Source organism: Xyrauchen texanus, chromosome 11 (genome assembly GCF_025860055.1).
Source record: "Xyrauchen texanus isolate HMW12.3.18 chromosome 11, RBS_HiC_50CHRs, whole genome shotgun sequence".
In the NCBI taxonomy this organism is placed as follows: Eukaryota; Metazoa; Chordata; class Actinopteri; order Cypriniformes; family Catostomidae; genus Xyrauchen; species Xyrauchen texanus.
Window position 1 is genome coordinate 7605936 of NC_068286.1, and position 112185 is coordinate 7718120.

The 112185-nt window shown below is 39.4% G+C and overlaps 4 protein-coding genes across 6 annotated transcripts; 2 read left to right on the plus strand and 2 right to left on the minus strand.

Annotated features, from left to right (window-relative positions):
• Positions 1–2398: 2398 nt before the first annotated feature.
• LOC127651400 (probable E3 ubiquitin-protein ligase HERC3) lies at positions 2399–12620 on the minus strand. The gene is made up of 24 exons (XM_052137195.1): positions 12397–12620; positions 10265–10379; positions 10022–10098; positions 9650–9871; positions 9367–9458; positions 8352–8482; positions 8059–8186; positions 7893–7963; positions 7668–7792; positions 6876–6935; positions 6683–6788; positions 6426–6612; positions 6191–6348; positions 6012–6089; positions 5824–5910; positions 5393–5461; positions 5135–5290; positions 4879–5019; positions 4633–4796; positions 4474–4537; positions 4340–4398; positions 3888–4071; positions 3424–3523; positions 2399–3280 (listed from the first exon to the last, which is right to left on the minus strand). The coding sequence occupies exons 1-24, from the start codon at positions 12605–12607 to the stop codon at positions 3066–3068; spliced, it is 3000 nt and encodes a 999-aa protein (XP_051993155.1). The 5' UTR covers positions 12608–12620; the 3' UTR covers positions 2399–3065.
• A 9045-nt stretch (positions 12621–21665) lies between these two features.
• Positions 21666–33273, plus strand: ppm1kb (protein phosphatase, Mg2+/Mn2+ dependent 1Kb). The gene is made up of 7 exons (XM_052138380.1): positions 21666–21798; positions 24043–24628; positions 24922–25022; positions 30249–30414; positions 30498–30642; positions 30732–30866; positions 31649–33273. The coding sequence occupies exons 2-7, from the start codon at positions 24189–24191 to the stop codon at positions 31778–31780; spliced, it is 1119 nt and encodes a 372-aa protein (XP_051994340.1). The 5' UTR covers positions 21666–21798; positions 24043–24188; the 3' UTR covers positions 31781–33273.
• Positions 33274–37185: 3912 nt separating this feature from the next.
• LOC127652190 (polycystin-2-like) lies at positions 37186–52561 on the minus strand. Of its 3 annotated transcripts, XR_007971677.1 has the most exons (16): positions 51511–52561; positions 51126–51239; positions 48963–49096; positions 48633–48883; positions 48316–48540; positions 45641–45869; positions 45331–45501; positions 45066–45247; positions 44643–44763; positions 42698–42796; positions 42486–42607; positions 42282–42399; positions 39945–40108; positions 39593–39740; positions 37423–38745; positions 37186–37357 (listed from the first exon to the last, which is right to left on the minus strand). XR_007971677.1 is itself a non-coding variant. In XM_052138263.1 (15 exons), the coding sequence occupies exons 1-15, from the start codon at positions 51875–51877 to the stop codon at positions 38518–38520; spliced, it is 2670 nt and encodes an 889-aa protein (XP_051994223.1). In that variant the 5' UTR covers positions 51878–52561; the 3' UTR covers positions 37186–38517. The 3 variants fall into 3 exon arrangements, 2 of the variants coding, with proteins under 2 accessions (XP_051994223.1, XP_051994222.1); XM_052138263.1 differs by having other exon boundaries at positions 37186–38745; positions 39945–40105; XM_052138262.1 differs by having other exon boundaries at positions 37186–38745.
• Positions 52562–56735: 4174 nt separating this feature from the next.
• LOC127651706 (bifunctional 3'-phosphoadenosine 5'-phosphosulfate synthase 1) lies at positions 56736–84432 on the plus strand. The gene is made up of 12 exons (XM_052137666.1): positions 56736–56918; positions 57213–57327; positions 58337–58572; positions 58677–58815; positions 60311–60429; positions 60698–60811; positions 63991–64102; positions 65624–65829; positions 73938–74073; positions 75097–75365; positions 76692–76921; positions 82884–84432. The coding sequence occupies exons 1-12, from the start codon at positions 56859–56861 to the stop codon at positions 83020–83022; spliced, it is 1875 nt and encodes a 624-aa protein (XP_051993626.1). The 5' UTR covers positions 56736–56858; the 3' UTR covers positions 83023–84432.
• Positions 84433–112185: the final 27753 nt, after the last annotated feature.

Consider the following 112185-nt stretch of genomic DNA (forward strand, 5'->3'; position numbering starts at 1 on the left):
CTGTCTTTTCAAACACAAAGAAAATTATTTATTTAAAAATAATAGCCTAATAATAATAATTTAAGAAGAGACACCATTTAAAGTAAAGAAATATATATATATTACTATTTTAAAACAAATATAGAAAATAAAGTGTGCAGTATATGATGTAGTGTTTACCCATATAATTCAAATAATTTTATTATATGAGAAAATATTTTAATAATTTTATTAAGCATCAGACTACATATGTAACCCGTTTATCTATTTACGTTGGTACGTACTTGTTGACGTCTGTTACGTCAGTCAACGTAAGCATGTGCGTTCAACTGACAAGAAGTGTTTTGTGTCCGTTTATCGCCCTGCAGGTATGGCGATCATTTGTTTAATCTAGATGAAGTATACATTAGTGATGTGTGACTGTTTGTTAAATATGTGAAGTAAAATATGTGAATGTGTAGTTTTGTAGAGTTAAATCTCCGTTACAAAGTTAACAAAGACTGAAAACTTTACGTTTGAAATATCAAATTTTTTTTAAGACATATATTTGAAAGAAGCCTTGTATATTGTTCAGATTGACAATTTTTATTGATTCTCATAAATGAACACAAAAAAACAAAACTTATATAGAATCAATCATAACCCCCAATATTGCCCCTCCCCCTCTTATCGCAGCTGCTAATGGTTCCAGGGCAAGACAGAACAGGAGGTTAAGAGGTTAAGGTTCTGTGTTCATTTAAAATCTTTATATTTTTGGAAAATATTAGATCGGCCTGTACCTTTGATATTACCCTTTCATTCTTTGATAACGTTGCAAAACCCTGTTCAAAATCCAAACCACATCGCTCCACAGACGTTTGGTAATGTTCATCACAACTGCAAAAAAAAAATCAAAAAAGATCAGGGCTGGTTACAATGGTGCCGTGACCCGGATGGGAGTGAGGTTTAGGGGGGTGAGTGTAACGGGAGCTAGCTGGTAGATAGCTGTGCAGTGTGTAAACCTCATTCTCCTGACCTCAAGAGGTGCACTAGCGACTTACGCTAGAGGCTGTAGCCTTTAGCCTCCTTGTTAGTGCACCCGCCTCTCACGCCGGAGACGCCAGTTCGAGTCCCGTTCGGAGCGGGGCGATCAGGGCCGGTTACACTAACACATTTTGTGTTCCCGGTCAAAAATGACCAGCCCACTAAGATTGTTTATAAATCTCTCATATTGCATATATTATCGCAAGATATTATGTTAGATCTTTCTATCAACGTATTTTTTTGGTAATTATAACCAAACGTATTTAAAAATATATATATATATATATTTATTGATAGAAGGATTCATTGAACTGAGCTCATTCAACTGAGCCTTAGTGGGGGAGGCACTCCCTGTGGAAAAAAAACAACAAAAATAAATATATAATAATTACATAATAATTGTATAACAATAATTCAATTTTGTTCTTCTTTTTTTTAAAAGCTTAGAATCTGGACTTTAAAATGCATATAACTGATCCTACCAATTCTTAAAAAATACTTTTTAATTTAAACTACAAATAGGACCCGTTTCATCCTCATCATTTGCAAATTCACAACACAACAATTATTTTCAGCTGGTAAAACCATAAAAAAGATGAGATAGCATGTGTTATATATCACTGGAAGGAAGTAGGCCTAACTGTAATTAAATTACAAAAATATTAAGAGTAATCCCTTACCTTACTTTTTAATGAAAAAGTAATGTTATTACAGCAAATAATTACTTAGTAATGCATTACACCCAACACTGTTCACAAAGACTGTTAGGGTCCAATAATGCCATGCAGTCTTCAGAGTAGTTACTACAAGAGTTCTGCCCTTCGGAGTGAGTATGCACATTTGATGATCACTTTTGTTTGAAATTCGGTGAAATGTGAAAAACGAATGGATGTGGATCAGAATGAAGCTGTTTTGACTTCATATTGTTACAAATGGGTTATCTGTTTACAAGTGTTCATATATCAATGAAATGTAAAGTATTTATCAGTATGGAAATACGGACTGGGATAAAGTAATTAAAAGTAATATCACTACGATCATGGTGTCCTTATCTGCCACTGACGTTCCTTTCTCACTGACATATTAATATGCTGACAATGTTATGACATACATTTAAAAGTTTTGTATTTATGCAGAAAGCATTTAAAAAATCAAATGGATTTCATAATTTGTAATCTCCATATCTCCATAAATCAAGCTTTGAAAGACAACAACCATTTTTTCTCCCATTTCATTAGCACCTTTGTAATGTCAACAACATAACTGACAGAAAAAGGGTTAACTTAATAAATCAGGTAAGGTAAAGAATATGTGAAACATTCACAAGAAAAAGTATTTTATTTGTCTACTCAATAAATATGCTTACAATATGTCAAATAATATGTAAAGTGGTTATAAAGTGACAAACACATGCGTTTTAATTATATAACAATAAACAATTCCAAAAATAAAGTGCTTATATGTACTTTTACAACTGTAAGAACAGTGAAAAGGTGATTTAATACTAAAAAAAAGTACAATAAAATACAGTCCTATGAAAAACTAAGTACCCAATCTTGAACACCTGATTATAAGTTTATGGATTTGAAGGTGTGATAAATCTAGGGGGTGTACTTACTTTATTTATATTATGAAAATTCATACAAAATGTCAATTTTATGTACCATTTCTTTGAGTATTTGAGCTTTATTAATAGGCACTGTTTCAAAGAGGATCAAATGTTTGTGTCCAAATATGTCAAAAAAGCCAACAATTTCCATGGGGTGTACTTATTTTTTCACATGACTGTATAATATAGCACAAACAGTGCTTGTTAATTTCAAACATTTGAGGTCTGTACTCTCTGTAATACCTACATAAATCTACAAAAGTAATTTGACGACATTAAGCTAAATATTTCCCCCTACAAGGTCAATAGATCATGTATAATTGACCATATTAAATATGTAACTGAAGGAGCTCAGTTTAACTTGGATCACTCGGTTTTGTATGTATTTCTTAAAAAGGTTCAAAGTGCAGTCAGAAACATATATTATGGGGTCTGCTAATTCCTCGAGGAAATTTCACATCCGTCCAAAATCCTTACAGAAGTTGATAGCATGCATTAGCTTGTTGCGAAGTGTGTCGATGTTGCTGTATTTGGGGAGATGTAATTTGCCAAAACAGGTCTGGGCTTCTGGGAAACAGTCGTCTGGCTCGGGAAGGTTCAACTGCACAATCATCAGTGCCAGCTTTGAGAGACCTCCGGCAGGAACACGGTCCGTCCCATACACGAAAACTAAACAAGAATGTATATGAAGATTTAAGCCAACTGTTTACAATTCTATAAAGGTGAAGATTAGATAGATGCATAAGAAAACATAATTCCTTTTTAAGTGTTCAATGTTGTTACATATCTTCAGCCACCAAGAGAAAACGTACGTAGAAATTTCATCTTGTTCTCTTCAGACAGCTCAAAGAAAACAGTCCAGAAGTTCTTAATAAGCTCATCAGAGGGAGAACAGTGTTCGTAGGTAGCTCCCTAACATTAGTAAAAGAAAGTTAGCTTTACCAAAAATACTTAACATTTTTAAAGGGGTCATGACATGAGAAATCAAAATGTCCTTGATCTTTTCACATTAAAGAGTTAATTGTACTATAAAAATATACTGTAAGTTTCAGAACTCAAAACTTCCTTACTGCAAAAAGAGCGTTTGTTGAAACCAAGCTTTTCAAGGTTCAGAAATAGGGTGGAAAATGATAATGTTTTACAAATATTTGACAGTTTTTTTTTGAGCAAACAACTTTACTAACATTATAAGTGAACCTCAAGGTACATATTAAAATAATAAAAAAGGCACGTCATGACCCCTTTAAGTGCTTTCTACGCACTTGCAAACTTTTACCTGGCAAAGGTCTTTCCACTCATATTCACGTGAACCATGGAAAAGATCCCGGAGTTCTTCAGGGTGGAATATTTTCCAGGCATTGACTGGACAACCCTTAAAAAAACCTCTTGAAAACGGCTCAAACTGATTCTTCACTGACTTGTTAAAAACAAAGTCGACGTACAACTCCACATACTTCTCTCTGCAAACAAATGGAAATTTGCAATGACTTACAAAGTAGCACTGCAATATTAAAAAGTGCATATTAAATCTGTGGCATCTGTAGCCCCTGGATGTAATCTTGTTTTGTATTTTCCTGTTGTTCTGGCTTAAAGTCGGTTTAATAATAGAACATAGTGTCGAATTTAAAAGACGATGAAAAGGACCTTCGTGATGACATTATCAATACAATGCTCTCATGCAAGCACTAATTTCACCAACAATGCAAAACTTTAAAATACCGCTCCCACCTATTAATTTTGGTCACTGGAGTCTGACTTCCATTTGGAATGAGCTCTTGACCTTTGACCTGAAAGAGATACCAATGTAAGCATCCAAACAGCTATTTACACTGTTATAAAATAAATCATAAAATCTGTATTACCGTGAAATCCAAAAAGAGCACATCCACTACTTCCTCGTCCTCCTCGAGAAGATTTTTTAAACTTCTAATAAAAAACGATATTGATATGACTTGACAGATAAAGTAAACCTGCTTTGAATTACATTTTGAAGCCTACAGTTCAGATCATTAACCATTTACCTGGCCTCCACGGGAGACAGTTCCTCTAGATCATTTAGCGTGGGACTCAATTGGAGGAGTTTCTTAAACAACGCCAGCGGAAAGTTAATGTTCATGTAATGATGGTTGTACAGTGCCATTCCACAGATAATGCCGATGTAATACAAATCTTTTTTGTGTGTGCACTGAAAAGACACAAAAATCATAGTATGTAAAGAGACTGTGCATAAGGAATGAGGCAGGTTTTTGTGCGACAACACGACTTACATCAGGATTGAACCAAGCCAGAGAATTCTCACAGACTTTCAGCAGCCTTTGGTCCCAAGTGAGAATTGACCGTGAAAGGAGGGAGAAAAACTCGGCAGATAAGCCCCTGTAATCGACCCCGTTCTCCCCAACAAACGTCACCTGTATAGGAGACCACACACAGTCATATGGCAAGATGTCTTAGGTAAAATAATAAAATCAAATACGCTCCAGACCAATTCTCTGTTTAAGTGCTGTTTAAGTAAGACGATATTACCTGCAATAGATGGGGAAATGTGAGGAGGCCTTGTTTGAGACACCGAAGTGTGTCCTTCAACAACGATTGTCGGTTTATGTGCAACATGTTGCTCTGGAGACAGGGCATGAACCAGTCTAGATCCGAGTTGTTCTGCAAGAAAGTTTGCTGCAAGTACTAGAAAGGTAAAAGTAAAAATTGTAAGCTTTAGGGTTTTATAAAATTATAAAAAAAACTAGTATAACATACTTATTAAAACATAGACTGTCTCTGACTTACAGTAAAAATGTTCAGTTTTGAGATAGTGTCAGCCACAAAAGGGAAATTGACCAGCATTTTAAGAGTTTCCTGAACAAAAGAAATGCATGTTAGGAATATAAGATTGTTTATAGACGTCTTGAACAAAGAATATAACAAATATAATATGCATCTCTTTGAAATTTGTAATAATAATAATTGGTCTATTGTCACACATTATACATACATATAGTGAAATGTATTAGTTTACACATATCCCAGCTAAGCTGAGGTCAGGGTCAGCCATGATAGGTGCCCCTGAAGCATGGGCATGGTCATGGGCCTTGCTCAAGTGCCCAACAGTGGTGTCTTTGCGGTGTTGGGGCTTGAACCTCCAACCTTCTGGTCAGTAACCCAAAGCCTCAACCGCTGAGCCACCACTGCCCTTGTGGTCAGAAGTCTATGATACCCACAATATAGTAATTTCTCTGTTTCTCAATTTCATTGAAATCTTCACCACCCAAAAATGTTTTTATACGTTCTTCATCAGCGGCTTTCAGCTATTGATGGGGGAAAAGAAAAAATTATTCTGTGGTATTTAGGTTTTCCCTCAAAAAGATTATCTTTGTGAAATGGAATTCAGAGTTGTTTTGGTTCTCACCGTGTCAAGGAGATCAATGATTTCATGAATGATGAAATCCCTATTTGTGATCATGTCATTGTAGGTACTGCAGTACACCTTTACAACACAGACACAAAAGTAAATGGCTATAGTTGGGTTTCAGTGAGTTGTCTATGATTGCAAATTATATCTTGTGATCTAATGTGTAATGAAAGCACCTTATAAAGCATCTGAAGGACCTGCAAACATTTCTGCAGTCCTTTCATTATGTTTGTTTCACCAAGACAAATCTTGTCAATCAACTTTGCAGATTCTTTACGAAATAATTCCACCAACCATTTGAGATAGTCATCAGGGAGTCTGGACCAGTAATTCTCTAAAAATATAACATAGCATGAACAGTCTTAGACAAATAAAAAAAACATAATGGTTGAAAAGGTACTACAGCTTTACCTAACACCTCCAGAGCAGAAAGATTCAGGCAAAGGATTTTGGAAGCCAGTTCTTCAGTAAGTTCAGTTTTGTGTTTCTGGAGAATGCTGATGAGTTCAGGGAGGAGAAGGTAAAGCCTCAAAGCTTCTACACCAGCTGGGTTGTTGTCCAGAGAAGGCAGCAATGTATGCCGAATGACGCACACAACCTGAGGTACAAAAATGTTAAACTACATCTGTTCATATAGGATTTGATATTTTTGGTCAATTTTGGATTACCTCTGACATCACCATTTTATTCTCTGATAACTTTGCAAAAGACTGTTTAGTCAGGTCAAAATCTAAAGCACAGCGCTCCACAGACAGTTGGTAATGTTCGTCACAGCTGCAAAGAAAGAAATTGGCTTAAAAATCTGTGATAGGGGACAGCTTACTTAAAGAATATGAGAAATTACAAGACAAGTCTACCTACTTTGTTTTGAGAAAACTTCCATTCAGAGAGGCAGAGGATGAGAACACTTTGTTGATTTCACTGTAAATAATAAAACAATATCTATCCTTTCTGGTGTGTCTGCTAATAAGTAATAATAATAGTAATAATAAGATAAGGAAGAATGTCAGTCCTGTTAGCCAAGCCGACAGTTAGACATACAGTTCACATGATCTCAAGAGTGACATGGACATAATACAGTAAATATACCCTACAACAATAGCATAAACAGCAAGTCAATGGTGCCATGTTTATGGAGTCATGATCAGACGGTAAGTCGGAATGTTGTATCCAAGAGTTCCAGTACCAAAGGATCAGCCACATTATGCCAAATCACTGACAAGCGGCATCTCAACTTCAACAGAGATTTTTGCATCAGCTCGCTTGTGTTTACCTTCTGCTGTGGTGTGACTGGAAGCATGTTGCTTAATCAGTGATGAGCACGATTCAGAGGTTGCAATTTTTCCCTCTAATCTCACATTTTGACTCCATTGATGGATGTTTAGGTTTATGTTTGGGGTTTGGATTGGGTGGTGCAGTTTATAAAGTATGCATTCCTCTTCACTGTATTACAGCCTGTACAGCTGAAAACAACCTGCTTTAATACTCGCTTTTGCCACTCCTCTGTGGACATACATCACACAAGGACAATGGAGCTTGCATGTTCCCATATGCCCAATATCGCTTACCGCTTTGGCCACTGGGGGCAGTGTTTCGAATTTCAGTAAGCACAGACTGTGTGATCAGTCTGATGGAATTAAGCCAAACACTCACTTTTTTATTGTTGGCCATGATTTTGGGTCACTTTCGGACACCCATCGTTCAATCATTCTGTCATCTAATATCAAAATCTCTCTGCTTGGACTGGGTTTAGGCGTTGCGGTATCATTTCCAAGTTCCTACAAAATACAGAAAATTCGAATATCTATCATTTGTATTAACCAATATTTAAAATAGTAGTTAAACTATTTATTTGTGAAAGAAATCTCTTTATCCTACCTTGAAACACAAGGCGAAGGAATGGTTCTCCCCAGCAATGACTTTCTCAACTGCATAGGCATGATGCGATTCTGTATAAAATATTTAGTCATTCGATGAGCAACACCATGAATATAAAGATGTCTGCAACAAACCAACCCATTGCTAAAAGTTGATTTGTAATTACCAGTAGGCAGCTCCACAGGTAATGGCACAGACTGATTACTCATTTGTCCATTTCCCAGCTGCCCTTGTGTCCCACATCCAAATGAATAGATCAGCTTTGACGATTCCACTAACACAAGAGTGTGATTTCTTGGACGCAAGAATGAATCAAATGCCTTATTGAGTTTGGCTCAAGCCACTTATCAATAAGTGGTTAATATTTGTATTAAAGAAGAGAATTCTCATTAATGTGTAATGGTTGAATAAAATTATGCACTGAAAAACCAATTATAAAGCTTGTAAACAGTATTCTACCTCCCACATGTAATCCGGGACACTTTAGATCCCCACAGTTCAGCGACCACCCGCGGATGATGTTCATCTGTAATTGAGTTGTGCCCAAGTTGGCCAAAACGTCCAGATCCAAATGTAAACACAGTGCCTCCCTGATAATACAATTATCATTACTTTATCATCAACTTGACATCTACTATAAAATGGTTCTATCATAAATTCATATTGGCTTTTTTAGTACAACTTGATCTTTTTGGTCCTCGAATTTGATAGACCAAGCTTGGCTTACTATTTGTATCACTCCGCTTGTCTGTGTTCAATGCTTTCCAAATAGTGGTGGGCAGGGCTGGACTGGGAAGAGAAATCGGCCCGGGATTTTACATGGCAACTGGCCCAAACGTTTTTTGGGCCAGTTCATTTTTGCTTAACACGGCCCAATCGGCATATTTCGCGACCGGCCCGCTCGGTTCTCCCGCTGGCCAGTCCGCCCCTGATCAGCCCCAAAGTGTGTCGGCCCACCGGGAAAATGTCTGATATGCTAGATTGCCAGTCACGTCATGGTGGTGGGGATTTTGATTTGTTAATTTTGATTCCTTTCGCTGTTTCCTTCAGTGACCATATCTGCAGATTACATCTTTACTCCAGTAGGTGGTGACAAAGAGTGTCTTTTATGTTATGAGTGAGTCACTGACTCAACTGATTCAATAAAAAGCACTGATTCGTGCACCACCGAAACAATCAAAGTGAATTATAAGGATTATTTACTTTGATTCGTTTTGAAACACTGATTTGTTCACAATTGAAACACTGTTAGCTCGAAAATAGAGCATGAGAGCAGTGCAAAGAGCAAATGGTGCTTGATGCTTTGCTGTATAAGACATGTATGAAACATACGTTATTCAGTGTTATTTACTTGCTTGTCGAACTGTTGAATAAAAGCAATATCACACTCGTAATTGTGCTGAACAACAGGACTCTTGCTCGTATAATGTGGCTTGAATGGTAAATGTAGTATGTACTATAACTGTCATAATACCTTTGATAAAGTGGCAGTGTGTTCCCCACCACATGAGATGAACACAGTTTTCTTCCAGGTCAGGCTGCTTACATCTGTTGGGACGTACCTGTCTGTGATGGCAATACAGTAAGTTCATTACTTCCAAATACATCACATTTATGCGTTGACATTGTATTTAACTAATCACAAAAGTGTGGTGACAGATTGGTTAATGTTTATGATGCTATGATATAATCAGGATACAAATATCAAGTATTCCAAGTCACGTGTATAATCTTAACACATTATCAAAGAAAAAGACCTGTGGTGTCTCCTAGGCCCAGCTGTCCAGCATTGTTCTTCCCCCAGCCAAACACAACTCCAGAGATAGACAAGGCAAAACTGTGGTCTCCTCCAGCGCTGATCTGGACCAGAGGAATCCCACTCAGACTCTGAACATGTTGAGCAGTCAAAGAGCCAGATCGTCCTTCCTTCAAACCCAGCTGACCGTGAGAGTTCTCACCCCATACAAACAACTGAGCATCTGAGAAGAGAAGAGGAACAACTCTGCATATCTACTCTGGCAAATGCACCATTTTTATCAATTCAAGTCAATCTAACGCAGCCGAAAGGTAAAAAAATAGATGGCAGCCATTTTCTATTCATCTGCTGCTGGTTGAATGATGGTGAGTACCATCGGTTAGTGCCATTGAATGCTGGTCTCCACATGCGATCTGAATCACCTGCCTGTTGTCCAGGCCTTTGAGAGGACTACAGGGACAAAACAAAGCATCACATTTTCAGTTGTCAAATAATTTCATAGTTTATAGACAACACCACAGGCATTTGTAATTGTATGGATATTGCGGATGTAGGCCAACTGCTAGTTATTCTCAGTAATGACACTGGAATTGGTGTTATGCATCCAGTCACATACGTGCACATAGAAGAGTTGTCCATAATGAGAACTTTTCCTCCATAATCAAGAAGGAGCGCCCCAGCTCCCCCACAGACAATTGATCTGATTTTATCATTCTTTATCTGTAATTGTTCTGGAGTAAATAAAATACTTAGATCAGGTAGGCTTCTTTGATTTCAGCTGCATAAACAGTTACGGTAATACTTTATAAAATGTTAACATTAGTTAAAGGAACATTCCGGGTTCAATAATGACAGCATTTCTGGCATAATGCAGTTACCACAAAAATGTATATTAGATTTGTCCCTCCTTTTCTTAAAATTTTTTTTTAAATCTGGTTTACAGTGAGGCAATTACAATGAAAGTGAATGGGGCCAATAGTTAAACATTAAAATACTCAGTTTCAAAAGTATAGCCATAAGACTTAAACAATATGCGTGTTAACATGATTTTAGTGTGATAATATGCAGCAGCTAGAGTGCTAACAAGAATCAAGAAATCTGATCATATTAGCCCCATTTTATCATCGCTACATTGCTACCTGTTAAATTCCGTATTAATTAAAAAATTATATTACCTACGTACAAAGCTTTGAATGGTTAACTCCACTGTACTTAAGTGACATTCTACCACAATATAGTCCATCACGTTCATTACGATCGCTAAATTCTGGCCTGTTTATAGTTCCTAGAATGTCAAAATCCTCAAAAGGTGGTATATACTTTTCTTGTTTATCTCCTGAGCTATGGAATAGTCTTCCTAACACTGTTCGGGACTCATACACACTCACTAGACTAAGTCTAGACTAAAGACTCATCTATTTAGCAGGCATACACCTAATTTATCCATCAACTCATAGTTATGCGCATTAGTTAAGTCTGCCGGAACTGGAAACTCTGCAATAAATTGAATGGCATCTACGCTAATATTAATCTGTTTGTTACCCTGTCTCCACCTCTGGATTCATATTACCAGAGCCGGCCAGATTCAGCTCTGTTCCTGCTTGGCGTTGATGACTCAATGCAGCTGGTGCCAGCCAGACATCACTTCAGTCTATTACGATGGACTTCCCAGAGGATGAATTGATGCCAACTCCAGTCGTGAGACATGGGATACTTCATGTGCCATTGCCTGAACCTTGGATTTAAAGATGGACCTCACGAACCTCAACGAAATGACCTGCCGGTTGAACTGCGATGCACCTCATTGATCTCTGCCTGTATCACCTCGGTCTAATGATGGACTACACTCTTAATATGATTTACTACACTCTTAACTAAAAGCAATATTGGCATTATGGAGTGGTGTTGGTGTAGTGGTCTCAAGCACATAACTGTTAATCTGGTAATCAGAAGGACGCTGGTTTGAGCCCCACAGGAGGATCACCATTGTGTCCTTGAGCAAGGCACTTAACTCCAGGTTGCTCCGGGGGGATTGTCCCTGTAATAAGGGCTCTGTAAGTTGCTTTGGATAAAAGCGTCTGCCAAATGTAAATGCATTATATTCTTGATGTTAGCCAGAGGGGAACTGGCCCCCACAGTGAGTCTGGTTTCTCCTAATGTTATTTTTCTCCATTAATCAACATCTCATTGAGTTTTGTGTTCCTTGCCACAGTCACCTTCAGCTGCTCACTGGGGTTATAAAAACAATTATTATTTAATTACTTATTAATTTTCATTCACAATTTACAATCAAATTCAATCACACTACACAATGATTTATAGATTAAGACTTGCTGCTTTGAAACATTGTGTGTTGTGAAACGCACTATACAAATAAAAGGACTTTTTATAAAATTGCTTTCTAACCTTTTATGTGTGAAGTTGTCCAATTTTACAACTTCGTTGCCATGACAACATCACACTATAAACTCTAAAGCAATCTTAAAAACGTGGCTAAACATCTTTACAGCTCAAACACTACACAACAGAATAGAGGTATTCATGTTAGGACTATTATAAAATAATAAGCTTTCACATTTCTGCCTTAAAACGCTCCAAAATGTGGCCCCATTCACTTCCATTGTAACCACGATTTTTGCTCTTTTGAAAGAAAAGAAGGGACAAGTCAAATGATTAGGCTATAATATAACATAAGGATGCTTTTAATGCTAATAATGACATAAAGCGTAACAATTTTGTTTATCATACGTAGTATGTCATCATGATCATTGTCTTCATTGCGCAATTTCAGCACCGAGACTATCCCATCCCGGATGAATCCAATAAAGCTCTTTCCCGCTGACATGTCCTGTATTTCAGATTTTGGACACATGACGCGTATTCCACCACAATCCGCATGTTTGACATCGTCAGTTAAACCGAGACCCTCTCTGACCGGCGCCCCCCAATAACACAACATCACAGCGGGCGATGCAACCTGCAAACTCCGGCAGTAATTACTGTCTGAATCACAGGCGCTCAAGTCAAACAGAAAGCGAGTGACACTGCCCTGCCTTTCCGCCTAAACGAAACTTCAGCGCTTTCCTACAAAATGAAAGTAGGCTATTTCATAAAACATAAAACAAAACGGATAGATAGACAGACAGCTAGATATATAGATAGACAGACCGCTAGATATATATAGACAGACAGCTAGATATACAGGTCCTTCTCAATAAATTAGCATATTGTGATAAAGTTCATTATTTTCCATAATGTAATGATAAAAATTAAACTTTCATATATTTTAGATTCATTGCACACCAACTGAAATATTTCAGGTCTTTTATTGTTTTAATACTGATGGTTTTGGCATACAGCTCATGAAAACCCAAAATTCCTATCTCAAAAAATTAGCATATCATGAAAAGGGTCTCTAAACCAGCTATTAACCTAATCATCTGAATCAACTAATTAACTCTAAACACCTGCAAAAGATTCCTGAGGCTTTTAAAAACTCCCAGCCTGTTTCATTACTCAAAACCGCAATCATGGGTAAGACTGCCGTCCTGACTGCTGTCCAGAAGGACATCATTGACACCCTCAAGCAAGAGGGTAAGACACAGAAAGAAATTTCTGAACAAATAGGCTGTTCCCAGAGTGCTGTATCAAGGCACCTCAGTGGGAAGTCTGTGGGAAGGAAAAAGTGTGGCAAAAAACACTGCACAACGAGAAGAGGTGACCGGACCCTGAGGAAGATTGTGGAGAAGGACCGATTCCAGACCTTGGGGGACCTGCGGAAGCAGTGGACTGAGTCTGGAGTAGAAACATCCAGAGCCACTGTGCACAGGCACCAGAAACAGCGGCGAAGCGCCTGACCTGGGCTACAGAGAAGCAGCACTGGACTGTTGCTCAGTGGTCCAAAGTACTTTTTTCGGATGAAAGCAAATTTTGCATGTCATTCGAAATCAAGGTGCCAGAGTCTGGAGGAAGACTGGGTAGAAGGAAATGCCAAAATGCCTGAAGTCCAGTGTCAAGTACCCACAGTCAGTGATGGTCTGGGGTGCCATGTCAGCTGCTGGTGTTGGTCCACTGTGTTTTATCAAGGGCAGGGTCAATGCAGCTAGCTATCAGGAGATTTTGGAGCACTTCATGCTTCCATCTGCTGAAAAGCTTTATGGAGATGAAGATTTCATTTTTCAGCACGACCTGGCACCTGCTCACAGTGCCAAAACCACTGGTAAATGGTTTACTGACAATGGTATTACTGTGCTCAGTTGGCCTGCCAACTCTCCTGACCTGAACCCCATAGAGAATCTGTGGGATATTGTGAAGAGAAAGTTGAGAGACGCAAGACCCAACACTCTGGATGAGCTTAAGGCCGCTATCCATCCTGGGCCTCCATAACACCTCAGCAGTGCCACAGGCTGATTGCCTCCATGCCACGCCGCATTGAAGCAGTCATTTCTGCAAAAGGATTCCCAACCAAGTATTGAGTGCATAACTGAACATAATTATTTGAAGGTTGACTTTTTTTTGTATAAAAACACTTCTTTTATTGGTCGGATGAAATATGCTAATTTTTTGAGATAGGAATTTTGGGTTTTCATGAGCTGTATGCCAAAATCATCAGTATTAAAACAATAAAAGACCTGAAATATTTCAGTTGGTGTGCAATGAATCTAAAATATATGAAAGTTTAATTTTTATCATTACATTATGGAAAATAATGAACTTTATCACAATATGCTAATTTATTGAGAAGGACCTGTATAGATAGACAGACCGCTAGATATATATAGACAGACAGCTAGATATATAGATAGATAGATAGACAGACAGATAGATAGATAGCTAGATAGATAGACAGACAGATAGATATATAGATAGATAGACAGACAGACAGATAGATATATAGATAGATAGACGGACAGACAGACAGATAGATATATAGATAGATAGACAGACAGACAGTTAGATAGATAGATAGACAGACAGCTAGATATATAGATAGACAGACTGCTAGATATATATAGACAGACAGCTAGATATATAGATAGATAGATAGACAGACAGATAGATAGATAGATAGATAGATAGATAGATAGATAGATAGATAGATAGATAGATAGATAGATAGATAGATAGATATATAGATGTGAAATAGTTCAAGGACGGGACGGAAACAAACGTCAACTTAAGGGGTAAGTTTTTAATTCTTAAGTTTTTATCACACATCAGACAGTCTTCCTTGGTTCTCCCTCTCCATGCTCCGTCGCTCCTCCCTTTTATGCAGCTCTCCTCACGTTACTGAAATTAGACACAGGTGTTAGTTATCATTTAGCTCAGGTGTGGCGCCCTTACCGCTTTCTCTCCCGGACGGGCGCTTGACCACGCCCCGCTGCCACATACCCCCACCGCCCGACTCAGGCGGGGCATCATCCGGCCTGCCTACCACTCCCCATTCCTGGAGAGGAAGTCAGCGGCAGCCATCTGCACCCCGGTCTGTGGACCACCTTGAACTTAAAAGGCTGGAGGGCCAGATACCAGCGGGTGATCCGAGGCGTTAGTGTCTTTCATGCGGTGGAGCCACTGCAGTGGGGCATGATCCGAGCAGAGGGTGAAGGCCGCCCCAGCAGATAGTATCGGAGGGTGAGAACCGCCCACTTGATGGCCAGACACTCCTTCTCCACGGTGCTGTACTTAGTCTCCCTCAAGGAGAGCTTCCGGCTAATGTACAGCACCGAGCTCCTCTCCCTCCACCACCTCGCGAGTCCGACCCCCAGCCCTCTGTCTGAAGCGTCCGTCTGCAAAACAAAAGGAGAGAGAAGTCAGGTGCATGTAAGCGGCCCCCACAAAGTGCAGCTTTAATGTCTGTAAGCGCCTGTTGGCACTGCTCCGACCACTGGACGGATCCGGAGCTCCCTTTTTAGTAAGGTCAGTCAGCGGGCTGGTGACATCCGAATAATTAGGAACAAACCGTCTATAATAGCCAGCCAGCCCCAGGAACTGCCTCACCCCCTTTTTGGTCTTGGGTCTAGGGCAAGTCACAGTCGCCTGCGGTCTTGTCAATTTGGGGTCGCACCTGGCCATGACCCAAGTGGAACCCCAGATACCAGTACCTCCACCGCCCAACCGCGCACTTTTCGGGTTTGCCGTGAGCCCGCCCGTCTCAGCGATCTCAGGGCGGCCCTCAGATGTTGCAAGTGCGCTGCCAATCATTGCTATAAATGATGATATCATCTAGATATGCAGCGGCGTAAGCAGTATCGCGGTCTGAGGATCCTATCCATGAGGCTGAAGCGTGGCTGGTGCCCTGAACAAACCGAAAGGAAGCGTCCGCAGTTGGTGTAATCCGAGCGGCGTGGTGAAGGCCGTTTTTCGCGGGATATTGGTGTCAAGGGGATCTGCCAATAACCCGCCGTTAGATCCAAGGTCGAATAAAACCGAGCAGAACCTAACCGATCGAGCAGTTCATCAACACGGGGCATTGGAGTGCGCGTCAAATTTAGACACCGCATTGACTTTTCTATAATCCACACAGAAGCGGACAGACCCGTCAGCTCTTGGGAACAAGGGCGACGGACTGGACCAATCGCTGTGAGATTCTTCTATTACTCCCATGTCCAGCATCGGCGTCCAATTCTTCGAACTATTTTTTTTATGTTCGAGGCAAGCGATAAGAGCGACAGCGTACCACTACGCCCGGTTAGGTCTCGATGTGGTGTTGTATGAGGTCTGTACGGCCCGGTAGAGGAGAGAACACGTCCGCAAACTCCTTTTGCAGTTCGGAAACCTCTGCGAGTTGGCGTGGTGAGAGGTGGTCTCCACACAGAACCGGGGTGTTAGGATCGCAGGCTTTGTTTACCTCGGTCGAGCTCCGCCTTCTCGGAACTACCGTTGCCAGCGTCACAGAGGCCGCCTCTTCCCTCCACAATTTCAGGAGGTTGAGGTGATATATTTGGCAGCGCCCCTCTATCGATGCGTTTGACTTCATAATCGAGGTCCCCTACTCGTCGTGTGACCTCAAGCGGTCCTTGCCACTTGGCGAGTAATTTTGAGCTTGATGTTGGGAGTAATACAAGCACTTTATCTCCGGTGCAAATTCCGTAGCTGAGCACCCCTGTCATACAGCCGGCGTTGGCGTTCTTGAGCCTGGAGCAAATTCTCCTGTGTTAATTGCCCCAGCGTGTGGAGTTTTGCTTCGAAGATCAAGAGCGTATTGAATTTCATTTTTGGCACTAGAAGGTCCCTCCTCCCAAGTTTCACGGATGGCGTCGAGGACCCAGCGTGGGCGTCGTCCGTACAGTAGCTCAAATGGGGAAAACCCTGTGGAGGCTTGCGGAACCTCTCGTACTCACGAACAACAGGGGGTCCAGCCACTTATCCCAATTCCTAAGCGTCTTAGGTGCCGCAATTTCACGAATCATATTTTTGAGTGTTTTATTAAATCGTTCCACCAGTCCATCCGTCTGAGGGTGGTACACGCTAGTCTTGAATCGATTTAATGCCCAATAATTCGTAAAGTTCGCGAAGTGTTACGTGACATAAAAGTAGTGCCTTGGTGGGTGAGGATTTCGCTCGGAACCCCCACCGGGAGATTATCTTGAAGAGTGCCCCTGCAACACTGCGTGCTGAGATGTTGCTCAGAGGCACTGCTTCCGGATACAGCGTTGCGTAATCCACCAGGACTAACACAAAGCGATGTCGGCGTGGCGTCCGTTCTAATGGCCCGGCGAGGTCCATTCCAATTCTCTCGAAGGAACCTCGATCAATGGAAGAGCGCAAAGCGCTTTTGGGAGTGGCGGTGGGTTTACCAGCTGACATTAGCGGCACGCCGCACACCACCTGCGGGCGTCGCCGCCAATGCCCGGCCAATAGAAGCGGGCTATTAGGCGGAAAAGTGTTTTCCGTTCCCCAGGTGACCGGCCATAGGATTATAGTGAGCGCCTGGAAAACCATTTCGGCGGCTCCGTGGGATCAACAATTGTGTCACCTCCTCCTTTGTTTGGCGTCCTCGTCACTCTATACAACCGATCTTTAATAACTGAGAAATACGGATATGAAGCGGCGACACCGGCGGAGTTGTTGACCATCGATTACTCTCACTTGGTCAAAGCGTGCTTAAGGGTTTCATCCGCGACTGCTCAAGGGAAAATCCCCTCAAGGAACTCCCTGAGAGGAGGGGTGTCCCCTCGCCCCTTCCCTCAGTCACCTGGAGCAGCCGAGGGCGGCCCGGCTCCGCCTCCCCGCCAAAGCATCGCACATCACACATCTCTTTACTTTCATGCAGGACCCATCCGCACAGACTCCCTCTAATACATTTCTAAAATTTGGCCAATCAGTACCCAAGATTAGCGGATGGGTGAGGCGAGGAACTAACCGCTGCCTCCACACTATGCTTTTCTCCCGAATTTAATTGCCAGAGTCACCATGGGATACTTGTGAATATCCCCATGCACACACCTCACCCTCACCCGTTTAGCTGTGCCCAAAGCCCGGGTTGAACCAAGCGTTGGTGGATGGTGGTCTGATTACAGCCGGTATCCATCAAAGCTTGGTATGTACCCCTGGATCCTTACGGGATCCGATGCGCTCCAACCCGACCGGGGGCAGCCTGCGGGACATCGGAGACCCGCACCACCGTCCCCACCTCCATCAGCGGACACTGATCCGGAAGTGGTCGGGTCCCGCACCTCCAGCAGACCGGCCCAGGCGCCGCGGCCGCACCCGTGCTGGCGAGCGCCACCACCTGAGGAGGAGGCGACTGAAAGGCGGGGAAGGGTTGGGCGGGTTCTCCCACGACCGGGAAGCTGGTGGACTGTATCCTCCACGCCTGCGAGGGGCAGGAGCAGGTCCTGGGGAGAGAGCAGGCGAGAGGGAACAGGGGGAAACAGGGGAAGACACAGGGGAAGGGGAGAGAGAGAGAGGGGAGGGCTCATCTGCCCTCGGGATGCGCCGCCAGGTGGTCCTCCATGAGCTGCACAGCTGCCTCCAGCGGCGCCGGGCGGTGGCACTGGACCCATTCCGCCCGTTCTCCTGGGCAGTCTTTGCGTAAATTGCTCCAGTACCACCTGATCGATAACTCCCTCGGCGTCGCGGTCCCCAGCGAGCAGCCACCGCCGACAAGCGTCCGGAGCCGTTGAACAAGCGCCAAGCGGGCGGTCGGATTTTCCAGCTTCATACTCGGAAGAGCTGGCGATTCTCTTCGGGCTCCGACCAACCCGCTGCAGAATGGCCCTCTTCAGGTCAGAATAAGCCAGGAGGCTGCGTCGCTGGCAGTTGTTGTGCCGCGAGCTGTGCTTCCCGGACAGAAGAGGAATTAGCCGGGCTGCCCATTGTTCAGGCGGCCAGCCCCAGATTTCAGCCGTCTTCTCAAAGAGGTCGAGGAAGGCCTCAGGATCATCTGCCACCCCCATCTTCTGTAACATGGGCGGGGGCAGCGTAGCGTGGTGTCGGGGTCGCGGCTGGGGCTGGCGCAGCCTCCTGGCTGAGGAGGCTCGGATAGCGAGTCGGTCCTCTGCCTGAGCCCGCATGACCTCGAAGAACCGCCCGATCTTGATCCTGCGGAGCTCAAGCAGGGTTTGTTGGTGGCCCTGATGGAGATTAGCTGAGGGACTGGAGGATTTCCGCCAGCTGGGAGGACTCTATGGGGCGACTTGGTTCCATTACGTAACCAAAAAAAAAAAAAAATAGTCCGGGTTTCTGCACCACTGTGAAATAGTTCAAGGGCGGGCCGGAAACAAACGTCAACTTAAGGGGTAAGTTTTTAATTCTTAAGTTTTTATCACACATCAGACAGTCTTCCTTGGTTCTCCCTCTCCATGCTCCGTCGCTCCTCCCTTTTATGCCGCTCTCCTCACGTTACTGAAATTAGACACAGGTGTTAGTTATCATTTAGCTCAGGTGTGAGCGCCCTTACCGCTTTTCTCTCCCGGACGGGCGCTTGACCACGCCCCCGCTGCCACAATAGATAGATATATAGATAGATAGACAGACAGATAGATAGATAGATAGACAGACAGACAGATAGATAGATAGATAGACAGACAGACAGATAGATATATAGATAGATAGACAGACAGGCAGATAGATATATAGATAGATAGACAGACAGACAGACAGATAGATAGATAGATAGATAGACAGACAGCTAGATATATAGATAGACAGACTGCTAGATATATATAGACAGACAGCTAGATATATAGATAGATAGATAGACAGACAGATAGATAGATAGATAGATATATAGATAGATAGACAGACAGACAGATAGATATATAGATAGACAGACAGATAGATAGATAGATAGACAGACAGACAGATAGATATATAGATAGATAGACAGACAGACAGATAGATATATAGATAGATAGATAGACAGACCGACAGTTAGATAGATAGATAGATAGATAGACAGACAGCTAGATAGATATATAGATAGATAGACAGACAGTTAGATAGATAGATAGATAGACAGACAGCTAGACAGAAATATAGATAGACAAACAGATAGATAGACAGACAGCTAGATAGATAGATAGACAGACAGCTAGATAATTAGATAGACAGATAGATAGACAGACAGCTAGATAGATAGACAGACAGCTAGATAGACAGACAGACAGCTAGATATATAGATAGATAGACACACATACAGCTAGATAGATAGATAGATAGATAGACAGCAACTAATGTAGTATGAATACCTAACAAATGACTCTTATGAGTCGGTTCTTTTGAATCAACAGCATGAAACACACAGCACAACCAATGTAGTACGATTCCCAAACAAATGACTCTTATGAGTGGTTCTTTTGAATCAATAGTGTGAAACCATATACTGTAAAAAAAAGATGGACGACGCCCCTTCGCTCTTTTCCATTGGTGAGAACTGAAGCCGCCAGTGTCCCGATATGGCGCTGACATCTTGGGACTTGAGTCTGCGCAGTTGCGATTTCGGGACCAGACCTGCGCAGTAGTGAGCAGGAAGTAAAGCCGTGAAATCAAGGCCCCGCCCTCACTCTCGCTGAATCAATCGCAAGCACACGCCCCTGCACTTTTGACTTATGACGGTGTGAAATAATTAATTATAGAAATTTAGATATTAAATTTAAAGCTCCAATCTCCTCAGTCCTCAGGACATGAAGTCGGCATAAAACTAATCCATAAGACTCTGGTGGTTATATCTGTCTTCAGAATAATAGGTGAGAGTCAGAAACAGATCAATATTTAAGTAATTGTTCTGTAAATATATATATATATATCTGGCAGCAAATGTTTGTAATAATGTAAAGATTTTCCTGTTATGGAAAGAATTTGGTACTTAATTCACCAAAGTGGCATTCAACTGATCACAATGTATAGTCAGGACATTACTGATGTTACAAACACTCATCACCATCACTATTTGAAAAAAGTCATTTTTTTTATAAAATCTAGACAGGCCCCATTTCCAGCAACCATCACTATAACACCTTATTTTCTAATCTTATCTCAATTTTTCCTGACTATACATTGTGATCAGTTGAATGCCACTTTGGTGAATAAAATTACCAATTTCTTTCCATAAGAACAAAATCTGTACCTTTTTCTAAACATTTGGCCACCAGTGTATATTATATATAGTGTATAAATATGTATCTGTTTCTCACCCTCACCTATCATATTGCTTCTGAATACACAGATTTAACCACTGGAGCCATATGGAATACTTTTATGATGCCTTTATGTCCTTTTTGGCCCTTCTGGGTTCTGGTCACAATTCACTTGCATTGTGAGGACCTACAGAGTTGAAATAATCTTCTAAAAATCTTTGTTTATGTTCAGCAGATGAAAGAAATGAGGGTGAGTAAATGATTAGAGAAGTTTCATTTTTGGGGTGAACCCTTTAAGCAGCTTATGGTCAAAGACACTGCAGTGCTGGGTCTTTCGCACCACCCATTGGTTTAAATCAATGTCAATCACACGAATGTAGCCAATCAACTGACTGAACCCCCACCGGCGAAACGGAGCGATCTGATTGGTTGACTGGTATTTTCCTTCAGAGGCGGTCGGTGAGTTCATTCATGTGCTGCTCAACCGAACCGACACTGAGAAGAAACCACCGACTGTTTACTGTTACATTGTAAACATTAATCACATTAATTGCTATAGGATACATTAAAGGTAGGTACAAATAAAAAATGTGACTACTTTCATAACATTCGTTCTTTTCTGTAGCGGCTGTGTCCATGTTTACAAGAAACCACTCGAGTATTTATCTTTATATTTTAGAAGTAAATCATATATTCAATCTGTAAATCCTTCCTCATACAGTTTAAATTTGTTCTATCCGTGTTTCATTAGCAGGGTTGTCCAAACGTTTTCATAACCAGCTGTTTTAAGGTATAGCTAGCATGCTGTTATATAAGCTCCGTGTTGCGTCATGTTTATTTCTCCCGTTGGTTCATACGTAATTAATTTACGATGAATTTAAGTGTCTTTAATTTGTGTTATTCCTCTTTCAAATCATTGCAATGGTTTTGTTTACACGGGCTATGTTTATAAAACACGTTAAATGTAGGATGAATTAAAAAGGGGGTGGGGCATGTGTGCAATGGGGCTGAAGGACTTCATTGGGACATGACTTGTTAGTGTCTTAATGTATTGAGCAGCCTACCTAGATAGCATTTTAAGGCATAATATGCTGATTCATTAGTATACAGTTGAAGTCAGAAGTTTACACACGCTTTTTTAATTTCATTTTTTTAACCACTCCACAGATTTAATACTAGCAAACTATAACTTTGGCAAGTCGTTCAGGACATCTACTTTGTGCATGACACAAGTAATTTTTCCAACAATTGTTTACAAACAGATTGTTTCACTTTTAATTGACTATATCACAATTTCAGTGGGTCAGAAGTTCACATACACTAAGTTAACTGTGCCTTTAAGCAGCTTGGATAATTCAGAAAATGATGTCAAGCCTTTAGACAATTAGCTTCTGATAAGATGTGTACTGAATTGGAGGTGTACCTGTGGATGTATTTTAAGGCCTACTTTCAAACGCAGTGCAAATCAATCCAAGAACAACTTCAAAAGACCTTGTGAAAATGCTGAAGGAAACAGACAAGTATCTATATCCACAGTAAAACGAGTCCTATATCGACATAACCTGAAATGCTGCTCCGCAAGAAAGAAGCCACAGCTCCAAAACTACCATAAAAAAGCCAGGCTACAGTTTGCAAGTGCACATGGGGACAAAGATCTTAACTTTTGGAGAAATGTCCTCTGGTCTGATGAAACAAAAATGTAACTGTTTGGCCATAATGACCATTGTTATGTTTGGAGGAAAAAGGATGAGGCTTGCAAGCCGAAGAACACCATCCCAACCGTGAGGCATGGGGGTGGCAGTATCATGTTATGGGGGTGCTTTGCTGCAGGAGGGACTGGTGCACTTCATATAGATGGCATCATGAGGAAGGAAAATTATGTGGATCATTAGCCATGAAGTTAAAGCTCGGTCGCAAATGGGTCTTCCAAATTGACAATGACCCCAAGCATACCTCCAAAGTTGTGGCAAAATGGCTTAAGGACAACAAAGTCAAGGTATTAGAGTGGCCATCACAAAGCCCTGACCTCAATCTGACAGAACATTTGTGAGCAGAACTGAAAAAGCTTGTGCAAGCAAGGAGGCCTACAAACCTGACTCAGTTACACCAGTTCTGTCTGGAGGAATGGGACAAAATTCCAGCAACTTATTGTGAGAAGCTTGTGGAGGGCTACCCAAAATTGACCCAAGTTAATGCTACCAAATACTAACAAAGTGAGTGGTGGTGGTGGTGTAGTGGGCTAAAGCACATATCTGTTAATCAGAAGGTCGCTGGTTTGAGCCCCACAGCCACCACCATTGTGTCCTTGAGCAAGGCACTTAACTCCAGGTTGCTCCGGGGGGATTTAAATAAATAATTCTCTCTACTATTATTCTGTCATTTCACATTCTTAAAATAAAGTAGTGATCCTAACTGACCTAAGACAGGGAATGTCAGTAATTGTGAAAAACTGAGTTTAAATGGATTTGGCTAATGTGTGCGTAAACTTCTGACTTCAACTGTATACTAAATGACTACAGTTGGAGGGCCAGTGAACATGATGTTTGATGTGGAAACAACAACTGTCTCAAAACCTTGTGAGCTACCTGCCTAGATAACATTTTTGGCCATTATTTTATTCATAAGTATGTTAACAGTAAATGAGTGGGAGGGTCAGTGAACACAGTGATGCAATGCTGTCAAGGTTGGCAGCTCACAAGGTTGAGACACAGCCAAAGGTACGTGCTTCATGTCACTGTTTGTGTACTTTTGGAACAGTCTATATGTTTAGGCAGTAACAACCCTCCATTCAAGTCATTCGTTTGCTGTTTTTCAGACAACTCCTGGTTAAGACTGCATACCTGCTGAGACCTGCTCGCCTGCTTTCTACACAGAATTGTGACTTTTTGAAAGTGCATTTCGGGTGCATTCGTTTCAGACCGTTTCAGCCCATCTCATTAGAGGAGTGTCCGGCCGCTGAGTATGTCAGTGGCTCTTCTCGTGCGATATGCCACAATCGGCGGTTCCCGTGTCTGCTGCAGGGCTGCTCTTGGACTAACCGGCACTCATCAGGAAGACACGAGACAGGCTCTACACGCTCCATCGTCTCCCCGATACAGCAACTCTCGCTTTGATCCGGACAGCAGTGGGCGTCCGACTACCTGGGACTCTTTTGGGATCTGGGACAGCCGCATCGATGAGCCTATTTTGCTTCCGTCAAGTATCCGCTATGGAAAGCCCATCCCCAAAGTTAGCCTGTCTAAGGTGGGATGCGCTTCTCAGATTGGCCAGCGGAAAGAGAACGAAGACCGTTACCGGCTATCGCAGATGACCGAGAACATCATGTATTTTGCTGTGTTTGACGGGCATGGGGGGGCAGAGGCTGCTGAATTCTGTCACAAGAACATGGAAAAGCATATTAAGTAAGGATCAGCCCTTCAAAACAAGTGTTTTTTTTTTTGCACAAACAATGTGCAGTAAGCAAGTGGTGTGGCAGCTTGTTCATGACATTGCTCACGTAGTAGAACGCTGTGGTGAGTGACGCAAGCTATCTGTTTAATAACATGAGGCTAATTCTTGGAATGCTTTCCAGTAGATAACCACTGGGTTTCTTAATCTATTTAAATGATTATGGCCCTCTGTGTAAGCACACATGGTGTTTATGTGCATGGAATGAGTAACTAACTGTTTGTATCAAATTTGGTGAATGTTTCAGAGACATTGCGGAGGAAGAGGATAACTTGGAGTTAGTTTTAACCAAAGCATTTCTTGAGGTGGACAAAGCATTAGCGAGGCTTCTACACTTTAGTCCAGATGGTAGGTTCCATTTCATTGCTTTATTTTTTAAAGCATGCATGTTATAGGAATGTAGGGGTGGGTTCAAATATTGTTTTTCCGATTTATCACAATCTTCATTTGAATGATCTCGATATCAATTCTTAAATCCCAAGATCGATCTTTCACTCAATGCACAACCCTCTACTACAGTGTTTCCCCAAACTGGGGTACGTGAGGTGACAATGGGGTACACAGAATAACATTCTGAGATTTAACATTCTTTCAATTTCATTACAGTCTAAAAATAACATTGGAACCCAGTTCATGTATTTCTCACTGGCAAAAAGTATTTTGTGTGCCCTCTAGTGTAGAAAGTAGAAACACCAAAACAGTTGTGTCATAATGGTCAGAAAAATATGCAATAACCCCATCTGTTGCGGTTAAAAATAAAATGCATCTACTCATGTGTCGTGGGTCACACAAGTATCTTTTTTCCAGCCAGTCCAGTGCTAGGTGGTGTAGCTTAGTGATAGCAAGTGAAATACTTCACTGTTTTACACATGTCCACGATTTTAGTTTTTTTTTTTGTCCTGCAGTTTAAAACGTAATTTGTATTTTTATGCTTGCATGCTAGAGACCTGTTTTTACATTGCTGCATGATGTTTTTCAGCAAATGAGCTAAACCTTGCTAAGTGTGTCAGTGAGCTAACAGTGTCAAATGTGACATAAAAAAGCATCTTGAGCTGACCAAGCAATTGCACAGAAACTTACCCACAATGCTCGAATTCGGCCAGCAATGTCGTACCTGCAATGATGCACAATTCCAGGCACAGAACCGAACGCTGTTCTTGCGTACCGCGATGAGGGGAGAGTTAAACAGACATATTTTCAAATTACCTTGTGTGAATTTTATCTATACGTTAGAGAGGGGGTACGTGAAAGGATGTTGAATGTTTGAAGGGGTACGCCGCTAAACAGTCTGGGAACCACTGATCTACTACAATGAGAGGAAATCACTCGCATTTGCAACCAAAATTTCACGCTATGTGACTAAAGTGAATATATTTGGCAACTGGCTGTTTAATGTTTACATTTCATTCAACAGTAATTGTGTAGTTTAGCTGTGAAGTGTTCAGCAGCGAGATCCTTTCACAGCGTGTTTAGAGTAAAAGTTGTTCCGTGTAATGTGTGTCCAAGACAAGCTCCACGCAACTAATTTGTAATTGAATAATGTCTCTTTTGATACCCTTTCTGTACTTTACAGGCAGTTGTTGATCAAAAACTACAAAAAAGCGTTTCATTATAATCATGCATCGCACAGATGAGGTAAAGCCATTCGAGTCCTCTCTCATTAACATGCGCTAATTTAAAGGCGCTGTTTACAGAAATGCCATTTTTTGTTTAAGAGACCGTACTGGTTTTAGCACGTGTTCAACAAATCAATTTAAGTACTTGTAAATAGTACAAATTACGCAATTTAACAATACATATGTAACAAAAATAATATATGAAATATAATATCTTATTTATTGATTTAATATATTTATTTGTCCATTTAAAAAAAAACAAAACATATGTGACCAAAATGATGAAAAAAATCTGGATTCGAATCAAATTAAGAGCTTGTATGTAATCTGGAAGTCTGTAACAATACCCACCCCTATATGAATGAAGTTTCAGTACCGAAGTATCTAGCTTCACAAGTATTGCTTTGATGCTTCAGGTATACATGTGAAAGAGCCAAGGGAATATTTGTGAGCATTTTATAAATAAAATAAAACGTGTATTATTTTTTTGTGATGGTTCACAGAATTCTCTTTGGCTCTGTAAAATTGCGTCCATCCCAACATACAGGTAGCACTAACTTGCATGTGTATAGCATTAACATAAAGATTGCTTTTGTTAGATTCACTATGTTAAAAGATTCATTCAAAAATGAACATTCCTTCATTGTTTATTCACCTTCGTGGCGCTCCAAATCCACAACTTACTTTCTTTTGTGGCATGTCAAAGGGGAATTTTTTTAAAGTCTTCACAGCGTTTAATTGTCAAGTGTGAAAAGGATTACAAAAAAAATATAAAACTCTAGTTAAAGTAATTGATACGATTTGATGAACAGAACTAAATGTAAGCCTTTATTCACTATTATATCAAAACATTAACAAACTCAATTTGGTGACTGCATCAATAACATCAAACTTGACTTCATGTCACAAAACCCAATGAGGTGTGATGTTGTTAAAGGAATGGTTCGTCCCAAAATGAAAATGTACTCCCTCATGCCATCCAAGATGTGTATGAATTTCTTCTGCAGAACACAAAAGATGTTTAGAAGAATATTTCAGTTCTGTTGGTCCATACAGTGCAAGTCAACAGGGTCCAAAACTTTGAAGCTCCAAAAAGCACACAAAGGGATCACAAAAGTAATCCATACGACTGTTGTGGTTAAATCCATGTCTTCAGAAGTAATATGATAGGTGTAGGTGAGAAACAGATCCATATTTAAGCCCTTTTTTACTATAAATATCCACTTTCAAACAGCCCTCCTAAGCACATTGTTTGTGCATATCGCCATCTACTGGGCAGGGAGGATTTATAGTAAAAAAGGTCCTAAATGTTGAGCTTTTTCAAACCCACACCTATCATTACACTTCTGAAGACATGGATTAACCACTGGATTTGAATGGATTACTTTTATGCTGCATTTATGTGTTTTTTGAGCTTTACATTTTTGGGCCCTGTTGACTTGCATTGTGTGGACAATCTTTGTTGGTGTTCTGCTGAAGAAAGAAAGTCATACACATCTGGGATGGCATAAGAGTAAATTATTAGAGAATTGTAATTTTTGGGTGAACTATCCCTTTAATGGTTCAGTATGATTTGAGAGTGATTAACAACTTAAATTTAATTCTGTTCATTGTACAGTGATCGTATCACCTCAGAAGATTTGTTATATAGTGCATGAGTTGTATTAATTCCTTATACTGGGCTTTTTGGTGTTTTTTGTTCTTTTTCGAGTCACCATTTGCTGTCATTATATGGCAAACAAACCCTGTTAAGACTTCTCAAAAATGTACCTTTTGTATTCCACGGAAGAAAGTTATCTGGGTTTGGAGTGACATAAATAATGACAATGTTTGTTTTTTTGGCTATTATTATAGTACATGTAAGATTAAGTCAGGTTCATCTTACTCATTAATTTGCGGCCCACTAGTGTGGCCTTCTGCGTGACATGTCCAATCTTGCCCTGTGTGTGTGCGTGTTATATCTACAACAGCCGAGGACCCAGCTAACCCCCCCATAAGAGCTGCAGCTCTGCGGTACCTTTATGGAGGCCAAGGCTAGATTGCTCCAGCGGGTCCTTGCGTGGACTTCTGGAAGGTTCTTTACCTTTCTCTCCCTTTCTCTATCTTATTCCTCCTTTACTGTGCTCTGCCTTCTGTGTTTGGATGCTGAAAAATATGATTAATAAGTTGTGTTCAGAGCTTGTTTTCAGTGCATGAATAGCATAGGCTATTTTTTTTTTCATTTTTGTTGTCCCAAAGGAAATAGCTTATCCCAGGGGTGCTCACACTTTTATGGCTTATGATCTACTTTTTCATAATCCTATTACAGTAAGATCTACCACGCAGGTCTATCAGGCTACAGTGCACTGCAAGTCCTAATGCACAGATCCAATATTTTGAGACAAATCCTCATTTTTTCCCCTGGTGTTTATGCTTACTTTAGACATATTTGACATATCTATTGTTTCTATCAATACCTCGCCAAGGTATTGCCATCACCATCATACAGGCGCGTGTCTGCATTACATGAGCACTATCACAGCACACACACAAAAAGAAGCCGTCTGTCAGAGTTCAGAGTTTTTGAAATGTAGGATGGCAGGGGAAGAGTAATTTACATTCACGAGTAAAGTAATACCTGATTGGACGATTCGGTATTATTTATCAGGAAAGCGCTTACTGATTGGTCAGAGAACCCTTACCCTACCCCTAATCGTATCTGTAACCAGCTAGACCTTTTCTCATAAACATACAGTACTGTGCAAAAGTTTTAGGCACTTGGGAAAAATGTTGCATAGTGAGGATGTCTTCAAAAATAATGCCATAAATAGTTTTCATTTATCAGTTAACATCACACAAAGTCCAGTAAACAGAAAAAAGCTAACTCAATATTCAATGTGACCACCTTTACATTTAAAACAGCCCCAATTCTCCTAAGTACAACTGGAAACAGTTTTTCTTGGTTGTTGGCAGATATGATGTTCCAAGCTTCTTGGAGAATTCACCACAGTTTTTCTATCTATTTCGGCTGTCTCAATTACTTCTGTCTCTTCTTGTAATCTCAGACTGACCTGATGTTTAGTGGGGGGGCTCTGTGGGGGCCATGACATCTGTTGCAGAGCTCCCTGTTCTTCTATTCTAATCTTTTCTATTTGCAAAAGAAATGTTTGGGAGTCTAAAATGAATTTTTCCTATTGACACTCTACAGCTGAGGATATAAATAAACATTGTATGAAAAATGCTTTTGTTAAGCATCTTATGTGCCTAAGACTTTTGCACGGTACTGTATATATGAGGCTTCTCCTGCCATCCTACATTTTGGAAATTCACCCGTGTGGGAGCCGAAATGGGGAAATAAAAGTGATCTTTAAGAATTGTGTTATTGAGTAGTTTCTATCTCTACTCCCTACAGCGTTTGACCTGAACGAGATCAACCGGCGGTTGTCTTGTAATCGACCAGTCGACATAATGAGCACCCCTGGCTTATCCTTTGCAATACTAAGTAATTCTGATGAGAAATGTCATTTACTAAAAAAGAGATGAGTCCAAGCATTAAGATTTGCCTTAAAATTGTGTTTACTTTTCTGATGTGTAACGTTACAAAATTGGTGCAGTCCACTACATTAGCTTATAAAAAAAACATCTTGAAAAATGCAGTGCTACCTGCTTGCATTGATTTATGGAAACTTCTAATCTGTTTTGTGTCATATTACATAGACTTTTCCATTCAGAGTATTATCTGATGCTTGATCACCAAAGCAGTTCAATACTGTATATATTTACCCAGTATTTTGTTGTGTAGGTTCTAGATGTTCATGAAAGTCTCAGAATAGGACTAAAGAGTTGGTTAACTATAAGATATAATTGTGCTAGAACGGTTTCAAAACTCTGTATTGTGTTGTATCCAATCTGTTCTTTCATAGAGCCTCAAAGCATCATGAGCTCTAACCATTCTTTCTCACTCTATGGTGTGTTACAGCCTCTCTGTTGAGTGCAGGCACCACGGCAACAGTGGCCCTGCTTAGGGACGGGATCGAGCTGGTGGTGGGCAGCGTGGGCGACAGCCGGGCCATGATGTGCCGGAAAGGCAAAGCCCTCAAACTCACCATGGACCACACACCTGAGAGAAAGGATGAAAAAGAGAGGTGGGATTTTCCTGGCATGATGGTAATTTTTTTTACAGCTATTGTGAGTAGGGTTCATTTGATTGGCTGCTTTATTTATGTAGGATACGTAAGACTGGAGGTTTCATAACATGGAATAGTCTGGGTCAACCTCACGTCAACAGCAGACTAGCAATGACACGCAGTATTGGTGATTTTGACCTCAAAACTTCAGGGGTCATTGCTGAACCAGAGACCAAGAGGATTTCGGTGAGAGACAGAAACATGTACAAACCTTTTATGGCAGGCTTGTATATAAAAGCCTATAAGTTGTGTTGATATAAGTGTATTTGTTTCAGTTGCACCATGTCCACGACTCCTTCCTGGCACTCACTACTGATGGCATCAACTTCATTATGAACAGTCAGGAAATCTGTGATGTCATAAACCAGTGTAACGACCCTAAAGAGGCAGCACAGCGCATATCTGAGCAGGCGAGTCAAATAATCCAATTCCAACCTTATTCCTGGTATTTTTTCTTTTTCTGTCACAGAGCGTGTCACTTTGATGCGTCGTGCTTTTAGGTCGCTGTGTCAAGTTAAACGTAGTTTGAAACTTAGAAAAACCCATCTCGAGATCCCTGTATTCATAATTGTCCTCCGTTCGGCTGTGTGTGAATGCAAGAATGCACTCTCATCCTGTGTGCAGCTGTGCGTTGTCTAAACAGCTGGAGTTTCACTTACTGCCCCCTGCTGAAAACAGGTGGTACTTCAAGCTTAAATTGCTCTGATGGTAGGCAATGTTCCCTTTAATTTTTGTTCTTGCAAATCCTATTTCCATTGGGCAGAACCTTCATCCATACGAGCAGGATTAAATACATACAGCATTTATATATTTTTACTTGATTTGTTGCACCTGTTTGCAATCACGTAAGACATAAGCGGCTGTTTATACTAATCAGTCGAGGGACAGGCATTGACCTTGAAGAACATCTGACCATTTGAGCCGCATTTCCGCATTCACTATGCATTGTTTAACGACTCATTAATGTGCATTTCTACCTTGTTTCACTCAAAACTTCAGCTCCATACTGGAAAAAAATATACTTGCTTTTGAACTCCAGTTCAAACCCTGAGCATGAGCATCTAGCTCTAAAAAGAAATCTCTAGTTATTCCCATACACCTTTGATTTTTTTATATCATTAGTACATATTAGTTTTGTAATTATGAATGGATGTATTTGAATATGATGTTAATACTCGTATGTCTCTCTCAGGCTCTTCAATACGGAGCTGAGGACAACAGCACGATCATTGTGGTGCCATTTGGTGCCTGGGGCAAACACAAAAGCTCTGATGCGAGCTTCTCCTTCAGTCGCAGTTTCGTCTCCAGCGGTCGCTGGGCCTGAAGAAAAATAAGACAGATTGACGTTTTAAGTCATAGAAGTGACGTGAGTTTGAACTGACTAATGTCCAATATTCTCTAATAATGATAACTCGAAGGAAAAACTGAAAGCGTGCTAACTTGGACTCATCAGAATGATACTGAGCGGTCCGTTTTGCCTGGAAAGGCAAAGCAAAACAAACATTGAAATAATGTCTAAGACATTGGGGTTCAAGTTCTCCTGAGGTTGAAGTATTTGCTTTCTGTCAATATTATTTCCTCCCACTTTTTGCTCTAAATTTGTCTCGGTGTATAGCTTTTTCCGGTTACCTCATTTCTGGTTTTGGTTTCATGTTTACCAACACAAAACGACTGCGGACTCTGATGTGAATGTAACATTGGTACTGTTGTATAATTAACTTTATCCGTCATAGTGAAATCAATGGTGTTATTTTGATTTCTCCTTGTGTTCTTTTCATAACAGGAATTTTAAGCACTTTCAGATATCAGGAGGTTCCATTCCTAATTATTGTCACTGCCTGTGTATTTTCGGCAGCTGGCTAGAGGCTATGCATTTCCTATGCACATTCATTTGCTCATATCCACTCAGTAGAGGACCGTATATACTAAAGTATGTACTCTTGCTTAAGCACATGTTTATATATCTCTGTCTCCTGTTGTAGTATGAATATACAGTGTGCTTTAATTGCAGTTAATGGAAATATCTGTACTAAACAGGTATGACTGAATACCTTTCTGTGCCTTTTCCATAACAGTGTGTTCTTATATGATATGCACATAGTTCTGCTGACTGTAGGATCTTAACTTTTAAACTGTGACTTGTGCTTTAAATCACAATACATAGAGCAAAGTACTGATGCTTGATGATATACAATTGTGTAGTTGTTTTTAAATATTTATTTTCTTGTTTCAGAGCTAAAGAAGTGTTTTGTTTGAATTGCGACACGATCTTTTTAATTGCAGACATTCTGCTTCAACCTAGAAAAGGCTTCGGTCATAATCTCTGACGTCCAGCGATTTATTATTTTATTTCTAGAGCCATACACGCGTGACCTCAGAAAAACAGCATCTCTGTTCATTCTACGTCAGCCTAAATTGAAGTGGAATTCATCAACTTTCATTCTCTTTCAGCATTTCTGCTCATTTTAGACTTAACGGAGTAGTTTGCTTTCCTTTAAAACACGCAGTCTTCCATGCCGTGGATGTACCAGTGGTTTCTTGGTTTCTTCAGTGTGCTTTTGTGTCCAAATGTGTTTTATTCATTGTTACAGTAACTGTTACAGTATCGATCTGTTTAACAATCATTTCTTGGTCTGTACATGGAACTAACTTTTCTGTATTGAAATGCAGTTTGTAAAAATGTAAAATTTTGTAAAAATTAAATTAAAAAAAATGTATTTTTGGGGGAATTTTGATATTTCAACCTCAGTTCCTATAATACATCTATAATACACTGTGTACACAAAATAGTTACACTCAGGACATTAGGGACAAAAATGTCCCCATTGAAACCCATTATTTTGATCCCAGTGCCATTAAAGCATTCTGGAACCCTGGCTTCAAAATCATTTTTTAATTTTATAACGCCTTTTCTCCCAATTTGGAATGCCCAATTCCCACTACTTAGTAGGTCCTTGTGGTGGCGCGGTTACTCACCTCAATCCGGGTGGCGGAGGACAAGTCCAAGTTGCCTCAGTCGCTTCCGAGACCGTCAATCTGTGCATCTTATCACGTGGCTCGTTGTGCATGACACCGTGGAGACTCGCAGCATGTGGAGGCTCATGCTACTCTCTGTGATCCACACACAACTTGCCGCGTGCCCCATTGAGAGCAAGAACCACTAATCATGACCACGAGGATGTTATCCCATGTGACTCTGCCCTCCCTAGCAACCGGGCCAATTTGGTTGCTTAGGGGACCTGGCTGGAGTCACTCAGCATGCCCTGGATTCAAACTCGTGACTCCAGGAGTGGTAGTCAGCATCAACACTTGCGAAGATATCCAGGCCCCCCAAAATTTAAATTTTTAATATTTTCCACCCGATGGTGCCATTTTCCCCATGTTTAGCCAATGGAGCAAATACATGCTAATTTCCTGTTTTCTGTTTGATGTTTTATAGAGCACTGCAGGCCAACTGAAACAATTATGCAGCAAAAATTGTTTGGTTGTGTTAGTATGGATGTCAGAGAGAGAGAGAGAGTGTGTGTATGAAAATAACAGTGGCATTATGTATATGGTTTTGCGTCGTCGCACTGGAAAATGCAGGGACATCCCTGGAAAATATGGCATTTGGATGATAGTAAACGTTGCTCCAATTTTTTTACATATCTTTCTACATTAATGGTGCCCTCACAGATGTACAAGTTATTCATGTCACGGGCACTAACACCCTCCCATACCATGACAGACACTGGCTGATGCTGATAACAGCTTGGACAGTCTTTGGTCCGGCCCAGACAATGGATGTTTTTTCCAATAACTATTTGAAATGTGGACCCACAAAACATGATTCCACTATTCTGCTTTCCATCTCAGATGAGACCAAGCCTAAAGAATTCGGCAGCACTTCTGGACAGTGTTGATGTATGGCTTCTGCTTTGCACAGTAAAGCCTCATCTGTGGATACAGCGGCGAACGGTGTTGACTGACAAATGTTAACCAAATAATTTCCGAGCCCATGTCATGATATTCAGTACAGCCACATGACAGGTTTTGAGACAGTGACGTTTAAGGGATTAGAGATCATGCACATTCATAAGTGGTTCTACAGGAGGACAACCCTGCCGGTATAAGAAATAAAAATGTATACATAAAAATGTACACTCACCGAGCACTTTATTAGGAACACATGTACACCTATTTATTCATGTGATTATCTAATTAGCCAATCGTGTGGCAGCATTGCATAAAATCATGCAGATACAGGTCAGGACCATCAGTTATTATTCACATCAACCATCAGAATGGGGAAAAGAAATGTGTTCTCAGTGATTTCGACCATAGGATGATTGTTGGTGCCAGACGGGCTGGTTTGAGTATTTCTGTAACTGCTGATCTCCTGGGATTTTTACACACAACAGTCTCTTGAGTTTACTCAGAATGGTGCCCAAAACAAAAAACATCCAGTGAGCATCATTACTGCGGACAGAAACGCCTCGTTGATGAGAGAGGTCAACGGAGAATGGCCAGACTGGTTCGAGCTAAGAGAAAGACTATGGTAACTTAGATAACCACTCTGTACAATTGTAGTAATCTGTTTTAATGTGGTCATGCCAACATCAACGAGAAGATTACAGAGCCCCAGTCCAGTGCTGCGAGCACATATTTGTGTTTGCGGATATCCGTCGACTCTATGGGTGATAACGACACAATATCCCTTTATTGTACAGATTTTACACTGCCGTGAGTTCTTAATGCTTTGTTAGGGTGCACTATGATTGGGATCAAGATAAACATGCTTTGTTACCAAATAATGAGGACATTATGAGTTTGAGTGGATTTTATTTCAAATGACTGTGGTATTGAAGTGTAAATAGTGTATATTTAATTCTGCCTGCTACAAAGTACTAAAAAGCATAGTACATAGTAGGCAAGAGTTACAGATCTATTTGCACAAATTGAAAAAAAAAAAAAAGCAAAAAATCTAGAAAAGATTTTCAAGAATTTTCATTTTGCTTAAAGGTGAAGAATGTGATTACTGGTCCGACTGGGCTGGACATAACAGCATTGGCTCAACCAGTGGAGCGAGTTTGGCATGGAGCTACCCAAACAATGGAAGAAATTACACGTCACCTTTAAGTAACAGTGAAAAGCTTTGTAAATCCTTTGCCTTGAGACAAATGCACATGGGTTTCCCATGAAATCAGATGCACTCCAAAACAAAGTTTCAAATTGCAACAAGTATGAAAATTATTTAAGACTCATAATTATTAAAGATTACGAATTATTCATATAATAGACAAACATAATAATAGAAAATGCCACACTTAAAAGGATCAAATTGAAAAGTGAATTACAAAACACTTTTTTTTTTACATTACGAACCATATTATTTTCTGTGAAAATTGCACTAAAGCACGTTTCTGGAAAATGCATAGTAAAAAATTAAAGTGTAATCCAAGTTTATGCTGTGGAGAAAAAACAATGTGTGACAACCATTTTTGAAAAACATACTTTATAAGGTATATTTCGTGTTTATGAATAGCTATGTATTATTTTTGCATATGCATTCCTTCTGTTTGACCATGTATTGAAATGTTTTGGTTCTTACAGAACATGATCGTATGACTTTTTTGCAATCTCCATTCCATTCATAATTCTAATCGTCAAATGGCTTTCTTCATAATTGATGACAATAACTGGATAAATACGGTAGGTTAATTAGTGCTTATCATATATCACACTGTGGCCATGTTCACACAGCAGCAGAATACAGTTGTCAGTCCAGGTTTGAGTGCTTAATATGGTTACATTCACACGCAGTTCGGTTATTTACGAAAGTGACACCTGCATTCTAAAACCGAAATTTTCAGGTCTCACATCCGCATTCTCGATAAACCTGTGCTGTGTGAACGGAACCGTACTAGACAACTAGTTGCTGGTTATGTAATGTACAGCGAGACTGCACACGCGTGTCTCGTGCGTTTCATGTGGGATTTTGTTAACTCGCGGAGATGGAGCAATGAGCTGTGTGTCATCCGAAGATTCAGCCGCTGATGGATGAACTCACGCCTCGATTGGACTCGTTTATTTAATAACGCGGCAGCAATTGTGATAAGACATGCCGTGTTATGGACGTCATCTTCTTTTAGTCACTGTCACTATGGTTAAAGCTGTAAGAATACTGTTGTGACTTCGGTAGATTGTTCAAAGACCGCATTGGAACTGCTACTGTAAGCTGATGTATGAACGGGATATTTCAAGACCTTTAATTAAATATGGTTGTCAATCCAAACACTGACTGTGTGAACGTAGCCTGTACTTTCTAAGTAGAGCACTCCTTCAAAAGCAGGATACAGTACAAAATTGTGATAGAATATGAAGGAATTGTTTTTACCACAATGGCCTTTTCAAAGATGAAGTACAATACAAGCATAAAATAGTAAAAGAAGAAGCTGATAATCTCATATCATGGATATGTTGCTTAAGGGGTCGCTAATCCTAACCCTAACGCATTCTAGCATAAAAAAAAAAAATAGATGCAGCTCAACCAAAAGTGAGTGAAATGGTGATGTAATCAGACGAGGTTAAGACAAATGATAGATGGATTTTTTAATGAGTAAAACGTAATTCCTTAATCAAAATCTGTAACATAAACCTAACCGAAAGTTTCCTAAAAGCAAATGAGAGGTAAACAAAACAGACATACCCTTAACCAACACATAAACCTAACCATAGTGTCCTAAAAGCAAATGAGAGGTGAACAGACATACCCTTAACCAACACATAAACCTAACCGATAGTGTCCTAAAAGCAAATGAGAGGTGAACAGACATACCCTTAACCAACACATAAACCTAACCGATAGTGTCCTAAAAGCAAATGAGAGGAGAACAGACATACCCTTAACCAACACATAAACCTAACCGATAGTGACATAAAAGGAAATGAGAGGTGAACAGACATACCCTTAACCAACACATAAACCTAACCGATAGTGTCCTAAAAGCAAATGAGAGGAGAACAGACATACCCTTAACCAACACATAAACCTAACCGATAGTGTAGTAAACCAAAATGAGAAATGTAAAACAATTTTTTTAAGCAACCATGTACTATCATGTCACTTCTATGACACTTTGGCATCACTTTTCAGCTTGGCTGGGCTCGATCCTCAGTCTGCCAAGTCCAAAACTCTATGAGGTGAGGTACCACCCAAATTAAGTGTGTAAATGTAGTTGGGTCTGTTCAAATGTGTCATTTTTTCAAATGATGCATTATGGTAAAAGTTTTTCGATATCATGACGTATCAGTGTGTGGGTAATAGTGTGACATTTTTTTACAAAGTCGTAATCAACCGTTTTACTTGGGATTTATGTGAAAGTATATCAAACGTACAGTTGTTGTATCACCTTTATTATTCATTTCACCAGAAAACTGTGACGAAACGTAGATCACGCCACATAAAAGTCAAACTGACTTTAATATAGTTATAGTAACGTTCATTCTTTGAGACTAGGTTGAGTATTTTTGTCTTAAAACAAGATATACTATATTTACTTGAAAAGCAAATGTTTTTTTGTATAACATTTATGCTTGCGACATAAGAAAAACTATTTGTCACCTGATTCAAAGGGAAAATACGTTTATTTAAACCCCACAAAATGTTTACTCAGGATTTCTCAAGTTTTTTTTAAGGATGTTTAGATATTTTTACCAGAAAATAAGACAAAAATACTTAAAGAAATGCAATAGAAATCTGAGGTATTAGAACTTCCTGTCAGCTTATGGACAAACACTTCAATTGATCTTCATACTTGCATTATAAAGCATAGGTTGGCTACAGACAAAAAGCCCCGATTTACTTTAATATAAAGAAACACAAATAAATAGCTTTTGTGTAGGACTATTTAATTCTACAGCTGTGGCCCTGTGGAACAATGGTCAACCGTGAAATATTGCTTCTAACCTTCAGAAATTTTACCATGTACATTTTGCCCACTGCATCAGACGTCACTGGAGAACAAACTGTGGAACACTGAAATACATGATTTATAGGAATGTTTATAAAACTGAAACCCCTCAAACGTGGGCGGCTCCATTGGCTGCACCATTCGGGCCCTCATTGGACAGCGATGAGGGTGGGCGGGAACTGCGTGGGCGGAGCTGCACAGCTACAGCAATGGGCGTGGCCTGGTGGTGGCTGACCTGAGATATTGTGTCATCAGACTCCCAGTGCTCCAGCTCTTCTCTCACGAGCCTGTCCAGTTGCTCTCGATGCAGCTCAGGATCTCTGCCCATCCTCTCATCCTGGAAAAGGAGAGGATGGAATGTTAGCAATGATAAAAATCATTGGTACACTTTAACAAGGTTTGAATGCCAAAAAGAATTGTCTCTATAAATTTATAAGCTTGAACTTAATGTTTCAAAAGCATTTATGTTCAAATCAGGGTTTCCACACCTACAGTATCGGCCGATGAATTTCCAGGACTTTTGCGTGACTTTTCCAGTAGCTTGGATTACGGGATCAAGATTTTTTTTTTCTTCATTATTTTGAAATGAGCAATTTCTTGCCAAAGTAATGTTTTACACCATAGCATAGCTTGAAAAATGTATATACACTATGTATTGTTCCATTACTTTTTAATATTTAACTAATTTCCATTAACTTTCCAGGCCAAGAAATCCCTATTTTAAAATTCCCTGATATTTCCAGGTTTTTCATGACCATGGGAACACTGGTGATAACTGGATAAGGATTTTCAGAAATTATTTTATTGACATTTTACTTATAACATCTCATTTCAAGCCGATTCAATATTTCAAAGCCATATATAACTAGAAAAAATATATATTCACTATGGAAATATCCATGACGTTAGGGCATTATTAAAGGGACAGTTAATCCAAAATGAAAATTATGTCATTATTAACTCAGCTCATGTTGTTTAAAACTTATATGACTTTCCTTCCTATGTGGAATACAAAAAAAGATGTTAGACAGCATGTAAGACTCATTCACCATTCACTTTCATTGCATCTTTTTTCCTTACAATGAAAATTAATGGTGACTGAGGCTAACATTTGTGCATATGGGTGTGGAACAACAGTGAGTAAATGACTATAATGATTATAATTTAAGAGTTTCTTTCATCACCTCCATGGCTCCATCCAGGATTCGTCCAAGCACATCTCTCCTCTTCATCTTGGCTCTCTCCATGGCCTCTAACTTCACAATAACAGCATCTATCTTTGAAACAATGCTGCCAATAGAATGCTCCATGCGATCCACTCTACGCACAAGCCTGATAAACCACAGGAAGCATACAATACTTAGATTTTCTTTTTTACTTCTAAATGTATCTATTTTGAACACTTCCATTTTTTGTTTCTTACTAGTGTCATTATAACCACTTTGTTACAAATTGAACAAATCAGCAGTTCTTAATGAAAGCTAAACATTTTAAGTTCCAAGTAATTTGGTAAAAGTAGTGATAAGCAAAATTTACACTTGGAACTCCTCATATGACACGCCTCCAGAGCTGCTGCCACGGCGACGAGAGCTGTGTCCACTGTCCTCATCATCGTCCTCCTCGGAGTCGTCCTGACTGCCGGAGAAGCTCCGCCCACTCACTGGTCTGGGTAGTGAACTGTGCTCCAGATCCAAGTCCTCCTGACGTGTGTTGAAGACATACTAAGAATCTGCTACAGTTTGTGTTTTTGTCCATTTACCGATTGAGTTCATTTTTGTGCCAAAACAAAGGTGAGATAATATATATATATATATACGTATATATATACGTATATATATATATATATATATATATATATATATATATATATATATATATATATATATATTTTTTATTTTTTTTTTCAGTTTTAGCACTCTCAGCTTCATTTTAATTAATCTCTATTGTCTCTGCAACTCTACTTGTTTTTCAATTTCTATAAGAAAAAAAATACAATAAATTGCACTACAGAGGCAGGTCGGAAATAGTTTTGCGTGCTCTCGCAATAGGTTTTGCATACACTTGCAATATTTTACGTTCCTTCCCAATAAGTTTTACGTGCCCTTGACAAAAATATACCATGGTTTTACTATAGTAATATTTTAGCAACCATGTGTTTTTTCAGGCATACCTTATTGTGAGGGCACACAAAACTATTGCAAGGGAACACAAACTACTGCGAGGGCACACAGAACTATTGTGATGGAGTGCAAAACTATCGTGAAGGAATGCATACTATTATGAGGGAATGCAAACTATTGCGAGGGCACACAAAACTATTGCGAGGGCACACAAAACTATTGTGTGGGAATGCAAACTATTATGAGGGAATGCAAACTATTGCGAGGGCACACAAAACTATTGCGAGGGCAAACAAATCTATTGCGAGGGAACGCAAAACTTATTGCGAGGCAATGCAAACTATTGCGAGGGCACACAAAACTATTGCGTGGGCACACAAAACTATTGTGTGGGAATGCAAACTATTGTGAGGGAATGCAAACTATTGTGAGGGAATGCAAACTATTGTGAGGGAATGCAAACTATTGCGAGGGCACACAAAACTATTGCGTGGGCACACAAAACTATTGTGTGGGAATGCAAACTATTGCGAGGGCACACAAAACTATTGCGTGGGCACACAAAACTATTGTGTGGGAATGCAAACTATTGCGAGGGCACACAAAACTATTGCGTGGGCACACAAAACTATTGTGTGGGAATGCAAACTATTGTGTGGGAATGCAAACTATTGCGAGGGCACACAAAACTATTGCGTGGGCACACAAAACTATTGTGTGGGAATGCAAACTATTGTGAGGGAATGCAAACTATTGCGAGGGCACACAAAACTATTGCGTGGGCACACAAAACTATTGTGTGGGAATGCAAACTATTGTGTGGGAATGCAAACTATTGTGAGGGAATGCAAACTATTGCGAGGGCACACAAAACTATTGCGTGGGCACACAAAACTATTGTGTGGGAATGCAAACTATTGCGAGGGCACACAAAACTATTAGTGGGCACACAAAACTATTGTGGGAATGCAAACTATTGTGGGAATGCAAACTATTGCGAGGGCACACAAAACTATTGCGTGGGCACACAAAACTATTGTGTGGGAATGCAAACTATTGTGAGGGAATGCAAACTATTGCGAGGGCACACAAAACTATTGCGTGGGCACACAAAACTATTGTGTGGGAATGCAAACTATTGTGTGGGAATGCAAACTATTGTGAGGAATGCAAACTATTGCGAGGGCACACAAAACTATTAGTGGCACACAAAACTATTGTGTGGGAATGCAAACTATTGTGAGGGAATGCAAACTATTGCGAGGGCACACAAAACTATTGCGAGGGCACACAAAACTATTGCGAGGGAACACAAATCTATTGCGAGGGCACACAAAACTATTGCGTGGGCACACAAAACTATTGTGTGGGAATGCAAACTATTATGAGGGAATGCAAACTATTGCGAGGGCACACAAAACTATTGCGAGGGCACACAAAACTATTGCGTGGGCACACAAAACTATTGTGTGGGAATGCAAACTATTATGAGGGAATGCAAACTATTGCGAGGGCACACAAAACTATTGCGAGGGCAAACAAATCTATTGCGAGGGAACACAAAACTATTGCGAGGGCACACAAAACTATTGCGAGGGCACACAAAACTATTGCGAGGGCAAACAAATCTATTGCGAGGGAACACAAAACTATTGCGTGGGCACACAAAACTATTGCGAGGGAACACAAAACTATTTCAGAAAACAATTCCTGCCCTGTCCTTTAAGGGGCTCCATTGTATTAGATTTCTCACTCTCTCTTTCTCCAGGTCATCTCTCATCTGTTGATGTTCATTCTCAGTCAGTTCCTGATCTCCATCAAGGTCATACTTGGCAAAGATAGCTTCAATTTCAGCGTCTGAATGGCCCTTTCTGAGTACACACAAAATATTAGTTACAATGTTAAAAAAAATGTTGTTGGTGTTTTGTATCAGTTATCAAAATTAAACATTTCTCACCCTCTGAGGTCTTGCCGGAGTTCATCAAAGTTGAGTTTGCCCCCAGCCATGTGTAAGCTGTCTGGGATATTATTGACGGAGGTCTTCTTCAGCTTGAGTTTTACCATTGCCCTGTTATAGCCCTGAATCAGAGGGGGAAAATGTAAATTATAGATATACTGCAAATTATTTAAGTCTATTTGTTTGTTGAATTCCATATTGTTTGCTCATACCTTCTTGATCAGGTCTGTTATCTCCATCTCTGACCTCTGCTGGGCCATATCAGCTTTCACCTCAGAGTAAGTGTCATTAATGATGGCCAGGAACATATTCTAAACAAATCAAAATATAACACAGGTGGTGAAAAAAGACCAGACACATTCAACAACTCATCATGCAATGGGGGCGTGGTTTAGCCTGTGGGAAAGCGAAGCTGTTCCCATAGTTACTCATTCATTCCTATGAGAAAAAATATCTTATGAATTTGGCTATTTTAACAACGAAAAACTTGACGAAATTGTTGTTTAGTTTTTAATACTTCATACAAAGCCAAAAATCCTGGATTTTTTTTTTTACTTGAAATAAAATTCTAACCTATTCTAAAAATGACTATCCCTAACCCTTTTATGACAAAAATTGCAGCCAAAAGAAGACCACTGTGTTCCTGCTGTCGACCATATGCTGGATGTGTGGTTTACAGTAGTTGGGAAACATCAGACCATTTCAAGACTAAATCAATCATCTTATAATCAAAACAGTATTTCCCGCAGAAACATAATGATGAGTTAACACTGGAGCATAAGACGAGATACATAAGAAAACATGATAGGAGTGATGCGTTGATTACATTGGTTTGCATGCTTTAATGAAGCAAAGCAATGGATTGGGTTGGCGAAGTGTTTAATAAATAGGGTTTCTGGTAAAGTTTGTGTAAAATGTTTAGGTACACAATACAAATGCATGCTCATCGTCTTTACTGCCAAACAAACTACTTTTACATTGATTAGGAAAACTACTTATGATTGTATGTCCAGTTGTTGCTATATTGCCTAATGCTACATATTCTTTTTGAGTTTTATAAAATATACTGTATTTACTCATTACTGAATCCTAATAAGTTGTCTTTTGTTCACAGTTTTACTGTAAATTGTAAATAAAAAAAAAAATCAAAAGTCTATCATTTAATTCGTATCAGCCATGTCACAATTTTCACTTCTTAAATGTGAGCTATTTCATGTGTACACTTAATTAATCTTCAATCATATTAAAGATATCATTTAAAGTGTTGATGATTATAAAAACAAAGCAGTTGATTAAAACCCTGTTTTAGATACGAGTCGAATGACAAAATGTGAATATGACAATAATTAACGTAAACTTCTGTCACCAGGTGGCCTGGGGCTTCTACGAAACTGCGGTATGGCTCAACAGACTGCAGCCACAGCGCTCTTCTTTTAGCTTGGAGAGTGAAAACATTTCTGGAGATTTTGGCTTTGTTTGACGTGTAAATAACTACACAAAGTTGTCACATTTTTCGTTGTTAAAGGGTTAGTTCACCCCAAAATGAAAATGATCCAATAATTTACTCACCCTCAAGCCATCCTAGGTGTATATGACTTCTTTCAGTCAAACACAATCTGAGTTATATTAAAAAATATCCTGGCTCTTCCAAGCTTTATAATTGTAATGAATGGTACCTTAGATATTGAAGCCCAAAAAAGCACATCCATCCACCAAATAAAGTAATCCATATGGCGCCAGGGGGTTAATAATTGCCTTCTGAAGCAAAGCAATGCATTTTTGTAATATGGATTACTGTTTTGATGGATGGATGCACTTTTTTGGGCTTCAAAATCTAAGGTACCATTCATTACAATTATAAAGCTTGGAAGAGCCAGGATATTTTTTATATAACTTCGATTGTGTTTGGCTGAAAGAAGAAAGTCATATACACTTAGGATGGCTTGAGGGTGAGTAAATTCTGGGATAATTTAAATTTTTGGGTGAACTAACCCTATAAAATTAACAAATCTATTGCATATTTTTCCCAGTTTTCTCGTAGTAATGAATGAGTAACTTTGGAAACTTTGCGGGCCATCCTTGCCGACTGTATCTATACACCTAGCTATAACTGAGTTCCCCGTTAGTTATATTTTACATTCTTCTTGAGGCATTTACCAGTAGAATCATGAAGATGAAGAACACAAAGGTGGTGAAGTAAATGGGTCCCAACACTCTGTCGGCCTCCTCAATCTCTGAGAAGTCAAAATCACCCAAAATGATCCGAAACTGGGTGAAACTGTCAACAGAGATCATAAACATGATAAACAAATATAATAACCATCATTCATCCCATTCTTTTTTTACAAGAAAAAAATACAATACAATTATTGTATTGTATTTTTTAATTTTCTATACAAGTTTTATGTATACCCTTTAACTTAAACCCCTTTCCAAGTTGAGAACAGTGTTGGGTAAATTACTCAAAATAGTAAACCACTACAAATGACCAATTCCTTCTAAACTAGCTTTGCAGGCTTTTTGTACATGTCATTTTTCATTCGTTAACTGTGTGTAATGAATGAGGCCTCCAAAACTCACATGCAGGCCTGAAAGGTGCTGAAGTCATTGACTTGAGTTCCAAACACTAAATATGCCAGCTGAGCATAGGCAAGGAACACAATGAAGAACATTATGGCGAAGCCCATCAGGTCCTTAGCACAGTGCGACATGGTGGTGGACAGCTGATTCATGGTCTTATTGAAGTTAATAAACTTAAAAAGCTGTGGGAGAAGCCAGACAGTAGAAGTTACGCATCTTGATGATGCAAATAAGGAGTTTTACATGCCAAAAGTTGAGTTCTCACCTTGAACCATGAGAGGAAGACAATGACAGCAGCTATATTGTTAAAGTGAACTTGGAGGCGAGCCAGGGGCTCAAAGTTTGGGTATGTGCTGTGGTTCTCCAGCAGGAAGTGAAGTCTGTGACTGACCGCTGATGTTCTGCAGATGTTTATGATGATGGCTGGAACACTGAGCTGCAATGTAGAGATGGTAAATACGATTAAAAAGGACAAATGTGGCAACTACATCAACATGCCAAACACCCAAAGTGTCGTACTCAAGAGCAGAAAATACAGAGAGTATTTTAAGTCTTCATAATGCATAATCATCTACCGTAACAATGAGTACATCCAAGCAGTTCCACAGGCTCTTGAAGTAGTGCAAGCGATTCAGACGGATCTCTAGAACTTCTTCTACCAAGTAATACAGCACAAAGAGGCAGAAGACCACTTCACAGAAGCCCACAAAATAGTCCCAGCTGGATATGTAGCGGATTAGCCGCACAGTCTGGAACTGCCATGATGTCACAACGCCCCCTGTGGCTGGAAACTCCACTAGCAATCTACAGAGAAGCAGGAAGGTGTAGACCTTTAGGACTGATATTAAAGCAAGGCATAAAAGTAATCCATACCAGTCCAGTGGTTGAATCCAGGTCTTCAGAATTGATCCAATCGGTTTTTGGTGAGAACAGACCAAAATGTAACTATTTTTCACTGTACTGCACCTTGACAATGCAGTCTCTAGGCACAATCATGATTTCAAGCTTGATTAGAATTCCTAGTGCTTGATGCATGCGCAGAGCGCTATAGGGTGCCTGGAAGTGTAATCGAGCTTGAAATCAGGATCGCTTATGGAGCCCTGGGTAGCTCAGCGAGCTGACTACCACCTGTGCTGAGTGACTCCAGCCAGGTCTCCTAAGCAACCAGATTGGCCCGGTTGCTAGGGAGGGAAGAGTCACATGAGGTAACCTCCTCGTGGTCACAATTAGTGGTTCTCGCTCACAATGGGGCGTGTGGTAAATTATGCGTGGATCTTGGAGTGTAGCATGAGTCTCTGCGGTGTCATGCACAACATGCCACATGATAAGATTCGTGGATTGACTGTCTCAGAAGCAGAGGCAACTGAGACTTGACATCCACCACCCGGATTGAGGTGAGTAACCACGCCACCACAAGGACCTAGTAAGTAGTGGGAACTTGGGGAGAAAAGGGGATAAAATTAGAAAGAAAAAAACTGCTTATGTCGAGATTTTTTGTGAAAAAGGATCTACATTTTGGTCTGTTCTCATCCAAACAAAACAGATCGTTTCTGAAGAAATGGATTAAACCACTAGAGTCTTGAGTATTACATTTATGCGCTTATGTGATTTTGGAACTTCAAAGTTTTGGTCACCATTCATTTGCAGTGCATGACCTACAGAGCTTAAATATTCAAATCTTAATTTGTGTTCTGCAGAAGAAAGAAAGTCATACAGATCTGGGATGGCATGTTGAGGGTGAGTAAATGATGATGATGCATTTTAAATTTTGGGGGAACTGTTCCTTTAGGTAGCCTTGAAGATTTCACTCCCAAAAACAGACTTTATTTTAGATGCACAATTAGTTTTTACATTAAAGATGATAGATTATGAAGACATTTTTTGAATAATTTACAATAAGACCAAGAATGTGTTTTAAGACCCTAAATATGGTTCATTTTGATTTCATGCTGACTTGTTGACAATGTTTGTCAATCTACTCCATGTACATACAATGCATTCCAGATAATGCACTCTTTTATAAATGAAATATACAACAAAGACAACTACTTCATCAAAAATATATTTTTTAAAGAAATCACTAGAAATATATAAAATATTTGTTCTATATGTTGGTGTTTATTCAACTTCTGGACATTTTTGCAGTGTGGACGCCTGAAAGTCTCATTAAAAACATTTTCATACTCACTGGTTGCTAGTTAATTTGTCTGCTAACAATGTTTATGTACTGTACATGCATCACAGATCACTTCAGATTAATTGCTAAATTTAATTTTACTTAAATTAAACTTACTTTAATTGCTAAACATTTTTGTATACTAAATACAAACAATTAAATAATATTTTCACACTTTTTGCATAATTTGGAAAAATTCAAGTTTGATTGGAAATGATGGCCAATAAAAATTCTGCTCAAAAGTCATATTTATTTAAAAGATTTTCTTAAGGTTTAAAAAAAATGTAAAAGTAGATTGTTTGGCAGTAAAGACGATGAGCATGCATTTGTATTGTGTACCTAAACATTTTACACGCATATTTGCTCTTCATGAATACTTTTGTCAATTTGAATAACAAGTACAATAACTTTTGGGGTAAAAACGACTTGGGGCAAAATTGTTTGAAGAGGTGGAAATGACGCACGCCACAATGGTGGGGCAGTCCTTTTTTTTTCATTAATAAAAATAATTTTCAAACAATAAATATTTAAATGCTTTTTGTTTATTTTGACTCATAGTTAATGGAGTGGTGGTGGTGTAGTGGTCTAAAGCACATAACTGGTAAACTGGTAATCAGAAAGTCGCTGGTTCGCTCCCCACAGCCACCACCATTGTGTCCTTGAGCAAGGCACTTAACTCCAGGTTGCTCCGGGGGGATTGTCCCTGTAATAAGTGCACTGTAAGTCACTTTGAATAAAAGCGTCTGCCAAATGCGTAAATGTTAGTAATTTGTACATTTTGTACTTTTATAATGGATTTATATTAGTTAAATTTTGAAAGTCTGGGACAAGCCTAAAACAATAAAATCTATACATAAAAGGCATTTACAAAGTCCTGGTTAAAAGTTTCCCTATCAGTTTTAACCAGATCTAGCATATAATAAAAATTAAAAATAAAATAAAAGTAGAAATACATAAACTTTTACCCAAAGCTGAAGATACACCCAAGTATGCTGTTTAAATAAATAAAATGTACTGTAACAATCTAAAGGATAATGACATTTTATGCATTATAACTCTGCTTCAATCCATTACCTGATGATACAAAACAGATTAATGTTGCCATTGTAGATGGAGAAGTCCAGGAACACGGCTCTTGTGCCACGGTCCAGCCAGTGGTTGTTTTTTAACTCCCGCAGCTGATTGGCTGACTTCTCTTGAGTACGGGACAGATCCTGGTAGTAACCTCCACCCCCATAAGTCGACACTTGCCCCGAGTAACTGCTCTCACCCAGGCTGCTCTCCCCTGAGTACACCCACCTAAAATACAAACAGCATCCACAAACAAAGATCAACACTGAACATATAATTCCTTGTTATTCTTAATAAGCCATAGGTACGTTGTTACATACGCTGTCCCATTTTTAAGTCCGTAGGGTGCCTTGTCCTCATTGGCAGGAGAATAGATGTTAAAGCAGTCGTAAACTTCATCGTGTAGGTCTTCGTGGACAGCGCAGGACTCATTGTGCACTCTGAGCTGCCGGAGACGTGGGACGCCCAACAGAAGGTTTTCATAGTAGATCAGACTCTGGTTTTCTGGGAGGCTCTTATTGTTGTACCAGAACTCCCAGTACATGCCATTAAGAAAAGGCCCTTCTGTAAACTACAAACAATGCTTTGATTGAGCTCTGTATTCAAGCTTTCGTACTTAATAGTAAGAGTATCAAAGGTAGAGGAATTACTTTCCAGAAGTCCTCCATTGTTAAAAGTGTCTTGAAGGTTGTTGGTTGTCCATTTGTTAATGGCACATCCACGAAGAGTTGGGACATGACTTTGGTGTAGTAGTACATGTTGGTGCTCACCATTCCATAGGTTACTAAAGCAAATTCATAGACGTGACAAAAGCATTTTTAAATTACATATAAAGATGTTCTACATTTACATTTATGCATTTGGCAGACGCTTTTATCCAAAGTGACTTACAGTGCACTTATTACAGGTACAATCCCCCCAGAGCAACCTGGAGTTCAGTGCCTCGCTCAAGGACACAATGGTGGTGGCTGTGGGGATCGAACCAGCAACCTTCTGATTACCAGTTTACCAGTTATGTGCTTTAGACCACTACACCACCACCACTCCCAGCACCATTAAAGAGGGATAAAGGCCAATGGCAGACGGTGGTGCGACGAGCGAGACATAGTTTACTGACATGTCCGTCATGTATGTGTTTGTGTCTTTTTAAGTTTATCATTAACTCTTTCCCGCCAGCGTTTTTAAAAAAAAGTTGCCAGCCACCGCCAGGGTTTTTGACGATTTTCGCTAAATTTTAATGGCCCGCAGAATATTTTCTTCCATGAATATATGAAGATGCTATATATCAAAATAAAGATCTGGGCCTCTGCTTTTAGGCAAAAAAAAAAACGATTTTATTTTATCTTAATTTGTTCTTTTTTTATTGCGACTTGAACAGAGGTAGGTTTTGTCAAAAAACAACATTTCAGACAAAAAGCTGATAAAAAGGCATGTTTATGTCTGATATTTTGAGCTTCTCATACTCCATTTCTTCATGTTTGAGACGATCACAGTCCGTTTCTTTGATCAAAGAGTTGCGTACTCTTTCAAAACATGCGCAGGGGTCTTCCTTACCGTATAACACCTAAAACACGGAAACACGGAAAATTCTGTGTTTGGCGGGGAAGCGTTTTTTTCATAAAACACGGAAAATTCCGTGTTTGGCGGGGAAAGAGTTAAAGCTATTATTTATATTGCCAAGCTGGTTCTCGCCTCCTCCTTTCCATCAAACTGCTTTACACTGGTGCCAAAGCCTGGGAAAGAGGAGGGATGCCCGTCGCGGAGCCCACCGACCGCCTGATAAGGGACCAGGTGTACATAATCACAACCCGGCCCCACCCTCTGCCCTGCCACAAAGATGTATTGTAACAACTGATGAAAAAGTGACATCTATTATATATTGTTATTGTACTCCTGGTATATTGGCAGCAACATATTAGAAAATTATTTTACAAAAAGTAAACGGTTAGCATAAAGTTTTCCAATTTATTACTCTTCATTTGTCAAACATCTCCAATGGATATTACATTAAGTATATGAATGTCATAGTAATGAAATGTTTAGTGCAATAATCAGTCAATGTATTAAAACTAGGGCTGTAATTAATGAGTAATGTCCCCAGACAGTAATAACAAAGGAATATTCTTACTACCATTGGAGCAATTCAAACTTGATACATCATCTGTTTTCAGCAGAGGGCAGTAAGCAAAACACCAGCTGTATAGGCAACACGCAGCAAACCACTCTCAGGACCAGCTCAGGAAAGGCAGGTCCTTGTGTTCAAACACAGCTTCACGGAGCGCAATTCTGAATGCAGGGATCTCTAAATGTTTTTTCGAAGTTTCAAACTACTGTACGTTTAAAATGATACAGTGAAAAATGCTAAACCAATGACGCAACCAATGTAAGCTGCTCCCAAAGCGTCTGTCTGACACAGGTGTACATTGACATGTCATCAGAAAAGCCCTTATAATATATCTATATCAGATAGATTGACAAATTCAATTGCAAAATGGATTGCTGAGAAATGTAGGCCAATGAGAGGCCTACAATAATCAATAAAATACTAGTTCAATAATATGGACATAATGTAATGCATTTTAATCTGAACTATTTTTCATAAATATTTTATTTATAATGATTGAAATCTAACTATATATATATGTGTGTGTGTGTGTGTGTGTGATTATTGTGTATATGTGTGTGATATATGGGTGTATATTAATCAGTAAATCACGTAATTAATTTGATTAAAAATTGAAATCGACAGCCCTAATTAAAACATAAAATGTTGGCTGATTATCGCTTTAATAACTGTCCAATATTCAACTTACATATGCAGAGTGTGATGAGAAAGAGGAAGTAGGTGATCATCTCTCTGAGGACAGTTTTCAGGAACATCTCCCTGTTACTGTTGCTGTGGCCCAAAAGACGAGTATCCCACAGTACTTAAACAGAAAAAAGATGAGATTTTTCCTTAGACACAAACCAGTTAGATGTTACCACACAAAGCACATTTTTAGTTTACCTAAATCATTATATATAGACTCAGACTGCATAGATTAATAATAATAATAATAAACATAAATTAAATAAAATTGTAATCTTTGGCATGCTTTGATGTAGGCTAAATTAAGACATTATGTAATCTCTTCATAAATTATTTTCCACTTTTAGGACCACCGCAAAAGTTCACGTCATGTAACTTCGAAGTTCTACCCCTCATTTTTTGCAGTGTCCTCTTCCCGCAGCTGCGGTGTTCATCCTGCGGTCCTCTGTTGATTCGTGCACTGATGCCAGTGAAGCTGCCGCTGCCGCTGGAGGCCGTAGACACAGATCTCCGGTCCGGGCTCGCCGGCGGCCAGTCCGCCTCCATCATCCCCTCCTCCGGCTCGAAGCCCGGGTTATCTCGGCTCCATGCCTGCCTGGAGCTGGAGGTAGGTGGAGAGGGGGTTTCATCGGGCACTCCCAGGACCACTTCGTCATGTTGCATTTTTTCCATCTCAATCCCTTCATGAGGCGGTGGTGATGCTGCAGATGCCGCCTGGGTCTGCGGTGCTTGAGGCCGGACGCGACTGGAGCTCATTGTGCGATTCAATATAACTGTATATCAATTATGTATTTCATGTTATTACGTTCTTATGCGATGTGTGCCAATTTACAAGAGGTGCAAACTAAAAAGATTTGGGGAAAAAAAAACACTGCTACAACATCCGAACACGAAATCTTCGTCTGAATGTATTGATGTCTTGACAGGAACATGTTTCCCTCTGAAATTTGTTGGGAACTTCAGTCAAGCGTTTCTGGGTGTGAATAAAAGCAGTTTTCCAGTCCGGGTTCAGCCATCTTTTTCCCAGTTGTTCTTCAAAATTTCCAGACTAGAGGAATCCAGTTACACTGACATCAACTTCTGGAAACTTCAACACTTTTCTTTTTTTTTTTTTTTTTTTAGCGCAGCTCCTCCCTTTCTTTCCACCGCAATTTCTGTGAGACTTACTTACAACACAACCGCTTTTAATATTAAAACAGCAAGTCCTCCTTGAGATGATCGTAGGCCTGTGATTTACATGTGGCTCGAGTTTGACAAAAAAAGGAAAGTTTTCACAATCTGTCGTTGTTTGGGCCTGTTGCTGCCAGGCAACAAGATGCCGCCTCTCTCCAGGATTGGATGAGAGAAAATGAGTGACAGTTACATGAACCAATCAATGAAGTCCACAGAAAGCTTTTTCGAATTGTTTATTTGAATGGGATTTTTTTTTAATTGGCTTAAAGGGGGCTAGTTGCATTTGCTTTAAAATGTGAAAATGTATATAGTTATTCCGTAGACATTAGTTCTCAATAGTGGTTTTTACAAAAAGTGCCATATTATGTAACATATGTAACATTACTTAATATCATAAAAGTAATCTCCCTCTCACTCACACACACACACACACACACACACACACACACACACACACACACACACACACAGCCTTTTTGTCACATACTGTATATCTATAGGCTCTAAGCTATTTTCAGTTATGTATTTCAAAGGCAATGTCCAATGTATTAAATAGTGAATGCAAGTGAATTGCGTCCAGAATATTTAAGCTCCAAAAAACACATAAAGGCAGACTAAAATACTGCCTCAAGTGGACTCCAGTGGTTTAATCAATGTCTTCTAAAGAGATATGATAGGTGTGAGCAAGACACTTATCAACATTTATGTCTTTTTGCCTATTTTTCTTTACTATAATTTCTTCTCACTGCCCAATAGATGGCAATATGCACGAAGAATGCAAACCTCCAAAAACAAAAGAACAATATGAAAGTGAAAGTTGAGATTTATGGTGAACAATGACTTACACATTGATCTGTTTCTCAATCATATCTATCATATCACTTTGGAAGACGTGGATGAGTCATATGGAAAAGAAAGTCACACACATCTGGGATGGCATGATTCAATTATTTTTTTTAAATAATTTAATTTTTTTTGGTAAACTATCCCTTTAAGCGTTTGGCTTTAGTAAGGAAAATGCACTGATAAAATCTGCTTAATACACTGAAAGAAATGATTAGAAAGATGTTTTTTTGTTGTTGGTTTTTGACATACCATGGCAAGTTTACAATGTTCTGCTATAAGGGTTATTCATTGAGTCATATGCAGAATCAGACAAGCCCAAATAATGATCACAAATGGTTTAAAGTGAGTGTTTTTTATGAGAACTCATCCAGCACCTGTGGCATTCATACATGCCACACCTTTGTGAATTCTATTCAGTCCACTGTTTCTAATTTAACAGTTGTCAATGGCCCAGACATCATTTGCATTCAATTAAACAGTACTAGTATATGGCTGACCCCAGGCATTCCCACGTGGACTAAAAACCTCTGGCTTCCTAAACCCCCTTCTCTCCAAATTCCTGCTTCTCTGGATCATTCAACTTCGGACACCTGTTAGAACAGTGAACGCTCCAGCCACATTCAAATGAAGCCTCAAAAGATATTCAGATATAATTACAAGGTTTCTCTGACTAATCATGTCATTTAGGAGATTTCACAATTTGTGGGGTTTCCACAGGGGTTGGATAAAAACAAACAAAAGGCATGTTGACTTGCATAATCTGTCTGTAAGGATATTTAGGAAAAGGATCTTCACTTAATATACAGTCATGGATGCAAACATTGCTCACTGACTGCTTGTGGCACTGGTTATCACCTCACAGCCGTGCAATACAGAAAGTATGTTTCTAAATAACTAGGGAGAGTGAGGATGTAGCGGTCTTATATATTTTTACTCTAGTGTTTATTTTTTACATTTAAGTTCAATAGAGGCATATACCTTAAAGGAATAGTTCACCCAAAACATTAAGTCTCTCATCATTTACTCACCTCCATGCCATCCCAGATGTGTATGACTTTCTTTTTTCTGCAGAACACAAATTAAGACTTTTACATTGTACATCTGGCCATTGCTGTCTCTGGGCACCATCATGACCTTAAGCTCAATTACACTTCCTAGTGCTTGACGTATGCACAGAGTGCTAGATGGCGCTATCATGATCGTGCCTAGCTACTGCTGATGTCAAGACTTATAGGAGTTATATTTTGGTCTGTTCTCACCCAAAACCAATTGGATCGTTTCAGAAGACATGGAGTTTACCACTGGAGCCATTTGGATTACTTTTATGCTGCATTCGTGTGCTTTTTGGAGCTTCAAAGTTTCGGTCTCCATTCACTTGTGTGGACCAACAGAGCTGAACTATTCTTTAAAAATCTTAATTTGTGTTATGCAGAGGAAAGAAAGTCTGGGATAGCATGAGGGCGAGTAAATTATGAGAGACATTTCATTTTTGAGTGAATTATCCCTTTAGTCTTGGCTACAAAAAAGGTGTGAACAATTTCACCATTATTGCAGAGGTAAAAAGATACAGTTCATTGAACACATACACATTGAACACATTTGTGACAGCTTGCCCCAACAATCCAACAACTATTGCAAAAAATTTGATAGTTTTAAACTAGCACACAATCTTACTACTAAACCTTTTGTATATTGGACTTTTAAACCTCAGAGCTACGGAGATAACCATTGTGACAACTAGCCCCGCTCTTATAGGTTTACACTACTTTTGATGTAATGTCGTACTTCACAAATGTCCTCCTGTTGTCTTAATAATAAAATTAAAACCTAAATTCAAAATTGTGTATGAATCTCTAGTTAGATAAATCCGTGTTCAATAAATCCATGTTTTTTATAGTTAAAAATACCCTATTATTTGCAGAAATTATATGCACTTTTAAATACATTAGTCCCATTTTTTAATTCATTCTGAATTCAGTTCTTATAATAAGTGCAAATAGTTCATAATACTGTAAATCAGGTATCTTCACTGGTTTGTTTTGACTGAACTTCTGAACCTCTAATTTAGTCTTCCATATGTCTGCTTTTAATCAGAGCTGCAGAAGCATATAGGTCAAGATGTATTTTTAGAAGTGAATGAAGTTGCACCGAAGGATGAAGACTGCGGCAGATACTGTACGGAATATGAGACAACTAGTCTATACCCGTGCAAGCCTGTCCAAATACCCATAAGAACCCATCCTACAACTTGTTTCCACAGCATTGGGTGTGCATGCAAGGCCTGTGATGATGCATCTACCCACGAAGTGCTTAATTTCTAACCCTCAATGGAATGAAGTGGTCACTAGACCATCTATAGAGTGAGTGAACAATTCTGTTAACAATTCTAGGCATCACATACATTCTGCATGCCTAGCGTCAATGTGGTGGTAGAGAATGTGCACAAACTTTCGATAATGTTGCAACCTGAAACATGTCTCAGGTGGGGCAGTGATGGCTCAGTGGTTGAGGCTCAGGGTTACTGACCAGAAGGTCAGGGTTCAAGACCCAGCACCACCAAGATGCCACTGTTGGGCCCTTGAGCAAGGCCCTTAACTCCAGGTTGCTCCGGGGGGATTGTCCCTGTAATAAGCTTTGGATAAAAGCATCTGCCAAATGTATAAATGTAAATGTTATAGAAAAGTTATTATCACTGTACATGGGCGGTTGAATTATACTAAAATGATATTAAAACAATAAATATGTTTGTAATAACATTTAAAATCTCCAAAGGCCCCCTCCCCCCAGTCATCAACTTTTAGAGGGGGGGCTTTGGAGATAATTGGCCTTTGTAAGTCATAATCCCACATGGCAGGAATTTGAACTGTGAACTGCAAAAAAGATTAAAGGGACAGTTTTGTTCTGCTCTCACCCAGACCTGATTAGATTTCTTCAGAAGACATGGATTAAACCACTGGATCTTATGGATTACTTTTATGCTGCCTTTGTGCCTTTTGGAGCTTCAAAGTTTTAGTCACCATTCACTTGCATTACATCAACCTGCAGAGCGGAGATATTCTTCTAAAAATCCTCATTTGTTTTCTGCAGAATGAACCAAGTCACACACACCTGGGATGGCATGAGGGTGAGTAAATGATGAGAGATTTTTAATTTTTGGGTGAACTATTCCTTTAAAATCAATGTTTGGGTCTCTGAGGATACATTGCATTTAAAAAACAAGAATCATTTTATTACAACATTTTTAATTATCATCATATAGGGCACCAGACAGATTTAGTAATACAAGGAAATCTCACAATGAAGAGTATAAAGACTAGACGAACACATGTTCTTTACCTCAAAGCGACAGTCCAATGCACTTGTTGATATTGTGGACCGCGTTCTTGTTTCCCCACCCCTATTCCGATAAGTCCCGCCCCTTTATATGCTCATCAGGTTGAACGACTTTTCAACTGTCCAATTACAATCTGCTTTTAAATTATACTCACTAATCCGATTGGCCAGAGGGCGGGGTCCGGAAGCTAAGGAGGCGTGGCTTGTCCTAATACGGGTACGCCACCATCATCACTTCCCGTGCCTTGCCGTAACCCTCTACGCTTCCTGCTGAAGCTCAAAACACACATAGCGCACCCGGTGTCATAAAAATAACGTATGCACATATCTGACACATAATTTGTTTGTTTGTCAATTTGGGGTTCAGCAGCTAATAATAAACTAAATGGAGACCCCTGGCAACTCGAACAAGAAACAAAAACTGAATGTTGCGCCTCAAAATTGGGTGAGTAGCACTGATGTTGTCATTCATTCTGTATATTGAGGGATGTCACTGTGCTATTGTTGTAATATGCTTGCTTACTGTAACATACGTTGTGTCGTGGATTTGTTATTTGCGTTTATGCTGAATATGACCCACTTCGTTTTAATTAACAATTTGTGTGGTAAGTGATTATAGTGATCATCCTTTATTTTTTTGCAATGATTTGATTTACAAAATTGCTTAAAATTTAAGTGCTCCTATTTTCATTAATCAATCAAGATGTTCTCACATAAGTGCTTAATATCATTTTCACAGGGAATGCAACGAGCCACCAATGTGACCTATCAAGCCCATCATGTGAGCAGAAACAAACGTGGACAGGTTGTCGGGACCAGAGGAGGATTCAGAGGGTGCACAGTGTGGCTTTCAGGTATCCTGCCAAGCCCGTCTTCCAGTTTCCCCAAATCATTATTAAAGGAATAGTTCACCCAAAATTGAAAATCATTTACTCATCATTTACTCAACCAGATGTTTATGACTTTCATCTGCAGAACACAAAAATAAGATTTTTAGAAGATAATTTTTTGATCTTTTGATCAAACTTTGAAGCCCCAAAAAGCACACAAAGGCAGTATAAAAATAATCCATATGACTCCAGTGGTTTAATCCATGTCTTCTGAAGCAATCCAAATGGTTTTGGGTGCGAACAAACCAAAATATAACTCCTTTTTCACAATAGAGCTTGTCATTGCAGTCTTTAGGCACAATCATGATTTCAAGCTCGATTACACTTCCTAGTGCTTGAAGCATTTGCAGAGTGCTAGATGGCGCTAGGAAGTGTAATGTCGAAATCATCGGCAAGAAAATTCTGATGTCAAGATTTATAGTGAAAAAGTTCTAATATAAGTTCTAAAAATATTCTTTGGTCTTTTCTTACCCAAAACTGATTGGATTGCTTCAGAAGACCACTGGAGTCTTATGGATGACCTTTCTGATGCATTAATGTGCTTTCTGGAGCTTCAAAGTTCTGGTCAACATTCACTTGTGAGGACCTACAGAGCTGAGATATTCTTCTAAAAATCTGAAGAAAGTCATACACACCTGGGATGGCTTGAGGGTGAGTAAATGATGAGGGAATCTTCATTTTTAAGTGAACTATTGCTTTAAAACTAAACTTAAGCTCCTAGATCCAAATTCCACTATAGCAAGTTTAAAACCCTCACAAAAGGTACTGTGACTTATGGTTTGCCATATTCATGTACCATAGTATTTAAAATATATGTGGTTTTGAAAGGAATAGTAATAATCATAATAGTGTCCAAAAATATATATTTTTGTTTGCTAGGGAAATATTGTTTTGCTGCACTTAACTATTATTAGAAGTGTCTTTTCATTATTTAGACGTATTATTATTATTCTTTCCTCTCTTGCATTCACAGGTTTGTCTGGTGCAGGTAAAACGACGGTCAGCATGGCAATGGAGGAGTACCTGGTGTGTCATGGCATCCCCTGCTACACTCTGGATGGAGATAACATCAGACAGGGCTTAAATAAGAACCTAGGCTTCAGCCCTGAAGATCGCGAGGAGAATATTCGGCGTATTGCAGAGGTGGCAAAACTGTTTGCCGATGCCGGGCTTGTGTGTATCGCCAGCTTCATTTCTCCATACAGCAGGGTGAGACCATATGGAGCTGAGTGTATGTGTGATGGAGAGAAAATAAGACTTGTTAAATATGTGATCAATTGGTATTTGTGTGCTGTAAATGTTCTTTTCCCCAGGACCGTCTGAATGCAAGGAATATCCACGAAGCTGCTGGTCTTCCGTTCTTTGAAGTGTTTGTAGATGCTCCTCTGGATGTGTGTGAGCAGAGGGATGTGAAGGGGCTCTATAAGAGAGCTAGAGCTGGAGAAATCAGAGGTAACACAGTATAAAGTGATTTTTGAGAAGGCCAAATTGAGTGTAGTTTCTAGAGTTACACAGTCATGTGGCATCAAGGGATGAAACTGAGACACTTATAACCAAGCCAGGCAGAATTATGTGGAATGGATTTAAACATTGTAATATGTTTTAAACAAAACTGAGTGGTCTGAACTAATACTGCAGAGGTTTCAAACTTTTTGATCACAAGGACCCCCTAAATACAAAGATCCTCTTGCGAGGGACCCCCTTCTTAAAACATTTAAAGGCAGCTTTATACACCGATCAGCCACAACATTAAAACCACCTGCCTAATATTGTGTAGGTCCCCATCGTGCCGCCAAATCAGCGTCAACCCAGATTCTGTGTTTCGAGGAAGGTTAAAGTGTTTGTGTTGTGATCATGCTAATAAATAGGTGAACTCTAATCTAGAGGTAGACCGATTAATCGGTAAAACCGATATATCGGTGCCGATAATTGCATTAGCCGATGTTATTCTCACTTCAGTGCATATTTTCTTATTTGTATTAGATAATAAAGTGTTCTACTTTAAAGTGAGGGCATGCCAAGTCATCGTCATTTCAAAATAAATGTGTGTTTCGTGCTTGTTTGTAGTTAAAACGCCTGCAGTATGCACCAAATCTTAATTATTAATTATTAAGTTATTATTAAGAATTTGGTTGAATGTTAAACGGCATCGGGAATTATTTTCTTGTGCGTCTATGTCTGTGCCCGTCATAGTAAGGAAAGCCTAAGAATTTCTTTAACATTCTATTTTTAACCTTTTAAAAACTATTGGCCAATTAATTGGTTATCGGCCCTTTCCATCACCTTAGTTAAAGATATCAGCAAAATCCACTATCAGTCGACCTGTATGCTGATCTAGGCCCAAACACAAAGAAATACTCCTAACTTATTTGATATGAGCTCTGTGGAGGTTTTAGTACCACCTTCATGCACAAAAATGAGAAAAGGTTGAGATAGCGACTCTATTGTAAAATGGGGTAAATAAGTTAAGCACATGTTTTTGTATATGAATCAAACCAGTGGCAATGGTCTTCAAAACTGTTCCTGTTATACCTTAGTCAGAACAGACTGAATGGGACCGAATGAAAATGAGGCAGTGTAACATAAGTCAGCCTTACAACGAAAGTGACTAGTTGATAACATCTTGTGATATCAGGAAGTGTCATATTTTTATGCGCATACTATACATCCACAGCACCTTTGATCTGCTTTGTGATGCAGTAGAAAACTAAAGGCCCATTTCAAAATGATTTGAGCTAAGGATTATGCTTTGTCCTTAATTCAACAACACCTTATTTGTTGTCACTGAATGTAAATAATGCATCTCCTCCCTTGTTAATACATTGTTAATACTTGCAATGTTCTTAAGAGTCTACCTGTAACACTCATTTCATGAAGTGCCTACTAAGCATGTCAGATTGTTTGATTGGGCTTTTGATTGAATGGATTTTTTTTTTTATCTCATTAGGGTTCACAGGAATAGACTCTGAGTATGAGAAGCCCGAAGCTCCAGAACTGGTGCTAAAGACTGATTCGTGTAGCGTGAACGAGTGCATCCAGCAACTCCTGGACCTTCTTCAGGAAAGGGTACGGTGAATTCTGGCCAAGCCTTAGCTTTTTCAAATCTGCACAACGTCTTTGGAGATCAGAATCTAAACGTCTGACTTGGTTTGCATGCTTGAGCAGAATGAGCACATTACAAGTGACGAGGTTGCAAGCAATATTTCTGGAAAGGAAATGTGCAGTGTCCCATGTGTTTGCACCTTGTAAGATGATGTATTAGGTCATTATGCAGGATGTCAACTGACAGCAAACGTTGACACTTTTTGCTTCAATGGTAATGTCTTTCTTGTAGGACATAGTGCCTGTGGACGCATCCTATGAGGTTAAAGAGCTGTATGTGCCTGAGAACAAGCTGGACTTAGCTAAAGCGGATGCAGAGACTCTTCCAGCTGTGGAGATCAGCAAGGTAACCTCAATCACGACATAGGTCACTTAACTTCAGATTGGGACACTTGCAGATAGTCTGCACATCCATTGACATGATGAAGTATGACTGCTCGTTAGGATGTAGATGCTACCAACCTCTTTTGCAAAGTTAAGGTAGTAGAGCAGAAGCGTGAGCACATGCAATGAAGTTTCCTTTTTCACTGTGTACCAAAGTTTAGGTTTTGTGAACTCTGACCTGCAAATTTATATAGTGAAAATATGTTTGACTAGTAGAGGTCACAGACTGTCCTCTTGGCTCAATACAAACAATAACAATTTAAAAGCTGTATGGTTCGCAATGTTGTGGGAAAGTGGAGTAGATGGTATATTAAAACATAATAAATGTTTTAATATTTGTTATTTGTAACTTATTATTTTATAAAAACATAAGCCCTAGGCCTTGACATAATTTGAGTGAGTAATTTTTTAAGCTCAACTTAGACCACAATTTTATGGATTTGCATTTGTTCTTATTTGTTGCTGCTAGTGTTTTAAATGAGAGGTAGACCGATATATCGCTATTACAGATTAATCTGTGCCAATAGTTTATTTTTGGAACTAACGGTTATCAGCAAAAATCTATGCCAATTGTTGCTTTTTGGAACTGACGGTTTTCTGCTAAAATCTATGCCGATAGTTGCTTATTGGAACTGTCTGATTTTGACAAATCTATGCCGATAGTCAGCTTTTGGAACTATCGGTTTTCTGCTAAAATCTATGCCGATAGTTGCTTTTTGGAACTGTCGGTTTTCTATAATCTATGCCGATAGTTGCTTATTGGAACTATCGGTTTTCTGCTAAAATCTATGCCGATAGTTGCTTTTTGGAACTGTCGGTTTTCTATAATCTATGCCGATAGTTGCTTTTTGGAACTGTCGGTTTTCTGCTAAAATCTATGCCGATAGTTGCTTATTGGAACTGTCTGATTTTGACAAATCTATGCCGATAGTTGCTTTTTGGAACTGTCGGTTTTCTATAATCTATGCCAATTGTTGCTTTTTGGAACTGACGGTTTTCTGCTAAAATCTATGCCGATAGTTACTTTTTGGAACTGTCGGTTTTCTATAATCTATGCCGATGGTTGCTTATTGGAACTGTCTGATTTTGACAAATCTATGCCGATAGTCGCTTTTTGGAACTATCGGTTTTCTGCTAAAATCTATGCCGATAGTTGCTTTTTGGAACTGTCGGTTTTCTATAATCTATGCCGATAGTTGCTTATTGGAACTCTCGGTTTTCTGCTAAAATCTATGCCGATAGTTGCTTTTTGGAACTGTCGGTTTTCTATAATCTATGCCGATAGTTGCTTTTTGGAACTGTCGGTTTTCTGCTAAAATCTATGCCGATAGTTGCTTATTGGAACTGTCTGATTTTGACAAATCTATGCCGATAGTCGCTTTTTGGAACTATCGGTTTTCTGCTAAAATCTATGCCGATAGTTGCTTTTTGGAACTGTCGGTTTTCTATAATCTATGCCGATAGTTGCTTATTGGAACTATCGGTTTTCTGCTAAAATCTATGCCGATAGTTGCTTTTTGGAACTGTCGGTTTTCTATAATCTATGCCGATAGTTGCTTTTTGGAACTGTCGGTTTTCTGCTAAAATCTATGCCGATAGTTGCTTTTTGGAACTGTCGGTTTTCTATAATCTATGCCGATAGTTGCTTATTGGAACTGTCTGATTTTGACAAATCTATGCCGATAGTCCCTTTTTGGAACTATCGGTTTTCTGCTAAAATCTATGCAGATAGTTGCTTTTTGGAACTGTTGGTTTTCTGCTAAAATCTATGCCGATAGTCCCTTTTTGGAACTGTCGGTTTTCTATAATCTATGCCGATAGTTGCTTATTGGAACTGTCTGATTTGGACAAATCTATGCCGATAGTTGCTTTTTGGAACTATCGGTTTTCTGCTAAAATCTATGCAGATAGTTGCTTTTTGGAACTGTTGGTTTTCTGCTAAAATCTATGCCGATAGTTGCTTTTGGAACTATCGGTTTTCTGCTAAAATGTATGCCGATAGTAAGCTTTTGGAACTTCCTTATCTGGTGTACATACAGTGTATATATATATATATATATATATATATATATATATATATATATAGAGAGAGAGAGAGAGAGAGATAGAGAGATAGAGATAGAGAGAGATAGAGAGAGAGAGAGTATCATTGTGCATCATTGTGCAAAATACAAGTACAGAGCCAATGAAATGCAGTTAGCGTCTAACCAGAAGTGCAAATAGCAATATGTATATATAAATATGTAAGTATATACAATATGGGTTTTTGAGTGCAAAGCTATGATGTAGAGAAGCAGAGACCAGCTCAATGCAAATGTCTATAATACAGTACAAGGTGCAAATGAAGAAGCATAAACTGAAGGTGCATTCATACAGAACAGAATGAGGTACAAGTATGTAAATGTGTAAATATATTTATATGGCCGGTGGCCATAACAGTGCAAGCAGCATCAGGAGGTAGTTCTGATGTGCGGCAGAAGGTTGTTGAACATTTTTGAAAATGAAAATATACACAATGGTGGTAAATATTTAACTATCTGATTTTGAATTTAAAGACTTGCAATAAAGTATGCATCTCCTCCCTTGGTAATACATGCTATGAATAACTTTAATCCTGTGAAACTGCTTTAACACTTTTCTGCTGGCTTCCTTTGCAACGTCTTAAGAGTCTATCTGTAACACTAATTTTGGAACTTGTTTATTATTGCCCTGATGGTGGAAATTTTCATTTTTTGAAGCTCAACAACCTTCTGCCGCACATCAGAACTATATTCTTTAGTCTAACCCACTGTGATTGATGATTAAGGGAATTTGGCTTCTGTGTTACTGCATATTTATACCCCTGTGAAACAGGAAGTCATGGCTGAACAATTTCATGTTCCTAGTCACCCAGGTGCACTAACCATTTTTTAAATATGAATGGGAATATTCTTCAGATGTATTTTACTCATAAGAATTTCTAGGGGTTTGATGTATAGGCTAGATCTCAGACTCTTAACATGAAACATTGCTTATCGACACTGAGTATCAAAAATCACTTGTTTAGTATGGAATTATAAAGCAAATATAATAAGCAGTACAATACAAGCAGTGTAGTAGTTAGCCTAATGTCTGTTGTATGTTGGTGCTTGTGGTGGATAGGTGGACATGCAGTGGGTTCAGGTGCTTGCTGAGGGTTGGGCCACTCCTCTGAACGGCTTCATGAGGGAGAGAGAGTACCTGCAGTGTCTTCACTTCAGCTGTCTGCTTGATGGTAAGACCTCACTCACATTTACACTTATAATTGATCTTGTCTGTCAGCAAACAAGAATGATCAGTAAATACCCTCAGTCTTTTTCAGGATTTGTAAGGCCTGGATGACATTTTCAGTTGCTGTGTTTCGTGAACGCAACACTAGAGGGAGATGTTTAACAGTGCAATGCACTTTGCTGGATTGGCCACAATTCTGTTGGCATTAATACATTATGCTAACTGAAATGCAGTGTGTGTGTTTAGTATTGTAGACATGGATTTAATCTTTTTTGCTTTTAACTGATACCTAGCAACCAATAATGACAGTGCATTTTTCATTAAGATAACCGTTTAGGCATTTGCTCAATTTCATTCTTCAGTGATGACTGAATTTAACTTTTTGGCTGAATTATACATTTAAATGTCAATTAGCGGTAGAAACGTAAGAGCTATTGAAACCCGATCATCCAAAATAAAAAGTCGGTACCTTTTTGATTACGAGAACCACAAATGTGTGAAGGGCGTTTTAAGCCATTATGTGGTCCTCATATTTACAGAATTGTATAATTACAGCAATTTCCCACATCAAGCTTGAGTTTCCAAAAAAGTGTCAATTTAGTTTTATTGCCTTTTATTATTTTTTGGTGGATTTTCTCCCAATTCCCAATGTGCTTTTTAACTCCTCGTGGTCGCGTATTGATTTGCCTCAATCCGGGTGGCGAAGGACGAATCCCAGCTGCCTCCGCATCTGAGAACGTCAACCCGCGCATCTTATGGCTTGTTGAGCGCGTTGCCACAGAGACATAGCGCGTGTGGAGGCTTTACAGCATCCACCGCGGCATCCAAGCTCAACTCCCCACCGAGAACGAACCACATTATAGCGATCACGAGGAGGTTACCCCATGTGACTCTACCCTCCCTAGCAACTGGGCCAATTTGGTTGCTTAGGAGACCTGGCTGGAGTCACTCAGCACACCCTGGGATTCGAACTAGCGAACTCCAGGGGTGGTAGCCAGCGTCTCTTATCATTAGACATAGTTATGCTATATCACACCTTGTGTTATTGTTTTCATCATCGCAATGACCTCAAATGGAACCTTTTTGGACCAGACCAGCATCTACCTTACGAATTAGGTGCACTGATTTGTGCGGGCCCATGTTTCCTGGTGCCTGATGCTAATTACATTTGGATTGGGATGCTCACAGGGCTTTGTTTTATGAAAGCCAGCTGATTCTGCTGTGATGTGTGTTTTTTTTATCCTGAAAAGGGATTTTAAAGGCTTACCGCTCATATTGGTTTAATCAAGGTGTAGGAACCAACGAATCTGCCAAGCATATTGCCTTCTAACTTTCTTAGAAAACGCACCACTTTCTCATTCATTCGTCAAATAAATCATTACAGCCATGCTTTATTTCCGGTACCCCCATAGAACCATAACTATACCAACAATATTCCTTTAGGCCTTTTGAAAAGCTGCAGATTACTCAAAACGGACAGTCAGACGTGTGTGCTATGTATCTGACATCTGACCCCTGCTTCTAGGTGGGGTTATTAACCTGTCGGTGCCGGTGGTCCTGCCTGTCTCGAGTGCAAACAAGGAGCGTCTGGATGGCTGTACCGCATTTGCGCTGGCGTACGCCGGCAGGCGAGTCGCTATCATGCGGAACCTGGAGTTCTACGAGCATCGTAAGGAAGAGCGTTGCGCCCGGCAGTGGGGTACGACCTGCAAGGATCACCCGTACATCAAAGTAAGGGGTCAAATCTGGACATAAACCTGCAGTATAATAGTTAGTAGAAAAGTAGCACTGTGTCCTAACCAAACGCAGCAGTAAGTAATTAGTCTGTCCAAAAATACTGCACGATATGATGCAATCACAGTTAAAGTGTATTTGATTTTTAATGTACTGAAATTACTGAAAAAATGTCCTGTTGCAAAAACTCTGATCTACATGGGAGAAAGCTTTTATTGCTTGTCGCTTTATTGCAATCATGCCTGGTTAGGACACGGTATAATGTGTGTTTCCTTAGTCAACTTATGTAAGTATTTGGCAATTATTAACATATGTCTGTATCAAATTTTTCATCCTTTCCTGAGTCACAAAGCACCTGGAAAGTCCCGTTTATAATGCTAACTTGAATGAGAGCACTGTTTAGACTACATACATGTTAATTTGAAAGCAGAATCACTATGATTCAGCAGCATGATCCATTAGCGCATCACATTTCACCTCTCTGTGACAGGGCACCCATTACGGGAAACACTGTCTTATGGGACAAATGGAGAATTCTGGAGGGCTGTAAGCAGTGAAACAATTTTGTTTTAAAATGTTCTTGATATTTGAAAAACTTTTGTCCACCATATTGAAGGAATAGTTCACCCAAAAATGAAAATTCTCTCATCATTTACCATCCCGGATGTGTATGACTTTCTTTCTTAAAGATTTTTAGAAGAATATTTCAGCTCTGTGGGTTCATACAATGTAAGTCAACAGGGACCAAAACTTAGAAGCTCAAAAAGCATATAAAGGCAGCATATGACTCCAGTGGTTTAATCCATGTCTTCAGAAGGAATATGATAAACAGATCAATAATTTAAGTCCTTTCTTACTATAAATCTCCACTTTCAAACAGCCCTCCTTAGCACTCTCCTAAGAGTTCTTATTCTTTTGTATTTAGCGATTTGTATTATTTGTGCATATCGCCACCTACTTGGCAGGTAGAAGGATTTATAGGACAAAAGGACTTTAGAGGATCTGTTTCTTACCCACACCTATTATCGCTTCAGAGGACATGGATCAAACCACTGAAGTCGTGTGGATTACTTTTATGCTGCCTTTATGTGCTTTTTGGAGCTTCAAAGTTCTGGCCACCATTCACTTGCATTATATGGACCAATAAAGTTGAGATATTCTACTAAAAATCTTCATTTGTGTCCCGCAGAAGAAATAAGTCATACACATCTGGGATGGCAGGAGGGTGAGTAAATGATGAAAGAATTTACATTTTGGGGTGAATTATTCTTTTTAAGTAAGGTGGTGTAACCAAAATGCTGGTAGCTGTTTTGTATACGTGAAGTAAAAAAAAAAGGTGATATTTTGAAATTTTTGTGAAAGGCACGTTTTGTTCAGTTTAAATGGACAAACTCTAATTGTGATTGCATTCAAAGAAAAATATGTTAATGCCTTTTAATACTTGATGTTACACCATTTGACATTTTTAAAGTCATTAAGTAAATTGTTTGTAGGAAATGCTATAAAAAGTGAAATATTTTCAAAACAAAATAACAAAAAGATAACGTTTCTACAAACTTGACACGTGGATTTTAAACCAGATCTTTAAAAGTGTTCAATTTTTTTTTTTTTATCTCAGACAAACTTATTTGTTAATGCCCTATGTGCTCTAACTCTATAAGCAGAGTTTTCTACTTTATGTGGTTTCTACAGATAAAGTAACAAATATCTTGCGAGAACGCTGACCTAATGCTTTAATGTAGGTCGCCTTGCGATCTGATTGCCAAGCTTTTCTTGGACTGCACTCTGATGAACTACAGAACATTAATGCCCTCTTACTGTATCTCACCCTGTCTCTCTTCTCAATCCCCGCTTTCATTATCCCTTTATTCCGTGACCTCCTTCATTTCACACATGTTTTAGTTGGATTTCTCGCCCTGCGTTCTATTGAAACCATTTTTAGCCGAGCTGTGCTCTTCTCCCCTCACCTTCCTCTTACAAATCTCACAGAGTAAATACTGAACAATTGTTTCCATCTGTAAGTGTGGATTGTGGGCTTAGGTGGATTTTAATGGCTCCGCTCTGCTCCAGATCTCACTAATGGGTGCCAGTGGAGAGCTTTCGGACTCCAGTATGGCCCAGTCTTTCTCAGTCTGTCTGTCTGCCTGCCTGCCTCCACTCACAAATAAACCGATCCCCAGACATGGCACAACTGTAAAAGTTGCACACAATAAATAAACTTGTAGAGTAATCGCTTTTCTTTTTATTTATGCTTTACTCAACATCATTCTCTTGATGTTGTTCAGACTTGCTGCAGTCTGTAAACTTTGTGTAAAGGCCATTTGGCAAGATGAGTTAGAAGTAAATTTAGATGTCACAGGGACTCTATTTTTACAGAATACTCTTGAACTCTAGTAGTCAACTCAAAATAACAAAATTCCCTTTTAGCTTTAGGGTGGGCATTTAGTTTTCTCATTTCTCTGAGAAACGACCAAGCTAGGGTGGGGCTTGGTCGATTCAACCATCCCACATACCCGACCATGCACCTAGGTCCTGTAGGCTTTTGGTTAATGTTGACCAACAGCCAAAAAGCTACGTATAGGGCCCTATGATATCCACGATGCGGAAAACGTGGACTGAATCGCAGATTCCAGTCATAAAAACAGAATTAACTATAAACACGGAATGTCAAAGAATTTGACACATTTGGAAGAAATGTAATTTATTAATACATGATTAATCAAAGTAAAATCATGAAATGCCCTAGTATGAGGATTAAACCACAAAAGGCTAAGATTGAATATTAAATAAATACACAGTCTGCATGTGCTGCGCACTTCAAAGTGAATCTGTGAAGCCGGCTGCTCATACACTGATAACACCGCATCATAAACATCATGCACGCTCTGTGTGTGTGTGTTTAGATGACAGAAGAGCAGAGCATTTATTCACTGTGAAACGTGCAGCACATGCAACCTATATAGTAATATTAAATCGTAAAGTCTGGTGTAATAAGCACATTTAGCCATATTGTGAACGGCTTATCTGGAACTGAGAAGTTGTCCTCAAAATGTAAAAGCTAGAACTGCTTCGTTCAGTTTTCTGCCAAAATAAAAGCTCAATTTAAGTAGACGATTGAAATTGAAGAAATTGCGACAGAAATATTTTACAACTGTATATTAACTGTATGTAATATTCAAAATAGTATTAATAAAAAATAGTACTAATAATACGGTATATCATTAATAATTCCATTATATTTAAGCAATATCTTATTTGACCAAAAAATAAATAAAATAAAAATGCAATGGTATGTTATAAAAGTAACTGTTTTATGAAGGTCAATTAATTTTATTTTGATGATTAAATGTAATCAAACTTTTTAAAACACGGAATTCTGAAAAAATAAAATGGAAATCACAGAATTTTGGAAAAAATAAAATGGAATTTCGGAAAAAATAAAACTAATATCATAGGGCCCTATATGTTGGCATCATTTTAGGCTACTGTTGTTGGTAATATAGCCTTTCGGAAATATCAGCAATAATTAGTTCGCAGCTTTAATAGCAAATAATGGAAGTTTTACCATTGGAGTACATTGTATTGCTATAGAGGGTGAACTTGACCATTAGTCTCCACATCCAAGTCAAAAAGCCTTTTCAGAAGTGAGTGCTGGTGGTGTTTTAGGAGGGGTGTAGTTCTCCACTATCAACTAAAAACTCCAAGTGATGCTGTAATAAAAAAAAAAAAGAAATACTGTTTCATAATGAAGTGCGTTACTTTACAGAAAAATAATTCAGTTTCAGGTTCAATTTAAAGTATTTGCCGTTGATTTGTAAAATCCTGTCAGGTTCTAACAAGGCCTGACTTGAAATACCAGCATGCCTTTTTTTTTCATTTTACTTGACCAATAATATCACTAAAGCTGAAAAAATGAATGAGACCAAACATTTAACTCCTAACCTAACTTCTGTTTGATTAATATTTCTTTAGAGCACGTACAGACGTTCATACTCGAGGAGAAAGTGATTTATTCTGTCATAATTGAGTTCACAAAACCATCCACAATGTCTGTGTGTATGTTAAACTCCCTCCGCTGAAGCGTGTCAATCAGCGGGGCTGTTAAACTGGGCTCCATCACGTATGGTAAATACACTCTTCCTGTTTATTTCGCCTGTCAGTCTGACTGTGGATTCCACATCGGCAATTCTGGCATGTGGCGGAAAGTTAACCAGACTCGAGCGTTTATTGGAACGCAACTTAATTGTTTTATTCTTTTCCCTTGAATAAAGGGTGTGGCAATTTGAACCAGTGCTCAGTTACTCATATCATTTCATTTTTAATTTTAATATTATTACTTTTCTATTATTACTGTTAGTAGAGTTGATTTACTGTATAGTAGGCGTGGGAATCAGCAGGGACCTGGTGATACGATGATATCGGTATCTGGGTCACGATATGATCATTTTGCACGTCTTTGTTTTTAGATGATTGCTGTTCAAAATATGTAGAAAAAGTGATATTTTCTGATCTTTACTCAATTGATTCTCATTCATCCTCATTGGATTTGGGTGCTTTGGCAACATGTTGAATATCTTGCTTTTCTTCATTGTGTAAAGTTGCGTAAAGCTATGAAAAAAACAGCAATGCAAGGGAATGTCATATCTCGTTTCCAGTGTTTTTATCACTACACCAAAAAACCTTGCAGTCTAGCTCTACAGAGAATATGTACAGGCATCCTTACAAATAAAGTTATGCACATGTATTCTTAGCTCATTGTTAGAATTTATAGGATTGTAGAAGCATTCTAGAAATAATATTGTTTGCTTAGTTAATCCTGCAGTACGTTGTTTCTTCTTGCACTTGCAATGATCTCTCTTCCCCCCCAAAATATTAATGTAAAAATATTTCTGAAAATATTAATTCTTGGCTTTAGTTTCATGATAGTGAGTTAAAATATACAAATTTCAATATTTAAAGCGTTTGTGCTTTATATTTGAATACTTAAAGTGATGTTCCAGGTTCAGTACACGTTAAGCTCAATCGACAGAATTTGTGGCATAATATTGATTACCACAAACATTTATTTCAACTTGTCCCTCCTTTTCTTTAAAAAAAAGAAGCAGAAATCTGTGTTACAGTGAGGCACATACAATGGAAGTGAATGGGGGCAATCCGTAAAAGTTAAAATACTCTGTGTTTCACAAGCATAGTCACAAAATGTAAACAATACGTGTGTAAACATGATTTTAGTGCAATAAAATTGCTTACTAACCTTTACTGTGAAAAGTTATTTCCAATTTAATGGTGCATTCACATACAAAGCAAAGCGAGCATTTTGCGCAGTGCGATTACATACAAAGTCAATGCAAAGATGCGAATTGACGCGGGGCGGCGCGAATGACGCGACTCGAACGCGCGAAATCGCTTAATTTGCGTATTTGTTTACATTTTTCAACTCGAGCGAGAAATTCGCATGTCGCGTTGTCGCGAAAGCCTATCAGCACTGAGATTGTCCGGATGTCACTGACGTACTGATGTAGTAGCAGAAGAAATCTGGAAAAATTTATAAATTGTTGTAGCGGTGTTTGGGCACCCGGAATTGTGTGACACAACGTCATACATGTACAGAGACCGGACAAAAAAAGACATAGTTTGGAGGAAAGTGAGCAAGGAAGTTGGACTACCTGGTAAGTTCCGAAAATATGCACGTCTACTTGATTCCAGCTATTGGTTGTACTTTACTATGAACCAAGTTGTAGAAGCCCCGCCTCCTGTCCTTTTCCGGAAGAGAACTGGGAATACTCGCGAGTTCGCGTTAAGGTGCGTACACACTGCCAGCGACATCGCGCGCGACAGCGACTCAATACCATTCATTTTCAATGCGAGCACAGCGACTTCAGGCGACACGAGCTGTCGCGACCGTTGGCGCTAGATGTGGGCGTGTCCTGCGACGCGACAAAGTTGAGAAAAGTTCAACTTTGGAGCGACTAACGGAAGCGACAGCCAATAGGAGAGACGACGAGAGAGCTCACGTGATCCTTCTCTCTCTCTCTCTGCTCCTGCAGTAACGGAAAGATGGATGAAAGGCTAATTCTTGCTGTTAGACATTTTCCAGTGCTCTATGATATGTCTCTTCCCACGTACAAGGACATTTTTAAGAAAAATACTGCGTGGAAAGGTGTATCTGAGATTGCAGGGATTTTATGGACCCAGACAGAACGGCATTTGCATTTTCGCCGCAGATAAAGAGCCGCTATGGCAAACAGCACGCCTGGTTTCTCATTCATCTTTGATATAAAGCATTTTATGTACTGATTCCATTTATATTTAGTCTTTTCCCTCCAAAATGTTTGTTTTTAGTGGCAAGAAAAGAGATTCGCTGTCAACAGCAATGGAATGGCATCCGTGAATGTAATTTATAAACGTTACTAGGCAACCAGTAGTGGGAACACCCACTAGCGACTTCACCGCCAGCCATTGTGCTCGTATTGAAAATGAATGGTATTGAGTCACTGTCGCGCGCGATGTCGCTGGCAGTGTGTACGCACCTTAATCCAGCGGTCAAACTCGCGCGAGCAATGAGAGGCGAAAATGTTCTTTGCGTTGTATGTGAACGCACCATTACAACTCAGTTGCCATGACGACGTAACGCCATTAATATCGAAACCCTAAAACGACTGTAAAAATGGCAATTTAAACAACTTTACAGCTCAAATAATACATGAGTTTTAACAGAAGATTTAATGTAAGTGCTTTTATAAAAAAGATAAGCACATTTCTGCATTTAAACCCTCCAAAAACTGGCTTCATTCAGTTCCTCACTTTAACCTCGATTTTTTTATTTTTTTTATTTTTGTGGTAATCAGCATTATGCCACAAACGCTGTTCATTAAGCTTAAAGTGTATTAAACCCGTAATATTTCTTTTAAAGCAAATTTTAAACATTAAAGCAATAATCTATATTTTTTCCCACCTCTACTTGCGATCTAATGCCAACAGGCAATGCAGATCACTAAGATTTTCTCCATTGCTGTCTTTTACAAACATAAATGAATGAAACTTTACTGTTGCCTTGCTGAGTCCAGCAATTGACAGCTGCACATGCATTCAGTCTTCAAATGCAAAAGCCAAGCAGTGGATGAAGCATTATATTAGCATTTAATGCTTTCAGGCCTCCAAGTATGCTTAATATGATCACATACTGTTTTTGCACATGAATCTCTTGAGCCACCAGTGCCACTGTCAAGTCAATTCAGTAGATGAAAGTCAAGAAGGCTGTGAAATGGTTTTCTCCATCCCAGCAGCCTCATATCTGCCCTGAGCTGTGGTGTCTTTGGCATACTGTACTGCTTTTTAACCCTGGCCAAGTTAACGACTCAGCGAATGCCAGAGAAGACCTCCTGAAGGCGAAATGTTAGTAAAAGTAGGCGAGAGTTTTAGCCTGGTATGATAGCTGCTTATATGGGGTGATCTTAAATCTTATTGAGGGATGAAGCTAGTCAACTTTGACAGTTGTGTCCATAATGTGGGAATGATTTCACACATGTAGCCAAGGTTATTTAAACCATCTGCAAGTTGGTTTATAAGTTGGTAATATAGAAAATGGCAAGAGTAGGGTGATATCTCTAGATCCAATGTTATTGGATGTCTACAGGAGTCAGGATTTCCAGGTTTTTATCAGTCTGTCAGAAAACAAAGTCATTTACTACTGTAAATACAGATTCGCTGGCTACTACAATGAGTGCTTAAGAGGAAGATCTAGGTGCTGGATTCAACAATGTATGCCACACTTGACGATTAATCGACAGTTATGTTTGAAAGATCTTTGGGCCGCGTCCCCACTAATACATTTTCATTTGAAAACACATCTTTTTCTCTACGTTTTGGCCTTCCGTCTACGTCTCACAAGTGGATACATTTGAAAACGGCATCTTCACGTTGCAGTGTGGACTGGGAAAACTGATATATCGTCATGTGGTTTCCAGAATTAGAAGGTTCCTCATGCTTCACAGAGAAAGAAATGGAGACTACAAGTGTAAAAATGTGTGCAACAGTATTATGGAGATAAGACTGAGAGATCATGAGTATTGTTCCTGGAGGTCTGATGGTCTTTTTCGTATCAGATGGTGATGGAGAGTGGAGACTGGCTGGTCGGAGGAGATCTCCAGGTGCTGGATCGGATCTATTGGAACGACGGGCTGGATAGCTACAGGCTTACCCCTACCGAACTCAAGCAAAAGTTTAAAGACATGAATGCAGGTATGGAACTTCAGCTGTGTTCGACAAAGTCAGAGAACTCAAGAGCTGCTCCTTTTGACCAAATATTAAATGGTCTGTTGGGGGCTTTAAGTTGCTTTTCCTTTATACTATAGCAGGACACGAAGCAGAGCAACATTTTATGCTCTTTAAACTATTATAATAGCGATAACTACTACTTAAAGGGATAGATTCACCCATAGATGAAAATTCTCTCATGATTTACTCACCCTCCTGCCAACCCAGATGTGTATGACTTTCTTTCATCTGTAGAACACTAAAGAAGAGTTTTAGAAGAATATATCTGCTCTGGAGGTCCTCACAATGCAAGTGAATGGGCGACAAAATTTTGAAGCTCCAAAATCCACATAAAGGGAGCATTAAAGTAATATTAGACTCCAGTGGTAACACCCATGTGTTCAGACATGAAATTATACTGTAGGTGTGGGTGAGAAGCAGATCAAAATTACATTTCTATCATAAATTCTCCTCTCTGCCCAGTAGGTGGCGATATGCATGAAGAATGTGAATCACCAAAAACACAAGGAGAATGTGAAAGTTAAGGAAAAAGGACTTAAATATTGATCTGGTTCTCACATACACCTATCTCATCACTTAAGAAGATATGGATTTAACCACCAGAGTACTTTTATGTTGCCCTAATTTTCATTTGTAATTTAAATAACAATAACTTTAAATAAACATATAATTTATTTGTGCTTTTCAATTGCATCCATTGAAAAAATCAGTATTTTTTGTCTGGAAAATATCTCAATATTTAAAACAAGAAAATGTTACTTAAAATTGAATAAGATTTGTAAAAAAAAAGTTTCAGAGAATATATCTTGAATATGAACATGTTTTTAAATGTCTCTGTTTTCGGTGGAGGAAAACACCGTGCCACTGTTGATAAAAGGCGGAAATTGAAAACATATTGCTGTTTTTTTTGTGTTGTGCCTAATATTCCATAAAATGCACATTTATGACAAGTTACAAGATATTAAACACACTTACTTCTGTTTGTAGATGCAGTCTTTGCCTTCCAGCTACGGAACCCGGTGCATAACGGGCATGCGCTGCTCATGCAGGACACACAGCGCCGTCTGATTGAGCGTGGTTACCGCCGACCCGTGCTGCTGCTTCACCCGCTTGGCGGGTGGACCAAAGATGATGACGTGCCGCTCGCCTGGCGCATGAGACAGCATGCTGCTGTGCTGGAGGAGGGACTGCTTGACCCCAACTCCACCATAGTTGCTATCTTCCCCTCTCCAATGATGTACGCTGGCCCAACAGAGGTTAGTATGGAATTAGAAAGGACCGAGGCCAAACACCTGCGGTACACCATAAATTAAATTATACTTTTCGATGAAATTATGTAAAGTTAGTGGTGAAGAAACTTGCATAAGGCACATTCCATCTTAATTTGTCAGTGGTACAATAGATTGCTTATTCGTTCCACCTAACCTCTGCTGGAGGCTGAACATAACAGGGACAGTCTCATCTCACAGGCGTTATGTGTCTCTGAACTGTCCAGTAGGATTTGATTTGTCTCCTGGACTGGATCGAAAAAATTCTGTTTAGAGGCTGGAGGCGTTCCATACATTCTCACGTAACTCTTGAAAGAGGACAAACGGGGAGCTTTCTTCAATGAGAATTGTTGCTTGTGTGGTGTTCCATAACTATAGTCAAGACATAGTCGGTAAGGCGAAAGCAGCCCATAGAACAGAGTCCATTGAGTTATGAGGAGGACGTAGAGGACATGCTGACTCCACAGAAAAGAACTAGCTTGGGTGGTTTAGGCCAATTCTAATCACGTGTCCAGTCTTGTGCACACTATGATCTAAGAGATGTGTTTTCTGTATTGTTATTCGTGTTATTCTCGTATTTACCTCTGGGTCCTTGTCAATGCACCTTATCTTTCCCATTTCCACTTGACAGAAAGTCTTTCTTTTTTCTTTTACATTATCACCATACATCCAATTTTAGCACTTAAAGGGATAGTTAAGTCAAAAATAATCCTTTTCCAAACCTGTATGACTTTCATACTTTGCGGAGCACAAAAGGAGAACTTTAGCAGGTTGTCCCGGGTGCTTTTGTCCATACATTAAAAGTGTATGGCGATGGAAAAATATATTCCATGTCTTCTGAAGTATGATAGCTCTGTGTGAGGAAATGTGCATCATAATTCAATGAAAAGCTCTCAAATTTCAATCGCACTTCAGTAATATTCCAAACTGGCTCATTAATATCAGTCACAATACGTTATTTTACCAATGGCTCTGTGGTCAATTCCTCACATGCAACTATCTGGATGGCTTCAGAAGACTTAGAATGTAGCGCACAAGTCGTATGGACTAATTTCATGGTGCTTTTTTTTCACCTTTGGAGGGACTGCATCCATCCCCATTCACTTTCATATATGGAAAAAAAGCAATGTGAACATTCTTCAAACCATTTCTTTTTATGCTCTATGGAAGAAAGGAAATCATACAGGTTTGGAGCAACATAAGGGTGAGTAAATGATGACAAAATTGTCATTTTTAGCAGAACTATTCCTTTAATTGATTAGTTGAAATTGTTTAAAAAGTGAAAATGCAAGAAATTCTAACTATTTCTAACAGGTGCAGTGGCATTGCAGGGCCCGAATGGTGGCCGGTGCCAATTTTTACATAGTGGGCCGTGACCCGGCAGGAATGCCCCACCCAGACACGGGTAAAGACCTGTACGAGCCCTCCCATGGAGCGAAAGTTCTCACCATGGCCCCTGGCCTCATTTCACTGGAAATCGTGCCTTTCAAAGTGGCAGCCTACAACAAAGTCAAGAAGGCCATGGACTTTTATGACCCCAAAAAGTAAGTTGTTTTCTTTAAAAACAAATACAGTGACATTTTAAAGGAAAAACTCTAACCACACAAATGGTGTACGAAAAGATCTTGTAAGTTTCTTGGAAAGATTCTTTTTGACAAACTTGGAGGGGTATTAAAAGGTACTCAAACCAACCACTGGTTGCAAGAATTTGCTTCATCTGTAATCGTTTGTTTACTCTCTTCTGTACGAGTGCACACAATCTATCACAGCACATCTTGAGTGAAACGTCCCTTCACGTCAGGCCTTCTCGATTCGTAACAACGATGCCAAGAATAATAGCAGTTGTTTTGTTGTTGTGTGCTTTTAACAAATTCTGAGGCTTTTCTCACTTCTTTGAAGTCATTCAGAAGTGGAGATCTGCCATTATTCCTCAGGCTGTGTACAAATACTGCGGAAATTCACACGTGCTAGCTGTGTCTCGTCTTGTAATTAATAGCGCTATCCACTATCAAGTTAACAGGCTTTTCGGCCATGCCTGATGAAGATCATGCAGCATGTTGACATGCTGTAAAACTGAACAGAGTGACTAATCTCGTTCCGCAGTTCCCTACAGTATGGATTGAATTAGTATTTTGTGAACATGAATTTGGCCATTAGCAAGGGCATTGATCCACTTTACATAAGGACATGTTAACTCGATATGGGCTCACAATAAAATGTAGCTTGCATTTATCAGCGACGTCTCTGTATAAGGTGCCTGTAAAGAGATCAATGGAAAGGAGGAGGCGAGAACCGGCTTGTCAATATAAATAATAGTTTAATAGAACACTTAAACAAAAGACAAACACACACATATGACGGACATGTCCGTTAACGATCTCTCTCTCCCGCACGATCCTCTGCAGTCGACCTTTATCCCTCTCGGGAGGCTTGATTAGCCTAATACGGGACTGGGTCTGTACGATCACAACCCGGCCCCGCCCTCCGCCCTGCCACAGTGCCATTGTGCACCTATAGATATTGACAAGTTCAGTGTTATTAAGAGAACAAATTACTGAAAAAAAAGGTGTCTTCATTTTCATCTCTCAACTCTTAATACTTCAAAAATTAATTGTGATTCCTTTTCATGCACATTAGGGAAACAAAATCTCTTTTAAAGATGGATAATAAGGCTTTGACATTAGACTTTAGAGCATTTAAGGCATGTTAAATGTCAAAAATCGGTTACAATGTGGCACTTACAATGGAATTGAATGGGGCCAATTGTTTAACCTTAAAATAGTCATCGTTTCAAGTTTAGCCACAAGACGTAAACAGTATGTGTGTTTCATGATTTTAGTGTGATACAATTGCTTACTAAACTTTTCTATGTAAAGTTGTATCCAATTTTACAACGTGACTTTGTTACCATGACGATGTAACACTGTAAACCGTAAAACAACCTTAAAACGACGATTTGAACAACTTTACAGCTCAAATAATACACCAGTTTTAACAGGAGAATTATTGTAAATGCATTTATACAATTATAATCTTCACATTTCTGCCTTTTTAAACCCTCAAAAAATTGGACCCCATTCACTTCCATTGTAAGTGCCTCACTGTAACCCCGATTTTTGGGAAAGGAGGGATGAGTCTAAATAATTTTTGGTGTAAACAACATTATCCCCCAAATCCTGTCGATTGCCTTTAACTTGTATTGAACCTGGAATATTCCTTTAAGAAGATATGACAACATTCCTCAAGCAATATCTCTCGCATAATCAGTGAATTATCCTCGTTATAATCCAGTAATAAAACGATGCTAACATTGCTATGTGCAATCAAGCACTGTGGTGACAGCAGGCATGGAGTTACTGGCATCTCTTCCCTCCTCCCTCCCTGTAGCCCCTGTGATGGAGATGTTGGGGGTGGTGAGGGTTTAGTCTCACACTCCGTCTGAGTTACAAAGGGCCCCAGTTGGCGCCTTAGTAAATTTATGGCATTCTGTCTGCTCCCTGATCAGGGCGTTGGGCCTGGCCAAAATGGAGACGAATATGGATGCTGAGCTTAATTGCCAGCCATCTCCTTTAAAGTCATCCTCTAAAATGGCTCAAATCAGTCCAAGCTGTTTCTCATTTAAGTGCATTTTAACTGTTCTCTGTGGAGTTGGAGTTTATGCGTTGCACCGCTTCACCCCATTGAAGTCACTACCAGGTGGAATGGTGATAATATTACATAAACAAACCATAATTTGTGAGTCCATCCAAATTATGGAATAAATAGTCAATCAATGAACATTTTCGTATGTAATTAATTAAACTTGACTTGCTGATTAATGAATCACAATTAATTGCAATTAATCACATATAATCAACATTTGCTGAAAAAGGGCTTCCAAATAAAGATAATGCAATATCCACCTTATTCCTACACCCTGTGATTCTTTGTGTCAATGTGGGAGGTATTTCCGCTATAATGTAAACACCGTTGTAGTCGCATTGTACGTTGCATTGTGTTAATCATTCATTCATACTTCTAGATGTGTGAGCACAGCCTGAGGGAGCATAATAAGGACAATATATGGATAGCCGTTGACTTTTAGAATTTTATAACAAAAAAATGAATATATTTCAGTCGTGCACCTTTAACTTTAAACTATCTGGCTTTTATTTTGACAGTCGGAACATTTCAGGACATCCTGTAAGTGGCTGTATTCGGGCAAGTTTACAGTAGTTTAATTAGCTTATTATTCAACATTTTGTGAAATGCTCATCCAGTGCCGTTCTAAATGCATAAGTGAACCTTCTATATCTTAGTTGTTGTTTGTGTGTGGCGCTCACATATTTTTTGCTGCTCTGAGAGCTTGAGTGCATCACCAGCCTGTGCATGCTATGTAGATCAACAGAGCCGTGCCATTCACTAACGTGCTGCACATGCTGCATACTGTATATTTACTTGTTAAACACAGCCTTTTGCGATTCACAGAGCTATCGCATGTCTTCAAGTGAATTAAATGCAAGAGTCATATGGACCACTTTAATGGTGCCTTTATTGTTCTTTTATGCAATTTTTGGAGCTTGACAGTAACGAAAATGACTAACACATAGTATCGGATTTGGATCTGGTTCATCGGACTGATACCCGGTCCGTCTAAAACGTCAGTATCGGCGCCGATACCAATCTGTGCATCCCCAGTTAAAGTAGATGAAACTTTGTAAATTGCGACTCAAGACTCCTGCATTCTGTTCTGCACCGTCCAGCTGTCGAGAACATGTCCTGTGTGCCTCTCATTCTGTGGCTGCACTGCATGTGAGATTTGTTGAGGCGTGCTGACTATCCCCTGCTGATGCGGCTCGTGAAACACAGTTACATGTACTTCAATCTTGAACTGCTCTGACGGTACGAAAATACATACTTTTATTACAGAATTTAAGTATGGGTCAGGAAACATGATCTCTCTCTCTCGAACTGTCGTCACCGGCCGCCTTTATCCTTTGCATGCCCCATCAGGCTGATTGGGGACCGGGCGTGCATCATTCCAGCCTGGCCCCACCCTCCTCTGCTCTACACTCCTCCCGGAGTTTACTGAGGCTGGGGAGCCCCCGGAATGACATACATCCCCACCCTCTTTCCCTGGGGAGGGGCGTGCCTTGCGCCCCGTCTGCCGGCTGGTCATCCCCACCTTCCTTGACCTGGGAGGCGGAAAACAGGAGGGGAAAAAAAACAACAACAACAACAACAACAAAAATACGGAGCGACAGAGAGAGAGAGGAGAGAGAGAAGCAGCTCACTCACCGGTTCTCTGATACGCCGTCGCGTGGTCCCCGATCACTCCTCCACACTCTCAGGTGGATGACAGCCGCTCTTCCCAGAGCGGACCTGAGTCAAACCTCCAACCCAAAGTGGACAGAACACCCCTCCGCATTCCCGACGGCCGGTGGGGACACTCCTCCGCCCCTGGCAGCGGCCCTACCGCTTCAGGCGGTCGGGGAGTTACTTCCCTCCTCCCCTCATGGACAACGGTCTCCTGTCGACCCCTCTGCATTTCTGGGGGACGGCAGGGCACTCCTCTGCCCCTGGCACTGGCTCCATCGCTCCAGGCAGTCGGGGAGTCCAGTCCCCACTTCCCGTTCCCTGTGTCCGGGCGGTCGGGCTACTCCGTCACCCAGTGGATGGCAGTGGCTCTCCCCTGGGTGGACGGCAGTGTCGAGGACTCTGCAACGGGCATCCCTCCTCCTTCCCGTGTTTCGGCACTAATGTAATGGGTTAAGGGGGAAGGAGGTGGCGAGAACCGGCTTAACAATATAAATAGTATTTTATTAAATAAAAAGACACACACAAACACACACAGGGCAGCTGCTAGTAATTCTATCCCTCTCAAACTGTCGTCACCGGCTGCCTTTATCCCTCGCTCGCCCCATCAGGCTGATTGGAGACCGGGCGTGCTTCATTCCAGCCTGGCTCCGACCCCCCTCTGCTCTACATACAATTAATCACACTTTATTAATGTGACAGCCCCTAGTAAAAACACTTCAGAGAGAAACTGTAAATGGTGCTTTCACTTGCAAAACCCAGCCCCACGATGCTAGGGCAGTTCCCAGGGCATTGCTATGCAGTTGCTAAGGAGTTCAGTGTTTTTTTGTTTTTGCAAGATGTTTTGAAGGATGTATGATGTGTTTTTGTCCATACAATTCAAGACAATGGGATCCCCAAAAAAATAGGGTAATTTTAAGCTCCAAAAAGGACATAAATGCAGCGTAAAGTAATCTATATGGCTTGCATAGTATCCCAGTTGGGCCATTTTGAAAATTATAGAGTCACAGGTTGAGTTTTTCAACATGATCGCCAAAAAGTTTATTTTAAACACTAGAAAATGAAAATGCAACCTCTTATTGATGTATAATGTTTGAGTACCTGGCAACCCCGTTTTGGTCTGTTTCTCAACCAAATTGGTCGAATAGTTTCAGAAGACCTGGATGAATCCACTCGAGACATAGTGGTGACATTTTGTGCTGCCTTTTATATCTTTTTTTCGGAGCTTGAGCGTTTTGGACCCCATTGACTTGCATCTTATGGCCAAAACACATCATACATCCTTCAATGTAATATCTTCGTTTGTGTTCTGCAGAAGAAAAAGGTTATATGAGAATTCAAGATGCCAAACCTAAATGGATCAGCAGTTTAGGGCTTGGATAACGGTTATATTGACTGTTAAACCATCTACACATTTTTTCTTTTTTTTTGTCTCCAGTGGCTTGAAATGTTTGACATTTTGCAGCAGTCCGCTTTTATAAGCCCATACATATCGCTGTGCCCTTTCAGATGCACCACATACCTAAAAAGCCACAGTGAAAATCACCCTTTAATGAACGTGATTGCGACAGAGAAAGTGCACTTGTTTATAAATGTGTTGCGCTCTGTGAATTTGTTTTCTTAAGGTCTGCGTCTTAATTAAAGAACAACTAATCTTTAAAAAATAAACCCCATCCTTAGGAGCCATCGCGGATTGTATTTAGACTAGTGTTTGGGTTTTTAATTTGCGCAGTTGGAGACTAATTCACTCTGTTTATGAGACGTTTTGCGCACTGTTTATTTTCGAAGCATTTGTTTAAATGAAAACGTGTAGCCGAGAGTTTGGATTTAATGCCATTGGTTTGAGGTTTAGATTTGTGGTTTTTGTTGAAGTAATGCCAGCCTATTTACCTTTGTGCCATTGAAAACTGCCTACAAGGCAGTCGCAAATAATATGCTTTAAAGAGCCACTTGAGAGAGAGAGAGAGAGAGAGAGAGCATATTTTATTATAGTAGAGCTGTTTTTCAGTATATAATACGTCGTTCCATCCTGAGCATATTGTCCCGAACAAAGGACCGTTGTACTGCACCTAGTTATTATCTCTGATGCAAACACAGAGATTATGTTTCTTTTTCATTTTCTTATCACATTGGGTACCACACTGTCCCTTTTTCTTGCACATCGTAAAATCCCTCATCTAATTCAAGTTCATGCCAACTTGTTTTACCCAGCCACCAGGACTATGACTTCATCTCAGGGACCCGCATGAGGAGGATGGCTCGCGAGGGCCAGAACCCACCGGAAGGCTTCATGGCGCCCAAAGCCTGGACTGTTCTTAAGGAGTACTACCAGTCTTTAGAGAAGGCCTAAGGGGTTTTCCAGGTATGGGGAGAGGCGGATTCTGTTACAGTTAAAAAAAGGGAAGGTTGATGATGATTTAAATTCATTACATACACAAAACAAACACACACAAGGATCGAAAACTGGGACAACCCAAAGGACTTCTTGAACTATTTGTAAGCCACCGGTAACTGTTGTTCCTCACTGTAAGTTTCTCTGAGTCTTATGAGCATTTTATATGTTCTGTTTTAAGAAAAATTATGTGAAGTTGCTTGTGAAAGATACATTTGAAGTATACAATACTGTAAACATAAATGAAACCGTTTTAGACTCTATTCTTGTACATTTAATATTTTCCCCATAAATGGTATTACAATAGGATAAGCAACATACCATTAAGGGGTTAGGATAGGGTATTAAATGGGAATTAAAGGGACAGTTCCCCCCCAAAAATTCATTTTCTTACCCTGATATGTTGTTCCAAACCCAAAGCCCACTGTTTTAATCAGTGATCTTAAAATATGTGCTGTGTGAGAAGCTTATTAAGGTGTAAGTTTTAGTAACAAGTTCCTTTAAAATCTGGACCATCAGGAACTTGCTGGCTTGGACATCAAACACGGATCATCAGCATCACTTCAATAGTATTTGCATTGTGTGTAACATTTCTAATCATTGTGTTGTTTGTAGTGCTTTGTTGAAAAGAGTTGTTTATCTTTGACTTCAATATTGGTGCATTTTTTAATTTTATGACTTATTTTGTGGGTATTGTATTATGATAGAAAGACTGTGTAGACATGTTCTTCAGTTTACAATTGTTTTTTTTTTTTAACACTATTCTCTTCTAACTTCATTGACTATAATAAACCATTCCATCAGAAAAAATTAACAGATCAAATTGATCGTCTTAAAGGGATAGGTCACCAAAAAATGAATATTTGTCAACCATATGCTTTTGAAGATCTGCGACCCCTCTCACTGTACACACTGAAACCCATCTGGCATCCAGATGCATTCACTCCTCTGTATAAGTTAAACACCAAGGGTTAATCTTCACTCTTTCAGGAACACCCTGCTCCATCCTTTGATTCCAGCTTGGAGATGAAACATCAAAATGTGCAAGGAGTCATGTATTTCACCCCTCTTCCATCTGCCAGATCTTGTTCAATCTCTAGTCGTCATCGATTGGGGTCGTCAAAATGAATAATTGGTATTTCAATAAGAAGACAATGCTAGTTTGAAAAATGAACATTCGCTTTGGTATAAAGTTTGTTTTTGTTACACCCCCACCTTTGGCCATAGATCGAATATATTTTGTATCTTTAGTCTAAAATGTGTCATGAGGAATCAAAATTTCCTTGATCTTTTGAGATATGAATTTAATGCACTGAACTATGAAAACAAACTTCACCTTTCTGAACTCAAAACTTCCTCCCAGTTCAAAGAGAGATTTTATTAAAACCTAATAATCTATGACATCACACAGATTCATTTTTTTTTTTTAAAGGTCCCTGATAATGTCAATGTTATCTTAACAGTTTCAGTGGAACATTTCATCAGAGATTACATTTTTTTAAAGTATCTGTGTAGTAAAAAACGATATACTGACAGGACAGCAAACCCACAGTTTGTGTGTGAACACAGAAAACCTGCAGTCAGCACTGTTGCTCATTTCATATGCAAATTAGGCATTTCTTAAAGGCGCAGGAGCAAAACATATAATTATTTTTCAAGGGGGTGGAAAAATGGTAATTACAAATTAAAATATGACTTTTTTTTATAAATAAATGTATAATATGACACTTTTAAAAGATTGTGTACCAGAACTATTTAAATGAAAGATTATCCATGCGATCTCTGATTTTAGAGAGTTTAATCAATCTCCATTTGTGTGAGATAAATAGTTTTTAAATGTTTCTGCTTGGTACATTTTTTGCTCAAAGCTGGAACCTTTAACGCAAGCTTTGATTAATATTGACTGACATGGAAGCAGCTTACTGTAGCACCTGGTTCTTGTCTGTGGCGTGTTTTACTTTCCCACCAGTGCTGAAAATGCAAACCACCATTCATGTAAATGCATCGTCATGCAGAAATGATTCAGATAAAGATGAATTATCAAAGTTGTTTTGAAAAATGATTGGCAAGAATTATTGTTGTACAAATATTTGTAGTTGTTGAGAGATGACTCTGTCAGAACATCATATGAAATCCTGATGAATAAATACAGGTACATTAGTGTTTATGTCACACACTCCAGACTCTTGAGGTAGTCCAGATATCATTTAACCTTGTACGACTCTTCGTCCTCATACGAGGACATTGTGATTTGGCTTCACTATATGCTATGCATAATTTAATTTCATTAAACTGAATGAAATCAGTTCAGGACACTCTGGGCTGTCATTAAAGGGTTAAACTTTAGACACTCAGAGTCATGTGACAAAACAAGGTGCCGATCTCGTTGGAGTTTGTCTTTGGGAGAAACGCCAACAAAACTTAATCTAATTTGAAACCACATTAAGTTTTTACATTCCAATATGCCAATTTGAATGCTAAATTTTATTTTAACATGGTTGGCAGTGATTGGACGATGCTGGCCATTACTTGAATATAAATTAGTTTGATTAATTATGCTAATTTTGATCGATAAATACTTCAGCATTGGCTATCACTTGCTTATTTGACAGTGCAACGAGAGAATTTTGATATATATATATATATGTTTTTATTATTATTATGTTTTTTTAACTATTTGCTTTATATTTTATTTATTCATTTATTTGCATATTTATTAGGTGCTACTAGTTACAATTCAAAAGGGGAAATGAAAAATGCAGTCCGCAATCACGCTCGGTGTCTCAAGAGATTAAAATGCCATTATACACATGCGCATATTGTCCATACTCTCCTAAAATGTAGGTACAACTAGCTTTGGTTATATCTGACAACATGAATACACCTGAAGTCGACATGTTGCTACCAAATGTTCCAGTTAACCCTGACATCGACCCCATTCTACCCATACTACATCTTTATATCAATATAAATATGTACTGACTTGAGCAGCCTCAGAGACATGAGGTCTGGTCCCACAGAAACCAGGAAGTATTGTATTCATTTAATCAGTGATAAGCGTGAACATGGGGGTTGCATTTTCCCTGTGAAAAAAGGAGTAAAAAAAAGATGTCTTATTTAATACTCTGATGGTTAGCTTTTGGTTAATAAAATATGCATTCCTGGTCATTGTATTACATCATTAACAACTGAAAACAATTTGCTTTACAACTCACCTTTGGCACCACTCTAGATGTTTCACCTGGAAATAGGAGTACACATGTATCCATGTGTTCAACAACACTTCCAGCTTCAGCCACTGGGGGCAGTTCTTCAAATTTCAACACACTGACTGATTTTAACAGCACAACTGTTTACCTCATTTGGCCAAATTTACAGTGACACCAGTCTACCTGATTAATCATTAGAGATTTTTGTTGGTTCAATGGCACTTTTCACAAATAGTGTACAAATTGGTATTCCGTTATACAGTGCTGTGAAAAAGTATTTGCCCCATCCTGATTTATTCTGTTTCAACTAAATTGTTTTAAAAATTCAAACAAAATCTTACAAAAATCAAAGTCAATCTGAGTAAACACAAAATACAGTTTTTTAATGATAATGTTATTTATTGAAGCAAAAAAGCAAACCGATACCAACTGGTCCTGTGTTAAAAAGTATTTGCCCCCTTAGTTACTAAATCCCCAAATCTGAATGAAACTGCATTCATAATGGGGTTCAGCTGGACCAGACACACGCAGGCCTGATTACTGCCAGCCCTGTTCAATCAAATCAACACCTAGACAGAAGTTTTTCAACAGCATGAATTTGACAAAAAGGTCTCACCCAGTAGCACACTATGCCAAGGTCAAAACAAATTCCAGAAATGATGAGCAAAAAGGTGATTGAATAGCATCAGTCTGGGAAGGCTAACAAAGCTATTTCAAACACTCTGGGACTCCAAAGAACCACAATGAGAGACATTATCTCCAAATGGAGAAAACTCTGCACAGTAGTGAACCTTCCCAGAAGTGGCCGTCCCTCCAAAATTCCTCCAAGAGCACAGCGGTGACATCCAGGAAGTTACAAAAAAGCCAAGGACAACATCCAAGCAACTGCAGGCCTCTCTCGCATCAATAAAGGTCACTGTTCATGACATCCATGGAAGAGTGGCGAGGAGAAAACCACTGCTAACCCAAAAGAACATTTAAGGCTTGTCTGAATTTTGCTAAAACACACCTTGATGATACTCAAACCTTTTGGGAGAATGTTCTGTGGACTGATGAGTTGAGAGTGGAACTGTTTGGAAGACAGGGTTCCCGTTACAGCTGGTGTAAATCAAACACACAATTCCACATAAAGAAGCATGGTGGTGATAGTGTGATGTGTGGGGATGCTTTGCTGCTTCAGGGTCAGGGTGATTTTAAATAACATGTCGACTTTCCATGTTATGCTGGATTTTGTTAACAAGGTTGCAAACATTTAATAGCTAATTTAAATAATAAAACATAAAATATAGCAACACATAATAATATTTAGTTTGATCCCCTGAAGTGGACAAACAAGATTTTCTAAAGGTTAAGCACCTGCTTTCTCTGAACTTTTGTCGAAAAATGTAAATAATTTTAAGCCCTCTTTCGTACTGTTTTTGTGGAAAGTGCCTAATAACTCACGTGCAATACATGCACCATGACTAATCAGTGTCACCAGTCCATCATGTGACCAGTAGTTTAAAGCCTTTTCATTTCCCCTTTCATTTCCCCTGCATCTGCTTTTACTTCCATTCAAAGCCATCCATGACAAAATCTTCCTCCTGTTAAAGGACAATGGGGTGGTACACATGAGCAGACTTAAACTTGGTTCCCATATTCCTGTTCTAAGAGCATTACCATAGATCGGTTTACTCTCACTCGAGCAACAAGTGGTTAAGTCTGGTGACCTCACCATGTCCTTCATACCTCATTTATTACAATATTTGCTTCATTCCTGCAATGTCTGATACTTGAGATGTTGATCAGAAAGCATTTATGATTTTCACTGACTGCATCTTCTTTCTGCTTTCATCCGGTTGGGCAAATCAGGCAAAGGCGACTACAGATATTAAAGGAATAATTCACCCAAAAATGAACATTTGCTGATAATTTACACACCTTCAGGCCATCCAAGATGCATCTGAGTTTCATCAAAACAGAATTTAAGACTTTAAGGATTTCATTTCAATCCTCCTCCTTTAAACAATGCAAGTGAATGTACTCAATTTTTTTGACGGTCCAAAATGCATATTTAGGGTGCATCAAAATAATCCACACAACTCCAGTCAACAAATAAAGTTCTTGAACACAAACTATTGATTATTTTGAGAAACAAAACAATTCTTATTTACTTTTTAACTACAAATGTTCAATTCTGCACATCTCTGTGACGTGCGCTTATGAGAGGAATTACGTAAGCTCGTTAGTTCGCTGAATGTCGTTTTGTTGACATTCAGCTGTCGGTTAATAGTCAGTTGCCAATGTCAGTTATTAAATGAAGTATAAAATGTGAGTCCAGTCTGAGGCTAATAATGTACGGTACTGATATATGTATTGTAAGAGATCAAGAGTTCAAAAGTCTGATTGCTGTGGTGAAATCGGCTGGTGCGGGTCCTGTTGCTGCGATACTGCCTGCCTGATGGTAGCAGTGAGAGCAACCCATGGCTCGGGTGGCTGGAGCTGGTGAGCCTTCTTCACAATGGCTTCAGTGTGGACGGACCATGTGGACACAGAGGAACTTGCAGCTACTGACTCTTTCCACCATGCTCCATTGATGGTGATGGGGCTGTCTTTTCTCCTGAAATCCACCACAAGCTTATCGGTCTTACCATGGGCAGACTGGGAGGAGAAATCGGCCTGGGATTTTACATAGAAAATGGTCCAAAAGTTGTCGCTGCCGCTGCATATCACTGCTCCCTTCGGTATATCACGGAGCCATTTTGTGGCCCATTCTGCATAACGCGGCGGCCCATTTCAGCTTATCGTGGCCCATTCGACCCTGTTTCACGGGCTTCCCACTGGGAAAAGTCCTGGTTGTCCCGATGGCCAGTCCGCCCCTGGGTCTTACTAACGTTGAGGGAGAAGTTGTGCTCCTGACACCAGTGTGCCCCTACCACCGTCGTAATGATGGCATTGGAGCTGTGTTGCCACACAGTCATGTATGTATAGGGAATACAGGAGTGGGCTGACAACACAGCCCTACAGGGCTCCATTGTTGAGGGTCAGTGATGATGAGGTGTTGCTGCCCATTCTAACCACCTGACGTCTGCTTGACAGGAAGTCCAGGATCCAGCTGCACAGCGAGCTGTTTAAGCCCAGAGCCCGGAGTTTCTCATCAAGCTTGGAGGGCACTATGGTGTTGAATGCTGAGCTGTAGTCTACAAACAGCATTCTCACATATGTGTTCCTTTTTCCAGATGGGAGAGAGCAGTGTGTAGTGTAGATGCAATGCCGTCATCAGTGGAGCAGTTGTTGTGGTAGGCAAACTGCAGTGAGTCCAGTGAGGTAGGCAGCACAGAGCAGATGTAATCTCTGGTTAGCCTCTCAAAGCATTTGCTGATGATGGGGGTCAGAGCAACAGGACACCAGTCATTTAAGCAAGTGATTTTGGATTGCTTTGGTGCAGGCACAATGGTGGACATTTTAAAGCATGTGGGGACCCTAGACAAAGAGAGGGAAAGGTTGAAAATATCTGTAAAAACACCAGTCAGTTGGTTCGCGCATGCTCTGATGACACGGCCGGAATGCCGTCTGGACCTGGGGCTTTACGGATATTCATCTGCCGGAAGGATCGGGTTACATCCGCTACAGAGATGGAGAGTGAACTTACCTCTGTAGCTTCGGTCGCGGGAGCTCTCTCCGTGAGGGAGTTGTTATTTCTCTCAAAACGAGCATAAAAAGTATTAAGCTAATCCAGGATTGAGACAGCAGTGTTCATGGTGGAGTTTTAAGACATGAATAGATCTCTGATATTAAGAGATCACATGGATAAAGGGATATTATACATAAAATATTATTTTATGTATAATATCCCTTGCATGGCATCTTTACATCAATGAGTTACACTGCAAGATGAGGACTCAACATTGTATTCCAGTCCAACAAAAAAGTGTACTTGATACATTTCTACATTTTAATTTGACTTGCTATTTTTCTCAGAATCTTGCATGTGAGCGTGATATTAATCAGTCATTATTCAAAACTATTTTGACACATAAAAAACAAGCTAGAAACTCTGTCTTCAAGTCAAGTCAAGTCAAGTCAATTTTATTTGTATAGCGCCTTTCACGACACACATCGTTTCAAAGCAGCTTTACAGAATATCAGCGACATGTAGCAGTGGAATCCAACATGAAGCAGGAATGGTGCTGGATCCAGCCGGTTCTGGTGACCTTAGGATAGGAGTCCCGAGGTTGAGACAGGGAAACAAATAAAAAGATGTAAGCGTAGATGCCATTTAATTTATTGCAGAGTTAGAGATCATGCTCAATGTTTCTGGTTTCTGGTTCCGGCAGACCCAAATAAAGCAGCCTAATTGTGGCTTGGAGGATAAATTAGGTGTATGCCTGGCTAAATAGATGAGTCTTTAGTCTAGACTTAAACTGAGAGAGTGTGTCTGCATCTCGAACAGTGTTTGGGAGACTATTCCATAGTTTAGGAGCCAAATATGAAAAGGATCTTCCTCCTTTAGTGGATTTTGATATTCTAGGAACTATTAATAGGCCAGAATTTTGCGATCTTAATGAACGTGTTGGAATATAGCGTGGTTGAAGATCACTTAAGTACTGCGGAGCTAGACCATTCAAAGCTTTGTACGTAGTTAACAGAATTTTAAAATCAATACGGAATTTAACAGGTAGCCAATGTAACAATGATAAAATGGGGCTAATATGATCATATTTCTTGGTTCTCGTCAGCACTCTGGCTGCTGCATTTTGAACCAATTGAAGTTTATTTATTGATCTTGCTGGACATCCTCCCAGTAATGCATTACAATAATCATGCTTGAGGTCATGAACGCATGAATTAGTTTTTCGGCATCAGCAACCGAGAGCATATGCCTTAATTTAGCAATATTTCTTAGGTGGAAGAATGCTGTTCTAAAAACATTTTTAATTTGATTTTCAAAGGACAGATTGGTATCAAATGTAACACCTAAGTTCTTCGCTGTTGAAGATGATGTAACAGCACATCCATCTAGAGTCAAATTATATTTTAGTGGCTTATTTTTAGAGTTTTTTGGTCCAGTAATTAGAACCTCTGTTTTGTCAGAATTGAGTAGAAGGAAATTTCTGGCCATCCAATCTTTTATTTCATTGATACACTCTGCTAATTTTGAGAATTGTGAAATCTCATCAGGTTTTGAAGAAATATAAAGTTGTGTATCATCAGCATAGCAGTGGAAACTTATTCCACGATTCCTGATAATATCTCCCAGGGGAAGCATATACATGGAGAAAAGCAGAGGCCCTAAAACTGATCCCTGTGGCACTCCATATTTTACATTTGTTTGGTTTGACAATTCCTCATTTACATAGACAAAGTGGTAGCGGTCTGCTAAATATGACCTAAACCATGCTAATGCCACTCCACAAATTCCAACATAAATCTCCAGCCTATTCAAGAGAATGTTGTGATCTATCGTGTCGAATGCAGCACTAAGATTTAAAAGCACTAGAAGAGAAATGCAGCCGCGATCAGATGATAAGAGCAAGTCATTTGTAACTCTGATAAGTGCAGTCTCTGTACTGTGATGAGGCCTAAATCCTGATTGAAACTCTTCATATTTACTATTTCTCTGTAGAAATGAACATATTTGGGAGGATACTACCTTTTCTAATATTTTTGACATAAACGGGAGATTTGAAATCGGTATATAATTAGCAAGTTCTCCAGGATCAAGTTGTGGCTTCTTAATTAGCGGTTTGATAATTGCCATTTTAAAGTTTCTTGGGACATGTTCTAAGCATAGCGAGGAGATAATGATATTAAGAAGAGGTTCTGATATTACAGGAGATACCTCTTTTAAGAGCTTAGTTGGTATAGGATCTAACAAACAAGTTGTGGCTTTTGATGTTTCGATAAGTTTTGTTAGTTCTTCATGACCTATGATAGCGAAGGATTGAAGTGATATATCTCTCATCGACTACATGTGCAAAAAAGAGAGGGAGGGAGGGAAAGGACAGTGCTCGTGAGAGTGAAAAAAGGTGCTTTTAATGCATAAATAACTTATGTGCCTCTTCTGAAAGTATTTGGTATATGAGGGAAGATACATTAGGGAGTTTTCATTCTGACGGTAGGCTGCAGTAATAACTTCATAGCTTTGGGCGTTAGACCACCGCCCCATCCCCCCCTTCCCACTCAATTCGAGGATGAACAACTTTCATCCTCTGACTGTTGCTAACAAAGCAATAGCAGCAACCTGTGTTGACACCTTAGCAATCGACTATGTCACTACGTTTTATTCAACAGGGAAGTTGCATTACATCTGAACAGCTGAATGATAGCTGTCCATGCTCCTTTATTTCTTTTGGCTTCATTTTGGCCACAAAGTGAGGTGATGACGAAGGTAGTGTTGATGCTATCGTTTGACATATGCTTTGAAGGTTGTAACAGTGAATTAACGACACATTGCCATTCACTGACAGGCCGGCGTATTCAAATTAAATGACTTGTGTGGCACTGTCTCTTGCATCAGGTCTGAATGGGGCCTGATGCTACACATTTATCTTCTCTTCCTCAATCAGGAGAACAGAGATGTTATCTGCGAGGCAGAAGAGAAATGAGCGCTAATCTCTCCGTTTATTTGATCACCACTAGCATTCACAGGCCACCCTTGAGGGAGGATTTCTCAAAGTAAACATATATATCCGCGAGCAAAGTCTACATTTTTGCTGTTGACTAAATCACACACTGCAGTTGTGTCTTGCTGATTTGCAAGCTAACTTTGCTAGCTAATCAAAGAGTGTTTATGAGCTCTGCTTTAACAAGTTTTAGAAAGCTTAGCTTTTTAAGTACATTTATAAATCTCAACATTGAGGAACATGGATAAGAGTTGTTTGGTAGCTTGTACCTGTCTTTTATACCTTGGTATGCAACATCTAGCAAGATTAGCCATATGAAATGCTAATGCAAAGCTGCTTAGTTATTTAGAATGAAATCAAAGATACGTGTTGGTTTAAGGAATATTCCAGGTTCAATACAAGTTGATATCAATCAACAGCATTTGTGGCATATTATTGATTACCACAAAATCACTGGTGAAAACATAAATTGTAAGTGCCTGACTATAACCCAGATTTGAAAAGTAAAGTTGGGACAAGTCTAAATTAATTATTGTGGAAATCAACATTATTCCACAAATGCTGTTGATTGAGCTTAACTTCTAATTAACCTGGAATATTACTTTAAGCTAGTATTCCATTCCATGGCCCTACTGTCTAAAAATATACAGTACATGCAACTTTATAATAGAAAACTGCTGAAAATGTATTTTTCATGTCTCCTGCAGCTCAACCTTTCTAAAAAAAAAAACAAAAAAAAAACTTGTGAGGTAATACATGTTGTGTTATGCGTTCTCTCATGGTTTTAGGCCATAAATAAACAAGGCTTGATAATATACGACCAAAACTGGCATTTGCATTAAAATTGAAGATACTATCCTCGCAGTATGCAAATACAGTAGAGTGTGAACATAGTAAGGTCATCATTATACATATATCCATCAACAATGTGCTCATCTTAACAACACATTGTAGCCTAAGGATAGCCTTTGGTGTTTTTATCTGTACCATTTCCAAAGCCCTGCGTGCACAATATCTCACACGTGAAACATCACAGATACAGTCAGAATTAGTGTAAGTGTTTTTATAAAATTATAAGCTTCACATTTGGGTAAACTAGGTTTCGTTGGCTGAGTACCTGGTTTGGCAATCTTGATTTCCCATATATCATCTGTTGTGGTGCTATTCAATTCCACGATTGTATTTATCTTGGACATTGTTCTAGCTTTGATCATGAGCAGCTGTAATTATTTGGCCCCACACTTTTCACAGGAGACAGCCAGTGCAACAGGAGAAGTCTGTGTTAGTGTGTGTGTGTGTGTGTGTGTGTGTGTGTGTGTGTGTGTGTGTGTGTGTGTGTGTCAATCCCAAACAGACTAGGCACAGTGCAGGACTTGAGTAGAGGATAAATAGCCCAATTAAATGCTATGGTTTTCATCAACAATACACTTGGCTGGTATTGTGCAACACTCTTTCAGTTCTGTGAATGAAAACGGAAGCGTAAATGAATCAGTTGAAATTGAAGCAGGGCCACCACCCCCACCCCCACCCTGCTCCAGTCTTTCATACTCAGGTCCTGAAACAGAAATAAGTACATGAATTAAACCTTAGAGGTGAATGAGAGGGAATTGTTCATTTATGGATTCCGGAAAAACAGGAGCAACCTGGAACCAAAAAACAAGGGCGATTCATTAAACTCAAAAAAACACATTTTGCCTGTTACCTTTTAATGCATGCTTCAAATACATATATACGTGCATAGTGCAACTTAACTAAATTAACAGTATTTGTGGACTACATTTAATTTCGACAAAAGAATATTTTTGACTCATCTTTCCTTTATTTAAAAGAAAAGCAAAATCGCACTTACAGTAACGCACTTACAATGGAAGTGAATGGAGCCAGCTCAGAAACACCTAAATACACAGTTTCAAAAGTATAACTTTACACAGATGAGGATAATTAAACTATTTTTATACTATTACGTCTACATTTGAAATGGTGTGTATTTGCGTTTATGGACCATTCACTTCCATTTCCAAATAAATAAACAGGCGAAGGGTCCTTTTATTTCAAAATAATTTTTGAGGATTAGGTGTCCGTTATACTTTACAGTATATTTACTACAACAGTGGTGTAGTAGAGGCTTGTTGCTCTGTTGGAGCAAGGCTGTAGATTTTTTTTCTTGTCTTTTATTGCTTCGAGATTTTGGAGACAGCAGCCCACCCTGAAGTTCAGGTAATCCAGCAGTTCCCCAGGGAGCTCCACAGCAGCTAGCATGGGCAACAGCTCCACTCCTGATCTCCATTTTAATAGTCACTGCAGTCAAGATTCCTCCATTGACAGAGCCAAAGCCAAATATGGGCTCTTATAAGAGTTTTATAAGTTATAAGTAGTATTGCATGTTTCCATTTCAATTCCATTCCAGAAATTCCTCCAAAACTCAGATTTCGATAAATCAGTCACAATGGATCCTGATTGTCACAGGCCTCTGAGTTTAATCCTGAGCCAGTTTTCAGAGTTTAGTGGAATGCAAACTCACTTCATGTCGGACTGATTTAATTAGATATGACTGTGGAAAATACATATTTAGCTTGGGAATCTCACTTTGTGATAATCACGCTCTTGGAGGACCATCGGAAGCCTCTACTCCCCTCTCCCCGTGACACCCTCTGACATTTCGATTTCTCCTAGCCACATCCTGACAAGCCAAGCAAAGAGAGCTATTTAGACTTGTCCTCATTAATATGCTTGGAAGGTTCCAATCAACCATATTGTGCAGCCTGCAAATTAATGTGACTGTGGAAACATTTTTGCTAAATTATATTATGTGGCTCCTTACACGTATTGGGGCAGATCCAAGGTGAAATGTCCACTGTGTGGCGCTAAAAGCAAGTTACATTTTCTCCCAAACAGAATAGGTTTTGAGGTTAATGCTGTATCCAGTTTTAAATCAACAAAACTGTTAATTTCACCAGGAAAATGTCATATGTTCAACGAGCCACTTAAAAATCAGTTTACAAAAATTATTCTAGTTGGGCCTTTAATATAATAATAACTTTTATAATATAATAACTTCATTTTTAGAGCACCTTTTAGCAATTTAGCACAAAGTGCCTCACAAAACATAAAATCAAACCACAAGGTAAAAACAAAAATTCACAAAGTAGTAAAAGCAAGTCTAGACAAATGAGTTTTTAAACAAGGCTTTGTTTGAACTAACCTCCTGATGTGATATTCAACATTTAAATTGGTATCAAATCAGATGCCCAGATTTTTCACCACCAGCTGAATAATTGGGACCAACTGACTAAATGCTGACTCAATTTGTCTTTTTTTATTTAAAATCCATTACCTATTATAACTACCTCTGTTTTATCAGTACATGTCAACCAGTTTCGTATATCTGCTATATAAGCTTGAAGAACATTTAAATTAGTCAGATCATTGGGATTCAAAGACAAATACAACTGTAGGTCATCTGCATAGCTATGAAAATTTAGAATCACAGAACCAAGCAGTAACATACAGCATAAATACAAAACAAAATTGGCCCTAACAGCGATCCTTGCGGCACACCACAATTTATTGTTGAAGAGGAGGACGTCTCATCTCCAACAGACACTACAAATTTCCTATTTGAAAAATATGATGTGTTATCATTTAATAACTTAGAATAACATACGAGCACAAGGTGCCAGTTCATGAACATACAGAACAATTAGATAAATTACAATTCGGTAGTTAAAATATTCCACTCCATAGTGTATTTCATTGGAGTTTATTTGTATTAAACTTGTTTTATTTGGCTCTCATAGACATATCTGGAATAGGAGTTTTTGAGGATTCTTGGAATTTTTGGGTGAAGTGCATCCAACAAGTGAAAGATATTTTTTCTCTTTTAAATCGGAACATTCATTTTCTCTCGTTGACCGCAGACACAGAATTCCAGCATTGTGGCTAAGCCCTGTATGCAGTATGAATGTGCAAAGGAAACATGTTTTCTATATGTGATGCATCGACCCTCGACTGTTCCCTTGAGAACAAGATAATTTGACTAAAATGTAAGACCTTTTCAAGGCCTTTGCCGTGCAACTTCATCAAGAATTGCAGTAATTAATGCAGTTCTGCATCAACAATGGTTCCATGGCAAATTCATCCAAAGCTTCAGCTTGTTTTATTTGGGCACACACTGTAAGTAATAACATGTTCATAGAGCCTAAAAATGAAGGCCGTTGCATACCTTTTTGTGTTGAATCCATTTACTTTACTCATTAGCTTAAAATAGAAAGTTTTTTTCGACATCAGATCGCACAGATTCTCATTGTATTTAGCTGTGCAATAGTAAATGTGACTGAGCCTTAAGATCATTGGTGTAGATTTCAGGGGTGTAGATCTCACCCCAACCCCAATATTATACCATGATCAATGGAGACATGTAAATGCCTCACGTTGCAAGTCCCCCCACCCCCGTCCCCCCTTCCCCCCAGTTCAAGCCAAATCCATGCCTTTGCTTAAGATCTTTATTTATCATAATTTAAGAAGGAATTTTTGGTGTAAAAAGACGTCATGTTTTGGTGGAGTGGGACAACACAATTAAATGGTCATCAGACCTACATTAAATTAATGTAATGCAAATACACTGTTTCACCCAATCACACTCTTTATAAGGAAATATTGCCTTTTGTAAATGTTTCGTTTGCATTTCATCCCACCAGAAGTGTGTGATTGTTGTGAGACATTGGTATAGTATAACTGACACTATCCACTTTGGATTTGTGGCTGTCTAGATTCCACCTTCACTCATTTACACCCAATCATTCTTCAGTGTGAAAATCAGGCGAGATGGAACCGCAGATGGAATATATTAAAAGTCTATATATATTTTTATTATCATTTACTAGATGCAATATACTTTCTTTTGGTGAGCTATTGTTTGGTCGATTTCCCTGAAATGTGTAAACACTGTGGCTCTGTGGTGCTATCAAAGCAATACTCTGTTTGTTTGAGCACCCAAACACACCAACATTTACTCAACCAATGGTGTTTTTTGGGGGCGGGAATGCTTGTTTATCCAACCAATGTAAGAAAAGTGGAGTTATGGAAGCCTGTTTGAAATCAGTCAATATGTTGGCTTGACAATACTTGATACTGTTAGGTAGGGGTTAAATTGGGCTTTCAGAGGTGGGGGAACCCTAAAATCGGGTGATGTAGCAACACTTTTCTGGGATAATGATTTTCTGCCATTATATATGTGTGTCATTATTTAACTGTGTTGTGAAAATGCATAATTACATGGACTATCTGATTCAGTGTTTTATATTAGATGCCTGCTGGGACAAGCTACCTTCTTCAAAAATAAAGAACACTTTTTATTTTTATATTCAACACGTGCTAATACATTTTTAAGATCAAAAGTTGTATTTGTTAACATTAGTTAATGCACTATGAACTTGCACTATGAAAATGAACTAACAGTGAACAATTGTATGTATTTTTTAACTAACATTAACAAAGTTTATTAAAAACTGTAAAAAGTATATTGTTCATTGTTTTGTTCATGAACAAATACAGCCTTATTGTAAAGTGTTACCACTCCGTTTTCAGTTTCCTAACGTCATTGTTTCCCAAAGTATGTGGTTGTGGAGAGCATTTAAGAAAGTCTCCATTTCTGGTGGAGGAAGATTTCATTTTAGTGTGGATGAAAGGCATAAACAGCAGAATCAATGCATTTTCAAACAAAACATGACAATCCATTTTCAGAAAAATGCCATAGACTTACATTGACAAAACATGTATTTATATTAAAGTAAATCACTTTCACGAATCAGCCCCCAAATGTAGTCTCCCATCATGTTCTCGTTATACTGTCCTTGGTAGCGGCATTCAAAGTCCAGAATATCCTGATGGAAGCACTCGCCTTGCTCCTACGAGTATGCTCCCATGTTCTCCTTGAATTTATCAAGATGAGCATCAAGGAAATGGACTTTGAGGGACATCCTACAGCCCATTGTTCTGTAGTTCTTCAAAAGAGTCTAAACCAGCTCCACATAGTTTTTGGCCTTGTGATTGACCAGGAAGCCCTGAACCACTGCGACAAAGCTGTTCCATGCCGCTTTCTCCTTACTAGTGAGCTCCTTAGGGAATTCAGTGCACTCCAGGATCTTCTTTATTTGTGGTCCAACGAAGACATCGGCTTTGAACGTTGCCTCAGACAGCTTAGAAAAGAAGTCTTGAAGTCCTTAGAGCTCTGACAAATTGTTTCATAAGGCCCAATTTGGTGTGCAGTGGTGGCATCAGCACCTTCCGGGCGATATGCATCCATGGCATTTCATATTTTGTCTTCAGAAAGAAAATAAAACATTTCAGCCTGGGAAGTTTCTGATATTTGGTTGATTTGACGTGGAATAACCCTGATTAAATTTGGTGGCCATGGCCGTAACTACCATTGAGGACACAGATGTCATATCCTCTGTATTTTTTTCTTGATGTGTCGTTTCATTGTGAAGTGAAAATAGCCGACGAGACAATTATCCTTGCATCAATGGACCGTCACGTGACACGTACTTGCAGACATAGACATAATAAATACATAGACGCCCTATTGGCCGCTGGAGCGTACGTCAACGGGCCGCCATATTGCGGAGGGCAACATTCCCATTTCTCTCATAACGGGAGTTGAGGAAAAATGCCTGCCTCATGTGCCGCTTGGGGCTGTACAAATCGCCGCACTATTGAAAACAGGTCTCGGGGAATTACTTTTCACAAGTAAGACTGAACATTTGTATTTGGTCGTTATATAATTAGTAATAGTAACGTTAGTTGGCCACCGGAGTTAGTCAGACTAAAATAGCTTGCTTGCGAGCTGTGAAAGTTGAGACATGAGTTGACATGATTTGTAGTATAGTATAGTTTTATCTTATATTTTATATTATAAAGTAAATTTCCTGAAAATCTAAATATTTTCTTAAAACCGACTTTTATGACAAGTACTCGTTACACCATGTACGAACCACTAAAATCGGTTGATAAATGTAAACGTTATTTTTGTTTTTATCCAGAAAAACCGCAACTCACCTGTTACTTGCATTTGATTACAGCGCAGTCTTGCCCTCCGCAAAATGGCGGACGCGTTGACGTATCGCAGCAACGTTCCAAAGCGGCCAATAGGGCGTCTATGTATTTATTATGTCTATGCTTGCAGATACCGCTGTCATGTCAAAACGAAAGTAGTCGGCTGTAGCGGAGTGTTTCCTAAACCAATTAAAGAACGCAACGCAGTGTCTCGCACAGCTCACATAAACTTCAATACCCGCAAATCCATTGTTCAAAATAAACTTGACGCCATGTTAATTTCTGCCTGTGATTTTCATTAAAATGACCGAAAATGAAAAGGCTGCAACAAACTAAATTATCGTTTGGAAAGCCAGCAGAAGATGAGCAGACAAAGAGAAGGAGGGAAGGTGAGAAAGTTAATGGTTATGCAGCAAATAGCCTACAATATGAGATGCAAACATATATCCTAGGCTACTGAAATGCTGAAATCCAGTGGAGGTTCAGCTAGCTAATCTGCACTGACAATTAAGCTAAATATTATATGGATAATTAATGTGTTGTGAAGTGATGGATATTATCCAGTATTATAATAATAATATTGGTCAGTTATTTAGACTTGTTTTATTATTATTATTATGTTAAATTCAACAGAGGAGACAGGAGAGAGAAGTCAGGCAGTTGAGGAGGAGAAAGAGTTGGAAGGAGAAAAGAGGGTAATAATAGGTGAAGGGCCCTCCCAGGACAGTCAAGATGTGACACTCACTGTGTCAAAAGGTTCAAGCTTTGCAGCCAATGACCCTGAAATATATAAATGCAGAAGCCACTACTCTGATGAGGAGACGAAGAGCATCCTTCAAAACAAATGGAGCAGTATATATATATCCCAAAGGCAATTTGGGAAAAGGCTGTTGAGGTATAGTGTGGAGTGGGAAAATAAATACCCCTGGCTACGGTACTCTCCATCTGAGGATGCAGCATATTGTTGTATGTGTATACTGTTCAACAGTCAGAAAGGTCAAACACAACATTCCAGAGGGATGGATTTAGGGACTGGGAAAACGCTAAAGGTATTCTTTATTATTTTATGTATTGCATGTATGCATTGCAGTACAGGTGTTGTATCAACTAACAGTTGAGTCAACTGAACTGATAATGGAAATATTTTTCTATCAGTTACAGTTAGTGGTGAGAACCCAAGTCCATTTCAGGGGATGCATACACTACAAATGGAGCTCCACCATTTCAGAGGTTGCACAAGATAGGTTATAGTTCAACAGTTCACACTCAGATACAGGAAAACACACACACACACGGTGCACAGTTTGCACAATTTGTTATTGAAAATAAATATGTTGTCAGCCAAACTTATTTCTCAAGTGTTTTTTTTTTTTTTTTTGGAGGGGGGTATTTTTGACCTTGGTATTTGAAAAATCCTGGTTACAGCCTTGTTGGTGGCTATGTAAAGGTGATCCATCCATCCATCCATCCATCGTCAACCGCTTATCCTGTGTACAGGGTCGCGGGGGGCTGGAGCCTATCCCAGCTAACATTGGGCGAAAGGCAGGGGACACCCTGGACAGGTCGCCAGTCCATCGCAGGGCATGTAAAGGTGATATCAATCATTAATTATACATAAATCAATCAAATCTGTGCATCCTTAATTGATATAATTACCCATAACTTGACCATTTTGATATAATATGTAATTAGTCTGTGAAATATAATTTTACACTATGTAAAACCAGTAATAGAATGGGCTCTGGAAGCGTGCCAGAATACGTTTTCTTTTAATGACTTGAGGAAGTAGCTGTTAAATTGACTTATTGTTTGTTGGGTTTGCTTATGGCTTAACAGAGTTCTTTGGGACCCTTTGAACTCCATTAAAAGACATTTGTCTCACTATTCAGGCTAACTGCATTTGATATTGTCCATCTGCCTTTCTTTTCAAATCCCTTTTACCTTACTTGCTGAGTGAGAGAAAGAAAAATGACTTTCTTGGTGTAGCTGAATGGCCACAATGAAAAAGGGTAATAAACAAACAAAGGCCCAGCTGCTTTTTGACTCCCACTTTCTTAACATATATGGGGAATTTTTTTTTTTTAAAGGAATACTCCACCCAAAAATGTTTTTAATTTTTTTTCATTTACTCAATTACCCACCATCATGTCATTTTTAACTCTCCTTGGAACAACAAGGTTTACAAAATGTTAATTTTTGAGGGAACTATACGTTTAAGTGCATGTATGCTTTTTTTTTTTTTTTTTTCAAAAATGTATATCCGGCAAAATCACAACCTGATTTAAAAAAAAAAAATGTCAATAGCCCGTATCTTCCATTCTTCTTTGAGTCTTTTTAAAACTATTGCAACATGTAGTCAAGCATATGTTTACAACATGTCACCATCACATATGATTCAAAACGTCTCAGATTTATTGTTCTGTCAAGGGGCATTTAAGTCTGAATGTATGAGTATATACAGTATGTACCAATGGGTGTCCCAAAGATCTTAATTGTTTACTAGATATCACATTTGCACTCCATTTCATGCTAGAAGCCAGCCTAGGGGTTCCATGTATGAAGCCAAACTTTATTAGACACTGTGTATTTATGTTCCAGTGTTTATTAAATGGTGGTCTTAATATTTTTGTAATTGTAGTCTTTCTTATCATTCTAGCTGTCCAGAACTGGGACGTTAATGTCCAAGAACAAGAATGATAGATTTTAATAAAACATTGTAACGCCATTTGGAATATCTCCACACTCATTTAAATCCAAACTATTCTGATCGCTACAAACATTCGGTGCTGTCCTGTAGCGAAAACGGGCAGAACAGAAGTAACTGTTATGGCAGTTGAGCAATCATTCATTTTAGATGCCTGCGGTGTGGCAAAATATGGAACTGTTCACTTTAAACTTCACCCACAGTTCTTCCCTTTACATGCCAAAGGTCTTCTGGAATCAATTGTCTCCTCTAGAATGTGTCAGCACTCCCGAAAATTTGTAATTTGACCAAAGCTTCTCTTTGGCAACTGAACAGCAGTTTGTCTTCAGATGAAAGTGTCACCCAAGGCAAAATCACAGCCAACATAGTAGCTCTCTTCCAAAATGTGGTCAGCTGCCTTGCTATCTACTGCCTACAAAGTTCAGTGCCTTCACCACTGAACGCTTGCTTGCGGAAAAAAGATAAATACAAGCTAGCCGTAGTGCAATGCATGAAACAGAATGAGATCTTAATTACAGTATATTGAGCCATTTTGAATCTATTCTTATTAGTATTGAATTAAAGCTATTAAAAGTAAAGGAAGTGTTTGATTTCTGTGCCGTTAATGCCACCAAACGTAATTGCAAAAATAAGGATTGTTTTTAAAAAGGTTTACCGAGCGCTGTCCCGTCTTCCATTGGTTGTACAAACAGAAAGTCCCACCCCAAACTGGCGCCATTGGTTGAGCAAATGTTGAAGTGTCTGGCCAGGGCTGCATAATGCGGCGGCTCCTTTTATCTTATCGCAGCCCATTCGGAACGTTTCGCAGCCGACCCACCGGCCCGCTCAGTTCACCCGATGGCCAGTCCGCCCTTGAGCGGCCCCGAAGTGCGTCGGCCCACCGGGAAAATGGCGGTATGCCAGATTACCAGTCCAGCCCTGTGTGTGGCTGGTCGGGATGCTCAAACAAACCTAAATCGGCCTACAAATGGTTTACTAATGGGTATCTCTGCATATTAAGCTGTTATAAGGGGACATATTTACAATAAACTCTACAGAAGTGCGGTATTCCATTTTATCCACCTTATTTTGCAACGCAGACGCAAGCAGCGGCTATATTTCTGGCGAATGTGTAAAAGTTCCTTTGTTATTGACCGCAATGTAAATAAATAGAAGGATAATAATACCAGAATTTTGTGATATAAGTTTATAAACTATCAAACAACCACAGGATGTACAGCAGAACGATGGCCTAATGTCTGATAATTTTCTAACTTCTGCATTTATAATAAAAGAGTAAGTAAATCATTCACTTGTTGCTGTGTGTTATATTGAAGAAACTATAAATAGTAATAAAATATCTTTCTTGTCTCCATCTAAACCTCTGTTCAGCTGTACCTGCATAATCTCCGATGATGCCATTATTTGTTTATTTCCAAAGGCGAAGTTTCATAAGCCATGCTGAATGCGTGATCTGCGTGTCTGTTTACTATACAGCGCTAAGAAAGAGATAATGCTCTCTTACAAGAACGGAGAGTAAAATGCGTTTATTAATTTGCCAAGATGAAACAAGATGCAGTTTTGGTACAAAGAAACTTAAAGCAGAATTTGCCCAGCAGCTTTCTTCTCTCTGCTTGTTGTATAAAGTTTGTGGAGGCGTGTCAGATGGCGCAGAGGATTGTCCTGTCAGCGCCTGATTTCATTCATTCGGCCTGTGCAACAGTGTGATAAAACGATGGCAAAATGTGATATACGGTAAAACTTAACAGTATGCGTTCAAAATCAATGAGTGTCATATTATTAATGATAACAATATTAAGCCATATATGCCATCCTGTAATATAAAGCAGCATAATGTAGTATTTTTGTATCACTAAAATTGCTGGAAGTGGCTGATACCTGAAGTGGACCACATTCAAGTTTGCTAATGACGGTGCCCTAGTTTAGCTGAAAAATGAGGTGGATAATGCCATCTGACAACAGAAGTGTTTGCTTAATTGGACACTGGAAGTCAGTACACAGATTGCCCACCCCGTCTGCTGCTTTTTGCAATTTCGACATCTCATGTTTAGGGACAATGCACCATTGTGCGGCAGTTATTCAATCCTGTGCAGCTTGCAAGCTTTGACAGTGAGTGATCACAAAAAATGATGTCACTGCAAATGCTTGTAAGCCAAGTACAAAGGAGTACCTTAGACACTGATCTGTGGCCAGATTAATGTGAGGGAACACTGAGGATTTCAGAGGAAGTCGGTAACAAAAGTCACATGCACATTGATTTGACATAATAAGGCAATTATGGTGCTTAAAAAGACAGTGTGGAGTGTGAAACTGCTGTTTTGTAACCCAAAGCCTTTAACTGACAAAAACAAGAACAATAAGCGACATAAGTGATAACCAGGCCCATGTGAATTTTCCGCACCATTGGAACGCCTGTTATTCTCCAGTGTTGGGTGTAATCTAATTAAAGAGTGATTAGATACTTTAGTCTAATTATAAGTACTTTTAAAGCCAGGAAATAGTGCAACTACTTTTTGTGAGAACTGATAAAAGAAGTAATCTGATTACAGTTCCTGACTTTCAATAAATGTAGTTACTTTTGAGTACTTTGCTTTAGTTACACATTTCTACAATAGCTAATAATTAAAATATGGCGGGGTACTTCCTGTAACAGTGAAGTACTTCCTAAAACAATTTTTACAATTTAAAAGAGAGGGAAAAGGCCAACGCGGAGCAGCAGTGGGAGAGAGAGCGAGAGAGAGAGAGGAGAGAGGAAAAACACTTACTCGCCTGCCTGTGTTCTCGGGGAACAGAAGGATTATCCCCCGCCCCTGGCACCGGTTCTCCTGCTCCAGGCGGTCGGCAGTGAGCCCCTCCCCACTCGTGGTCGGCGGTCTCAGACCCCGCTGCGTTTCAGTGGCTGGTAGGGGTCTCCTCCGCCCCTGGCAGGCGGTCGTCTATGAGCCCCTTCTCCCCTCGCATTTGGCGACCAATTCCTCCGCTTCCAGGCGGCCAAGCTCCTCCGTCCCCCGGAAGATGGCCACGGCTGCTCTGTTGGGGTGGATGGTAGCGGTGAGAACTCCACTAAGGCGTATCCCTCCTCCTTCCCGGGTCTTCAGCATCAGTGTAAAGCAGTTCAATGGAAAGGAGGAGGCGAGAACCGGCTTGACAATATAAATAATATTTTAATGAAAAACGTAAAAGACACAAACACACACACGGTTAGCTGCCCGTAAACGTTCTCTCTCGCACCACCATCCGCAGTTGGCCTTTATCCTTCTCAGAGGCTTAATTAGCCTGATAAGGGACTGGGTGTGTAAAGTCACGACCCAGCCCCGCCCTCCGCCCTGTCACAAAGAAGTTTTAACAAAAACAGAAAATAGTTTTTTATTACCCTTCAAGTACCTTTGTTTACTAGGCACTGACAAATAACAATTTTGTCAACAAGGTTTGATACTAAAGTTTAATAAAAGGAGTGTTTATCAGTTCTTAATTTATTTATAATGAATTATTAGATTTATAATATATATCAAAATGTAGTTGCTTTCCCCCAATATTTTATCATTGTCTTTCATCTTGGGTAACATAGTGTTAGTTTTACTTGAATATTTAAGCACCTTTGTTTCTAACTCAGCAACTGAGACACAAGTTGCGGTTTGATTACATGTTTACTAAAATCTTTAACAAGAGGAATATTAGTAACCCAACAGTAATCAGATTAGATTACATCAAAATGTTTAATTGTTTGATAAGATTCTAGTGAGATCTTGGGTAAAAAAGCCAATAGGACCAATGTGCTGTGACCCGAATTTATCAGCAGCTAGGATTCATAGCAAAAGCAATAACCTACCATTATTGACTGACGATTTTGACCTACAACGAAATAAATCTTTTATGATTTCCGAAATTGGTCTCATCGTAAAGTGGGCACCAGGCTTTAATGGTATAAGAAGCTCAAAACGTATATAGAGCTTTACTAGTCCAACAGTTACAGTTACTAGTATAACATTGAAACAACAGTGACTTTGGCCTGTTTACATGTACATTTACATTTATGCATTTGGCAGATGCTTTTATCCAAAGCGACTTACAGTGCACTTATTACAGGGAGCAACCTGGAGTTAAGCGCCTTGCTCAAGGACACAATGGTGGGGGCTGTGGGGATCGAACCAGCTACCTTCTGATTAACAGTTATGTGCTTTAGCCCACCACTCCTGTTTATTGTGTCTGTCTACAATTAAAACCCTATTCCTGACTGTTCCCAATCAACAATGTTCATTGCTATAAATACACAGCAACAATTACACTCAAGTATGTTGAGTTTTGGTAGCCCAGAGAAGAACTGCTCTCTAGGGGCGCTTCACTCAAATTGCACTGAAACTGCCTAAAAAGTGCTGTTGGTGGGGTTGAAACACTCCGTTTCCCACAAATTATTGGAGAGTGGGCTTCTTTAAATTTCCACCAGATTGTTGCATCAGGAAAACACTGCATTTGACATAAATTATGATAATTCACAGGTCACCGTCATTGTTAACGCATCTGCTCTATTATACACAATTGATCCGCAGCAGCTGTTGGTTGATATTAACTTTTTTATGAAGAAATTATGTAAACTCTGATTATAAACTGCTTTTTTTTACATTTGCAATGCGCTGTCAATGTGACAGATATGAGGTCAAATATGATCTAACAATGATCTTATCTGATCAAGACCACCATATAACTACCACAACTGGAGTCGTGAATTCGAATCCAGGGAGTGCTGAGTGACTCCGGCCAGGCCCCGTTGCTAGGGAGGGTAGAGTCACATGGCGGGGCACGTGGTTAGTTGCGTGGTGATGCTGCGGATAATAGCGCCAAGCCTCCAAACGCACTAGGTCTCCGCGGTAACATGCTCAACAAGCCACGTGATAAGATGCGCAGATTGATGGTCTCAGACGCGGAGGCAATTGAGATTCGTCCTCCCCCACCAGGATTTTGGCCCACACCACTACAAGTCACTACGCCACCATGAGGACCTAGAGCGCATTGGGAATTGGGCATTCCAAATTAGGGAGAAAAAACATATAAGATGTAACGGGAGGAACGGGACCCGTCTGCACCACCGCAGTGCATGGACTACTGTTTGTGAAAGGATAAGTGAATACAAACAATGTTAAAATTATGTCTTTGCATTTATATTGAATACAGTAAATAATATTGTTCAATTGAAAACAGCTGTTATTAAGTTTTGATATGGAATATGATCATATTGATGTAATAATATTATTATTTATTCTTTGCGAGTTAATAATTTAAGCAGTAAAGACACATTTTGCATTTCTAGTGGTAGTTTATATTTTTATATATCACATTTCTTAGACTTGGATGTGTATTCATCAACCTGTTATATGTCCGACATAATCATACGGGCTCATTGAACCAATTTTAAACTTATTTTGTGATATTTCAGAAAAGAACCCAGATAATTTATACACTTTAAACCATAGATAAATCAGTTATAATAACTTTTATAAACATTAAAAGACATTATTACATTCTATAAAGCGTATTAAATCTTCAGCGCTGCCTATTTCCACCATTGAAATCTGCTGCTCAAAAGAACCCAGAAGTGCGGTTTCTATCAGGAAGACTCGCAGACTTCAGCGAAATTTTAAGATGACATTTATTTGATGATTATAAAACAGAAAAGTAATGTCTCTCTTTGGTCGGAACCGTCATATCCTGCCGGAGATAGGAGGCAGGGGCGAGGAGCCTACCCCTGTGCAGGACGGGACTCAACTGGTGGTGGTGGGGTGGTGGAGGTTGCCGTGTTAGCACACTGAAACAGCAATGTGATAGATTGTGAGCAGACTTATAAAACAATGGCTTACATGTGATTGGCTGGGAGTTACCATGCTAATGGTGCGATGATGTACAGCTGCTAGTCTTCCCGCTAGAACTACGCTGCGCTTACATTTCTTGCGGTGTGACGTCAGAGTAATTTCATCTACTGACACCAATTGGTGTGGATGCAGCATTAGACAATGTTACGGTTACCAACATCAATGTAGAAATAGAAACAAAGTCACAATTTTCAACTTTGGGTGAGTTATTCCTTTAAGGATTCAAGGACTTTTAGGATCACTCATTGAATATTTTTCTGTGTATCTCACACTTATAGGTCTCTTGGGTTTCATTGAAGCTTTAGTCTGAGGCATAGTTGTATTAACCCTGATCAGCGTACTTGGGGTTGAGTCAGAGACTATGCCTTCAAGCCTTTGATTTACCAGCAGCTTCTTTTCATGTGGTTAATGCTTCACTCAAGAGTGGTCACTGTTATCAGTTAAAGAATCTGAGTCATTAAGAAGTCAAGAAGCTACATTCATGCACAGACCGTTGTATGACTTCCAGGGACTTAATCCAATCCATCTTCCGGAAAATAAGTGAACACTGTAGGGCCGGTTATCAGATGGGTCAGCAGGGCCTCTTCATCCTCACCCATCATTCCATTCCAAGTGTCACCACCAAGACTTCCTGGAATTTAGAGATCTTGAGGAACAAGCTCTCAGATTAATGTGCAAAGGATGAGGACTAGAGAAGTTTGTGTTAATGTGTTTGTCATTTCTGATATAAATTAAAGACCAATTGCCAATGTTATGGGAATTTCAATGTAGCATGCTTTATTGGCAATTAAGGAAAAAACATTTGCATTGAAAAAGCGTTTTCAGCATTGCTATATACATTGAGAAATTGTCCAAATGTGTCAGTAGTGCCCAAAAAATCCAATATTAACAAATTAACTTAATGTAAACTTTTAATGTCTTAATGTCTGCTTATACAACTTCTGACCTCAAAATTACACTTAATAAGAAAAATAAGAAGAACGTTGTTTGAAATGCGAATAACACATTGCTTCTTATTTAGTCGCTTAAACTTTGTTTATGGAATGCAAATCCTGGCTTCAGTTTTCCTTGTTGTTTACCCTTGGCAAAAGATAAAACGCTGCTTTTGCGTATCCACCTACAGTATCTGGAAAGCCATGACTCGGAATTTTATGGATAATTGATAACGTTGAAATGAAACCACACATCTGCTTTATATCATTTGTTGAAAACAAATTAGTTAAACATCATGGTTTGGGATAAACCCAAGTTGTGCAATTCAAAGGCATACAAATCTGAAATATTTTTCATATAAAGTGGATAAATGTTATGGCAAATTATGTATTGTTCAGATTATGATTCTATGTAATAAGCAATACATTTCATGACGGCCTATCCCTAGAGTGATGAACCTGTTTCATATGAGGTGGAGCTGAATTTCACATTTCACTGAGACAATATCAATATGTACTGTATATGCTCACAGAGACAGACCACCTGGAATATTTTAGAAATGAAAAGTTCACTATTAAAGTGGCGTGGCTTAGTCGTTTAAGATCTGGGTGTGTAACCCAATGGTTACTGGTGCAAACAGGAGGTGTGATTCATAAGCTACTCCTTGAGTCCCTGAGTACTTAAAGGAATAGTTCACCCAAAATCAGGTGGGAGCATTGTTTTCTGTTCTACACTCACCTAAAGGATTATTAGTAACACATACTAATACTGTGTCTGACCCCCTTTTGCCTTCAGAACTGCCTTAATTCTACGTGGCATTGATTCAACAAGGTGCTGAAAGCATTCTTTAGAAATGTTGGCCCATATTGATTGGATAGCATCTTGCAGTTGATGGAGATTTGTGGGATGCACATCCAGGGCACGAAGCTCCCGTTCCACCACATCTCAAAGATGCTCTATTGGGTTGAGATCTGGTGACTGTGGGGGCCATTTTAGTACAGTGAACTCATTGTCATGTTCAAGAAACCAATTTGAAATGATTCGAGCTTTGTGACATGGTGCATTATCCTGCTGGAAGTAGCCATCAGAGGATGGGTACATGGTGGCCATAAAGGGATGGACATGGTCAGAAACAATGCTCAGCTAGGCCGTGGCATTTAAACGATGCCCAATTGGCACTAAGGGGCCTAAAGTGTGCCAAGAAAACATCCCCCACACCATTACACCACCACCACCAGCCTGCACAGTGGTAACAAGGCATGATGGATCCATGTTCTCATTCTGTTTACGCCAAATTCTGACTCTACCATCTGAATGTCTCAACAGAAATCGAGACTCATCAGACCAGGCAACATTTTTCCAGTCTTCAACTGTCCAATTTTGGTGAGCTCTTTCAAATTGTAGCCTCTTTTTCCTATTTGTAGTGGAGATGAGAGGTACCCGGTGGGGTCTTCTGCTGTTGTAGCCCATCCGCCTCAAGGTTGTGCTTGTTGTGGCTTCACAAATGCTTTGCTGCATACCTCGGTTGTAACGAGTGGTTATTTCAGGCAAAGTTGCTCTTCTATCAGCTTGAATCAGTCGGCCCATTCTCCTCTGACCTCTAGCATCAACAAGGCATTTTCTGCCCACAGGACTGCCGCATGCTGGATGTTTTTCCTTTTCACACCATTCTTTGTAAACCCTAGAAATGGTTGTGCGTGAAAATCCCAGTAACTGAGCAGATTGTGAAATACTCAGACTGGCCCGTCTGGCACCAACAACCATGCCACGCTCAAAATTGCTTAAATCCCCTTTCTTTCCCATTCTGACATTCAGTTTGGAGTTCAGGAGATTGTCTTGACCAGGATCACACCCCTAAATGCATTGAAGCAACTGCCATGTGGTTGGTTGATTAGATAATTGCATTAATGAGAAATTGAACAGGTGTTCCTAATAATCCTTTAGGTGAGTGTATATTCACAATTTCTGTAATGAAATGAATAAATCTGCAGGTTAATTTGCTTTGAGCACTTGTGGATCCATGCACGTTCTAAGGTTGTAACAAGCAAAACATTTATTTTGAAAAAAATATATGGAATATTTGGAACAAAATTTGGAACAAAAATATTATTTGTTCCATTTTTGCCATTTAATGTAAATAAATAGTGACTCCGGGCTGACAAGTCTTAAAAAGGACAAACAACAGCATAAAAGAAGTCAATATGACTTATGCACTATATTCCAAGTCTTCTGAAGCATTCCAAGATAACTGGGATGAACAGACCGAAATGTAAATTGTTATTCACTGACCAAATCCCAACAGCAGCGCCAACAAAGTGGCATCTAATTATCACCATATTCACATATAAACACTATTATGCATTGCCAATCCAATTTTTTGGTAATCAAATCAGCAATCACAAATGCCTAATATACAGTAGTCTATATACAAACATACTGTATGGTTTCTTAAAGGGTTTTTTCACCCAAAAATTCTAATTTACTCACCCTCATGCCATCCCAGATGCATTTGACTCTCTTTCATCTGCTGAACCCAAACTAAGATTTTTAGAAGATTATTTCAGCTCTGTAGGTCCTCACAATGCAAGTGAATGGGTGCCAAAATTTTGAAGCTCCAAAATCCACATAAGGGCAACACTTTCACATTCTCTTCTGTTTTTGGTGATTCACATTCTTAGTGCATATCACCCCCTTCTGGGCAAGTAGGATAATTTATGATAACAAATGATTTATCTGTTTCTCACCCACACCTA

Excerpts from the sequence above, each read along its gene's own strand:
- LOC127651706 (XM_052137666.1), top strand. The coding sequence starts at position 56,859 with ATGGAGACCCCTGGCAACTCGAACAAGAAACAAAAACTGAATGTTGCG. Across the intron at positions 56,919-57,212 it reads ATGTTGCGCCTCAAAATTGG|GGAATGCAACGAGCCACCAA; the intron begins GTGAGTAGCACT and ends TCATTTTCACAG. Across the intron at positions 57,328-58,336 it reads GTGCACAGTGTGGCTTTCAG|GTTTGTCTGGTGCAGGTAAA; the intron begins GTATCCTGCCAA and ends TTGCATTCACAG.
- LOC127652190 (XM_052138262.1), bottom strand. The coding sequence starts at position 51,877 with ATGAGCTCCAGTCGCGTCCGGCCTCAAGCACCGCAGACCCAGGCGGCA. Across the intron at positions 51,240-51,510 it reads GACACTGCAAAAAATGAGGG|TACTGTGGGATACTCGTCTT; the intron begins GTAGAACTTCGA and ends TTTCTGTTTAAG. Across the intron at positions 40,109-42,281 it reads ATGACCTGGAGAAAGAGAGA|GAGGACTTGGATCTGGAGCA; the intron begins GTGAGAAATCTA and ends AACACACGTCAG.
- LOC127651400 (XM_052137195.1), bottom strand. The coding sequence starts at position 12,607 with ATGTTGTGTTATTGGGGGGCGCCGGTCAGAGAGGGTCTCGGTTTAACT. Across the intron at positions 10,099-10,264 it reads GACAACTCTTCTATGTGCAC|TCCTCTCAAAGGCCTGGACA; the intron begins GTATGTGACTGG and ends TTGTCCCTGTAG. Across the intron at positions 5,291-5,392 it reads CAAAACTGAACATTTTTACT|TACTTGCAGCAAACTTTCTT; the intron begins GTAAGTCAGAGA and ends TTACCTTTCTAG.
- ppm1kb (XM_052138380.1), top strand. The coding sequence starts at position 24,189 with ATGTCAGTGGCTCTTCTCGTGCGATATGCCACAATCGGCGGTTCCCGT. Across the intron at positions 25,023-30,248 it reads TCTACACTTTAGTCCAGATG|CCTCTCTGTTGAGTGCAGGC; the intron begins GTAGGTTCCATT and ends GGTGTGTTACAG. Across the intron at positions 30,867-31,648 it reads CACAGCGCATATCTGAGCAG|GCTCTTCAATACGGAGCTGA; the intron begins GCGAGTCAAATA and ends TGTCTCTCTCAG.